This window comes from Mercenaria mercenaria, chromosome 10 (genome assembly GCF_021730395.1).
Source record: "Mercenaria mercenaria strain notata chromosome 10, MADL_Memer_1, whole genome shotgun sequence".
NCBI lineage: Eukaryota > Metazoa > Mollusca > Bivalvia > Venerida > Veneridae > Mercenaria > Mercenaria mercenaria.
This window is the reverse complement of record NC_069370.1, coordinates 65,136,633-65,280,811: the sequence shown is the minus strand read 5'-3', so window position 1 is coordinate 65,280,811 and position 144,179 is coordinate 65,136,633. Positions and strand designations below refer to the sequence as shown.

The window sequence follows — 144,179 nt, the reverse complement described above, 5'->3', positions numbered from 1 at the left end:
TAAGTTCTTCTATAAAAGTTCAATTGCCATTTTTCTATTGAACATTATATAAATGTTTTTTAAGTAAAGCACTTTTGAACGTATTTTTTATATGAAAAGAGTGCTATATAAATGTGGTATATAATAATAATAATAATAATAATGCGATAAAGACATTGCGAAATCACGATGGTACGATAATGAAAACGCTATAATACGATAGTACGATGGTGAAAACGCAACATTACGATGGTTAAAACGCGACAGTGTATCGCATTACCATCATCATACTTTCGTATTATCGCGTTTTCATTATCGTAGTATGGCGTTGTTATCATCGTCTTGTCGCGTTTTCGTTATCGTAGTTTCGTGATGTCGCGTTTTCTTCATCGTACTATCTAGTGTCGCGTTTCAGTTCAACACATTCAAAGGCGATGACCCTAATGGAATTCCGTATTTATCAAGATTACCAAGGTTCAGAATTCAGAATGTTTAAGCACTAGGCTTTAAATTTTTTTATTCATTTATACCAATTTGAACATTAATACTGCATTAGATATCGGATATGTCGTTTCATTCGATGACAGGTTGAGCAACGCTGTGCGATAAACAGCCTTGCGGTCTGGTCAAGATCTATATTTGCTTTTATATCTCTGACGTGCCAATGCCTTAAATAAGTGAACATAATAATGTATAGGTTGCTAGGCCGCTAGTCTGCTAGGCTGCTATCTTTACGCTACTAGGCCGCTAGCTTGCCAGCTTCACGCTGCTAGGCTGCTAACTTATTTCCTGTAACCTCATTTCGTGGAATAATGTTCTTATTTTGTAGCTACGACATTTATCTACATTATATTGTGTCTGCAGCACTGGACTTAAAAAATATAAAACCCGACCAAAATTTGATTTTTTCTCGTGATTTGTGTATGTATTGATCAGGTAAAAGTCACTTCATTGAGGGTCAAAATTTATTCATCACTCATTTGTTTTTAAGGTTGTGCCTAGCACTTACTAATAATAATTTATTATTACACCAAATTTTAAATTTTTCAAAGTTTTTTAAAGATACCCACCCCAACAACCATTAACACCCTAGAATATTAGTTTAGGGTAAGATGTTTTATTTTTGAAGGCAGTTCCGTCGATGAAATAGATTAAACTCGGTTTTCTGAAAAAAAAAAAATAATAATAAAAAAAAAATTGAAACAAAAATACCTTTTCTAGAATATTCACCAAGGTACACTTTAATACACAAAGTATTTTTGTCTCCGTTTTTCTTTCTCTAAATCCCGGGTATCTACCTATACCTTATATGGATATGTTGGTAGATATCTAATGCTTTACATTTAAGCTACTTACAAGTCCATATAATGCCAACAGAACTCAGGACAGGTATCAGAAAATGACCAAATTTGTTATATGCGGTAGGTTGCTGGCAAAGACTAAGCTGGTCCGACTGAGGGAGCCGTGAGAATTGCTCCAGTGGTGTCGTTGGACTCAGTGAAGATATTCCTTGCCTTGACTGCTCATAAAAGTTAAATGTTTGGTAATATTACCGGACTTAAACTTGTGACCTTGACCCCTGGCCGACCGGATTTGAACCAAACTTGGCCTGTTTTCTTTGGGTACTGGCTTGTCCTTTGCATTAAGGTATCATTTATTTATGAAAATCGGACATCAGGTTATGAAGATATGACTTCTCTGACAAGGCCAACCTCTATATTTAATATATGAAGTATGCATAGTTTCACGAAAAAAGGTACAGTTTGAGACTGTCCCACGACGAAACCGTAGTTTGTAAAAATATTCAAATTACATGTCTGTTTAGATAATATTTACATTTTATTTATAGAAGTTATTTTATAAAAATATCTTGTGTTTGGACATTCTAGAATTAATTAAAGTTATTGAAAAACACAGATTTTTCCGTACGGAAATACAGCTTATATCCTAAATTACATACAGATGGACGAACAGATATTTTCTTTTTTAACACAGCCTCCGTGGCCGAGTGGTTAAGGTCGCTGACTTCCAATCACTTGCCCCTCATCGATGTGGGTCCGAGCCTCACTCGGGGCGTTGAATTCTTCATGTAAGGAAGCTATTCAGCTGGCTTACGGAAGGTCGGTGGTTCTACCCAGGTGCCCGCTCGTGATGAAATAATGCACGGAGGGGCACTTGGGGTCTTCCTGCACCATTAAAGCTGGAAAGTCGCCATATGACATATGTCGGTGCTACGTTAAATCTAACAACTTTCAAATGGTGTCATTTTCTACAAGAAGTTTTATTTGCAGTTATTTACGTAAAATAAATATTTCATAAATATTTTTCCTTATTTTACGGCTAATATTTTAAGCCAAAAATGTTATTTTTTCAGACGGCGCGTAGAAAATTGTTTTCATACTCGTTTTTTTTTTTTTGACAATATTTCGTCGGCATTCAATGGAACACTAACCGGATTCCGTAGTTTCCCTTTGTCAACGGTGTAGCAAAAAAAAAAAATCACCAACAGTGCTATAGTAAGAAATTATCCCTATCACCGGGCGACAATGCGAGGTTTACTTTACAAATTCTCGCAACTATGTATATTGGATTTCAATTTCACGATGCGAGGTTTAAAAAAGACAAGCGACAATTAAGACGATAATTGTCGCGCTCTTAACCTCGCGAGGATTGTTAAATCTCGCATGTAAGTATGTTTTCGGACAAGGCGACAACGCGATAATTATCGCGTTGTCGCGTGTTGGCGAGGCGACAATTTAAGTGGCACGAACAGGATTCCGTAAGATAGCACTTAATGACAACGTATGTTTAACAGAACAGAAATATCATCTAACTTCAACAAATAAACCTAAATAACCTCTTTAGGAGTCTGGAAATGACATTTGCCCTTCTTATTCCAATCAAACTTTGTTTCAGCTTCTACTTACCTGGTCACTAGATGCTTTTGTTGAAGACTTTTATGTAGTTTCACTGTTAGAATAAGCAGTCAATAGCATCTACTCAGGTTGTGACCTAAAATAAAACTTCAGGTAGATCTAATCCATGTCTCTCGAGTTCAGCATTTGCTATACAACGAAAATTACAAAAACAACAACAACAACAAACTTAAATTCTGCCTATCTGATTGCACATGACATATCTATCTATACAATAGAGCGGGTGGAACTTAAATGTAAATTATGAACAAAGTATTCCAGCTTTAAAGGTATGAAAATAGCAGAAAGATTACTTCATAACAAATTATTACGAATTATCCTTCCAGTTTCCTGTTTCCGCCAAAACTGAGACGCTTGTTGCTGACATACTGGTGGAAGCTTTCTTGAAAAAAAAATCTATTTTTAGACGTAACACCGGCGTTCACGGTTAGAACATGCAATGAATGCGCGTGTTCTTATCAAATTTTCAGTCATTGCTTTAATATAGTTATTTCTTTCTGATGCAGTCACTGAAACTTCATTTAATAATATACCGGTAAAATAACTTACCCCTAGTCCAATAATACTAAAAATAGTAAAATATGTCTCTTCTTTTCTCGGAAGACGAACTACTATGAATGCTGGCGTTCAAATCTCGCGTTCAAATCGTTCACAGAACACTTGTACCAACAATCGGTGTTCATCGACTATAACATGTAGTGTTCCAAAATTGAATACAGATGAACGCGTCCAGTGTTCTCTCCATTTACAGTGTACCATTTATCGTTTCAATGTCAATTAAGGTATCCGATCCACATATAGGATTTAGTTTGGAGATCAGGTTTATGGAGTAAAATTTTTAAAAGTGGGATACGTGGTAAAATATTCAATGTTATAACCAACATGTACCAAAATATTAAGTCTTGTGTCTCGGCAAATGGACAGAACTCTGATCTATTTGAAAGTCATTGCGGGGTTCGACAGGGCGAGAATTTGTCTCCAGTTATGTTTTCATTGTATTTAAATGATTTAGAAGACTTTTTATCCACGAAAAATGCAGGAATAAATTTAAATGCTGAAATTGACAACGCAGTCGTATTTCTACAACTACTGGTTTTACTTTACGCAGATGATACTATTGTTATAAGCGATAACGAAAAAGATTTCCAAAACAGCCTAAATGATTTTGCTTCGTATTGCCGCGCTTGGAAGCTCAATATAAATTTTACAAAGTCCAAAATTATTGTTTTCGGAACTAATAAGCCACAGAATTATAATTTTCTGTTAGGTGAACAAGTGGTTGATGTCGTAAAAATATATAAATATCTAGGAGTGCTGTTCGCATCATCGGGTAGTTTCTTACAATGCCAAAAGAATATTGTCTCACAAGCAAATAAGGCAATGCAAAGAACTAAAATTTTATAGTTCTTTGGGCAATGTTTGCACTTTTTTCAAGAATAAATAATCTAGATCTTCCCGTGGATCTTCAGTTAAAGCTGTTTGATCACACCATCTTACCAATACTAACTTACGGATGCGAAGTGTGGGGCTATAGTAATCTAGACATGATAGAAAATGTCCAATGTACTTTTTTACGTAAAATAGGAAAATGTAGGAGCAGTACCCCTAGGTATATGCTGTATGCAGAATTTGGGCGATACCCAATTGAAATTATCATTAAAGCTAGAATGATAAAGTTTTGGAATAAAATAATCTTATCCAAGCATTCTAAAATTGTTTATATTTGTTATCAGAACATGATACAGTCTGTACACGCTTTTAAATGGTCATCTTGTATTAAGAGCATTCTAGACAATACTGGCTATTCCTGTTACTGGCTTAATCAGGCGACATTAAATTGTAAAGGTATCGATATTTTGGTTAAAAGGGTTCTAACAGACCAATTTAACCAGCAGTGGTCAACTTCCCTAACTGGATCATCAAAAGGTACAGGCTATAGCCTATTTAAAGATAACCTTCAGATGGAAAGCTATTTGTTGTCGTTGCCTTGCTCGCTCCGACTAAGTCTCCTGCATTTCAGAACAGGAAACCATCGACTTCCGGTTGAAACCGGGCGCTGGCGACAATCTCACGTTGCACATGAGAAGAGAAAGTGCCCACGGTGCCCACTTAACGATATTGGGGATGAAATGCATTACCTCTTATTTTGTCCTTTCTTTACAGCTCTTAGGAATAAATATATTCCTCATAGATTTTCCCATAGACCAAATATCCTGAAATACAAAGAACTGATGACGTGCAAAAATGAAACAATTATTCATAATTTATGCTTATTTGTTAAACATGTATTGCGAGAATTTAAGTAATTTCCTATCTGTATACACACCTTTCTTAAACAGTGTTTACTATGTACCAAATGATTTAATAAGATTTAACAAACCAGTGTAAGTCCATGCATTACGAATTCTTGTTCGTTTGTATTTCAGTCAAGAAAGGAAATAAAGTACCTTCGTGTAAGTCCACGCATTCCGAAATCTTAATCCATTTTGATATCAGCATAAGGAAAATGTACTTTCGGACTTATTTTGTTATTACAATTTAAGATAAACTCTCGATAGTAGCCTCCATTCATAAACTGTACACGTGGATTCCGTGATCTTCGCGCGCCCTGCGAACTCGTCCAATCAAAACAGAGTATATGCAAACCTAGCTACTTCTATATTACACAACAAAAATAACGTGCCATATAATTTGTAAGCAATGTTTGTTTTTTGTTGTTTTATTTTTCAACTTCTATTTTTGCTTTTGTCTCTTATTTCTACTTGTTATTTAAATCTGACATTATGTTATTGATATTTTTCATCGTATAGTATCAATTTTTTCTATTTAAAGTGTCTTCTTGATTTGATCACTTCCCCTTCAGAAATTACCACTCCCGTATGAACTTTATCAGTTATGTGTATTTATTTGTTCACATGTATTTACACCATGTAAACTGTGACTCTGAATAAAAGTATTGACTTGACTTGACTTGGTAACATTTTGATGCCTGGTGACCTCATGAATTAATAAATAAGATGACCTTAAGTGACATGCAAAAATCATTAGATCTACAGTCATGTTTCTTACAGCGAAATGATAAATTTTACACTGTAATTACAGGATTTCTGTTGAATTAGCATTGAAGATTGTAAATTAAAAAAAAATATAGAAATTCTGTAACATATTTTTATCATGTAATTTATATTTTCTTTTTTCAGTAGACAATATTGACGTTCAAATTTCATATCGGGTGTGTGACGTAATTTGTGACGTCAGTTTCATGTATGCTGTCGAGTTTAAAAGTTCTTAAACGACGATATTTTCAATTTTACACAGGCTTCATAACAAATTTGAATCATTTATATAATAATTTTAAGTGTAGATGCGTTTGTAATAAAACGATTATTAGATTTGCATTAAGAAATATGCACTCGTTCTTCCGCGGAATAATACTGCGCTCCTAAAGTCGCGCATTTTAATATTTCCGCTACAGAATTCGTGCATATTTCTCGATACAAATCTAATACGTTTCGTACTAAAATTACTCATTTTATTCTTCACCTTCAAAAAGTGTGATGACTTCTCTGCAACTTGAGATATTTCTTGGCAGGCCACATATCACATTTTAGGATTTGTTGAAACTCATATAGAACCATCTAGGATTTTACAATGCAAAACCATTTGGTAGAGAAAGGAAGCTCGTATTTTCACCGCGCAGCAATCTTTTCCCAGCACGGATCGCGCTATTGATGTATATGTACTAACTATATGATTTGATCGTTTATATAAATATCAAACAGGTATCGTAAGCAGGATAAAACTTTATCAATACTTATACAATGTAAGCCTATTACATGGATGAAAAATATTGATGAGACAAAGGTCGTCAAAGTTCAAACCATTATCCGCAGATCTATATTTATTACCAGGTACACAAATGAAAGTCATTTGAATGCGTATCTGTGTTTTATTATGAAATTTTGGAATTACGATCATTTTATGATGTTATACGATCAGGGACTTCAAAGTGCAAGTATATATTGGACGGCAAAGCAAATTACTTGTGAAAATTAGGTCATTACTTCCCAATAAAGCCGTCATATTGATTAGAAGGAAACTAACAATCACTTTGTATAAAGCTTTATTTTATGCATATATAAATTCTGTAAAAAATCGCCTTGTATTTGACAATTAAATATGAACCAGCAGAAAAAAAATCCATATTGTACCTTTTAAATTCCGTATTGTACCTTTTGTATTGTATGCTGCCGAACTACTTTCATTAATATGCATGACCTGGCACAGTTCTGTAAATTCCGCACATAAAAACTTCACTTATTAACAAAACGCGATAACTGTGGCCTTTATTTACTAATACCGGATCAACCCATAACAATGAAATAAGGAATCAGGTGGAAACATTACATGACAAATATCTTATATTGCAAAACAGATGTAAATAGCGGCGTGGTCTAGTGATACACGTATGATTTGTAAGCTTACGGTGCTGGTTCGAATACGGGACGAGCTACTTTTTTTAATTTTCTAACATGTTTTTACCTGGAGAAGAATGCAGGTAATAAAACTATTCGTATCATGATTTTCTTGTGCACTTGTACTAAATACATATTAATATTTTTCAGAGGATCTCATATTAGAATCGATATTAAATCTATTAACATTGCAAAATGAATGGAGAAAACTCTTTCAAGAATGAAAGCAAAAATAAATATAAAAGATGATATAAAAAAGACCGGCAAAAATAGAATTAGTAAAATCATTTTTAAAAAGAAGGACTTGAACCTACACCATACAAACATAAAAAGAATAGAGATCCAACACACTATCCACTTGACTACAAATCTGTTATGGAATGATGCATCGTGTCTAGAGTAAAGAATATACTACAGTATACAAATTAACACCATTTATCGGAAATACACCTGCTTTACCTGTTTTTGGATTTTACCGAGTACCGTTAAAATGAAATTATCGCGATCCATTAATAGTTCCATTTTAATATCGATAAACATTGAAGATTTCGTTCAATAACAAAACAACAAACAAAAGAGGTATATGATAAAAGGGTCATTATAACAGTAGCTAGATCTGGGATTTTGTATTCGGCTCAGGTCGGATATCCTATCGAGTCGACATCCCAGATCGAGCTACTGTTATGATAACCCTATTTATTCTATATCTGTTTTATCTATCCAATCGTGAACGTTCATTTGCAACACGTGACCGTACAATATATCACCTTATCCAGACGCATGTGCGTACAAAAAAAAAACTGACTTTTTTTCTGTATTTGGACGGTTTCAAAAGTCTCATGTTGAACATAAGATAAAGCCCGAAACGCGTGAAAATGTTCCGAATGTTTGGTGAAGTAGGCGTGTATGTTCAGTTAGATTATGCGTCTTGAAATGAGGAAGGCAGAAATATCATTTAGATATAGAATGAAAAGGTTATTCACTCGTACCCGGCTAGGAAAACTATACTGGACTCGCCTAGCGGCTCGTCCAATATGGTTTTCTCAGCTGGGTACTCGTCCAAATATATCTTCGAATTGTACAGAACGATATTAAATAACTTAATAATATATGATACGTCTTTTAAGTGATTTATTTTAAAGACGAACATGAGTTAACCTATTTTAAAATTACATGTTCTTTTTTAACATTTTCTTGTGCTCATATGTTACAAAATATAGTAAAAATTATTGGACGCTTATTATTTTACTAACAAACGCAAAACGGTCGATATCTTATTTACGAATTCACAATAAAATTCTTTTGCAATTATGCTGCCCTGTTTGGAACATACTCCAAAAATATATTTCGCGCCTTTGGTTATTCCGTCTGTACGGTATAACGGAAGAATTTTTTCTAGAAAATGATTATTAATATTAAAGTTTCTAGTGCCATGTTTCTGTTTCTCCTCGTTTTCTTTACGACCTATTGTAAAACTGAATGACAAACCTAAAACAAACTAATGCAGTATTATAAAAGGAAAGATGTTTGATACTTTTGTGCTAATTATTTGTTTCGACACGAGTTACAAGTCATTGAAAGATCAATTTAGATATAAACAGGCTAGGTCTTTTCAAATGTACTTTTCTTTTCAGAAATATGCACTTTATTATTTATCAAGCGTAGTCTGCATAGAAATACAGAATACTACTGAGTTGCTTTATTATGCAGCAATAAAACAGCTCAGTCACAAGTTACGTTTCTCTCTAACAATACACGGACCACTGGCTAGAGTTTTAGCTAAACTATCGTTACTGCGACGCCCAAACTACCAGCTACATTTCCAGTAGAAAACTGGTATCATTTCCAGTGGAAAACTGATATTTGACTATCTGGTATTTTATTTGACAGCTGCTTAGTTCACCGGTCAAAGTGGCATAATTTAATTTACATTATAAGAATAAATCTATATTTCTTGCAGCGATTTCTCAAAGATACATGTATCCTTGTGTCAAAATGGAGGGATCGATATAATATTATGGTAGCATCACTGCATACCTGTTAGCAGTCATTCGGTCAATACTCTTACATTCTTTGAGAACAGAATGGACATAAGTCACTGATTGATGTATACAGATATAAGGTAGGCATTTTATTTAGTTTCATATTGCATCACGTAATAACGTGTCTGTCTGAAATGGTTTCGAATTGGTTTGCACAAAAATAATTTATAAATTAACTACAGAGTTAATTGTATCGGTGCGACCTTAAACCCAACAAAAATTTCACAAAGTGAAATTGTTAGTACGTAAAAGTGAGATCGTCAAAACAAGACGAGAAATGCACGGCGATCAAAGATAAATTAAAAAAGATTAAATGATATCCCTTTGAGTAATTTATAAAGTTTCAATGAAACACAAAAATCGTGTTTCGACAGTATATTTAAGAAATTGCGGTACAAATGTCTGGCACCATACTTACTCATGATTTATACAGAACAGAACAGAACAGAACAGAAGTTTATTTCATAATTTCATAGACGTGTACATGGTACATAGTCATTATAAATTCAAATAAATAAACGAATAGGTGACAGTCATAGCGAGATAATCATATATGGTACAAATACTTCATCATTATACATAACATTAATAGTTAAACAGAGGATGAACATATTACATATTAAGAATAGAATTCCTAATTGTTAACATTTCTTTAACAAATTTCGATAAGTTTACTAGAATGCGTTTATCTGTTGAGTTTAATAATTCTAAAAATTTATACATAGAAGGTCTATTTCTAAAATATCGTGTAATATATTTACTTCTCAAATCATTATAACATGGGCATATAAAAATAACATGAAACTCGTCTCAATGTCGACATCAGAATTACAACATAAACATTTCCTTTGGTCTCTAGCAGTATTATTTCTTGCATATCGGCCAGTTTGGATTCTTAACGGTAAGACAGAAATTCTTAATTTACAAAAATAATAGCGGAGATTGTATGGCAAAATGTTTAAGTAAATCTCATAACCAAAATTAGTTTTCAAATACTTGTAATTTAAGAGAACTTGATTTCTATCTAAACTACTATGCCACTCTTGAATAAAACAATCCATAACTCTTTGTTTAAATAAATTTGGTAAAGTTTGAAAATCTACAAAGTCGTCATCAAATACATACATAAAACCATATTCACTTAACATATATGTTCAACAGTGCATATGAGCTGAGCATTATTTTTCAAAGAAAACCACGTTAAACTGTCAAACGTGATTAATGTTAAATGCGCTTATGTCGAATTTAAAGGTTTCCGTTTCGACATTTTGTTTGAAATGAATTTCATCATATTTCTCAATTAATGCGTATTTTACATTTTTGACATTTCTGTAAGTTTTTTTTCTTTGTAAGCCGTCAAAAACGCCTATGGACGTCCATTTTGATAAACCGTGAATTCACGTCCGTCAGACTGTTTTTATAAATCGTTCTCTTCAGTTAACAAGTACCGATTTGCTTATTATTCATCATATTTTCATATAGAAATATCTTTATTTTTAAGTGGTGTAAAATGTGTGGATATAGTTTTAACGTTGAAGTCGATATTTACGTTAAAGTGACATTAGAGCGACAAATATGACGTTGTGTTTTAAATAAAATGTTTCCTTTAATCTTGTCTTATGTAAAACCCAAATGATAGAATTTGACAAAAAATAACATAATGATGAAAACCTTACTTTCTATCCATTGGAGGAATAAAATTACGGGGACACCGAATGAAATTTCTCGTAATACCATGTTACGTTACCCCTACCCCAAACTTACAAGATAATTTAGTTTAGGTTTTCTCCCTATTGCATCTCTTTTCAAATCTTAGTATTTTACAGTCTCATTCATCAGAATTTCGACATAGATGTGAAACGAAGCATGGTACGTTGGAAAGAGATTTTTTATCAAAAGAGGTCTTTAGAACTGTATAAATCGTGACCTCAGTGCGAAATGATTTCAATGCAGAATGTACATGTATATTAAACATACGCCAATGCGACAACTGTACTTAACATACTGGTCATGTCATTTTTTAATTTGCTTTGAATATAGTTTTTCTATATAATAAAGATTATGTTTTCATCTTTTTCTTATCTAAAGTACCAATAAACAAGTTTTTCGTTCTAGTACACTGCTAAAAAGAAGAAGAATTTATGCATATACAGTCATATGGGAATATCAGGCCCATCATTTTTTCGCACGAGTGAAAATAGTTTATATAGCGCAAAGAAGGAGACCTGCACATTAATAATCATATTTATGGAAAAGGTATCATATGTATTTTAGCTTTGCAATCGGTGTGATGATATTTAATATAATATTGTGTTTCTAATGAATATTTAACTTTTAAAAAGAAAATGACCTAATAGAGTATACTTTATGTCTGTCTATCTACAATGAAATTCCTTTTGTTTGACAAAGAATATTAATTTATTGTTTGCTCTTAAAGACCACTGCAAACGGCTTGGTGATCTATATTCATTTAGCTATTATGTCATATTAACTTCACTTTTCTATGTGAAGAAGACAAATGGCCTTTTTAAGCGATTTTTGTAGACGAGTATAGTATGGATTTAGCAATTAGTGGACGCTCCCAATCTGACTAAAGTACATCTCCTATATTACGCTACGCATAGGATCTGAAAACGACCTATTCATTGCCTCGTTCTGACGGCTCTTTCGCTAGCCATTCAGAGCCTAGCTTACAACATCTTGCAAATCTACATGTAGCATTGACTTTTGATATTTACAATTCTTATGTCGTAGTGTATCAGATAGCCGGTTAGCTCAGTCGGTAGGCCACTTGCTTTGTAAACGAGGGGTCCCGGGTTCGAGTCCTGGAATAACCGCATATTTTTCTTATCCTTTGACAATCGAACAAGTCGTCTGATTGGATAACATAAAAATAGCAATAATGGAAATCCAAAATATACAGAAGACGAATGTGAATGGGTCGTTCTCAGATCTTCGTTTAGAAGATCAAGTACTTTAGTCAGATTGTGGACGCTCCATAATATGATTTATTTCGTTTACGATCAATAGTCAATTTTAAACAGCGTGAGGAGAGAAATTCAAATTTTCAAAAACAAGAATTTGTGTTCGCTTCGACTCTGGATCTGAATGGAAGCTCCAAACTAAAAAAAAATCAGTGAAAATTCGAGCATTACGTTTATTAGTTTAAAGTTTGTCGAAAATGCTTTTTTTAAAATAAGACATTTTGAAAATTTGAATTTCGATCTTTAGTTTATGGTTAGCTTGGGATCGAAATAGCTGAATTTCAATATTCGAGGTGGCATAAGATCCTAAGCTAGTTATAAGACAATGTCACGGCTAACGACTAGGTCATAAATGTGCAACCAAAGTTATTTGATTTCACACAAAAAATGTTTAGAACCTGTATTTCATTTTAACTATTATCAAATAAAGAATTACACTACTCCCGCACGATAACTTAAACGACAGCATGTTTATATGAGCCGTGCAATGGGAAAACCAACATAGTGGGTATGCGACCAGCATGGATCCAGACCAGCCTGCGCATCCGCGCAGTCTGGTCAGGATCCATGCTGTTCGCTAACAGTTTCTCTAATTCCAGTAGGCTTTGAAAGCGAACAGCATGGATCCTGACCAGACTGCGCGGATGCGCAGGCTGGTCTGGATCCTTGCTGGTCGCATACCCACTATGTTGGTTTTCTCATGGCACGGCTCATATTATAGTTTGATTGTTATGATTCCCATGCATAGTTGAACTCAAAAAAGAAGTTTAATGCATACTGTAATATTATACAAAAATATTTTCTGTATTGAAATGTTTTAATAAAGAAAAATCATAATTATCAAACATGTTATCGTTTGAGTTATCGTGCGGGGTATATTATAGCGAGCTTCTATCTGATCGTAAGATAGTAGAAATTATTTTTGCAAGGTGATTATCACGTTGTCATAGTAATGTGTTTGTTGAGCATACCGTTATAAAGTTATTCTTAATAATCCACCACAATTTAACAGTATTTAGGTTCCGATTGGTTGACCAATTTATTTTTTGTTATAGACGCGCCACAAAGTAACTGTATTCTTTTGCATTTCCGTGATGGCATACATTTTAGATTATAGTTTCCATTTGGAAAACATCATCAACTAACACAAAATGCTAGAGCAGGAAGCTTGCTATCGTTCAATCATAATTCCCGCTTTCTAATGGGTAACGTCCGATGAAATGCTCACGTTATATGACAACATAACGTACCAAAACAACCAAAAAGAAATCAACCGTGTGATCTCAGATATATACAGTTTTGGAAAAATAACTTAAACATGTGTAGGGACGGTAAAGTTGCACACTAAAAGAGTGTAATGCCAGTAGCATACATTTCAAACATTTCTAACGTAAGATGTTTTTATAAATGTTCAATTCATAAGAAAAAAGTTATAGAAATCTAGTAAAATGGCCATGCTATGTTATTATATTATGAGTGTATATTCTAAGGCAGACATATGTAATATTCTGTCGAACAATTTACAACTGTACAAATAAGGTTTATCGGTTTATCTTACTTTCTTCTTGACATGTAATTATTCAAAATATGTATTGATAATAACACGAATTCAGCCTTAACACGGAAATATGCAGTATTCAGAATGTGTTATAAATGAAGCGTCTCTCCGGTTTGAATTTTAAAGTTAAATACTCGCAAGAATGGCATTCTTCATTCTCAAAGTTTTGGGTGGCGATAGGGGGCGGGGATAACCAGCTACTTATATTTTCCCTGACCAGTTTTGCTAAACCAAAATCTGCCCGTTATCAACAATTGGCATAATGTCAAATGCTTATCAGATATCTAAATTGTCTCTTGTCCTTTGGGTCAAAAGTTGTCCAAGTTAGTAATTAGCAATTATCATTTGAAAATTACCGTTTGACAGTCAATATTTGACATTAACCATCTGACAAATATCATTTTTCATTAACATATGGTACTTGGCATTTCGCATTAGCACGGAGCACTGGCCCTCCGTTACGTTCCATATTTAAAGTTGAATCGAAATTCTATTCGACGGGACATGCATAATGGAAGAACTGCTCAGTCTGTAAGGTCGAATCAATTGTCCCTTCACTGCTATGAGTTCGAGACTTAGCTTTGGTTGTTGATTTTTTAATGTGATGAAGCCATCCAGCTGGCTTACGGAATGTACCGGTAGTTAGTTTTTACCCAGGTGCCCGCGCATGATGAAATAATGCCAAAAGGTGCACCTTGGATCTTCTTCCACCATCAAAAGTTGCCATACGACCGGTGTCGGTGTGACGTTTATCTCAACAAAGCCGATGGAAGAGTGGAAACAAATGGAGGCGAGATACGAAAACGACATCTAAATCAAATAATATTTTTAAAACTATGGTTTTTGTTATTTCTATGTGTATTATAAGAAAATACAGGAAATGATCTGAACTGTTCTGTAAGTACTGCACTTATTACACAAGATCTGAGAAAAACGATCGCAGAGTGAATGATATCTTTATTTTCCTAACGAAGAAAATGCAGATTGTAAAACTGACACTTACGGGGCTTAATATGTGCGCGTTGTCAAGAGCAACTGATGTCTTTCTAATATCATGTAAGATACACAAGCGAGCTTTGAAAGTGAGGCCCTTATATCTCGTCATTTAAAACAATTCCTTTAAAATATTGAAAGGATTTCAATATATTTAAAGTAGATTAGAAAGGAACAGAATTTCGTTATAACACAAAATCGAAGCTGATTTTCATGTACGAAATTCATACATTAACGATGATTTACCATATCCGCTTATCATATATTGCCTAAAATATTATCTTCTTCCAATAATCTAAAATATTATAATTGATTAAGATATGAATATTCAGTTTGCCATTCTTTGGTATTAGCTGATTACTCGTGGGATTTACCATGTCTCGCCGCTCTTCCTTAACATGCACTTCCGCTTCGAAAGCATACAGAAGTATTAATATCAAAAAACTAATGATACAGTTGTATTTTAACCAGTATATAATGTATACCTTTGACTTGCTTTCAGTAATATTTCAGCAAGAAAGACGTTTTATAAGATTTCATTCATTTGATTGCTCACCTAGGACGTAATCTTAGTACCATCATTGTAATCTATGACACGTGGAGATAGAATGACATCACACTCGGGGAAAAACATAATTACACCATTTACAGAAATCGTACATCTGTTGTTACAAAAGTTCATACTTTTAAACGGACAATACGTGGAGGAGTGGTGAGTGGGGTTAAAGGTGTAGTTTCGGCATTGATAACTCTCGGCTTCTTGCGTTATTACTTTACAGCGTGTTGAAAATAGTATCGCGTGAGAAACTGACATCTGAATTATATATTTGCGAGGCATTAATACATGTTGCGTCCCTGGGTGAAATCTACCTTGATCAAGAATCATGATACATTTGTATATCTAAAATCGATTGCCTTTGTATTAATTAGTTACCTGTTTGTAGTCTGCAACGTGCTTGGTGCCGTGTTCTCAACTTTAGGCTAGGGCTTTTTCTCAAAAAAGAAATCTCAGAAAATGGAAATCGGAGTGATTTGGCAATGGAAAAAGGAGCAAAATACCATTTTAGCTCGACTATTCAAAGATTGCGAAGAGCTATCGGACTCATCCACGTCGGCGCCGGCGACCCGATTTGGTTACGTTTTTTTAGGTAAGCTGGTATGTCAGTAACCATTTGTGGGAATGGATTGAAACTTCACACATTCGTTCACTGTGATTAACTGATTTACATTGCAAAGGTTCCATTTATAACTCTATTTTGCATTTTTTAGAAAATGATGTCCCATTTTCGACTATTTTTGGTTATGTTTTTGTTTGTAAGCTGGTATCTCGATACCCACTAATGGGAATGGATTGAAACGTCACGCATTTCCTCACTGTCGTTATTTGACATCATGCAGTGCACAGGTTCCGTAACTGTACTTTTGTTTTATAAAATAATGCCTTTTTTTCGACTTTTTTTGTAACTAGTCTTGTGTCTCAGTGACCACTAATGTGAATGGATTGAAACTTCACACACATGTTCACTGTCATATGCATATATGCATATATGCATTATACATGTTCCATAATCCTGTTTTGCATATTTACAAAATTATGCCCCTTTTTTAGACTTTGATATTCATTCAATTGACAAGGCTCTTGAATAGTTGAGCGTAGCTGTCCTCTTACAGCTCTTTATTTACTGGTTCTGTGTTTGTATACTTCCGACACTGTACACATGCACTCCGTGGCGAGCGGTTTAGTTCAGTGTTGGAAAACTTTTTTAAGCAACTGTAAGTGACTGACAGGGGGCAGTTTCATACTTCTTGTTAATTTTCCGAGTAAACTGAGTAGATGGATATTATAGGTATTTATATTCAATAGGTTATTTGCGTTGATTATATTTGTAAGGATTCCTGTGAATGTAGTATTCGAATTTCCGGGTTCCGCCTGGGCTTAAATACTTATCTAAGTATCGAAGACAGTCAAAAAGGTCACACATACATGTATATACTTGTACATCTCAGATTTGCAAAAAAAATAAAAGTTCCTCTCTAACATTTCTTACGACTTATCTCATATGTAATTTGCATGTAATATAGGATAGGATTAGTATTTCGGGCCAGTTTTGTGCGTCAATATTTAGTGTCATGAAACCGAAACACATAAATAATTTTTCGACAATGTTTATTTCCTAAGAATTTAACATTTTTACATTCCTACTTCGACCTCTAACAAATATGGTTGTTTTTTTTATTGGTGTTATTTAAAACATTATACACTTATGCTTATGTGTTGTTTTTTTCTTCAAAAGTATGTCATTTTTATAGTCATTAAAGTAATAAAGCCATAAACAGTCTTTCTTACGACCTCTTAAATTTTACAGACCAGTGAATTGAAGAATTTTGCTTACGGCAATACAGACTGTCAAATACTAATGAATGAATATTTTGTACACTGTAACAGAGACTGAATGAAAATGCCGAATGTTGTAAAGACATCAAATGAATGAATGATCGTTTTTTATTTTGAGTCTCATCATCGTACAAATATAAAATTTATAAAAAGTAAATGCCATTCATTATATTGAATTATAAGAAGTATAGAGTAAAACATCAAAATAATTTCTATCATTTTATACGCCCGTCTCTGAAAGAGCGGGGCGTATTATGTGAACACCGAAAAACTGCAAATGTAGCCTTGTTTTCATGCATGGAAGTCATTTGACTGACTTACGGAAGTGCCTTTCCAAAAATAATGTTCAGTAGGGTACCTCGGGTCTATTCCACCATTGAAAGCTGGAAAGTCTCTATGCGATCTGTTATTTTGCCGGTGTGATGTTAAACACAATACAAACAAAAAAGTCGTCCTCCACCTCTGATAATTCTTGTGGGGAAGTTAGCAGTTACTTGCGGAGAACAGGTTTGTACTGGTACAGAATCCAGAAACACTGGTTAGGTTAACTGCCCGCCGTTACATGACTGAAAAACTGTTGAAAAAAACGGCGTTAAACCCAAGACAAACAAACAAAAAAGACTATGACAGTAAAAAGTATGGAAGAACATTAGTACTAGTTTTATTTATTACTCTCTAATAATTCGAAATTTCGACTAAACTCTTAAAAAGCCGATATATGTAAAAACTTGATAGTTTATCTTTTGATTAATACGCCGACGATTCGAAATTTTGATCAAATTACTCGACATTTCGAGATGTGTAATTAAAAACTTCGACTTCCTAACTTCCATACAATACGTAGAAATATACGTCAGGGTCAAGACCAGGTAATCTGTGACGTACTTGAGAATCAAATAAGATAGGTGCCCGACATTGGGTGCAAAATCATTTGATCGACTTAATATTTAAACTATTGTTCTTTTGTTTAATGCGACAGATGTCAAGTATATCTCAGTGTCTCTTAGTACTCTATTATTTTGACAATTTGACGAAAATTAATGCTCAGTTAAGTAGTGACTGAAGTAAATAATTGATAAAATAGCGTTTTGTAATATTGTAACGGTACATGGATTCATACAGCTCAACTTAATTCAACACAAATTTTATTAACGTGTCATCTTTGTGCAATACAATATACAATAACACCATTAACATATCACAAAGCCACTCCTTCATAGGAATTATATGAGACCACATAAATCAATACTAAAAAAATTCTATTTACAGTCTACAAATGTTGTATATAATATTTAGCCCATTAATCACCATGTGTATATTTTTTGTTTTGGCTATAATATCATATGTCGCACAAAGTATGAATATTTTGGTTCTTATTAAGCTGCTAACAAATTTATAATTTCCAAATTTCATGAGTCATTAAAAATCATTTTACATACAAGCTTACCGGATAGCGTTCGCTCTTAAAAATTGATGCTAGAATGATATTTAAGACTCGAATGTTTTCGACCTAGTTCGAACCCCTCCCACGGGAACATACTATACTTACATAAATGTTGGTATTTATCCTGGATGAGTTGAGTACATCATACATTGGCGTGGTGTAGTATCTGTTAAAGTTCCTAATACTTGAGTAAAGTATATGTATGTGTAGGCAGATGCATGATCGCTTTACTATATAAAAGTAAAAATATACTTTTTTGAAGAAGTCCATTAACATTTTTGACTTTTAACAGATGGACAGCCGATCAAATTTTGCGGATAAGAGGGCAACACAAGTTTCCTATTTAGCGCAACACCCCACTTAGAGATTAAACTTATTTCCAGCCGAGCCCAGGACAGGTGTCATATTTACCTCCCCGGCATCCTGTTCAGGCCGATACCGATGCAAATAGTACTAATTTAAGTAAATCACGAAGTATTTGGCACTAGTCGGCCTGGAATCAAACCCGGAGCACTGGCGCTGTAGTCCACCTCGCTAACCATGGCGCCGTTGACGGCCTGCAAGATACTAAGTCGAAATTTCGAGTTTTCAACTCAACGTAGCTTGAAATTACGTTGTTCCGTTTGGACAATCGTGCCTTTTTATTGAGTCTTTAACCGTGATGCACGATAGAACGATGACGAAAACGCGAAGGTGCGTTGGCACGATGATAAAACAACGATGATACGATGGTGAAAACGCGACGGCACGATGATGAAATCGCGATGGTGCGATGGTACGATTGTGAAATGTCGATGTAATATCGCGTTTTCACCATCGTGCCATCGCGTTTTCATCATCGTACCATCGCGTTTTCCCCATCGTACCGTCTTGTTTTCACCATCGTGCCGTCGCGTTATCACCATTGTTCCATTGCGTTTTCACGATCGTACCATCGCCTTCCGGTGGTCATGCGCAGCGGTACAGTATTTCTAAAGGAACTTGTTTCAATACAGGCTTCATACAATTTCATTTCACATTGAACTATGTTCCTTCTACATCCTAACAGGAATAAGCTGAGTTTAAACAATATAATGTAACTATTACACCCAGCTTTTTATTTAATTTCATACATACATAAAATAAAATCGACGTGACCTTGAAGGATTGACACAGTTTTAATGAACTGAGCACTGAATATTCGTAAAACATTTTATAAAACAGCAGAATCGAAAAGGTTAATTCTTCCTACAAAATATATTGATTTATTGTTTACGAAAAGGCAAGTGCACGGAACTACGCATACGTAACCGGAAAGCGATGGTACGATGGTAATAACGCGATAGAACGATGGTAATAACGCGATAGAACGATGGTGAAACGCGATAGAACGATGGTGAAAACGCGATAGAACGATGGTAATAACGCGATAGAACGATGGTGAAAACGCGATGGTACCATGGTGAAAACGCGATGGCACGTTGATGAAAATGCGATGGTGCGATGGTGAAAACGCAATGGTACGATGATGAAAACGCGATATTACATCGACATCTCACTATCATATTATCGCAATTTCATCATCGTGCCATGCATCGCGTTTTCGTCATCGTACTACCGTGCATCCGGCGGTATAGTACTCAATAAAAAGTCACGATTGTCCAAACGGAACACCGTATGAAATGTCAACTGACGTATCTCGAAAGTTTTTCTACTGGTGTTGATGTTGTTTAAAAAGATCATTTATCACAGGTTCTTTAGTGGTACAAATGTGTCAAAATGTACATTGTGTCTGTATTTCGCCGTCCCATTGAACTATTTCTATTTGTTTAATCTGTTAAAGTATTTGTGCGCAAACCGTGAAGCATGTAACAAAAGAGTAAATGCCCATAAAATTGTATTATGTAATAATCGATTGGTAGCTGACCACCGGTCAGAAGTACTTTTGACACTTGTATTGGATATACCGGATAGAACAGGATACAAAGTAATTTATGTGAATTTTAATCTTAACGGTAGGTTAACGTTTTTTTAGTCAGGGACAGAAAAGAATGATTATGTCGTAGATACTTCTGTAATTAATTTAATGACATTTAAATGCTATTTTCATGTATGCGTCTACGAAAGGTTATTAGGTTATTAAAGACCATAGGAGAGGCTATGTCCGCTTTAAGAAAAACGTTATTGTTTCGTTTAATACAAGATAAGAAATTTCGACTAAATTATATTTTGTGATATTAATTATATATTGTTGTCTACTGTAGCGATTGAAAGGCGTAGAGGACATTTGTTACATGAAAAACATCTGGTCATTTCACTGCGAAACACATCAAACTGTGATACGAAATTTAGGGTAATATATACCAAAAAGTCCAGAAATGCCAGTTTTACTATATACTTACCCTTGGTGTTACATATTCTGCATTATTTCTACACTTCGCTCGGCTTTCAAACTACCATAAACGTTTCATTTATTTCTTTACAAGGGAAAGCAATAGCGTACCGTATTGCAGTTTATCGTTATGATCCTGCCAGAGATAGCTAAGCAGAACATTTTCTACCCTCTCAGTTACAGCTTTGAAGACTTTGTTTGAAATGCTACATTTCTGTTAATTTGTTGTATTTTTCTTGTTGTTATAAGTACAAGAGAAGCATAGTGTTTGGATATATTTACAGATACGTATACTGGTCATCAGTATCTATGCTTTAAGAGATGTGAAATGCCTAGCAATTCAAATCAATATCCCATATACACCTATAACTGTTATATATATTGTTTAGTTTAACAAGTTGAAAATATTGACCATTCTTTCACCTATGACAATGTTTTGTAACAAAACAGGAGAAAGTCTTTACAAACAATATATACAAGTAGGTCAGTGAAGGAGTAAGACGTATATTAACGTCGATAGTTTTCAGAGTTTTCTATGTAATTTTGAGATAACGTTTATAATAAAAGTAGCAAAAACAACAAAAAATCCGTAGTTGTTTACGGTATTATGAACCAACGAAGGAATTGTAAGCTACTTATATATCCAGCGGTACTTTTTGTAAACTTTGCAAAATTTAAGCAGCTTAAAACCACGGTCTTACTAAAAACATATTCAATTTAAACAGTCGTTACATCGGCGCAAGAAGCGGATAACTATTTCTTCATGTCAATGCAGTTAGCTGCTTTTTTTCCGCCGGTGTGACGATAGATAATGTATAGTAGTTCAGAATGCCCTAACTTTGCAAAATTCAATGGTTCATCCACATCTTAGTTACACAATGGCAGTCGGTGAGCACAATGCTCCTCATGAAGCAGACGGATGACTTGATATAAAATGCGTTCTGTAAATCGCCACGGAAAATATGAGCCGCAGCTGGGGATCGAAGTCAAGGCGAGCGGGAAATGAAAACAGCTTAGATAGTTTATTTTCAATATTTTACAAGTCCAACTGGCCGACATATGATTTATGGCAAAACAATCATAGTTTATTTTCAATATTCCACAAGGCCAGCTCTATGGCAACACAATTGAAGTTGACGTGCGGAAAAGGTTTAGAGTACATTTCTTGTTAGTATCTTAATGCGTGATAATATCAATGACTATCAAAATAAATATTGAAAATAACAAATCCATGAGTTTTACAAACCACAAAATATTTTGAGAAATTCTAAGGTGCGTTCTGTATGAAGTATGTTTTTGTAAAAACTATGTTTCAGAAACAGTAAAACACCTAATGTTTGTAATAAATGATTACCATAATATATAACTGTATTTTTTTAGCAACGTAATCATATACTTATATTTTCGAAACGAAACACAAGATCAACATATTACTCAAAATAAATTAATATTTAATAATACTGACTTTACAACAGGGCCTATTCAGTCTTCAGTCCCTGTTCCGTGTTTTTTTAATGTAGTATGAATACAATATTTTTGTAATGAATGATGTGGACTAATTAAACGCGTTATAGTTCAGGTGAATACACATGTAATGGTTGGCGAACGTCAGATGTCATTCAAACTTGATGAACCACTCTCGTATTTATTGACTGACGCACTTTAATATTATTCATATTTAGAAAAAAACTAATTTGCTTCACTACAAGGGTTGTTCCATAAATACACACAAAGGTACTGTTTAATCTTAATTTCTCGTCCTGTTTTGCTGAAATTCAAACAAAAACGAATATGACAGATTACAAAATACTGGATATGAATTTTTAGATTCAATTTCATAAAATAAACATTATTTATTAGTCGTTTCTATGACAACGTCACTACACAAAAGCGGACATACACCATAATGACGCCGCCATATTAAAAAATAATCAATGCAAGTTGATTCAGTATTTCTCATTTTGAATTGAATACCATTCACAACCAAAATCTTACGATAACATTCCTGTGATACTGATGGAGCACACTGTTACGTGTGATGTGTGCATCCACATCAAAGAGTTCTTTACTTCCAAAAACATGACTGGACGGTATCGTCATCCGACGTCCAGTCCGCACTCTCCTCATTTCCAATACCATAGATAAATACTGTTTTCTTCGCATTGTCCCGTCAGCAACACAGAGCTTATTAGTTTTTTTTTGTTTTTTTCCGTATATTCTCGATTCAGAACGATGAAATCTGATAAACATTTATTTTCAGGTGATTACCGAAACAATACGTCCGTTAAACAATTTTACGACGTTATAGTTAAGTTCTGCTGTTAGTATTTAATTAAAGTAAATTTTAATACGCCTTTGGAAAATAAAGCCTGCAAAATAGTAAAGTCAGCGAATGCAACGTAGCGAAAAAAAAAAAGAGAGAGACAAAACTTGACCGGATATCGTCATATTTGCTTAATCTATGTCCAAGGAGAAAGTGATTTTGAAAAGTTAATTATGCATTCTACTGTTTGAATTATTTAGCACTTTTATCAATTTTAAATGATCTTTGAAGAATTAAGAGCACACTTCCGAGGTTTTAATGAACACCCCTCGTAGACTGAAAAACAATTGGGTCTGAATGATGTGTTTTACAAATGCCGAAGTTGAAAGTTTATAACTGTTCGCTGTCGTTGATATTATTTTTTCCTTTTATAGGCTGTATTTATGCAAAATGAAAAGAAAGTCTTGTATGTTTCATACATACTGAAAACCATTAAAACGATATTCATAGAAGTCTAATGTAATAATTGTAGGTGGTTGTATTGTTGTTTATTTAACAAATAATCAAGGCCTTCGAGTTGTTTATCGTCTGATTTACCACGGTTCAGAGTTCAGATGCGTAGGAATTGAACCACGAGGGCGTTAGCCCGAGTGGTTAAATACTGAAGCATCTGAATTATGGAAGCGATATAACGCGTCAAGATCAATCACCACACGCTCATCCATAACACGTGCACAGATCGATTCACAAGTAAACTGGACAAATATAGAACAGAACACAAACTTTATTTACAAGTGCCCATATACATACGTCTGCTTGTCAATATATACGTGCATGTACATATTAGCACGTGCATGTATAACATGAATAAATGCACACATGTATTTAAGCGTGCTTGCACGTGTACGGCGCACACAAAAACTTGACTTTCAAACTAAATACTTCTCCGTGATCCCAGAAGATTGCCGTGTATGTTTAGGATAAGCATATTCGGGAGAGGCGAGAGGGGTGAAAATGGGAATATAAGAAACATTAAGAAATTAAAAAAATATTTGTGTGAAGAATGTACTTTCTGATTTTATTTTTTAGTGGGTAGGGAGAGATGGGGGATGTGGAGTGGAAGAAGGTGGTTTACCGGTTAAAAGTGGTGGGCACTAAGAAGCAACATATAACCCTTTAAGACACATGACCGCGACATTAGAATAATCAGCATTTGTAATATCCGTGTTTGCTATTGACAATGACAGTTAGTTGCCTATAAAATACATAACCGTAACCTTCTTATATTTTAGACTGGAACTGAATGCAACATGCATGACAACTGCGATTGAATTACAAAATGACGATGATTAAACGGCGGTCAAATTGAAACCTTAAGGTGTAAGTAACACGCATAATATTTGTTTATACATGACCCTTACTAGACATTTACGAATAAAGTCTACGTGGACTGTGAACACCTAAGACGATCAATTTTTCAAGGGGACCGTCTCAACATGATACTTTTAATTTATGTATGGTAGGAAAACATTCCAATAATGATTGTAAGGTCTGGCTTATTATGCTACCGCACAGGATAAGATTTGGATTTGTCTGTCCGTCTGTCTGTCCACCAGAGAGGTGTTTTGTTATGCATATCGCAAAAAGTATTTGATCTAGCGTCATAACACTTTCCAGAAAGGTTCTTCAATATTATAAATTGCGCATCTGCAACAAAGTTGAAAAGGTGAGCTAATCTGTTCGCAATGTATCCGTATTCCATCGTCGTCGTCGTTCGAGATGAAAATAAATCTTAACAGGGTTAGCTGGGATCAAAATGTAGGTCAGCAGGTAAAACATTGTGAAAACTGTAGAAAACGTAATATCTTGGGTCTCCATTCCTTTGTTGTTATTATACGCCCAAAGAAACGTATTTTGGTGTTCGTCTGACCGTCTGTCTGTCTGTGTGTCCGTCTTAGGGGTCAAAGGTCATATAACTTTGTTTCGAGTGCGATGTGTAACTCTTAAACTGCTTGAAGGATTAAAAAAAACTTGGCACAAATGTTCACCACATTGAGACGACGTGCAGAGCACATAGCTCGCTTCAAGATAAAGGTCACACTTAGAGGTTAAAGGTCACATGACTTTGTTTTGTGTTTATGTTGCTTTGCATTGCGGTGCTCTTGTTTTTATTTGGCAGATTCCCTTTTTTGTTCACTTACAATATTTTTTATTGGATTGCTTCCCTTTTATGTTAACTAGAAATAGGTTATTTTGTAACTTTTTTATTATTACCCGTAGGTAAAAACCGAGACCACTTTTCTTTGGTACAACATGGATGGTACCTGCAAAGTTAAGGTGTATTTTGACACATCTGTACCTGTTAATAATTTTAGTGGACTAAGTGTTTTTCGGGGAATTTCTTCCCTTTGTTGTCATTTTCTTTAGGACTTCAACAGTAAAGTTCTTAAAATTTTGCTCCCATCCTCTGATATTTGACTTTATCAAAACCTTTGGGGGCCTCCACGGCCGAGTGGTTAAGGTTGCTGACTTCAAATCACTTGCCCCTCATCGATTAGGGTTCGAGCCTCACTCGGGGCGTTGAATTCTTCATGTGAGGAAGCCATTCAGCTGGCTTACAGAAGGTCGGTGGTTCTACCCAGGTGCCCGCTTGTGATGAAATAATGCACGGAGGGGCACCTGGGGTCTTCCTTCACCATTAAAGCTGATAAGTCGCCATATGACCTATCATGTGTCGGTGCGACGTTAAATCAAAAAAAAAAAAAAAAAAAAAATATCAAAAACTTTTACCAAAAATTCTAAGTTAAAAAGGGACATAACTCTGTCAAAATTCAAATCACAGTTATGAGGATTGTTTTTCCTGGTGTAGACTTCGATAGTAAATAACTATTTTAAGTTTAAAGTCAATAGCTTTGATAGTAACAGAGACATTTGACTTTATCAACAACTTTAAACAAAAACTGTAATAAAAAAGGGGGCATTATTCCGTCAAAATTCAAATCAGAGTTATAGGGATTGTTTCTCCCGGTGTAGACTTTGATAGTAAATAAGTATTTTAAGTTTCAGGTCAATAGCTTTGGTAGTAACAGATATATTTGACTTTATCAAGAACTTTAACCAAAAATTCTAAGTTAAAAAGGGGCATAATTCTGTCAAAATTCAAATCAGAGTTATAGGGATTATTTTTCCTGGTGTAAACGTTTATAGTAAATAAGTATTTTAAGTTGCAAGTCAATAGCTTTGATAGTAACAGAAATATTTGACTTTATCAAAAATTTTAACCAAAAATTCTAAGTTAAAAAGGGGCATAATTATATCAAAATACAAATCAGAGTAACGCAGATTGTTTTTCCTGGTGTGGACTTCGATAGTAAATAATTATTTTAAGTTTCAAGTCAATAGCTTTGAAAGTAACAGAGATATTTGACTTTATCAAAACCTTAAACCATAAATTCTAAGTTAAAAGGGGCATAATTCTATCAAAATTCAATCAGAGTTATGGGGATTATTTTTCCTCGATAGTAAATAACTATTATAAGTTTCAAGTCAATAGTTTTGATAGTAACAGAGATATTTAACTTTATCAAAAACTATAACCAAAAATGCTGAATTAGAAAGGGGCATAAGTCTGTAAATTTCAATCAGAGTTATGGGGATTGTTCTTCCTTGTGTAGACTTTGATAGTAAATAATTATTTTAAGTTTCAAGTCAATAGCTTTGACAGTAACAGAGATATTTGACTTTATCAAAAATCTTAACCAACGGAGACGCCGACGCCAACGCCGGAGCGAATGCAATAGCTCTACTTTTTCTTCGAAAAGTCGACCTAAAAACAGGCACATCCAAATTTTATATCACCTACCGCATAGTGATGATATAATAACTCAAAACCTATTGCCGTTATAAACTCGTTTTCATATCGCGCATAATATAAAAAAAACTACGTTGAGACGGTCCCCTTGAAAAATCTATCGCCTTAGGTGTCCACAGTCCACGTAAACTTAATCCGTAAATGTCTACTAGTCAGCTACATTTCGAATGCCTGTCATTTTCCGCCAAAGCCAATTGACAATGAACAGAACAGAACAAAACTTTATTAACTCAAGTTACATATGCAACAAAGACATAATGAATTATTACAATTTTTCACATGACACGGTATTTCTAAGAACATTTTCTTCCATTTCATTATAAAATGTCTGTCATTTTCCGCCAAAGTCAGTTGACAATGTACACATAATAGATAAGCAAGCTAATTTCAATGGTATTTAGTAATCAGTTAATGTTATTCTGTTTTGCTTTGTTTGTTTGTTTGTTTTGGGTTTAACGCCGTTTTTCAACAGTATTTCAGTCATGTAACGGCGGGCAGTAAACATAACTAGTGTTCCTGGATTCTATACCAGTTCTAACCTGTTCTCTGCAAGTAACTACCAACTTCCCAACATGAACTATCAGAGGTGGAGGACGAATGATTTCAGACACAATGTCTTTTATCAAATCGTCACAGAGAACATACGCCCCGCCCGGAGATCGAGCTCGCGACCCCGCGACCTGTAGACCGACGCTCTCCCTACTGAGCTAACCGGGTTTTGCGTTTCAAAGTTATCATGTACATTAATTTTCATATCAAAATGGAAGATATTTCTGTTATATTCTGTTCTATACCGTAATTTTGATAATCCAGTAATTGACTGTTCTAGGTTATAATAGTACTGTCCATACTCTAGTCAAACTTAATGATTTCCTTCTTACTAAACATACATTACTTAATGGGGTGGAAACCATCTAAAGCACAGCAATGGGGGTCGGTTGTACAACAGTTTTGTAGAATGTCAAATATGGATAATGGAAGGATTTGATTGGGCTAGACGGAGTGCTTCTACCAGGTGTAAACCAATATTTCCGAATATGTAAAATGTTTATTAGCACTGATATAGATGTTAATAATACACAAGTTTTAAGTGCAAAGAATGCTGCTGGCATGGTAGAATGTTAACTAGTGTCAACTAAACTTGATAAGTGAAAAATGTTATTGAATAGGAATGAATCAAATAGAGATAATGGTGGTAACAAACTTAGAACGTACAGACTCTTTAAAAAAAGACCCTAGTGTTGCAAAATATTTGCAATACAATTTACCATTTTATCATAGAAGTGTTTGGTCAAATTTAGGTGTGGTGTGGCACCTTTCCGTCTTGGAACCGGTCGGTTTAAAATCTAAATGTTAATAGTAGAACATGTTTTAATTTGTGTTGAGGACGAGACCCCCGTCTTGTTGCACTGTCCGGTATAAAAAGAAAACCGTGAGGATTTGTATGCGGGAATAAGAGATATTTGTAACACTTTTGATATGTTGTCTGATAGAGGGAAACTATGTTTTATACTTAATAATTCTGATATTGTAAAAAGTTTTGCCAAAGCCTGCTTCCAAATACTACAACTTAGACGCTTAAAATTGTTCAGTAGATACATTTTTGACAAATTCGGTGTTCACTGTTGAATTATGTTTTTAGAACTTTTAAGACGTTATTTTAAGTTTTAGAAGAAATCTATAAATAATATGAAATTTAGGTTGTAAGCTGAAACGACTCTCCACGTGAAATATATAGTAGTTTGATTTTATATTTTATCAAAATAATCTTAATGATTCGTGAAAATTGGAAACCACCAAAATATTCTTACTTTGTGCAACATGCTTAAAAGATTTTAAATGAAAAACAATCGTAGGAATAGTCTTACATTTTAGCTGGTTTGTATAATATATGATGTTATAGCCAAAACATAAAATACACGTTTATATGATTAATGGGTAAAATATTATATACAACATTCGTAGACTGTAAAAAGAACTTTTAGTATTGAAAATATATGGCAGTTTGAAATATTTAAAAACGATGGTCATGGAGGCGGCTGTTTTAGTGTGTTTATGACGCCTTTTCATTAATGGTCCGATTTTAAAAATTCTTTCAACGTTATGAAAGGTTTGAGGATGAGTTTCACATAAAATTAACTATTTTCAGGCTTTCCTTACCCTTTAAGTGTTAATTATTTTTGTATCCTTGATTAGTAATCAAATTTTAATTGTAATTTTATTCACATGAAGTCACACTCCCATATGGCACTGGGTACACACTTGTCTTATTACATAATCAAAATCACTTGCATAACTTAAATCTGATAGACAGACAATCTGACTATAGCACTTGGAAATAACGTAAGTTGGAACTGTTACGCTATCAACTAAAATGTGTACTGTTGGGATTTATTTATCTTGATTTAAATAAGTAGACTTGCGACTGAGTTGGGATTTTAAACGTTACTAATAACAAGAAGCTGTGCTCAGTACCGACAGTGGAATTGCCATCATAGAAGAAACATTATTGTGTAGGTGATGTATTTGTAAAATTGCTCAAAACACACTGAATTGAATAAACTAAATCATACATAAAACATATTATTACGTATATTTCAGCGAATCACCAGAAATAATAGTGATATATATCTGGTATTTTCAGAGTGAAAAATATCATATATTTTTCACTAGTAAGAATCTTAAAAATTGGTAAATTTAGTCAACTCATAAAATAAAAAAGAAAATTTGTTTGTTTTACATGTAAGATCAAAGTATCTTTAGCTATTTTACGGGCAAATATTACAAGAGCAACAATTTCTCGGATCAATAAATCACCCTGTATTTAGATAAACCCAAATTATTGAATGTATCGGAGAAAATTCTATAACAGCAACTGTGCAAATGGTTGTACAAATAACTTTAAATTTTGATTGACCTTTCTAGATCGTGTTATGGTATTACAATAAATGTTCTATGGGTAACATCAACATTCGTCTTAAAAGATTTACCAGACTAAGTTGTAGCAAGTCAGTGAGTGGAACTTGTACTTTTTAAAATTCCTGGCAAGAAGTTCAATGTTTTAATTTTTTTTCTACAGGCTGGCAAAGTTCGTGAAAATCACACAATTCTGGATCGGTCATGACCTTTCGCCAAAAATGTGTCAAACACTTGGTTGTCCTCGGAATTATTCTGATAGCTTTACAAGTACTGTTGTCCAGCCATTACGGTAAGTGTTATTATAATGTGCTTTAAAAGTTGCGCACCTCCTTTTTATGTCAGATTTGTCAAAAATTTAGAAAATTCTTTCATTTGTTATTGATGTCAATAGAAGGAAATTTGAACATAATTTTATAGGTAGTATTCGTTCAACTGATACAAAAGAGATAGAGAGCTAAGTTAGTATTTATTAACAATCGTCACAGGAAACCTATATTGATTACGCCTCCAGCGGACACTTAGTAATTTTAGTTGCATGATAGTGCAAAATATCTGAAGACACTACATTTCCAAATCTTCCTTGGTTCTTTATCATGCCGGGTGTAACGCAACCATACAAGGACTCTTATTGGTTTGTTAAAAGCGCGGGGACTTGAACTCACGACCCTTGGTTACATGGTTAGGCAGTGTTACCACTGGGCCACTGTGTCCGCTCTCTTGCACTGGTCATGGTTTGAACATACATCGACCTAATATATTTACTAAAATCGGTCATTTTTAAAAAAATTAATTCGGTTGAATGCAAAATGAGCATAAGGAAACACAATGGCCAAACCGGAGTTAGCGGCATACTGTGCATTTGTTGTAATTGCAATGATTATTGTTTTCCCACAAGTGCGTCAAAGTATTGCTTATTGTTTAGCTCGACTTTTCGAAGAAAAAGTAAAGCTATTGCACTCTCCCCGGCGTCGCTACCGTCGTCACCGCCGTCGTTGGTTAAAGTTTTTGTTAAACTTAAATTTCCTGTTACTATCAAAGCTATTAATCTGAAACTTAAAACACTTATTTACTATCAAAGTCTACACCAAAAGAAACAATCCCCATAACTCTGATTGAATTTTGAAAGACTTATGCCCGTTTTTAACTTAGAATTATTTTATTAAAGATTTAGATAAAGTCAAATATCTCTGTTACTATCAAAGTTTTTGACTTGAAACTCAAAACAGTTGTTATAGAATCACTGGACCTCAAATTCCAAACTTGTGTAAACGAAACTTTCCTGACTTAAAATCTGCAGCATAGGCATGATATACATTCTAACTCATTTACAAATGGTACCAGCACTCAGTGATTTCAGTTAGCAGTGCATCTAAATTGTCTTGAACTTTGTGCAGTACAGTTGTCAAACCCCTTCGGGTCGCGAAATTACATTACAATCACGAATAAATGATAAACCGATGAATCATTTACCACAATAAACAGATAAGATGTAAATCTATATCAGTACTTTTACTGCAACTAACCATTTTGGTGTATCATTTTGTAGAAAATACACAATTCGCTGGTGCTTACATTTATCGGAGAAATTTAGCGGAAGCAAGTGCCGTTTCCAGGCAAACGACCAAAAACTACCGTAAGGCAACAAAACTACCCTAAGTATGTTCAGATACTGTATCGTCTGCTCAATATCGGACTGTAAATCAATTGTGCATTAATTGTATAAATGCAACAATCTTATTTTAGCGGAATCCTAAGCGGATCTATCTTTTCTGAAGGCGTAGGAGCTATGACAGTTCTAAGTTTAGCGTAACGTTTTGATTGGTCGATCATTTCCGCTATCGTTGCTGATTGGACGAGAGTGCATTTGAAAGTTTTACGGCGGGACAATTTCAGTTGTGTATTCCAACGCCTGAAAGCTTATAAATATGAGCACAGACGTCAGTTGTCAGCTTTCCATCCGTCAGACACGGACATTAGGTCACGTTGTAGGTCAAAGATCCGCCATCCGCCAAAGCTCTAAGCCGCTAAAACAAGACTGCCGCTAAAGAACAGTTAATCCGCCAGTATATTTATTTACATTTGGTATGTGTAAACTCTGGTTATAAAATCCGCCAAAACGAGATCGCCGCTAAAAACTCGAAATCCGCTAAATGCTTACATTTCCTTAATAAACATACGTACTTCCCCTAACATCAAACATAGTAACACTGTGGAACATGGTGGAAGCTCATACCAAGGGTGACATTATATAATAAATCTCATTAAATTTAAGCATTGTTGTATTTTATTTAGTTAATACAATATTAAAAGTATAAAAGTAGACATCTGTCTTTTATATGTGAATATTTCTAGGTAGTTTCGCATTCGTCCTGTATAAAAATCACTACCGTACCATCTCTATACTAAATAGCCCTGCCATCCTGTAACTTAAGCCTGGGCAATAGCAAATATAATAATAATCGTTCTCGAAATTAAGACTCGGCGACGACGATTACACAGTTATTTACTATCAAAGTCTACACCAGGAGAAACATTTCCCATAAATCTGAGTGAATTTGACAGAGTTATGCCCCTTTTAACTTAGAATAGATTTGGGTTAAAGTTTTATATAACGTCCAATATCTCTGTTACTTTCAAAACTATTGAGTTGAAACTTGAAATAGTTATTAACTATCAAAGGCTACACCAGAGAAACATTCCCCATAACTCTGATTTGAATTTTGATAGAGCTGTGCCCCTTTTACTGGCAAAGCTCTAATTCAGAGTCAAGCAATGAGAAAAATCGAGTCTTACGGACAGCTCTTGTTCAATGAAATAATTGCGATAGATCTAACTTATTACAGTATATTTTCCTTATAAAACAAGAGGGCCATGAAGGCCCTGTATCGCTCACCTGACCTATTGACCTAATGATCGTCAAGATTAACATTCTGACCAAGTTTCATTAAGATATGGTCATACATTTGGCCTCTAAAGTGTTAAGTAGCTTTTCCTTTGATTTGACCCGGTGACCTAGTTTTTGACGCCACATGACCCAGATTTAAACTAGACCTATAGATCATCAAGATTATTATTCTGATCAAGTTTCATTAAGATATGATCATAAATGTGGCCTCTACAGTGTTAACTAGCTTTTCCTTTGATTTGATCCGGTGACCTAGTTTTTGACACCACCTGACCCAGATTTGAACTTGACCTATAAATCATCAAGTTTACCATTCTGATCAAATTTCATTAAGGTAGTTCTGCACGTTTGATAAACCGGAAGTGATGGCGTAACGTCATTTATCCGGAAAACGTAGAATAAAGCCTGGATTCGGCGTACGGAAATGAAAATCATTTTCTGAATTAATTGAAATCTGTGAGTACATTTATTAAAATGGCACTGTTGCTATATTTCTAACATTAAAATATGATATTAAAACATATGACACGTTAAAATAATCAAAATAATGTCTTATAATTAGCGTAAAATGTCCTTTTCCCTTTAATCATGGTCAAATATCTCAAAAATAAGCACACGGACCTATACATTTTATTTCACCAAACTATAGGCCATGTGTTTATTTACAGCTGTGAGAAGTTTCATCAAAATCTACATTGTAGAAATATTTCTATTCGCGAAAATGTTATGAAAGTAATTATTTTCCCATTGACTCCCATTATGAAATATTGCGTGAGGTCCAAATTTTTCAAATCAGTCTAGCAAAAAATCAAGCACACGACCCTATCTTTTTTATTTGCTGATTTTTTTAGGTATATTATGAAATTTTGAAAAATCAGAGTTAAATCAAATTCTACATTGTAGAAAAAATTTCGATCCAAACGTGCAGAACTACCTTAAGATATGGTCATAAATGTGGCCTGTACAATGTTAACAAGCTTTTCCTTTGATTTGACCTGGTGACCTAGTTTTAGACCCCGGATGACCCAATATCGAACTCCTCTAAGGTTTTATAGAGGGCAGCATTCTGACAAGTTTCATTAAGATTGGGCCAAAATTGTGACCTCTAGAGTGTTAAACTTTTCCTCTCATTTGACTCGGTGACCTAGGTTTTGACCCCAGATGACCCAATATCGAACTCGTCTAAGATTTTATAGAGGGCAACATTCTGAAAAGTTTCATTAAGATTGGGCCAAATTTGTGACCTCTAGAGTGTTAAGCTTTTCCTCTCATTTGACACGGTGACCTAGTTTTTGACCCCACATGACCCAGATTCGAACTTGACCTAAAGATCATCAAGATTAACATTCTGACTAAGTTTTACGAAGATGCAGTCATAAATGTGGCCTCTAGAGTGTTAACAAGCTTTTCCTTTGATTTGACCTAGTGACCTAGTTTTTTACTCCACCTGACCCAGATTTGAACTTGACCTATAGATCATTAGGACTAACAGTCTGATTAAGTTTCATTAAGATATGATCATAAGTGTGGCCTCTACAGTGTTAACTAGCTTTTCCTTTGATTTGGCCTGGTGACCTAATTTTTGGTTCTACATGACCAAGATTCAACCTGGACCTTGAGATCATCTACATTAACATTCTGACCAAATTTCATGAAGATACAGTCTTAAATGTGGCCTCTACATTGTTAACAAGCTTTTCCTTTGATTTGACCTGATGACCTAGTTTTTAATCCCAGATGACCCAATATCGAACTCGTCCAAGATTTTATTAAGGGTAACATTCTGACCAAGTTTCAATAAGATTGGGCCAAAATTGTGACCTCTAGAGTGTTAACAAGCTTTTCCTCTCATTTGACCCGGTGACCTAGTTTTTGACCCCACATGACCAAGATTCGAACTTGACCTAAAAATCATCAGGATTAACATTCTGACTAAGTTTTATGAAGATACAGTCATAAATGTGGCCTCTAGAGTGTTAACAAGCTTTCCACCCCCAAGTTCCATGAAGATACAGTCATAAATGTGGCCTCTACATTGTTAACAAGCTTTTCCTTTGATTTGACCCGGTGACCTAGTTTTTGATCCCAGATGACCCAATATCGAACTCGTCCAAGATTCTATTGAGGGTAACATTCTGACCAAGTTTCATTAAGATTGGGCCAAAATTGTGACCTCTATAGAGTTAACAAGCTTTTTCTTTGATTAGACCTGGTGACCTAGTTTTTAATCCCAGATGACCTAATATCAAACTCGTCAAAGATTTTATAGAGGGCAATATTCTGACCAAGTTTCATTAAGATTGGGCCAAAATTGTGACCTCTAGAGTGTTCACAAGCTTTTCCTTTGATTTGACCTGGTGACCTAGTTTTTGACCCCAGATGACCCAGTATCAAACTCCTCCAAAATGTTATAGCGGGCAACATTCTGACCAAGTTTCATTAAGATTGGGCCAAGATTGTGACCTCTAGAGTGTAAACAAGGTTTTCCTTTGATTTGACCTGGTGACCTAGTTTTTGACCCCAGATGACCCAATATCGAACTCGTCCAAGATTTTATTGAGGGTAACAAGTTTCATCAGGATTAGGCCAAAATTGTGACCTCTAGAGTGTTAACAGTCAAATTGTTGACGACGGACGGACGGACGGACGACGACGGACACAGGCCGATCACAAAAGCTCACCTTGAGCTAAAAAGTATACCCATTTAATTATATCAAGACCAAAAGAGTATGCCAAAATCTAATTGTTTGACCCAACGTCTGTATTGACAACAACTGAGCATCATAGTGTCCATACCATAAATTTCGTGAGGAACATTTAAACGGTGAACATTACACTGTTTTCTTTTAATAAGTAACTGTGTTATGTAAAAGATACGTTATATTATATAATCATGGTTTATAAAGTAATGGTGTTCTACATACATGTGTAATCAGTAATATCATGTTACAGACTTTGAGACATTGTTTTTCCGATGCTAAGATTGAAAGATACAGGAAGTCAGCCTCTTATTATTGACGTATTTAATGCATTTTATCACATGTTTGACGTCGCGGGAGTGAAATAAAACCATCACATAAAATTGATAATACACTAGACTAGAGTAAATAAAGCTTTGACGTCGCCGTCGTTCAAAGGTTATTCTTGCATAAAAACTACTTTTTTCACTGGATCCGCCCATGAATAAACGGGAGAAAAATCGTGTGCAAACAAGGCAATTCACGTACTGTTAATACATGATTTTTATTTTTGAAATGCTTTGCCAGGGACATATGTATGTATTTTTGCGCACACTGATATTTGGCATCTGCGTCTTGTTTCTTCCATAGCAGCTTCTTGTAGCATTATAGATACAATGTAATCCATAGTATGTTTAGCTGTATCAGTTTCCAACCCCAAACATACTGCCCCAATCAATGTACGCATTAGCTTTTCTTAGAGTTCACTCCCTTTACAAAGCGTCTGTTCAGTTATTGTAAATAACTGTGAATAAATAAGTATCGCGTGTAACTTGTGCTATTGTTCGTTTTTAGGTATTATATTTATGATTTTTGTTAGTATCAGTCGGTATGTTTTTACCTGATTTTTCGCAGAATTCATATAATAAACCTTGAAAGCTAGTCACTACCCTCCTACTCATCCGTACTCTAAATGTGTTCGTACTCAAAATAATTCGAATGTAAATTTATCATTCTTAAAATTGTGTTCCTGTTAATCAAATTTTTAAGTTATATGCAAAATTATGGGTAATATAACCTTTGTAATAACTAGAAATAAAAATAAGATGCCCAAAAACCTTCAAATCACGCTTTTGGTAGTGTTGTAGATATGTTTGCCCTGGTTATGGATATTTAAAACATGTTTACCGTTTTCAAGACGACCGAATGGTAACTAAAATGTACCGGAATCGTAAAGTCATCACATATGAAAACAATGCATTAAGTCGTCGTGTAATGTGTGTTTATGCAAGAATTGCGACAATACACGTTTGTTTTATGTATTAACGTCTGCAGAAGCCCTTAGGATATGTTTGTGACCTCGATCTTCGGTCTCGGTCACAAACAATCCCGCGGGCTTCTGCAGAATTTAATACACACAAAAAGCGTGTATTATCCCTACAGAGAACACCAGTTATTTTCCCATAGACTTCCATTATAATATTATGGCGTGTACGGCCTTCCATAAGTCGAAATATGTATATCTAATCATTTTTTTTTCAAGAACTATCTTAGTTCCACCAAAATATCGGACAAAAAACGTATGAATAGTGATACTTTATATTTAAGTAATTTCCTTGTGAATAAGACGACTCCCCTTTATACATTGTTGGCATGGCGGGAGAAATTCGCTTGATGAAACGTTTTTCAATACATATAAAATGTAGCAATTTTTTTCAAAGTATAAAATATAATACTGTAAATGAAGTAAAAATTTTCAATTTTGCAAAAAAATCACCACTTCTTGGATTTGTTTACATGACTGACAAATCAGAACGGACAAACATTACCTTATTCCCAGGTATACGCTAACCTTATTCCCGGTATATTCCCTGTACTTTTTGTACCCCCCCCCCCACCCCGACAACAAAGTTGTAAGGGGGGTATACTGGTTTCAGGTTGTCTGTCTGTCCGTCTGTCCGTAGACGCAATCTTGTGCGCACCATCTCTCCTTATCCCCTTGACACAATTTAATGAAACTTCACACAAGTGATCAGTACCAACAGTAGTTGCGCATGGGGCATGTTAGGTTCTTTTAGAAAATTTTTGCAGAGTTATGGGACTTTGTTTTTTTTTGTTACTATTACTATATACATAGACACAATCTTGTGAGCACCATCTCTCCTTATCCCCTTGACACAATTTAATGAAACTTCACACAAGTGATCAGTACCAACAGTAGTTGTGCATGGGGCATGTTAGGTTCTTTTAGAAAAAAAAATTGCAGAGTTATGGGACTTTGTTTTTTAGTTACTATACTATATACATAGACACAATCTTGTGCGCACCATCTCTCCTCATCCCCTTGACACAATTTAATGAAACTTCACACAAGTAATCAGTAACAACAGTAGTTGTGCATGGGGCATGTTAGGTTCTTTCAGCGACAAAAATTGCAGAGTTATGGGACTTTGTTTCTTGTTAACATAATATGTACATACAGTCTGCATATGCAATCTTGTGCGTGCCTAATCTACCAAACCCTTGCACACAATTTAATGAAACTTCACACAAGTGATCAGTACAAACCCTAGTTGTGCATGGTGCATGTTACATTCTTTTAGATAAATATTCTGCATAGTTATGGGACTTTGTTTTTTGTTACTATACTGTATACATACAGTCTATATACATACAGTCCACATAATTATGCAGTCTTGTGTGCGTCAAATTGCAATGTACTGTGTCAGTGCATGCGGGGGGTACATTCATCACCTTTAGTGATAGCTCTAGTTTGTACTGGTGGTCTCTGACCTTAAGTATAGGAGAAGTTGGTCAAATCATTTAAAGAAAGTAGAATCTATGATGTTTCGGCAGGAAAAGCTAACAAGTGCACTAAAAAGAATACATTTGTGACTTTCCACATAGAATTTATTAAACCCGTTGAATAAAATTGATAAAATGCTTGACAGAGCCTCGCATTTTATTATTTCATTCAACTCGTTTCATAAATGCAATATAAAAAGACACCCGTGTAATATCCTCTATGTGTATCTCTGTTCTGTTTATACGTCTGCGCAACCTTTTTATTATAATCTTCACTATTGATAAAAAAAATTCTTAGATAATACTTTCTTAAAATTAAAAAAAAAGATAAAGTATCTTCTTTATATTTTATTCAGCTAAATGGTAATAAATTAATAAAATACAAAATGAATACGAACAATACATGTAATATTTACACATAGCTTTGTCTTCAAAAATGTTTTCATATTTAACACTAAAAAGTTCCAAAAATAATACTGTCTTTATTTATACTAGTTAGCATAAACACAGCATTTCCGATAAAATTGTACACATTTGACAAGAACTTCAAATTTCGTCATGGACCAGAATTTTTGTACTGTGAAAAAAAAAAATCGTCATAAAGTCAACAATATTAAAAATATGTCAAAAATTCAAAATGAGTCATTACTATCGCTGAAGACCTTTTGAATGACATTTAATTTATAATTTTATATCTATAAGAAAATCTCATTGAAATATAAAATGTAACCAAGTAAAACAATAGCAAACTCGGTTTATACGAGTCTCTCTCTCTGTGTGTGTGTGTGTGTGTGTGTGTGTGTGTGTGTGTGTGTTCGGGTTTAATGTCTTTCTCAACAATTTTTCAGTCATATGAACGACGGATTATAATGAGTCTGATCATGCGTGGTAAATAAATATGCAACAATTCTATACCCCTATTCCGAATTAGGTTAATGAAGAATTTCAATTACTAAAGTAAATTCTGTGTATCCATACACTCCAAACGCTACAATTGTTCATATCATTTTATTTAAAAGTGCTGAACGATTAAATCAATGATATACCAGACTTTTATCATATTGTCGTTGATGTATGGAGTTAGGTTTAGAATTGTCCCTTTTTAGATTGATTTATCTCAAGAGCTCGACACAATATATCGTCATACTTGGTAGAAAGTGACCCAATGAACAATTGTGTATAATTATTCAGATCGGTTATAGACAACAAGAAATTTTCAATGTGTTCATTCAAAATAAAGATAAAATATGCCCGCTTTTGTTGGAGACGACTTGAGCAATACTTGTAGAGATACACGATCGTTCTTTGGGTTGCTCTCTGCCTAAATTCTAAATGTTGCTTATTTTCCTATATACACGTATGAACTTAAATATTTGTGTGTGCAACCTCCATTTTTCCAACAGATCTTATAAAATTTGAAGGGTCTTGTCAAAGCAATATGGCGCTCATGATCCTTTATGGGTCTTCTGTTTTAAGATATTTGTAAAAAAGCAAAGTGGGCGAGACTTCTGTCCATATACCTTTTAATACCTCTTTTAGCTTTTAGACTCTGGTGATATATCTGGAACAATAATGGCTATCGTATATCACTATCATGATACGCACGTAATAGGTCGGGCGCAGCATGATAGTGATATACGTATATGCGATAAATTGAGCGTCCATGATTGTATACAATGTATCGAGCTCTGGTCATCTTATCTCTATTGCGTTTCATCTTATCTATAACCCTCGACATTTTATCCCGTGTGCACTACATTTTACGCGTTCCCTAACAAACCACCGGAGTAATGGAATCATAAAGGAAATATAAAGTATTTCGCATATTTTGTAATTTTTATTCTTTGTTGAATGTATATAATCAATAGAACGCCAAGTAAAAGCAACCGAAAAAAAAAATAACGCAAATATAATTCTCTCTTGAATCAACTATAATCAGGTTTAAGTGTGCGCGGTCGCTTTTAGTTCAGTTGAAGGTTATGTCTAACTGGGCTTCTTCTTCTATTGAGCTTAATATGAATATGGGCATACGCGTCACAGCTTTCAACTGCCCTATGATACTAGCTATTCCCTGTTGGATCACTGGCTTTTAATTAATTTCTTTGAAACTAATAATCATTTCATACGTTAACTCTTTGTAAACAGTCGTACTGAATTGACTTGTAATACATGTATTATTTTAATACAGGATTATATATAACAAATAAATACTGAGTTATTTATGTATGTCTTGGGGTTTTTTTTTTTTGCTATAAATATTAGCTAATATATGACCAAAACATGTTCTATCACTTACTAAGCTGATTGTCAATTAATTTGGAACTTGAATAGAATTATTTCAAATCTGATAGCTATTCCGTGTAAATTTTGCGTTTTGTATAATAATTTTAAAGTTTCAACATGCATGACCACCTTAGAGTTATTTAGAATGTTTTATACCACGAATTATTCTGCCTTTGATATTAAAAGAGAAAATAGGGACATACCTTGCTACGGAAAATGTAGATTAAACAGGCAGTTTTCATGAGCTATCAAAAGCCACAGGAAGTCTTTAAACAAATGTGTGCCTCCCTTTGCTCTGATGAATACCATGATACGTTTGATTCATAAGAGTCCAAAGAATTGAGCGCGTTGGCAGTCTTTTAATTCCTAATTCCTCTAAATACACGTTTACAAATTTTACTAAAATGAAAATCAGTTGGCCAGTCAATCGGCTTATTATAATTTCGTTCTTTGGTATCATTTTTATTTGTATCAATGTTTCAGATCATTTAAAGACTGTGTATAGCAATTCGACGTTCTCCAGGGTAAAGACAGTGCTTGGTAGTCTAGGCGAGAATATCCGTATCAACAACACTACTCTGGTAAGTATAACAGTTGTAATAATTTTATTCTTAGCTTAGTGGGGATAGCGCAGCTCTACGAAACACGTGGTTATGCGTCCGACCCCCAGGCGAGGCGAATGTTCTCTGTGACGATTTGGTAAAAAACATCTTGTCCTGGCACACAATCTAGAAACACTGATTGCCTTTAACTGAAATACTAGTATTGCTGAAAAGGGGCGCTACCCCCCCCCCCCCCCCCCCCCGCGCCCCCAACCTGAAAAAAAAGAGTCAAATTTATTGTTTATCTAAATTGCATGTAGCCGACATAGTCATAGGTACACAATGTTCAAATCCAAACGGTTATTAACATAATATAGGTATTATAGATTTGACTGTTTCATGCCATATTCACTACAACAAGCCATTTTACAAGTAATATTACACATTTTGTCACAATCTACGTTGCTTTCAGTAGCATTTATTTTTACAGGCAAATGATTCGTCTTCATTCATCGGAAATCAAAACTCTGAAACGAAATCCATCGACAATCGACAAAACGTATGCTACATTTTGTATAAACATTCAAAATTAATACGAATGTATTATGTAAGGGATATACCTCTAGATTAACGTCAGAATATCAGATTTTTTTTAAAACATTTGTATACATCAATTAAGTATCAGTTATCATCTATGAAATAATAGCATTATCACGAGGTTATACGCCTACAGGATAGTTACACATAGCTTGAGTGAATTATCTACATGGTGTATAACAAATTGAATATGTTATTAAATGGTACTGCTGTTTTTAAATGCGTTTGGACCATGGTACCAAAATATTGTATTTGCAACGTCTTAAATTGTATTTGCAAAGTCTTGTCAGCCCGTTATTATGCGATCATCTGCGGTGGGTGGATGGCATTTGAGCAGCATTTAGTCGAAACATTTATAAAGACGTACAAATTATTAATATGAAGAAATGCTGCATAATTTATTTGATATGATTTCAGACCAAGAGTACACCCGAGCACGTAGGTCATGAAGGGCACAATGGGTTCGAACTCGCTTCAGCGGCGCATAATGTGTGTACTTCGCAGCATATTATATCTCCAGGCGCCATGAAGACAATACATGCCATACCAGGCAAACGGTTGTTATACTGTCCCATGGAAAAGATAGGTACAACGTTCTGGAGGCGAGTGCTTTACATGCTAGCCGTCAATCAACCTGCAAAATACAAACAACCATATGACGTGCCAATAAACATCGCCCTTGGTCAAGCGAAACGTTTTACACATCCAATATCCAGTTCAAAATCTGGGAATCTTTTGACAAAAAGTTCGTTTAGTTTTCTTTTTGTAAGAAATCCATATTCAAGACTGCTTTCAGCCTTTATTGACAAACTTGTGCCTCCTAATCCAACGTTTTGGAAAGCGTTTGGCGTAAAGGCAATATCTCAGTTCCGTCCTAAACAGGGGAGACAATCCACACATGTTGCAACTGGTGGACATGATGTCACGTTTGCAGAATTTTTAAAATATGTCGTCAATGCAGAAAAGGTCGGAAGGGGGATTGATGCTCATATCATTAGCATCAACAAAGGATGTAAGCCTTGTGTTTATGATTACAAGTACGTTGGAAGAATGGAATCATTCAAAGATGACGCACTATTTATAATGAGAAAACTTGAAATGAATAGTACTGTAGATGCTATGGAACGGTCTTTTAATGATTTCACTGTAGATGATGCAATCACCGACAGTATAAGAAGTCCATTTTCATGGAAGCCAGCTATATTAAAGTATATATCATGGGAAAAGGCATTGCAAAGGATCTGGCTTAAACTGCAGATGCGTGGAATTATTGAAAGCAGAATAGAACTTAACATAGCCAAAGAGGATGTTAATAAAATTAATGTAAATCAGTTTATAGAAATGGCAAGAAAGGCACATAGAGATTCAGATCAAACAGAACTGAAGAAACAAAAAGATTTGGTGAAAAAGGAGGCTTTCGCCACTGTACCTCTTAGGGACTTGAATGCATTCAGGGACACTTTTAAGCCAGATTTTTCTTTGTTTGGCTATGATTCTTCACCTTCTTATATATTTGACCGTGGTGAAGAACCACAAAGTCCGACTCGTTTCTTTAATTACTCGCATCTTAACTAATTTTTTTTCATTATTCCATATTAATACTGTACGGATTTGCCCTGTGTTTCTATCTGTAATGTTTTATTTTATTCTTAAACCATGTACATTGTTTTTTTTTTAAGTTTTGCAATATCCCATGTTAAATTTTAAGTATTTTATGAGGTATAATAAAAAATATCATTAGCCATTTAATGTAATGTTGGAAAACGTTTGCTTGTCTCTGTAGGGACGTTACGTCATTTCAAATAAAAAAAGTCATTGTAAAAATGAATTTTTCTCTTATATAATTACAACGGTTCTCGGCATAATATGATGCACTTCTTCTGTTAATGAATTAACTTCTATCGTTCTTTCAAAATGAAAAGTGCTGATTCGGAACCCAAACAAACAATACTAGATGTAATTGTTGGTGATTTCAGATCACAGTACCCCTATTTCGGTTTGATCAAGTCTGTATTCGAACACCTTGTTGAGTTTACCAAAGACAATGTTTTCTGTTTCTGTCCTTCGAAATATACAGAATTGTCCCCAGTAAGAATTGAGTCGAACTTGTCTAATAACATCGCCTAAAGTAATTTTCACTGTTGTGCAAGGTATTGTAGGAGTAACAGGGGCCAGTGTACAGATTGTTGTATTTTGTACATTTCTATTTGGTTTGCAAAAATAACTCTTGTATTTACAGGAGAACACGTACTTGCTTACTAACTAGATGTAGTTTTATCTGAAGTATTTGAAATTTTATATCTGTATGGATACGTAGCTATGCTTTTTATTTTAGATTTCAATACGGGTGTGTATCAATATTTTGAATTTTACACGTTCATAAAACATTTTTAAAACATGATTTTCTGGTTTCATTTATCAAACAAAAGTTTATATATGAATTGCGATTTTCTACACGCACGTATTGAAATCTCAACGCCCTTTAAGTTTCGCTATAAATAGCACAAAAATGTATTTTGATAAACATTCGAAAACAAATAGGAATAAAATTTAACCATTGTAATACAGCTACCAACATTTGTTTAAAATTTTGTCAACTTGTCTTTCAGGGTGCTTGACATTATCTTAATGTGAGATATAATTTGCAGCCAATGTTTCCTGAAAGATGTATTAGTATTTTATTGATGTTATGTTCTTCGCTAATACATAATAAATTTGTGCGAGGACATTGTATTATACAGAAAAGAGTGTGATCACTGAACTCCTACATATTTATTTATTATTTTCTAGTCTATGTATATGTTATTGTTAATTAAAAGGCTTTTTTTTATTTATAGAATAATTGAATGAAATACTTTTTAGACCGACCATTCGAAGAAAAAAGAGGTCTTTTCCGCTCACAAGGGCTCGCGTCACACATTAATCATAGTTTCGCACAGAAAGCAATGTAGATGTTAGACTGAAACTTCATACAGGCCTTCCTAGTCATCAAACCTACTGAAATGACCAAATTAGATAACTATTGGTTGACTTCAAGACAGTCTATGATCGTTTCTTGTTATTTCCAATAGGTGTTGGATGTTACAATATCCCATGATATGCGGTGCCATTTCTCTATTTATTCACTATTTTTTGATAATCTAATTTCATGTCGTGATATCCTTATACCATTAAATGCCTTGAACTGATTTATGTATATCAGTCTTTCATACACACTAGTGTTATTTTACAATTTTTACATATTTAATATATTTAATGATATCATACCATTTTTAAATTTGGACACCAATTATTCAGTCAACGATACAATGAAACTGAATTTAAGATGAATCTAATAAAACCTATGAAAAAAAACTCATTTAATAATATAATAAAATGGATTTTGTGATATCTCTTTAGATATGTTTATTGTTATTCGGTGAAATCTTAACTTCATTTTGTGTTGTAAAATGATTAAAAATATAGCATGGATCCAGACCAGCCTGCGCATGTCTGGTCAGGATCCATGCTGTTCGCTAACAGTTTCTCTAATTGCAATAGGCTATGAAAGCGAACAACATGGATCCTGATCAGACTGCGCGGATGCGCAGGCTGGTATGGATTCATGCTGGTCGCAAACGCACTATGTTGGTAATCTCATGGTGTGGCTCAAATGATATCATAAAATGTACTTATGATGTCCGAAAATGAATAAATGACATCACACAATTAATTAACGAAAATGGTGAATAAAAAGTAAAAACGCATCCCGTTCAATAATATCATTTCCGTTTTAGGAAACTAGGAGTCTCTTGAAAATAGGTTTATTTCAGACATCTGTCTGTCTTTCTTGAGTTTGATGTAATTTTTCATTTTTATTTATTTATCTATTTATTTGGGTTTTACGACGCACCAACACAGTATAGGTTATATGGCGCCAAACAGGACTAAAATTTTGGTTTCACATCTCATTTACATCGAAATAAAAAAAAAAATTTTTAATGAAAGCAGTTTTCTATATAAATCATGGCCTAAACGATGTGAAAAAAAAAATTTAAAAATCAACCCAGTTGGGAGGCATTCATGTTATATCAATATTATTTTTGTTATTCTTTCAAGTATACATATTTTGTTCAAGTACGTTTGATTTCGGGTACCTTATTTGAATGAACTTTTATTTTAAGATTTTTATATTCTATTTACATGTACACGTATTTTTATTGTTATTTATTATGTGAATAAAATCGATGAAAAAAAATATAAAGGAGCTTTCGATGTGTTTAAGATTATACATTATGCATTTAATAACGTATCTTTAACAGGTCTGGTTAAGTAACCAGGCACGATTTGTTTCTCGGATGATCACATCTAATATTGGTGTATTATGTCATGCACTGAACAAGATCTAAGCTTCAGTGGTTTGTTTCGGAGAAGATGTATAAATAAGTCATTTTTGCATACAATTTGTTATGATCCCGTTTGATATAGTGTAATAACTTGCATCGTGATTGAAATACATTTATAGTTCACTATCACTTTCATTTTTGTTTTCATTTTACCTCCAAGAAGCTATTATTTGAAAGAAATACTGTTTCTGCAACATTTTTGTACGCCCGAAGGGACGTACGTATTATGTTATACCCCCGGTGTCCGTCTGTCCGTTAGCAATTTCGTGTCCGCTCTGTAACTCTTGAACCCCTTGAAGGGTTTCAAAGAAACTTGACAAGGACATTCACCACACTGAGAGGACGTGCAGAGCGCATGTTCTGGATGGCTCGCTTCAAGGTCAAGGTCACACTTAGGTGTCAAATGTCATATGACTTTGTTTCGAGTCCGCTCTGTAACTCTTGAACTGCATGAAGTATTTCAAAGAAACTTTGCAAAAGTGTTCACCACATCAAGACGACGTGCAGAGTGCATGTTTTGAATGGTTCGCATCAAGGTCAAGGTAACACGTAGGGTCAAAGGTCATATGACTTTGTTTCGTGTTTATATTGCTCTGCATTGCGGTGCTCTTGTTTTTACTTGGCAGACCTCTTTTTTGTTCAATTACAATATTTTTTGTTTGAATAACTTCCCTTTTATATTACTATAAATAGCTTATTTGGTAACTTTTTTATTATTGGCCGTAGGGAAAAACCGAAACCACTTTGCTGTGGTACAACATGGATGGTACCTCCAATCTTTAGGTGTATTTTGACATATCTGTATTTTTTGTGGACTAAGATATTTTATCTGTGGACTTAGAATTTCTTCCCTTTATTAGTCCCCTACTGGTTGAAAACCAGTTTTGGGGACTATAGGAATGCTCTTTTCCGTCATTCCGTCTTTCCGTCATTCCGTCATTCTGTCATTGTCATTCCGTCATTCCGTCCGTCCGCAATTTCGTGTCCGGTCCATAACTCTGTCATCCATGAAGGGATTTTAATATTACTTGGCACAAATGTTTCCCGTGATGAGACGACGTGTCATGCGCAAAACCCGGACTCGTAGCTCAAAGGTCAAGGTCACAATAGGAGGTCAAAGGTCAACAGGGCTTTTTTCCTGTCCGGTCCACAACTCTCCCATCTTTGAAGGAACTTTAGTATTACTTGGCACAAATGTTCCCCATGATGAGATGATGTGTCATGCACAAATCCCGGACCCCTAGCTCAAAGGTCAAGGTCACAATTGGAGGTCAAAGGTCAACAGGGCTTTTTTCCTGTCCGGTCCATAACTCTCCCATCCATGAAGAGATTTTAATATTACTTGGCACAAATGTTCCCCATGAGGAGACGACGTGTCATGCGCAAAACCTGGACCCCTAACTTAAAGGTAAAGGTCACAATTGGAGGTCAAAGGTCAACAAGGCTTTTTTCCTGTCCGGTCCATAACTCTCCCATCTATGAAGGGATTTTAATATTACTTGGCACAAATGTACCTCATAATAAGACGATGTGTCATGCACAACTTTCAGACCTCTAGCTCAAAGGTCAAGGACACACTTAGCAGTCAAATGTTAACATAGCATGAACAGGGTCTGTTTCGTGTCCGGTCCATAACTCTGACATTCATTAAGGGATTTTAATATCACTTAGCACAAGTGTTCCCCATGATGAGACGACGTGTCATGCGCAAATCCCGGACCCCTAGCTCAAAGGTCAAGGTCACAATTGGGTGTCAAAGGTCAACAGAGTTTTTTTCCTGTCCCGTCCATAACTCTGCCATCCATGAAGGGATTTTAATATTACTTGGCACAAATGTTTCCCATGATGAGACGATGTGTCATGCGCAAACCCAGTACCCTAGCTTAAAGGTCAAGGTCACACTTTGAGATCAAAGGTCAAGAGGATTTTTTTCCTGTCCGGTCTATAACTTTGTCATGCAAAGCAGGATTTAGATATCAGTTGGCACAAATATTCCCCTGGATGAGACAACATGTCATGCGCAAGAACCAGGTCCCTAGCTCTAAGGTCAAGGTCATATTTAGAGGTCAAAGGTCAAATTCAAGAATGACTTTGTACGGACATTTCTTCTTCATGCATGGAGGGATTTTGATGTAACTTGGACCAAATGTTCAACACCATGAGGCACCCTTGTTTTTAGAATTACATCCCTTTGTTCTTACTATAAATAGATTTTATTGTAACTTTTTTATTACTGGCGGTAGAGAAAAATCGAGACCACTTTTCTGTGCTACAGCATGCATGTTACATCCAATTTTTAGGTGTATTTTGACCTATCTCTACCTGGTAAAGAGTTTCTTGTGGACTTATGTTATTATTATTATTATTTTTTTTTTTTTTGTTAAAGATTAATTTCCCTTTGTTGTTACTATAAATAACTTACATGATAACATTTTTATAATCAGCCCAAAAAATTCAATATGAAAACAACTGTGGGTTTTTATATATGCACATTTTAATCCAAGTGTGTTGTTATAATGTTATAACATATTGTATATGTAGTACAAAATTGTTTATACATCATTGACAGATATCAGTTCCTCATGTTATACTGCAGTAGAAAAAATTAGGTGCCTTCCAGTAGGGGACTTTGTATTGCATGGCAATACTTCATTCACTTGTTGTTCCTGTGCTTTGGGCTTCAACAGTCAAGTTCTTTAAATTTTGCTCCCATCCTCTGATTTAACCCTTCGGTCACACTTAGGGGTCTAAGGTCATACCTTAGGATACCTTTCAAAATTAGTGTTATCATGAAAAATATTTGGAAAATTTAATGACTAGATATAGCACTGGTTGTATCTTGCCAAAATCATATACAAAAACTGCATTCTCTGTACTCGTCTACCTGTAAATGAAGACATGTAGAGTATAGGCCTATAAAGTATAGAAAATAAACATAAACAAGAGATGTCACTATTAGTAACAAATGCCCCTGAAGCGTGCCGAAATGCTACAGATGTCTGCGCAAAATAGGTTACATCAGTAGGGGTCATCTGCTGGTAATGACCAACCTCCTTATCAACTTCAATGATCCTAGGCTCAAACAATATTGAGTTATTATCCGGAAATGGACTGGTGAACATACCCAACGACCGACATCTGCAAAACAAAATACCGCTACTTCGAAGAGGGTCATAAAAATCCTCGAGATTTTTTAAAATGAGTTATGATTAAATTATCTGATTTACGTGTTTTTACGAGCAATATCACGGAAACAATTTAAGTCTTACTCTGGAGCAAATACTTAACAACAATCAGTATCTGTAACTTCATCAACCTGACAATAACCATGCATCTTTTAGACAGACTATTATCGTCTCAAGTTTCATCAATTGTTACTCTTGCAATATAATAACAGTAAATAATTACGAGTGAGCATTTCTTGCAAGCATTGATACAGCTTCAAAAACAGTACATTTATAACATAGATCTACATAACCTACATGGTAGTCATATGACTTAATACAGCACCATATACTGAAAGCAGATGTAAGAACAGATTTTAATCATTTATAAAATTGAGGCATCTATATATACGAGCGTTTTTAAGGCCAGTACAAAACTGATGCCACGCACGAGCGTTTATAAGTGAACTTACAGTATGATATAAGCAAAAGTAACAAAGATATGACAAAAAAAACAAAGGTTGCCGAAAAAATTTAACCTTAAAAATAACCTAAGTATAACATCCTGGTGACCTTGACCTTGGATATAATGGGCTCATCCCCTATACATACATTGTTTGTATACTGGACAATGTTTATGTGAAGTTACAGTAAGATATAAGCAATAGTAATAAAGATATGGCAGAAAAACAAAGGTTGCCGAAAAACTTAAACCAAGAAGGGTCACGCCGACGCCGGGGCGAGTAGTATAGCCCCCCCCCCCCCCCCCCCCCCCCCCCCCCCCCATTCGCCGAATAGTGGAGCTAAAAAGTGGAAACTTCACAGGTCGCTCAACACGACAAAAACGAAAATGTTGCAGGCTCGGTTTGATTGATTTGTTTCTACTACTGCTACTGCTACTGACAACTTCACGATTTGCTACTGCTACTGCTACTACTAATTTTACAATTTGCTACTGCTACTGCCAACTTCACTATTTGCTACTGTTACTGCCAGCTAATGCTACTGCTAATTTCACGGTTTGCTACTGCTATTGCCAGCTACTGCTAATGTTATTTTTAAATTTGCTACTGCTACTGCTAAGTTTACGATTTGCTACTGCTAGCTACTGCCAACTTCACGAACTGCTACTGCTACTGCCAGTTACTGCTATTGTCAACTTCACGATTTTGCTACTGTTACGTATAGTGCTATCTCCTAATGTTATTTTTACAATTTGCTACTGCTAGTGCTACTGTTAGCTACTGCTAAGTTTACGATTTGCTACTGCTAGCTACTGTTACTACCAACTTCACGATTTGCTACTGCTACTGCCAGTTACTGCTATTGCCAACTTCACGATTTTGCTACTGCTACGTATAGTGCTATCTCTCTGGTAATCATTATCTGCAAATGTGCTTGATATAGAGTTACCTTCTCTTCGTCGGAGTTATTCTAAAAGCGAGTATCTAAAAAACTGGAAATTTGTAGCTAAAAATTGGAAATTATGAGTGTTTGGTATCCTTGGATTCGTCTCGACGGACTCTTTCCAATGAAGTAAATGTCATTTTTGTAGTACGAATATATAAAGCGAAATCATGCATGTAAAAAAAACGTGTAACTTTTTATTTTCGTTTAAACTGAGATCTGAAAACGTGTATTTTGTCAGCCTACCACGTGGTAGGAAACTCCGCATTTGATTGGTTGTGTCTATGTCGGCAAGCATGTTGCTAGAAGTCGACATATACAATATATTATTTTGTCGGTATAATTATGCTGTAAAGTTGCATTAATAACAGGACACTTTTACATATTTACAGAGGTATGGACAATAGACTGACAAATGTTGTTACCACTGAGAAATAAGCAGGTATCACGTGTGCTGTAGCATCATATTTAACACATTTATTCAATACGTATACTGTTTTACAGTCATGAATCTGTATGAATGACAATATAAGAAAAATAGCTAAAACATGTGAGGTAAACAGTCCTGTACCATAGCTTCGCGTTCGTCCCTATTTCGCTCTCTTTGAAGCTAATGTCTGTAGTAAGCAAGTCTACAAGATAGATTAAGCTCCGCCTATGATATCATATTCCATTATTGTTTCTGTATGTAAGATATATACATATTTCTATAGAGAGAGTGTGAGTTTATACTTTGGATGCAACACACATATTAAATATATAAACCATCCTTCGGGTCTTGTTCTGTTTGTGTGTCAATAAGCCATCTCAATAAATTAATACATATATATTACAATGACGATATATATTACAATGTCAATATGTTTTATTAGTCGCTATATTTGACACGCTTTAGGATTTTGCCACTGGTATAGCACGGTGCCTATACCACGTGACTTTTATGGCTATGTGTGGGTATAAAAAACATAAACAGCCGTCGATTCAGGTTAACTTTCTTAATCCTGCACCAATTTTATTCAAATTAAGACGAGGGCCCGGCCATAAGAAAGATACTATCACGGCCCATCAGTTTGAGAAAACAATTCGTATTTTTGCCGAAAAGTGCAACCGCGCATTTTTCAGTCAGATAGTCGACGGTGCATTCTGTTAAAATCGTTTATAAAACTCTTAACAATGCGTTCAGCGACAGGGCAAATGGAACCTGGAACAACTGATACGGGGACTGGAAACCGGCATTTATCTTATCTTATGCTGTCGTCCAATCGAAGCGTATGCCGTAGGTTATTTTGCTATTACTCAAACACTTACGCCTTACAGTTTAACTCGTCCTTTCAGTGAAAATCTGGGAAAGCATTTGTTGAATTTTTTGTTGAAAACAAAAGTTCTGCCATGAAATTATTGCCTGCATCTGCTTTTAAATGGAAAATATCTACATTAATGTTACGTTTCGCCCTGTGAAAATGGCTAAATCTAGACTTGTCTTACCCAGAGAGAAAGATGTCGTTTTTTACATATTTGCCTTGTTGATTCAGAGTATTTAGAACAAAAAAATTAGGACATATTTTAATGAAAATAACTGTTGCCTGAAAATATTTGTTTATGATATTGCTCTGTTCTTCACCATTTAAATGCGTGTTAAACCTAGATGATTTTCTGCAGTTTTATCTAAAAGTTCGGAATACTAAATGTAACTTCGTTGTCGGCCTTTTTAAAAAAAAATATTGTTATTTTTATTTAAATACATTGTATTTTTCACACATCAGTTTTAAGATTGAATTTATTAAACTAATTTTTGGAGTTTAAACAACAATTTCGTTTGAAACATTCCCTACGTTCAAGAAGAATGTTTGTTTCTGTATGTAGAAATCTGACATTATAAACAATAATTATAATTATGGCTCTACAAGATTAAGAAAAGTGTCAGCTTTCTGTTATTTTCCATTTTTTTTATTCAAATCCAACAAAAATCGGCCCTTTGATAAAGGTTTGAAGTTACGTGGTAAAATATTTCTTCAGGGAAGTGAGCTCGAGTTAATTCATAATAATTAAGCATATCACCACATGCAGTCGTATGCTGTTTTTGCTTCAGAATCCCTTTAGATCAATCTCTGATCATCTAATTATCGCCACTTAACATGTGACTGGCAAACCCTTTGAACAATAAGTGTTATAGCTCCATGATTAACATGAGGTAATATGCTAATTACACACTAATCGAAAGTGGCGAAAACAAAATATCGATCGCTAACGACTGGTCGATATTTACAGGTATGGACGACAGCATAATACAGATAAATGTATTGATTTATACTGAGTTTCTTCTCCCCGTATTAGACCTTCTTGATCTAACCTAATTTATTTCAAGAAACAAGCTTATTTTTCAGAAGTTTGAAGTTCAGGTCATCAGTATTTCTGATGTACCCTCATAAATACATAATTTGCTTAAGCGTAGGTCCCAGGTATGATCGGGCGGGGGTAGGGTGGGGGGAAGGGGGCATATTATCCTTCTAAAAATTGGTCAAAACTGCAGGGTTAAACTTAGAATGCATAAGAAGGGTTTTTTTTGTGTGTGATTTTCTGTCAATATTGACAACTTTGAATTTTTGGAAAATGTGAAAAAAATAAAGTGATCCATCTGTATGAAATGATTTCTATGTCTTTAGTCTACATGCTTAATGTAATGAGTGAAAAATTTCATTTTAACTTGCAGTTATGATTTAAATTGTAACTTTAACAGATCTCATACAATCAGTCTATAAATTTATACTGAAAAATCTTCAGATTTATGGATTGTAAATATATTTACAGAATGTCCATAAAAAAAGAGAAAATTCTAGACCTGCATACAGCATATGCTGTACAAATTACCTATATAACTGGCAATGTTTTGCGGCAGAAGGGGAGTGTTGGTGTTGGAGATAAGGTGTCGGCTGCTTACCACGGAGACGTGGGTTTGAACCCTAATAATGGGTCATGGCAGTTAACGTCCTCATTAAACGCCATTCCAAGGTTTTCCCGGATTCGGACTCAAGCTTTATTCTTCACAATCGAGCGAAAAAAATTAGTATATAAGAGAGTAGCAAAGCAGTTCACGTATGAGGCAGTTGACAGCTGCTGAGCAGGCGACCTCAGTAGCTCCGCAAGTAGGCAGGCTTTTCTAGGCAACTGTCGGTTTTGAATATACTTTCATAACTACTCTTTCACTGAAAATTGGCAACATTGTAAAAACGTTAATATAACGTTACCTTAACAACGTTGTGATTCAAACTTGAGTAAAACGTTTTGACAACGTTACTTTACAACGTTGGGACAACGTTACAGCACTGTTACGTACACAACGTTGTTGCTCAACGTTTACACAACGTTGTACTAACGTTGTAGATTTTACAAGATTCAGATAAAAACTCAGTGTGTCTTTTTATAGGGTCTTTTCAGTACATTCACACATTGCTTGCATAGGACTTTCTCCTATACATTTCAAATCACTATTTTGAATAGTTCTCAACGTTGTTACAACGTTGTCACAACGTTGTAAAATAACACAACTAACATAAAACTAAAACACAACGTTGTCTTAACGTTGTGTGTTTGCTGTGGTGCTATGTGTGGGAGTAAACTCGTAATCAAAGGCCTGAAGGGCCTGAGTCGGCTAATGATTGATGTACTGACAGTATAGTCTACCAGTTTCAGTTTGTTTTTAGTTTTATTCTTAAAATTTAATAACACAGCTCGATATTTACCCAAAATATTATATCCGGATACGATTACACTTTTCTCCAATATATTTTACTAATTGTGATGATACGAAGACATTTAGCAGCAATTGGCAGTATCTGACATTGAAGTTTACGGTTAAATTACCTCTTATTTAAATCTTTTCATAAAAAAGTTGTTTCGTTTCGTGAAAGCAGCCAAACATAGACGATCTACTTTCGATTTCAAAAACTACAAGAAAATACAATTTAATGTTTCGCCGATTTGTTTATTTCTCGAAAAATAATTAAAATCATTTTTAATATCAGTAGTAACTAAACAAACCAGTAAGAGCTTCTTCTTCCGAAAATTTATCCGTTTACTGACAGCAAAATTCAACCCACGCAAAGTTTATAGAAATCATACGATGCGTGTTTACGTTCAATGTGGGAGAATTAAGGTTGATCGGCTATGTTACCTAACGCATCCAGACGATTCAGATTTTGTTTTTAAAAAAGCATTGTGTGCGTTTCTGTAATTTTATATACGTTTTTATACGCTTAGAAATTATTAGACATGCGTATTTGCATTATTTCTATACGTAATTTACGCTAATACGCATCTTATCTGGAGCCCTGTGGAACTATTTTTTGTCTTTCGCTGGATGTTACCCAAGCTTTGTAAGCCTGCGCAATTCTTAAAATGCACGTTTATGCTTAATGAGTTACATTCGAGTATTGCACAATTACAAGTCATAAATATGACAGATTACATCGTATATTGGTCACAGCAAAGGGAATTGACACAACTTAACTTCATTCATGCAGTGAACTGTTTGAAGTTTGAGAAATCTAATGGAACTACATCCCTTCACGTGTTATTCGGTCCATTTAGAGAATCGCTGAACAGCAAGGACTCGTCAAAAGGCTTTCAGCCTTTAGCCGACTCAAAAATGATACCGTTGCTTGAGATACTTGCACTAAGTGAGTTTTAACTTACTCGTGTTACATTCATAGAAATGAGTATATAAACATGGCAGTGTGGACAGCAGTAAAAAATGATGTTTTAATTGAATGACATGCTAAAAAGCCAAGTTTATATAATTAAATAATAAAATTATATCTAGTACTCCAGTGGATGAGTAACATCAGCAAGTTCGGTGTTCTCAAAAAGTATTTTCACATTATCAATGATGTTTCTCACAAGGTCACATATTAACAAAATATGACTGTTTTATCATATTTCCTGAATAATATCTTTTAAGTAGCTTTGTTCTTCAACCGGATATGTATCACTTCAACTAGAGTTTTTCTCAATCAATGTTTTCACTAATGATTCATTTTTAAATGTCCAAATATTTGATCTTTATAATGATTTTGTATCATTTCGGCCATCTTTTTTATTTACCTGTCATGATTTCCCTCCATTTAAAATTAGTGTTCCAAGTTCAAGAAATATTGCAAAGCACTAATGGCTTGTACAAGAGATAATTTATGGGCCCTACAAGATTTTCTTGCGGTATGTAGACGGGGCTTAAGATAAGGGAAGTAACACAATCTAAGGGCATAATTAGTGACTGTCTCTTGAGTGGCAGGGACCAGTTACGCATTTGGCCCGTGTTCGTATTTTAAATAAAATAGATATATGTACATAATATATTCAACTGGTTATTTATGATGTTTGTAGAACTATGGATTGCAGCTGCGTACGCGTAATTATTATGCAAAAAATATGTACTTGAATCGATTTTACTAGCTCCGTATAGACGGCCAGGTCTAAAATCTTACCTGAGGTAACGGAAGTCAGACAGACGAACTGGAAACGGTCATCTATCGATCCAGATTCAGCTCAGCTATTCAACCCTCTACTTTCTTTTCATTTTTGTCGTTAATTTATGATAGAACTTTCATGAAAAATAGGTCTAGGAAAAAGTGATGTTCTATAAAGATATGTAAAGAGGACCTGAAGTTGTCGTTTTTTTTATACGAGACAAAATTACTGACCTTCAACCTGTTAGAAAAGTCTGAATTTCGCGATTCTTTTTTTACATTATTGTCAAACTATGGGCCTTTCAGTAGAAGACATATAATATAATTTGTTGAAATCTTTTGCATTCATTGTTTGAAAAATATTTTCCGTTCTTGACATGTGGGTTTCAGAACGAGGCTTAGCGCGGGTTTTGTAAACAAAAACAAAAAAATAAGATGGTAAAAGGGTAACGGTTTTAGGGTATGTTTCACCAAGGATGCGACGTTTTTCAGCCTCTCAACGGCATGCAATGCACCGCAAAAGTAATTGTAGCCTTTTTTTCCAATCCAATCTTCAAAATATTAGCCGACAGCTCACCGGCGACTTGATGCTGAGACTGCATCAAAATTTTACTTGTTGCTTTATTGTAGTTAACGAAGAATGTGCAATAGTATTTAACCTTTAAATGTGTGTATTTTTAAGAAATGCTATGAAACATATATATTTTGATGTATGATATGATAACGATGTTAAATAATTTTGTAAATATTACAGAGGCTCTGTACTCTGTCTTTATAAATTGATTTGCTTTTCATTATACATGCAATAACAGTTCCTCTGTATTTATACTGATATTTGTATATTTGTATTATTATATGTGACCCTTCATTGATTTGGAGGAAATAAAAGTGTATACATATACTGTAAAATCACATGTTGTTCGTCATCAACAGTTATACAGACTGCCGCACAAATCTCACAGTCCATTAAGTAACATTGTTGACTCGGGAATTTAACAAAAAATATTTACATTTGTGTGTTATTATAACTTCTGTTATATAAAAATGCACAAAGTGCTATCTTGTTTCTCTCTCAAACTTGGAGGAACACAATCCCAGCAAATAACAACGTCACCCATGCTGTAACAGTGCGCGCGCCAGCTAAAATAAAAGAAAAAGTAAATCTGAACATTTTGTACGACCTTCCGCAATAAAAAAAGATGCGTTGCATTAATGTTCACGTAGACTTAGTGTTGAATGGATACAAACACATTTTTTATAAGAATTGACACAACGACAATGTTAAATACTGTAACAGCAGTCGTCAGTTATACAATTCATATCAAGTTCAAGCACATACGAGACGTTTACTAAAGGCTCAACTGCAAGAATAGAGTAAACAGCAACCTTTTGAAGTTACTCTCCAGTTCCGTATTACTAGTATTGATAAATATATAATCGCTCTGAAGTACACTTTACTTGGTCTTACACAGGTAGTACAAATTGTTTTAAAACACTCACCGACCGAATGAAATAAAGATACTATTAATGGCATCATTATGTACATACATGCAATGAATAATACACTAGAAAACTGCCATGTATCAGTAACAATAGGCATACACAAGTTCATTATCCCCATTATATTGCTCTTGATTTAATGAAAAATCCACGTCTGCAGCCATTTCTCAGTAACAAGCTGGTAGAATTTTATGAAACTTGAAATAAATGTGATGACCGTCCATTTCTTCTTTGCCTTGTTCACACCCCCACCCCCCAAAAATATATATAAGAAAAAATCATTCCTTACTTTATTTTTTTTTCAAACCGTCCATGAATATTTATCAACATGCAACGTTTTAGCGTTCCCCCACCTCGCTACTCCACCCAGTCACGCCCACCACCCCGATCATGCATTCCCTCAACATTTTTCCATCAATATTTATAATCAACATGTGAAGTTTTGTATCCCGGTCACCCCCGCCCACTCCACGCCCACATCTAAAACAAAACAATTTTTTCCCATTCCTTCTTTAAAATTTAAAAAAAAATGTTCAAACCTTCAACATAACACACCCACCCCGCAGCCAGCCATGTTCAAGATATCTTATATGATTGTGCTCTCTCAAGGACATCTGTTCTTTTAAGTCTAGTTACACTTCAAGCTCACATTTCTAATAACTCCATTTAATTCTAAAAGCTAAGCTTATTACAGTAAACATATTCCATTCAAAATAATTTCATTAGTCAGGATCAACATAACATACATTTATTATATATACTTAAAACATTCATTTTCTGTTTAATTGATTTTGACTAAATTAAATGAAATTATTTGCTTCTTAGTAACATCCTTAACTTTTTGCCGGATATATTTTTTTGCCATTCCTCACCACAAACCCTTTCGGTGGGGGATACTAATTCATCGAATTTGCTTGTTCAACATGGTTTAAGGTGTTTCTCTTGTTGCTCTGTCTTCTGAAAAGGCATTGAGTACATACGTTTTTGGTTCTTAAGGTTTGCTTTTTATATATTTATACACGAACATTTTTGTGTTTTACATGCCATGCCTTTTTGTTTCCACGTGTGTTAGAGATTCACCTGGAGGGGATTACTTTTATTTACACTGTCCCGTGTCTTTGGAACATGGTGGGTATAAGAGTGAGGTTGGGTGCGCACCATAAACCGGTCTAAGCTCCCCAGTGGTGTTTTTGCCACTGACCGTTCCAAGGCGGTGCCCCTCTGTGATCCTTTGTTTGTTCGTTTTGTCCTAATGTGTTGGCTTTGTGTGTGCGCGTGTATGTGTGTGTGTGTTTGTGGTGTATTGGCTTTGTGTTTGTGCGGGTGGTGTGCACGTCTGCGTGCTGTAGGTTTCGTTTTGGGGAGGCTGCGTTTTTGGTGCGTGGCATTCCCTGTTTGATATTTGTCTTTGTTTTTTAGTATTAGAGTAAATTCACCCATTGATATTTTCGAGACAATCAAACACAGGAGATTTGAAGTTCCGAATCTCACACTAGTCAATGTAACCGTTGCTATGGCTACTATTTGCATTAAAAATATCACTGATTCACAGAGATGATTACCAGGCAATTATAAGGGTAATGTTGGGTCAATTGCTTCTAACGAATTGTAACTGGCTTAACCAGATCAGTCTCAATTGAACGGTTAATGAAGGAAATAGGTTGGGTTTCATTAAAAGACAGGCGCACTATTCAATAACTTGTAACTGTTTATAAAGCAAGACAAGGAAACTTGCCAAATTATCTAGCAGATATATTTCCTGCAACTGTTTCTGAAACTACTCCCTATCCTCTTCGTAATAATAACGACTATGAAACATTAGTCCGTCGTACTCAGATATACAGTTCCTCTTTTATTCCGTCAGCCACTTCTCTCTGGAACAATCTTGAACTAGACATAAGAAACTCGGAATCAATTAATATTTTCAAAACTAAATTAAAGACAAAATTTAAAGCGCGCAACATTCCTAAATACTACTGCGCAGGTGACAGACAAATTTCGGTATATCATGCACGCATGCGTAATTATTGTAGTAACCTAAATGGTGATCTCTTTCGTAATCATCTTCGTAATAATCCTATGTGTGAATGTGGTCATCCAAATGAGGACGCAGAACATTTTTTCTTCAACTGTACTTATTTCCAAACTCAAAGAATTAACTTATTTCGCGATACTCGTATGTTTCATCCGCTAAATTTAGAAACTCTGCTCTGTGGTAGCGATAGATATACGGATGAGGAGAATAATTTTATATTCTTACAGGTTCAAAAATACATAAAACAGACTGCAAGATTCAAACATTAATAAACGATATTATGAATAAGAACAATGTCTTATATATAAGACTGACTTCCCAAGGAGCTGGACCCCACCCACCCTCTCTCTCTCTCTCTCAAAAAATATATACATGCTTTATTTAATTTTCAAATTTACAAAGCCTTTAATTTTCCCGCCAACTTGTTTCGTGTTATATCTGTTGGGGAGGGCCGTCATCTGATGTTGTAAGAACTTGTGGCCCGACCCATTTGCTTATTGGTTTGTGTTTGTAAAAAATGTTGTATATGCTTGTAAATATTGAATGAGAAATAAAATATGTTTAAACTAATTGCTTCTAACGTTGTTGTGACTGAACGTGCATTCAGAACATTAATGGGTAATGTTGTAAATTCTAATGTGAAAATACAATGTACTTACATATCTGAGCTACATAGGCATCTAGAGCTACAGAATCACACAGCTGTCCAGAACAACAGAACGCCTTCTCTTCATGTCGTATGCTTTCTTTTTCTATATCAATAGACTCGGTTATATTTTTACCACCGTATTCTGCAGGCATAATATAACTCGCATAATTGCTTCGTATAATATTGTTGTCCGATGCCTGAGGTCTAGATCCTCTACGCCATGTTAGTGAGGAGACAGGATTGGACGAGTCGGTAGAGCATTTCAAAGTTAATTTAAAGTTGTCTTGCTCTACGGTGATATTGACAATAGTAGGAGGAACTGAAAACAAATTTAAAGATGGTTTTTGAACACAATGATATATCCTTTCCGCACCTGTAACGTCATAACACTTGTATATAATTTCAGACTGTTTGAAAATAAGAATTAAGATACCTGTACTGATCCTTATTTAAGATTACAATTCGAATAAATTAATTCCATGATTTGTTATACGAATGTTGTTTTGAAAAATAAGCTCAAGGCGGTCGAGTCATCTTTGGTACAGAAAGTTCTTAATGTAATATTTAGTATTCATGCCTACGTACGACTTACTAACTCCTACGTAGGACTATACGTAGAAGTTAGTAACTACTTAAAGGTGACATGGACAAAAAACACATGAAAGTGACACACTAATTCCCACGTACGACTTTGTTGCATTTTCCATTACTGCTCATGAACAGACTCAATCAAACCGAGTCTGCAATTTTCACTGTTTGCCTTGTTCTCGGTGCTTCCGAGGGTTCTACTTTTCAGATTTTATTTGTAACTCCCACGCAGTGCGACTTTGTAACTCCCACGTGCGACTTTGTAACTCCAACATACGAATTAGTAACTCCAACGTACCACTTTGTAACTTCCATGTACGACTTTGTAAATCCAACGTACTACCTTTAACTTTTAAATCCTACGTACGACTTTGTAACTCCCACGTACGACTTAGTAACTCCAACGTACGACTTTGTAACTCGTACATGTGACATGGTATTTCCTACGTAGGTCATATCTCATGCATGTGACTAACATACTCGCTTGTAAAATATACAAACTCTGCTGTCAGGTATTAAAGGTTAGGTATTACCACGTTTAAAAATGTTTTAAAATAGCAATATAGGTGTGGCGATTTTAACCACACTGGAATAATTTTATTAGTGAAAACACAATCACAATTTCAGTTTAAATCCATTTTTTAATAACCAAAGAATTTTCACCACTTTTAAATATTCACATTGCTTTTCATTTCACAAATAATTCCTTTAGTCACAAGCTTTAAGTTTCATACATATCGAGCCCTGAACAGTCAAATTATCTTACTTATAAATTATACAGGAAAATCACGTGACATTAGTTTTGGAGCCAACATGAAAAACATGAAATAAGGAGTTACAATTTAATTAAAAGACATTTTATGTAATCATAATTTAGGCGGGAACAATATTCAAGAATAAATCGTGATTTGCAGCAAAGATTATACAAAACCCTGAAATTAAGGCTGGAAAATATCCATACAAAGAAGGGAGAATATAAACTATTCGTGTCTTTCACGACAATAGGTACAAAAACGTCGTACTAAGCCAAATCTGGCTGTCCTCTACCTCTACGTATTACTACGTATTAGTTTAGCTCTAATAGACTTTAGTACGTCTCGCTACGACTTATTCTATATTTAAGTAGGTTTTGCTTGTCACTGTGTCCTACACTGGAGTAAGTAAGTCGTAGATATGAGTTAGTTACGTATGAGTTAATAAGTCGTAAGTAGGAGTTGCTTATCTTACGTGGGACTAAGTAAGTTAGTAAGTTGTATATAGGACTTACTATAAATCTCTCTGCTCTCTCTGCTGGCACCAGAGCTATCACATACAAACGAAAAAGGGGCATCTGACTGATAATAATTAAATAATACACTTACATATAACTTTGACTTTTATATAGCTTGTTGAAACTGTTGAATTTTTGTATTCGAAAGCGCAACTCATTTCCAATCCATTGTCCTCCCTCGAAACATGCATAACTGCAACCGTGCTGCACTTCGTTTGCTTTTGCACATGCGGAGTCTGTCCATTTAATAAATACAATGTAAAATTAGATTAAATAACTGGATTACCAAGTAATAATGTGCAAAACATATAATGTACATTTATTTTCCTAATATTGAAGAAAATAACTTGCGCTCTATTTATTCCACATAATGCAGTTTTTCAATAAAAATGTCGCAAAATTTAATACGAGATAAGACCAGTTTTTAAACAATCATGAAAACGTGTTCGCTTTTTGCGCTATTGTTTTTCAGAAATGCGATTGTTATTAGAATTATCTGTAACAATATATTTAGATTTATGTTTTAAATCAAAACCGATTTGGTAGAAGTCATAGAAATCCCCATTGGAAATAAGCTTTCTAGTTTTCATGGGCCATCCTAGTTTACTTCACACTGCTATAATATATACATGTTGCTTCAAATTTGAACTCTCTTATTCTAATTAACATTCGTTTCTATAATATAAAGGTACACGTAGTATTAATAAGCCTTACTGTGATATAAATTACACTGTGATCTTAGTTAAGGACTATGCTATTTTGAAATTATGAATTAGGTGGTTGGGGTACATGATATTATTTCTGAGGAATTTCAAAGTTACTGTAAAACAAACTTTATTCCAATATGAGAATACATTAAAACCATGAAGAGCTGAACTCTTACTTTAATTAAAAGACTAAAGTGGGAAAAGTAATCAGTGTTTGTGTCACAATTTTCGGTACAAGAATTCGGAAAAACTATAACATACATAATAAAGCTAAACTTTCCGTGTAAATGAGCTGAGAGCTAATTTTCTATTTCCATTTATTACTTTTCTAAAAACACATTAAAATTAACCAGGTGTCGGCAATATATCATTTTTGTGCACATGCTTTTACCCATTAAGGAAGTCCGAACCATAGGAATATAAGGGGAAGAAAATTCAACTGCACAACCCCAGGTAGGACAAGGCAAGAAAACTATTGCAAAGGTATGTGTTTTCTGTTCTAGCCATTCTCACATGTCCAGTAACTGTAACGCAAGTACAAATCAGAGTTATGGGGATTTTTACCACACATGCAGATGATGATGATAAAGATACATTTTAAGTTTCAAGTCTTTATCTTTTATTGCATTAAAGTAATATCCAGAAAGCGAAGATTGCAAAAAAAGTTTAAGTACAAAAGGGGCATTATTCTGTCAAAAATACAATTAGAGTTATGGGGTTTATAACCACATATACAGATGATGATTATAAAGAAATATTTTTAATTTCAAGTCATTAACTTTTAAAGTACCAATGATATGTCTATAAACGAAGCTTTCGAAAAAATTTAACATGAAAATAATTCAAAGTATAACACCTTGGTGACCTTGACCTTGGATAAAATGGACCCAGCTCATGTACATACTTTGTTTGTATGCTGGACAATGTTTATGTAAAGTTACAGTAAGGTATAAGGAATAGTAACAAAGATATGACAGAAAAACAAAGGTTGCTGAAAATCTTTAACCTTAAAAATAACCTAAGTATAACACCTTGGTGACCTTGACCTTGGGTATAATGGACTCAGCCCCTAAATATACTTTGTTTGTATATACTGGACAATGTTTATGTGAAGTAACAGTAAGATATAAGCGTATTAACAAAGATATGACAGCAAAAGAAAGGTTGCCGAAAAACTTTAACCTTAAAAATAACCTTAATATAACACCTTGGTGACCTTGACCTTGGGCATAATGGGCTCAGCCCCTACAGGAGAGTAGAATAGCCCGCTATTCTCCGAATAGTGGAGCTAAACATCGAATAGATCGTTTCGGACATGTTATATATATATATATATATATATATATATATATATATATATATATATATATATATGATGGGGGAGGGGATGCGGGGTGGCGGGTGTGTATGTCATGGGACTCGTTCCGAACAGGCCTGTTCGTGGATCGCGAGCTAGTTAAATGAATGGTTACCGCATGGTGCCTGGCATAGTGGTAGGAGTTGGGAGGTATTTGGTAAGCACAATAAAGGTGTCTGATAAGCCAAATAAACTGGCCCTTTCAATACGCGTTACACTATAATAAACAAGACCTTTATCTTTATACAGAAGGAATATGTTTGTTTTACATGTTTGATCAAAGCAGTAACCTCTCGTCAAAATATAATGCATGTGGCGTTCACTGTTGATGTATAATTGTAATACTATTTTTTGACGTTACACTGAAACAAACAAATACCTTTTGCATATTCATTTATATGAAAATATAAACAAACAAACAAAAACGGGAACAATGTTTGTTTATTTTATTTTGTTGAGTTTAGAGTAACATCGAAACGACACAATTAACTTTTCCCAGGTTTTGTGTTGGTGGGGAAAGACTCCAGGTCGCCCGCTCCCCAACACCCAGACATTTTTTCGGGCTCAGGTGAGTACCTAGGTAGAGACATCAACCTTCGATAAGTCAGCTAGATGGCTTCCTTACGTGTAGAATTTTACACCTCAAGTGGGGTTTCGATCGGTGATGGGGAAGAAATTCGAAGTCAGCGACCTTGACCATCCGGTCATGGAGGCACCTATAGAAGTAACGTTTGAAATATTTACCATTTCATAATTATGAAATCCTCGCGCTGATTTTCATATCCTGTGAATTGATCAATTCTGTCTACGTATTTCTTTTGCAAGTATTTAACTTAAACATTCAGTTAAAGTTCGTTATCATAAATGATACTCTCAATGACATTTACCGTCAGAAATGGTTTGTCGAATACACCATACTTTTAATTACAAAAATTTACACATCATGAGGGTCGGAAAAAACAAAATTTACGTTCTTGAATGTATATGTGAATCGTCATGTTTGAAATGTAAACAAAGGAATAAAAGAAACTGCTTTCATGTTTGTGTAAAAGATCGAACTGTGATAGTCGATGTTCCCGATACGGAATATATATGAATATATAAACACGAACCGTTCCATCTTATAGGACTTACAGGAACATAGTAAGCGATTGTTTATTTATTGTATTTATGTTCTTTTAACCTTTGACATTGATTTCGAGAACAGGCCGGATTTGTGACACATACATGTCTGTTGTTGGGCTGGAAAAAGATAGGTCCTAAATTTAAACTGTGGTATCCCAAACAGCACACTTAACAAGTTGCAACATGTCAGTGAAATACAGGGTGCAATACAAGGTTCTGACCCACACCTTTAAGGCTTTACACAATCAGTCCCCTGCCTATATGATAGAAGATTAGTGTATAAAACGGTCAGAAACCCAAGATCACAAGACACGCTGTCACTGGTTATGCCAAAAACTAAAGCCATGATGTATGGCAATCGCAGCTTTTCGTGCACTGCTCTAAAGCTTTGAAACTCCCTTCCCGTAAAGATCAGGGAAGCTGACACACTAGCTGCTTTCAAAAGCCTGCTTAAACCCCACTTCTTTGTACAATATTTTGTTAACTGACCGATATATTGATGTCTTTTTTCTTCTTCATAAAACAGCGTAGAACAGTATTTTAGCCGAGGGTCACTTAAATACTTTTAAATATGTATGTATGTTTATCTTGTTTAATCTATACGTTTTACATTCATGATATTTGTTAAATGTGGAATGCATTATTTTTTTGTATACGTATTTGTTTGTATTTTTGCAATTTATTCTGTAAAGCACTTTTGAACGTGTACATGTGCATGAAAAGAGTGCTATGTAGGACCACATTTGTAACAGATCGCATTTGTAACAGATTTCGTACGTATGCGATCGCATTCGTAACAGGTAAAATGTGTTACGAATGTGTTTGGCCAACATGTAGGTTGACATGAGAAGCACATATGTATCATGTTGAGTTTTATACTGCAAAATGTTCAATGAGTTGGTTGTCATCGCAACATCATTAAATGACTGCCATAAGCATATCACAAGTTAGCGTCGTCGTCGTCGAGGTCAATGACATCATAAAATTATTTGAGCCGCATCAGGAGAAAAATGGGCCTTCGGGAATCTTCGAGGCTTTGCAACCAATGTTCGCTGTTAACTCAAAGAAGGCTTACTCTACCTGAATATGAAATTTTCTGACCCTGATTCAGATGCATAAATGCACAGGTCAGCTTAAATATAGACTTTTCGGAAATTCACGAAAATGTCCGAATGCCAATTTTTCCGTGACGTGGCTCATTTTTTATAATCATTTCTGCATCCACAGCCACTACCACTTTAATATGAGTACAACTTCAGCTACTTCTACTGTTACCTCGACTTGCTGAAATGTAGACCCACATGCCCAGGTCACTGGTTCGAACCCGGTGGCGACATACATTTGTAGCTGTCTTTCGTCATCCAGAGCTGTTTCAAGTTGGCTGACAAACAGGAAGCTGCTATGTCACGGTACAAATTATATACAACTTGTGCTGCGAACTAATGTCTATGGGATTTTAAGAAAATACACCTTATTTTCTAATTAACCTCACCCCACTGAGTCCGTCTGTAAGATACATGTAATAGGCCTTCTTTTATAATCCCGCCGGGAAATAGAGGAGGCTGTGCGTTCGTGCAGTGATATATATAAGTTCATGTCCTTGGTATAACTTGACCATTTAGTCAGATTTTCAAATGTTTTGGTACAAATGATCAGCATGGATAGGTGTGTTGAGATCATGATCCTTGTTGCTGCATGTATATATCCAAGATAAAGTTTACAGCTTTGAACTTAGATTTGTTTTGTTATTTTGTTGTAATATATATGTTTGTGCCCGGATCATAACCCGCTTTAGTCAGATTTCCAAATACCTTGGTACAAATAACCACCATTTATTGACAATCTGTAGTGATCATATTACACCTATTACTGCAAACGTCTCAAATTTTGGGACCCTGTAGAATGGTTTTGATGAATATTATCTTTGTTTGTTGGATTCAGAGCGCCTGTTTCCAACAGTATTTAGTTTCGGGCAGTTAATCTTACCATTGATCCTAGAACGGACCAGTCCAAGATGATGATGATGATTATTATTATGATGATGCTGATAAAAATGTCAGTAATATTAAAATGAGTACAACAGTATCTTTATATTAGTAACCGACAACGTCCCAGCTTGAAACAGCACTGAGTGGCGAAAATAGCAACAGATACGAGTAGTTTTCACCCGGTCTCGAACGTGTGTACCTCGACACTCTGGTCGATGGTAAGTTCTTCCCATTAATTTCAATTGAAATTATACCCTGGCTCATATACGAGTTTACACTCATATGTTCGTTTACAGGTCTGGTAAAACGCACTTATACACGTACTTGGTATTAACTGAGTGGATGAGAGACACAATATCTCTGGAAATTCCGGCCCTGACTAGGAATTCAACCCGCTCTGCCGGTTTCGTAATCTGCAAAACTATCCACTGCACCAGCTTCGCCGATGGAGTTACTCGTACCGTTCCTATAGAGATACAAAATAAGAGTGTTTCCATGCGAATGTAGACACCAGGCCTGGCAAGAAAACTCTCATAGTAAATATAATCCAATAAAGTTCACGTCAGGATTTTAAGTTGGACATATTTCATTTGTCGTCAGTTTAAGTTTTTTTTTATGTTTAAAGTAATGCGAATTGACAAAGATAAACAAAACGAAAAGGTAAAACCTAACTTGCAGCAGACACCGACGGACACCGACGACATCAGGATCAGAACAATAGCCATTAGCAGTCCTCGAATAGTCAAGCTAGTCACTATTTTTAAGTATACGTAGATGTATATATACCCAGTGTTCAGCTTTAACAAGACTTTCTATGCTAGTTGAGACTGCCTTGATCTTGATTTTCGAGTGCACTTTATTTGTTGTTGAAGCGATACAACTAGCGAAAGTTGAACAGGGATTGCATGTGGTGTATCTTCCCCTTTAATCATACATATTCATATACATATATTCATGCATTTAATAAAAATGAAATCTTACAAACCAAAACCTATATGGGAAATTTATAAGTGACATGTAAATGAAGTGCTATGAACAGACCAGTCATGATAACCGTTCGGTATTCTTGCCAAGTTTAATTGCCAGATAACCAACCAGTACCAAGATATTAACCTAACCGGAAAATCCCTCTATCAACAAGAGGGTCGTCATGGCCCACTATTGCTCACATGAGTAATACTACACTATACATGTTATTAAATCTGCGATTTTGCCATTTTAGGGGTCATAATTCTTAAGACAAATAGCGTGATATGGCTACTCTTCGAGGAAAAAAGATATATAGTTCCTACAATATATAATTTCTAGGCAAGCTTGGTCATAATCAAATCATAAATGTGATCTCTGTCATGTTCACAATGCTAAAATCAGCAAATTTTGTCATTTAAGGGACCATAACTCCAGTAAAAATTTTGCTATACAGCTGGTTTTCGTAAGGAACCAAGATGTCATAGATATATAACTTCTCTACAAGTTTAGTCAAAATGAAATAATAAATATGGCCTCTATTGTGTTCAAGGAAGTGAGATCCTATATAAGTTTAATGAAAATCAAATAATAAATGTAGTCTCCTCTGTGTTCACAAGCAGCATTTTTTACCAAATCAGGGGCCGTAACTCGAAGTCAAATAAATGGTGCAATACGGTTGTCTTTGAAAGGAACAGAGATCTTATAGATATATTGAGTCAAAATATCAAAACATGTGGCCTGAATCGGGTTCCCAAGGCTAAAATCATTAATTATTGCCATTCCAGGGGCCATAACTCCTAGACGAATAAGGTGATATGGCTGGTTTTCGAAAGGAACCGAGATATAGATCTATATTCAGTTCTGCGCAAGTTTTGTCAAAATCAAATGATAAATGTTCTCTCTGTCATATTCGCAAGAAAAATGTGAACGGACGGATCATCGCAATAGCTTACTTTGTCACTTCGTACAAGTGAGCTAAAACATGTTACAAATGTGTTTCAGATGTAAAAATGCACTTTTTTGTTCATTTTTCCGATTGAAAATGACATGTGACAAATGTGATCAGATGTCACATCCAAAATCGGCATCGATCACATTCGTCACAAAAATTGTTACATATGTGCTTGATTTCTGTTACGTATGCGATCTCATTTGTAACACGTGTTACATATGCGATCGCATTTGTAACACCTGTTACAAATGCGATCTGTTACGAATGTGGTCCTACAGTGCTATATAAATGTTGTATAATAATAGGTCTAATAATAGTAATATAGTGCAATTTTCCCGATTTTCATGCCAAATAAAAGCTTTATTGATGCTTTATTGTAAAGAGGAACATTTGCTGATGTTATTAAGCTACGTTATATGCTTCAAAAAGTAAATCGAAGCTGTTTGAAATGAAAGCGAAAGTAGGTATTTCCTGATGCCTACCTACGTAGTATTATAGCGTTTTCATCACGTGTATCAGTCACGTATCAGTCACGTGGCCATGGTTTCACTGCATAACAGTCAACCCCATAAGTAGTCTTGTGCATCCATTCAGATCTTTTTTATACAAAGAGCTAGTTTTAACATGTAATAAAATTACTATAGTAACATATCTACCCGATATCGATCTGGATTCTGAGCAGACGACATGAAAATTATATTTCATTGAAAACAATAGAGGGCAGGTCAAGTCTGTGCACCCTGAACAATGAGAACAACGAAGGGTAGGTCAACGCACCCTAGACAATGACACAGATGATCAGTAGCAGACAATGTTTCAAACCATGTTTATTTTACAATTTTATTCAACAGTAATTACAAAATCAAAGTGTACATAAATACGTTCCCGGCGCTCCCAAACTGCGCTCATCCAAGTGACCAGATCTCTAACAGTTCAACTCCAATATCATTTATGTTTGTTGTGTGTCAAGATTTTGTCTACAACTGCAAATGAAGCATATTTGCAAGTATGGCTAAGTTGTGGTGATAAATCAGTAAATCAAAAGGACTATCAAAAATAAACTACAAGGATTTGAAAATAATATCGAAGAACCAGATGACTACAGATGACTCCGTACAATACCAGAATGCACTAACTGCACCCATAAAAGTTCAACTCAAAGAATTCAACACCTCAAAAGTTCAACTCCAAGTTCATTCTCAAGTAAACAGATCTCAGACAGCTTAACTCCAAGATAATAAATTTGCTCAGCTTAATCGGTAAATTAAACTAGGATTATCGACTGTTCTAGCAAGGTTGGTATATAAGTAGGAAATATTGGTATTTCCCAGGGCTGATCTAGAAGGGTTCAGTATTCAAAAGCTATATAACATCTAGGATCACAGTGTATAGACTCTCTGTACGCCCAAACGGAAGTCGCCAAAAACTAGGCGTTCAAAAATCAAAACACAAATTTTTGCGGTCGCGAATGGCTTGGATTTTCTTTGTTTATTTCGTTAATATAGCATAAAGTAAGATTAGTGTATTTTTTAATTTACATATTGTCTAAGAGCTAATGTTTACGTAGATACCAAACACGTCTGATATACTTAATTTCAAGTCAAAGAAAGCAAAGAAAAACTGACAAGAAATTGTGGACGGACGACGGACGGACGATCACAAAAGCTCACCCTGTCACTACGTGACAGATGAGCTAAAAATAACGGGAAATAATTAAACAAGAGGGCCATGATGGCCCTATATCGCTCACCTGTTATCATTGCACTTGAGGACAAGAAGGTCCTCAGAAAAAATATCTAAGTCCAAAGGACAGGAACAACAAAGGGAAGAAATTTAACCAAAAAGAAAAAAAAATTCTTACAAAGTACAGGTATGTCAATATACACCTAAAAATTGGAGGTACCATCCATGTTGTACCATAGAAAAGTGGTCTCGGTTTTTCCCTACAGCCATTAATAAAAAAGTTACTAAAAATAAGCTATTTATAGTAACGTAAAAGGGAAGTAATTAAAAAGAAAAATTATTGTAAGTGAACATAAGAAGGATCTGCCAAATAAATCTGTTGACATAAATGAAATTTCAGATCAGTATCTTCATAAGTTACGGAGATATACCCATTTCAATTTGAAATAAAGGGAGGTAATTTGACATAAAATCAGTCCATAGTTATCTACCCTGATTGGCTCAGACCAACTAATGACAATAATGAAATTTCAAATAAGTCCTATAAGTACTTACTGATATAAATCCATTTTGATTACAATCAGGGGAGGTAATAAAATAACTCTGGAACCTACGATTGGATCTGATTTGTCATGGAATCCAAGATTTATTGTTGTTGAAGATATTTTGGAAGTTTGTATCAAATAAAACCATAAATGAAGTCTCTATATGGCTGCAAAAGCCAAAATAACCAATTTTGGACCTTTAAGGGGCCATAACTCTGGACCCCATGATGGAATCTGGCCAGTTCAACAAAGGAACCAAGATCTTATAGTGATACAAGTTTTGTGCAAGTTTGGTTAAAATAAAATCATAAATGAAGCTGCTATTGTGCAGAAAAGGTCAAAATAGCTAAATCTGGCCCTTTCAGGGGCCATAACTCTGGAACCCATAACGGGATCTGGCTGGTTCAAGAAAGGAACCAAGATCTTATGGTAATACAAGTTTTGTGTAAGTTTGATTAAAATCAAATCATAAATGAAGCTGCTATTGTGCAGACAAGGTCAAAATAGCTAATTCTGGCCCTTTCAGGGGCCATAACTCTGGAACCCATAATGGGATCTAGCCAGTTCAAGAAAGGAACCAAGATCTCATGGTGATACAAGTTGTGTGCAAGTTTGGTTAAAATAAAATCATAAATGAAACCACTATCGTGCAGACACGAAATTGTTGACGCACGCACGGCTAAAAACGCACGGCTAAAAACACAGCTTATCTATTTTTAGGCGAACAGGCTTTTACGCAGTGATCTCCCTTGCCGCTTACATGTGATTTGTGTAACACAGTTTAACGACGTTTCCTTTGAAAACTAACGATCAGCTCATTTACACCGACATATCCTTGATATATATATATATATATATATGAGAGACTTACGGTACCAAATACTTGTACGGAAATTTATAGGCATTGTCTTCTAGTACACTGTTGGGACATGCTTTTGAGTGTCATTAATACTATAATTTACTTTCATTATGTCGCGAAGTGCGAGAGAAATTTGTAATATTTACTCTTCTAACCTAAAACCTAGCTTACATTTTTTTTTTTGATAAGCTTATAATTAGCTTTTTCGACAGTATTACTCATAGATTGGCTATTCAGCTTTGCCTCTCTCCAAATTTGGGAGTTGCTTTTTGATTTGCACACGGCACTAGTTTTTTCTAGAGAAGAGAGGAGATATATTCGGTATTTAGGCCAGAAAACATCTAAAATTTTACAGAGATTTTAACATAGAAAATTCAAAGATATTTGTTACAAAAGAGGAATAAACTGTAGAAAATTAACATTGTTGTTCAAAAATTAATTTAACTGTTTCTAGTGTAGCGAAAAGGAAAAAATAGTCACGGGTCGCTACACATTATTATTAGTTTCTCTTTGATCCCCGTGCATTTCTTGTGTTGTTATGAAAATCTCAGTATTACAGAGGAATTTTACATTGTTAAAATAGCACAGTCTTTAACTAGATAATATATATTTTACTTCTTTGAAACTACAACATTTTAGTTAACCAACTACTGGAGATTTTAGCTTTGCGATTTCAAGAGATCTCTTGTAACTTGTATATGTATATGTGTGTTTTAACCTGAATAAACATCCATCTATCAAATAAACTACCTGTCTTAATGTAATTTTGTGACAGCGTACATATGTATATCACTTCAATATTAAAATTATGTTGCCATAATACGTAATACGCTTACCAGTTCACATGGTTTAAATGTAATGTTAGAACCTTTTCTAACTATATGCGGTACTATTTTACAGCTTGGCTTGCTGTGACACCAACAGGTTGCCTCGAAGGTTGTGTTTTCGGTTGTAGCAGCCGAGTGCTCGGCCCAGGCTGAAACGACTGTAAAATTAGGAAAGTAAATTACGTATTTTACTTAATATATTATTCTCAAACACATTTAATATTAACTTTTAATTAAAATACAGATCATAACACAAAATATAGCAGAAGATAGAACACTACTAAATTTATATTACTTGTATCTTAGGACCACTTAAAGTGAACGCTATGTTTACAAAGGTCTGCTCACATTTTCCCCTTAAAGTCGGACGCTTCAAAAGCATTTTAGAACAAACAAATGATTTCCCGAAAAAGCTTCCGGGTCCCTAGCAGATTGAGCAAGCCCAGCTACGCCCATGGCGCATACTTACACTGTACTTCTACCTCCACCGTTCTACTGTTACCGTTGCCATCCGAACACGTATAATTTCCATCGTGTTTTAACATGGCCTTCGCTATCTTTAGATCTGTGTTATTTACCCACGCAAATCCTGGTTCTATTATATTGTGCCCTTCAGTTAATGGATTAGCTAATCCCTTTGGACCAGTCCATGTTGGATACTGAATATTTAAAGGACACTGAATTGTCACTGCATCATTTTCATCCACCTCTATTGCAACGCCGTGTACAATTCCTGGAATCGAATTAATTATCAATATTATTTATTACTTTATGACATATTTCAGTCGTGTAAGTCACATTTTTTTTGAAATGATTTCTACTTACACAGTTGATATTTTAATTCTTTTTATTAATACATGTATGTCAATTATGAAAACCACATTTACCTGGAGCTTCATCCTATTGCAACTATCGACAATTGATAATTAATTTTTCAAATCAGACTTATCAGTGCACTAAACTAAAATACTGCTTTACATTCTAATAAATATAGAAAACAACAACAAACATTACAAACTTTTTGAATTTTACGAAAAATTTAAATGTAAACAGTTAGAATCTTATGTAACAAATTTCGGTGGTGCTATTATTTATCCGAGCGGTCCAGATAAAAATACACTAATATCATAAAAAGAATCAGAATGCAATAACACAAAAATGAAAGTACCTAAAATGCCGTATATATAATTTTCCTTATGACTACTTGTCAAATTGATTTTTGTAGCGAAATGCCTAAAAATTCTCAATAACTATTATATAAATATTCCTCAAGCTATCTGCCAAGTGATTCGAAAGAAAAGTTTCGAACATGATTAGCTTATAAAAGAATCAGAAGAATAATTAAAGCTACTTAAAATGCCAAGAACTACAATGTATAAAAAATTACTAGAGTAAATAGTAAACCCTAAGCTAACAGCAAAATGCCTAACTAAAATAATCACCAGAATGCCACGACCAAGGCTTCTATGACCAATAAAGAAACAGAATGCCTTTATCTGTTCTTTGTAGAAATATCAGCCTAAAGTCCTGGTGCAACTAGTAAAATAAGCCACAAAGGACTCTTAAAATGCCACTAGACTAAACCCAGCTTGACTAGTGTAACAAATAATTAATTAAATAATTAATTATTATCGATGTATCTCCTTCGAATTCCAGCTGCGAACTGAGAGTCATCTGAAGCGAAGCCAAGTCATTTGACTTGCTTCTTGAACTACGCATGCGCCAACTTACTTATCCAGTGGAGGTTCCTCTAGGAAATGCGTAGGCTACTGAACATAACTATGTAAAATGTCAACTGATTGGATAAAATACTTACATTCATTTCAAAGAACACCGTCCTGGCATTGACTGATTATACGTGTACATATATATGCAAACAATAAGCGTTTATTGATACCTATAAAATAAAGCTTTCAACAACAAAAGTGCATCATGAACAGAAGAATTATAAATGATTTAACGAAGTATGAATGCAATCAATGCTATAATTTACTCCAAATACGTACGGTAAGTGATTGAACACAATAATAAAGTGGAAAGCATTACGTAGCTCCTATTGAAAGCAGTTTTGTTAAAAGGAAGCAATTTTAGGGAACAATCTAATAAGAGTATCAGAAGCATTTTGTCACACTTACATGTCAAACAATGTGTACTAAAACGCGCCTGCTGATAGCATTATTAAAAAAAATCATGTATCTTCCATCGTTATCTTCCGTAAATTTACGAACATCTCCGAAATAAGGCAGGTGTCACAATCATTAATTAATAGCACAACGTACTATCTTGTTTTTACATTGAAATGCTATAAGTTTAAACGTACATCAGTAAATATAGTTCAAGTTTTAGTCACAGGCACTTGGAGGTCAAGTCCCCCTCCCCTCTCCGCCCCTGCCAGATATCAGCCAATATTTTTAGTCTTTTAAAACACACTTTTTATTGCATTGATAGTAAATGGTAATTTTAAAAAATGCTGGATTTGTAACAAAAATATTTATTGTTTTAGATATTTGCTCTGTGTTTAAAAAGACTAAAAATATTGGCTGATATTTTTCAGGGGCTGGGCTTGTCTGAACTACTATCGACTCCACTTCCTGGAAAAAACAGTTCTAGTGTCATGTAAGAATGCGTTGTAATGAGTACTAGTGACCCCAACAGGGCTCGAATCCACGACTTCCGGCTTTTCCACTAGACCGCTGCTCCTCCCTAAATTTCAAGATTTAAAACGTAGTCTAATCTGCACGTTACACAGTTAACATAATTCTGCGTATATTTAGACTTTATTGCCTGATATATATCTTTTTTTGAATAATAGGTCAATGATAAATCGCTTCTACGGAAAAAGATAAAGAAAAGTTGGTGTAAACTTTAATATAAGAAAGCTACATTTCAACTAATACAAAACTCTGGATTTACTCATTTTCGTTTCTTTCAATGTCTCTTTTTGAGACTTACAGTTCTTACGCCGTCATTTCTATCCAGCAGCCGAATGATACATATACATACTGAAACGCAGAAGGTTATGACTGACCCTTCTCGATCGTGTTGTTGGATAGACATACTTTTGCAACTATTTTGTCAGTGTTGTTAAACCACCCCAAATATGTGTAAAGAATTTGAAAACATTTGAAACTGTATGGAGAACTCTAACCAAAATTCCTAAGTTTAAAATGGGATATTACCGGTATTTTACGAAAAGAAAAGTTTAGGTTATCTAACTTGCCCTGTGAGGTCATATTATGCAGTCAAAAGCATGCGTGAAGTTTAAAAGAATTCAGCGAAGTAGTTTTTTGAGCAAAGCTTAAACCAAAACTTCTTAATCAAGAAGCGACAGCATTCTTCTGATAAAAAAAATCCGTGTTATATAACTTGTTCTGTGAGGTTCAAGATATGAGTGAAGTTTGAAAGCATTTGGCAAGTAGTTTGCAGTGAGAAACCAGCCTACACATGCAAAACATGAAACGCGGACCCTAACGCCGAATCCGACGAAAAGATGACAAAAAAGCTCTCATACCGGGTATTTGAAAAACTTCAAATAGTCGAGCTAAAACTGTCACAACTTTTTTGTTCTTCAGCATTCGCCTGGTGCACGAGATTTCTCAGATTTATATCACAACCTAGAAATTATTTCATATTAGGACGATAGTCTGGATAAAAAAATCTGAACCTAGGCCAAAAGTAGCAACAAGAACATGTTTAAACAAGAGATCCGCAAATAAACTCAATGAGTTTTTGCGGGGGTGGGTGTAGGATTGGAGATGTAATGTGGCAGATTGGATGGTGGGGGTTTGTACAGCAGCGGTGATGAAATATTATGGCACACTAAACTTAAAGTGACTCTTCGTTTTCTGTGTTTTCTTCTCTTTTTTTGGAGGAAGGAGGGGTGGGGGTTAATGTGTGGATTGTTGCACCAAATCACTTTATCACCACCTACCAATATTCCAAGTTTAAGGTCTATATCTTGAACAGTTTTGAAATTAAGCTCCAAACAAACAAATTAGGAAGGATTGGTTTGAACCAAGTTCAAAGTAAACCCTTGAATGATTATCACTAGTATGCTCTGGCCACAAAATATGATGGACAGATTTGATCTTGCTGTAACATTGACCTTTGACCAACCAATCTAGTTCATGCGAGTAGTATAGTCACCTTGGAGGTAATGTTTAAATATTTGATGCTGTAAAATTAAAGACAGAAAGTAGAATTGGGTCTTTAACATTTTCTCAGGTTTAAGTAAAACTGAATTCTTTCCATAAAGCTAACATGCTTGTTGTTTGTCTTCTCATATTCTAATATATTTTAGGTACCTTACAGCTTTCCCCCTTTTTTGTGCTACCTTTCCAATCCATTCTTAAATAGGATAGGGCGTGATAGTATCCTCTGTTTCCTTTTCACACAAATAACTCTTATTTTACAGCTTAGTTTTGCTGTATATTGCAAACTACCCAGATAAAAGTCAAATTATTTTTCTAACCGAATTCTATTTCCACATGCAAAGACTTCGTCTGATTGTTCCAAACATCGTTGAATACATTTGAACATAACCTTTCTACATTAAAAGCAAGATGCATTTATGTTTAAGGTATTTTAAATACTTTTCAAAGGCGTGATCAGACACTAAGAACCTCATTTTGCTTAATTCACACTGACTCGTACGTGCAGGGTTTACTTTGGAACGGAACGGATCTGATTGGCTGTTTATTTTTGGATAATATTTACGTCATGGTTATAACGTATCCAGACGCTTTCGAATAATATTTTTAATAACCTTTGTCCCCACCAAGTGCATTATCACGCTTGAGTTCCAAGTCAGGAATTTACTGTGCTTTTTCCCATACTTGCTCCGATAAGCATCGAGTACTTTGTCACGCCTGAGTACCAAGTCAGTGAACGAGTTTTCTGTACTTGCTCCGATAGTCACCGAACGCATTGTCACGCATGAATTCCAATTCAGGAAACTTAATGAGTTTTCCGTTCGGTCATTATCGAGCGCGACATAACGCTCGAGCGCAGTTCCGGGATAGATAATGTTTTCTCAAGAAAGTCAACGAGTGCACCATTTATCGGATGAGCGCAATTACCGCGCTTGAATGTCATCCAATATGGCGCCCTTTTGTTTACACACAAAGACACCCCTAAACTACTCACATATACCTCTAACCAGAATGTTCTTAGACCAAAAAGGGGCATATTTTGGCCAAAATGCAAGTCAGAGTTATGGCTCTTGATGCTATCGCCTAGTTTTATGACCAAGAAGACACATGCAAAGTTTCAATTTAATATCTCTCTTAGTTTTGGGTGTAAAAATTTTAACCAGGATTTTCTAAGAGTCCAATAAGGGGAAATCATTTGGCCAAAATACAAGTCAAGAGTTATGGGACTTGACCCAGTGATGTTGGTAATTGACCTAGCAAAGGAAAATTATTTTTCAAAACTATATACCTTTAAATGATAGCCATTTGTACTTGCATGCAAACCTTTAACCAACGTGTGACGCGGACGCCACTTAAAAAAAACACAGTTAATAAAAAAAAAAATCATTTCCGATGCTAAGTTAAGACAGTTATACAAACTGGAACTTAATTCAGTTCCAGAACGTTGGAAACCGAAACATTTATCGTCACCAAACCAATACTTTATTCGTTTTCCAATCCGTACACCTCATACTTAATTGTGACAAACATTAAAATTATTGGTATTAATTAGCACTTACATATTGCAAACGTATTTGATGCGATAGAGCGGTGGATCAATTAACTGGAACATCAAAAGCAAGTTTCCATGGTTTCCATGATGAACAAAGAACAAACAAAAAAGTAAACCCGTGCATGACCAATACGTACCGATCGGTTTTCAATGAAGTCTGGTTTTCCTTTTCACAGTCAAAAAGAGCAGTTGTGTATAATTCATGTTACAAGTCAAAATATTTCTTTGATTGCTATACTGACAGTCTGTATAACATAAGAGTTTATTATTATTTCCATCTCACATCTTATTGATAGGGGAGACCGGGGCATAACGAAACGCGGGGTAAAATGAAACATAGCGTCTAGAATTCCACCATTTTTTCTCTGCGTCTGAAATGATTATTATGGAATTCCTGATGCATACATTATTGGGATCGTGTACCTCATAAACAATGTCAAGGTCATTTGGTGCAGGTGGGGCACAATGAAACAGAGTAGATGGGGCCCCGGTCTGTATAAGATATGACATAGAGCTGTAGCAAAAATAGCGCTCTTTCTCATTCAAACAATAAAAACAGAAGACATTCTATGAAAGGGGAAATTGTTACCCCTGTTGAAATTGTCTTTTAATGTGTCTGCAAAGTTTTGAACCGAAATCTCTTATATTTTCTTTTATCAACTAAATTGCAACGTAAATTTCACCTTTTATTTCTGTTTCAGAATGGTTCGCAATTATATCCGAAAAAAACAACACAAAAAAAAAAACACTAAAAGGGGTGGAATAGGCCCGGAATTCAAAAGGCCGTATACGAGGTTCTATTCTGTGGAAGAAAAATACGGACCGTTGCCTCAGAGATGGGAATGCCACCAACTACTTTATTTCGGTATCTGAGGAAGGCTAAAGCATCCAATAGAGTTCAGGATTTACGTGTACGCTTAGGCAATTCCCGACCTATTTTCACCAACGAACAACACAGTGTAAAGACTTCCTGTACGCCAAAACGGAAGCCGCCAAAAACTAGGCGTTCACTTTCGTTTTACAAAACTGCCGGTAGTAATTATTTTATGTTTTTCTCCAACAATTTGAAATAAATATTCTTTTTTTTGTATGTTTTTCAGTGTATGATAAATGTCTCTGCAACACACAGTCGTTAAATAGACATTAACGCTTGAAATTAAAACGTATTTTCACCAAAAACACAGATGGTCTAAGCAAAAGAATTATGCACTGACCGCATAGTCACAAAACTTGATATAAAACTGTTCCACTATTCGCCAAAACACTGTACGCCTATTCAATAAAGAAATGATGAAGTGGTTTTGGCTTATAAGCTTAATACACTATACTCATTGAATTAATAGCTATAAGTTTCGTATTGTATTTTACTTGCGACAGTCAAACATTTATTGGTCTATTTCACCAACGATGTCCTTGTCTTGGACAAGAAATAGAATCTGTATGCATGTTTCCGCTAATATACGAGAAAAATATATATTTATTCCGCTCAGTTTGACAGGAGACTTTGTTTTTATTTGTTTTCTTTGTATTTTTAGCTCCACTATTCGGAGAATAGGGGTGAATAGGGGTGCTATTCTACTCGGCCTGGCTTCGGCGTTTGCTTTCTTGGTTGAGGTTTTTTCGGCAACCTTTGTTTTTCTGTGACATATTTTTTTTTAACTTTTGCTTATATCTTACTGTAACGTCACATAAAAATGTGCAGCATACAACCAAAGCCTTTTTATGCAGGGACTGTGTCCATTATACCCAAGGTCAAGGTCACCTAAGGTGCTATACTTAGTGCTTGAAATTATTTTTTTGTTTATAAATTTAAGCTGCGCCTACAGACACACGCCCTGTCTACCTGATTACCTGGTAGTATCAAAGTGTCCAATAAAACGAGTCCCGCTCCCCTATCGTGTAGCTTTATTCAAATTAGTTATACATCCAGAAGAGCTGATCAATGTAATCACTAGGAGCCGGGTCATGTTCAGTTTGTTCTGTAGCGAATGCTGCAATAATTATGAATAAAAACGAGAAAGACCTGGATGTTATATTTTGAATGATATCAGCGGTGCTCTGGAGCCGGATATTAAGGAGACGCATATTGCTACATTCACAGTTCATATAGAAATGAAGAAACGGTGCATATTCAAGAAATTGATGGTGGGAAGATAAAAAACATATTCCTAAATTGATATAATACTGATGGACACCTGCAATACTCAGTAATTTGTGGATAAGGATGTGGTACTACGAATGTAATAGGAAAACAGAGGCCTTTGTGAAAGTACATTCAACACAAAATATTAACCATTTTATAAGGAAAAAACAGGTTTTTACAATACCAGTGTAACAAATAATGTTGTAGGGATGAGATTTTCTTTCTAACGCACCAGGTTTTCTTAAACATGTACAAAAATTAACACCACGTCATTTCAACTCGGGATGGACGCCATCTTTCCCATTGATAAAAAATGTAAACAAAAAAATCAGAGTGCATGGGATTAGCATTGCAAGGGCATAACACGATATTCTACACAATGAATACCTTAGTACAGATATCTAAGATGCTACACAGGTCTGGTGGGTTAAATGTATAACGTCGATCACTTGAAATTGATCTTGAAAGAATGGTTGATTTTAGTTTATTTACATGTTTTTTTTAATTTTTCCACGACTTCTCGGCGGTTCACTGCAAAAAGTATTACTGCGCCGGACGAACAGTAACTCTAATAATCGACGGGAGACAACTTAGGTGTCAGCACGTGCATGATTTTATTTTAAAAGCCTGTCGATGTTTATAATTTCTTATCAAATAACGAATCATATTCAGAAATTCGTCTTTAATATGAGAAAATTAATTTCTATGGACATTTATAAAAAAGTATTACTTACAGTGGACTATTTTGCGAATCGAACTCATTTCCGCTTTTAGTTGTGAGGCACTTCCGTTATACTTTTTGACAACAATAACAAAATACAAAATGAATTGATAAAGTCACATATAAACCGACTGCTACTCAGATCAGTGTAAGTGTAGTTGTTATTACAACATCATATTTTGAGATAAAGTTTTACTTGAACTGCATTATCAATTAATTACGTTTAGATGATATTGTCTTAAGTTTACCACTTGTCTGACCCCGTTTTTTACGTGAATGACAGCAGTCTCGTGCAAACAGATTCATGAAAAGTATGGTGGAGAATTCAAGGACACATTATAAATTGTATTAAAGTGAGGATAATTGTATATTCGTGCGTCCAGTTTTGATCATTGACATTCCTGCTGTGTGTTACTAAGTTTTGTGAATGAGATTAGAAAGTTACTTTGCACATTTACACATTGATCGGACCTCTCCCAGCCAAATGTCATACCTTATTTTAGGGATTTTTAGGCAATACATTTTCAAAAGTTTGTTGAATGTGTTTTGATATTTAAACGCATTGTAGTTCATGAATACCAACTTGAAAATTAATAATGGAACCATTTCTAGGCCCTTATTGCAAACCACTCGACTTCTGTAACAATAAATGTGTAATGTATTAAGTGGAATATACTCTTTTAGTTTTGGAATGTGACCTTCCTTGACCACCATATCTTTTCATATGCACTACTTTGTAAACAAACTAAATACTGTGCTTTAGCTTACATATGCAAAATGGAAATAAAGACAGTGAACTTATTTCACTTTTTTTCTTTAAATTAGAATCTGTAGGATATTGATAAATGTTTAGACAAGGTAAAGCGCTATTATTTTCGCACAAAAAAATATTAGTTGCTGACTTTGAATGTACACAATAAGCCGTATGTAATTCAACAATAACTTTCTTGTTTGAGTTTTTTTTTTCATTTTGTTTTTAGTGAGAAATCCTTTGTGTACTTTTAACAGTTGAAACAGTATCAATTTCATGTACCAAAACTTTGTACTTTTTTGCAGGTAAATTTTATCATATCCCACCCACTTTTTCTAATTTCAAAGTCTGCGTCCCCTTAAAATAAAATGAAATTACCAGTTACCGCGCCGACGGTACCTATTTCTTTTGTGAATGATGATAAAGTCTCCGTCGTAAAGTCCGAACAAGTCTCTGAGATGCCGGAAATGGATCAAACACTGAGTTGTGCCACGTAACAATTACATGAATGATGCGTTAGTGATTAATGTTAACTGTGTAAACTGTGTAAAGAACCTAGTCGTTATTACAAAAATCATCATTTTAAATACTATGAATGTTAGAGTTTATTAGTACGCATTAATCAAATTAAATTGGTCCCGCGGCTGTGCCGCTCTAGACCAATTTAATTAATTTGATAACTGCTTACTAATAAACACTAACCTATATGAAAAGTGGAATCGAAACAGCAGTAATAACATCTAAACTGGTCCATGACTGTTCTGAAAACGAAAGAAATTATAACTGTTATTTTCTAACTGTTGGTTATCATAAAACAAAGTCAAAACATTGAAATATAAGAATGAAAAGAAGTTTCGAATAGACGTTCAGTTTTTCGACTACAGTCCGGATTTTAAAACCTGCGATTAGTGGGCCAGTAATGTATCGAATAGTGGGACAGTGTAATCGACATACATGTCACAGAAAAACACATTTTTCTGATAACGTATTCGTTACCATAGAGCCATGCTAGTATTTATCGATGTGTTAATCATCACTTCATTTGACTTGAAATTGGGTATATAATGAATTTTATCAGGCGTGTTTGGTATCTACGTAAACAGTAGCTCCTAGACAATACGTAAATTAAAAAAATACACTTTCTTTATGCGATATTAACGAAATAAACAAAGAAAATCCAAGCCATCCGCGACAGCAAAAATTTGTGTTTTGATTTTGAACGCCTAGTTATTGGCGACTTCCGTTTGGGCGTACAGAGAGTCTGTACACTGTGAACAAGAGACAATACTCCAGCGATATATAACAACGGCAGCAAATGTGTATTTTAGAATTTCTCCTTAAGAAGTCCGCATTCAGGCCTATGAGTGTGCAGATGCTTTCGAGGTTGACATGCCTAAGTCGTGGCAAGAAAATAAATGCGCAGATCCAGATTGGTTTTCTTCATTCATTAAGAGAAATCCAAATTTAACAATAAGATTGCTTGAAGCCACAAGTTTGTCTAGAGAAAGCAGTTTCAATAAACAAAATGTTAAACTCTTTTTCAGTAAACTTGCTACTGTTCTAGACCGAGATGTATAAATGTTGTTGACATATGGAATGTTGATGTTACATTCATGCACCATGTTTGTTTGTAAGTTTGAAAAAAATACAAGCAGTTCCATGACAGCGCCTTATTACTTCACTGAGAAATACAAGTATTTTACCAGAAACATAAGTATGATTGCCAAAGAGCGTACAAAACCATCTGCGACCCGCTGCAGCACAACCCAGCCGTTTCTGTTTTTAACTTTCCTGGAATAAAGCAAGATTTGTCCCACTACTTTGAGTTCCAGGCGATTAAAACGTTTGAGTTTCATTTTGCCCCAACTAATACTCCATTTTGCCCCATGGACGGGGCAAAATGAAACATGTTACCATAGCGACTTTTGTCGGTATGTAACTTAAAATACAAAGGGCATCGATCAAAAAACATATCTATGTGAAGAGGGCAGTGATTACACTTTATATAGATATAATTAATATTTCGATCGGATTATTTACGCTGAAGTAAGGGTATACTTGAGTAAAAAACTGTTTCGTTATGCCCCTGTCTCCCCTACGTGTTTTGCTATCTGAAAAAGATAGTACCGTGGTATATTTTAACCATTGTTTATACAATTGTCTGCTGGTGGTTTGAGAAGAAATGGGACATAATTATATAAAATTTGAAAAGCTCCGAGTTATCTCCTGTGAACAAAACACAGGTTGTTAGTGTCTAAATATCAACTATTTAAGTGAAAGATATGCACAATTATAACCTTTAAATATTAATCAATATCAAAATTCTAAAATGTGAACTGGATTGTTTAACAGGTGAGGTGAAGAATGAATGACAGAATTTGTCTAAGAAATTATATGAATATAATAAGTATGTGTATTTGTCAAAGATTTGCACTGACAAGTATATAATTGGCCGAAATTCATTAAAACTGCACGTTTGTAGAGCTATTATTACCTCCCTTGCCTGTCGTGGTTGCACTTGATTGAAAATTAAATGAATCTGAAAACAACACTCTATCTGAATTGTTAAAAACGAATAAAAAAAATAGTCAGCTTTTTAACTATTTTCATATACAAGAGAGTTATTAAGTGCAAAATTTCATAAATATATTCAATCATACTTTTGTAATAGGGATTTAGCTCTGTGTACTGGTTCTTTTTAATAAATTTTCTATTTTCTAACAGAATATACGAAAACTGTAAATTGTTATAAAATGTATAAACATGTTCTCTATCTCATTTGTATAATACAGCATCCCTCAGGCACTATACAAATGTATGCAAAAGTTGGAAAATCTGTATTGTTATTGACCGAATCTATATTGACCGTCTTATAACCTCGTGACTCTCTCATCATCGGGTCACACATTTAACATGATTGTGTAATGTAGTGTATCATCGGGTCACACATTTAACATGATTGTGTAATGTAGTGTATTGCTACTGAAATATTCACCAGTAAAAGATCTCTATACAAGTTTGTTTTTCATTTAACGGAATATATATATGTTAGTATACGTCAGTCCGAGACTTAAGTATTACTTAATCGCTACGGGACCTGATAAATACCAGTCCTGCCAACAAAATATGTACACTAATACTATAGTAATAGTTGCATGCATTCACAATATTATTATCTTACCTGTATAACATAAAACTGCCAGTAAATAATTTTTCACTGCAAACTCCATGGTTAATCGCTTTGTGTTTTCTTCCGCAGGTTATTCAGCGGCCACCGGTTATTCAGCGGGAAATGTTGAAATTACTGTGAGCAGTAGTGCGTAGCCGCATGTTATTGGAGAAGGACTGGAGCTGAGTAGCCAAAGTAACGCCCTGCGTTTCATAGCAGAAAAAAAAACAAAACAAAGGTTTGGAAATGAAAAGTTTTCTTTAAACAATTTATTTAACTATAAGACGTAGTTGGTAGTTCCTCAAGTGCATTGCCTTATTGCACTCTAGATTATCACCAACCTACTTTTATTGAAATAGTTCACTCACTTCACTTGATGAATGAAATAAACATTACTAATTCTCCGTGAAACAATAAAGACATATTAAGATAACATTACTCAGCGCGTAAGGGGTTGAGGGGTTGGGGCAGGACTTTCACATTTATTTAAATAATCTGGCCTCAACTCCAGAATGAAATTCCTAAAACTATCGCTTTCCCCCAAAAACATTTCATTGTTTACAGTCTCCTGCAGATTCCTAATCACTTCGGGATATTGTTGAAAATAACATAGAAATGTTTCGCTTTCAAAGACACCTTTTAAAAATAGTTTGCTCCTTTCACTGAAAATTACTACCCATCCTACTTTTTTAACTACTTTGCCCAGCTTATCAGTATGTACTTTAAGTTATCTGTCACGTGTTATGTTGTTTCAAATATGAAGGAAGTACGTATGTGCAATCTTCGTGCGCTATTGGAAATTTTTAATTCTTTAGAAATTACCGTTTTATAGGTGATTTAGTTTTTAGCTTAGTTTAAACGATATTTATTTTACAATACAAATACATGAATTTGAAAAACAATAAATCAATTTACAGCATTACATGTACATGGTCACGATCAGTATGAACAGTGTAACGAGATAATTCAATTAATACATAATGTTGGAAAATTGTTTGGTGTAACCCGTCATGAGAAGAAACCTAAAGAATACGGACAATGCTGAATATGTGCGTGTGCGAATATCATGTAAATTTAAAAAAGTTTTTAAAGTAATCATTTTAACAACTGATTATAAAGTATATAAAGGAAAACACGTTATTTATTCCAACACCGAAGGTCAGCTTGAAGCAACTCACAAGGCTTCTGATTGGTTGAAAAAGTATAGGGTATTCCGCGGTGTTCAGGTATGAAGGTAGTAATTCGCGGGATATTCCTCTGTGGTCCATATCAATATAGTGCAATTTTCCGCATAGTAAATGCCATTTTCATGCCGGATATACGCTTTATTGATGTTTGGTTATAAAGCGGAATGTCCGCGAATGATTTAAAGCTACGGTATATGCTTAAAAAGTTGAGTCGAAGCTTTTTGGTAAAATGAAAGTGAAAGTAGGTATTTCCTGATGTCTATGTACATTGTGTACATTAGCGTTTTCATCACGTGTCTCAGTCACGTGACCATGTTTCCACTGCATTATAGTCAACACCATATATTGTTCTGGGTTACTGTGACCTTTACAATGAAAGTCTTCACTACTCAAAGAAATTGAAAATTATCTATTTACTTTAAACAGTAAGTTAATATTTTCTTGTCCTTTTGGATCATGCAGTTAATTTAATGGACAGTGTTAAAATCTCTTAATGAAGGGCGCAAAAGTGCAAGAAAAACTCAATATCTTCCCCAATCTTTTAAATGCCAGTTGGATGTGTAATACTGGAACTCTTAAGCCTGTGCTAGGGGGTGTGAGAGGTGTTGCATATCTTTCTAATTATCATCAAAGACATATTAAAGCTTTAATAGGTCATTGTTCTCTGCTATTATATTTTTTTTTCATTCTTTGCTCACAACGGATGTTTGTACATTTCTTTTTATTCAGGAAGTATTGAAAGAAAGAAATATAAAAGTTAAATAAAAAACATGTAGAGACATTATTGGCATACTTCATTTAGTGACACTATGTTTACTATTAATCACCAGCTTGGGATAAGAAAAGAAAAACAAAGAGAAATATCAAACTGGGAATGCCACGCACCAAAAGCGCAGCCTCCTCAAAACGAACCCCCCAGCACGCAAACGCGTGCACTCAAAGCTTACACATCAGGACAAAACGAACAACACACACACACACACACACACTCAAAGCCAACACATAAGGACAAGACGAACAATAAGCATACACACACGCGCGCACACAAAGTCAACACACAAGGACAAAACGAACAAAGAAGCCATGATTTCCTAGCAAAGAATCGTACATATAACAGGAAGTGTTATGTTATTTCAGACAAGATGTCACACCAGCAAATGGTTGTAGCTTTGTTGCAACAAGCCTGATCTCTTTTGGGAGACAGTTCAAGTAATGAAACAACTACTGATGCTACCAATCAGTCCAATGTTAGGTCTAGTGTCAAGCAGCTTTTTGCACCCTACAGGTCAAACGGACAAGGAAGGCGTCGGGTACAGCCTCCTGCTTCGGGAGATGAGTTGACTACATGGGCACACAGACTTTTCTGCCTTGACAATAGTAGCATTAGTTCATATGTTTCCCTAACCTTCTCTTCAGTATTCAAAGTTCGTTCATTTTCAAAACATTGTATTATATGGCAAAGCTTCACTCTTAACATGTTCTTCCTTTCTGTTACTTCATGCGCCATATCAGCATTTCAAAATATCATCATCAAGTACCAATGACCAAATTAGAATTGAGCAAGTCCACTTTGCTGATATTCAGTTGGTGCTTTTTTCGTTCATTTCATTTTCATTTCAAATAGCAGTAAGAATCTGTAAAAAGAGAGGAGACTTTATTAAAACAAAACTAGAGCCGCGCAGTTAACGGCGCACCATTGCATATCCCCACAGTGTGCTTTGGAATTTATATAAAAGTTAGGATTTGGATTTTATTGTCTTCTACCCTTCATTCAAATCAGTTTGATACGCTACTTGACTATAATTTTAATATGAAATATTCATTTTTTTTATCCCCACATTCTCCTGGTCCCATCCACAGGGATAGAATAGAAATTCTTAAAGTAAAATTTGGATTGTCTGTGTTCTACTCTTTTTCCGAATAAACTTGATATGCTACGCCCCTATATTCTAAAAGTTTAAATTTTTGACACCATTCTAGGTAGATCTAGCCTTTATTCATAACAGGCTAGATAAACGTATAAACAAAGAAATTTAAGGGTCGTCAAAACATATCACATTTCATATAAGAGACATTTGGGTGCAGAAAATTAGCATGCCAACATTCCTTTTTGTCGTAGATTTAGATGACATGCTTGTCATGCCAAAATATTAATAACATAGCTTATTTCTTCGATTTATAAAAGAAAAACGTTTACCTGTCGGAGTTGCCTTTTGGTATGACGGTATTTGAAACAGTTCTTCTTTGAGTCATATTAAATTGTCAAAGTCTACAGTGTTTTATTTTACTTTTCCTTTCTTTCACTTGTTGCCAGACCATGTTCCTTGTATAAAATAATCCAAATCCTATTGAAAGCACAGAAGAAAACAGTATGTCGACCATAATGCAAGAGCACCGGCTAACTTCGAATGACATCACTATTGTAAACAATGTACTCTTCCGCAAACTTTGCCAGCCTCCTCAGCTGTCACTAAGCAGCATCACAAAACTACATATAAACATCTTCTATACATCTGACATCTTCTAAAATACTCTAGAAGGATATTATTACTGATTAATTTGAAAATAAAAGCAATACCTAGCATGAAAGTTCCTTTTTTACCCCCAAAATTATTTGAACTATATAGTGTCTCAGGGACTACATTCGACCACGGAGGAATACCGGCGCATTACTACCGTCATACCTATAAGAAAAAAATATTAACCAAGATTTCCTAAATATGCCCATTTTTAGGTATTACAATGTATAATGAACAAATGTGAGAAGTTTCAACCATATCTGCTCAATGGAGACTTCACAAATGACATTTCTGTACGGCTACCCAAACCGGTTTCAAGCATCATCATTTCGGCTATTTTTTCCACAACACAGTATGCATAGATTTTTAGCGATATTTCAAGAAACGCCTCAAAAGATAAAATAAAACTGGTCTGAAGGAATGCGAAATAGTAGAATAAGTACCATAAAGATAAATATGACAATATCATTTCAAGAAACACGAAATGTGACATTGAAATAACTTAGAAATCATTTTTACACACATTTTAAACATTACATGAATAGAATTTATAATAGATTATTACAGAACAAGCATTAACGTTTTATCGAAACGCTAATTTTATTTTTGAACCAAAATCCCCTCCATAAACTTTTTCAACACATTTTTAAATTCCTATAATTATAATTAAAGCATACTTTTCTGACATCATACAGCTAGCAGCAAGTACAGTGTGCATATTATTCATGACAGTGCCTGGATGATGACTGCAGTGTTCTTTATGGCTTTGTGCATTTATATGCATTATTTTTGTGCAAAAAATAAAATAAATAAAATAATAGTATTACAGTATTTTAATTAGGAAATGTCTAGTCTCTGTCGTGCAGACTGAATTTAGGTATATTATCCCTTCACAACTTCTTGTACAGATTTGAACATAATTAATTCTTCATACAGAAACTTTTAATAATTATAGAAAAAATACTGTCACAAAGCTTGTCCGTACTCTAAGTCGAACATTTCTCATCGGATTTTCACCAAACTTGAACAAAATGTGTTTGACCATAAGACCTCGGCCAAGTTTGATAACTAGCCAAATCGGTCCAGGCGTCTTGGACTTATGGCCCTTGAATTACCAAAAATCGGTCTTTTTACTCTTGTCCGCACTCTAATTCGAATATTTCTCATCCAATCTTCACCAAACTTAAACAAAATGTGTTTGACCATGAGACCTTGGCCAAGTTCGGTAACTAGCCAAATCGGTCCAGGCATTTTGGAGTTACGGCCCTTGAAATATCGAAAAATTGGCCTTTTTACTCATGTCCGCACTCTTAATCAAACATTTCTCATTCGATCTTCACCAAACTTGAACAAAATGTTTGACCATGAGACCTCGGCCAAGTTCGATAGCTAGCCAAATCGGTCCAGGCATTTTGGAGTTACGGCCCTTGAATTATCGAAAAATCGGCCTTTTTACTCTTCTCATCCGATCTTCACCAAACTTGAATAAAATGTGTTTGACCATGAGACCTCGGCCAAGTTCGATAACTAGCCAAATCGGTCCAGGCATTTTAGAGTTACGGCCCTTGAATCACCGTAAAAATCCGTCTGTTTACTCTTGTCCGCTCTCTAAGTCGAACATTTCTCACCCGATCTTCAATAAACTTGAACAAAATGTGTTTGGCCATAAGACCTTACCCAAGTTTGTTAACTAGCCAAATTCGCCCAGGCACTTTTGATTTATGGCCCTTGAATTACTGATTGGATCCACTCATCCAGACCATCTAATTGGATCCACTCGTCTAAAACATCTAGAGAAACTAACATTTTTCATAGGGGCAGTTGTGGGAGACATGCGCTTTTCTCAAAAGCATCTCTAGTTTTTGATTGAATTTCAAAATGTTTAAGGTCCCTGCATCTTGAATCTTTTTAAAAACTTACTTATTAGAGTAGGGTTCAAATCAATAGACTGTCTCCAGAGTGGCAGCACTAAAAAAATTAATAACAAGAGCTCGTCGAACACGAAGTGCCCCCCTTGATGCATTCAGTAATTGCACAAGGAACAGAAATTATATGCTCACTGTAAACAAAAGTTCTACCATTCTGGTTTGATCTGACCTTGACCTTTAACCTAACAACAGATTACAGATTAATCTTGGCGCCATCCACTGAGCCATTTTTGAATTTCAAGACTTGCTCAAGGTCAAAATCAAGGTCAAATTTCATTTAGGTATAAAACAATGTGTATGTGGTCCAAAATTGAAAGCGGGGGCTTGAGAAATGTGAAAGCAGGTCACTAGATCAATTTCAAGGTAAAGTTCATTTTCGGTAGACATAACTATGCGTGTGCTTCAAATTTGAAGGCTCTAGCTTGAGAAATGTGAAAGTAGGTCACTAGGTCAAAATCAAGGTCAAATTCCATTTCGGAACACAAAACTATGCAAGTGGTCCAAAATTTTGAAGCCTGTACCTTCAGAAATGTGGAAGTAGGTCACTAGGTCAATCTCAAGAGTAAAGTCCATTTCAGTACACAAAACTATGCCTGTGGTTCAAATTTGAAGGCTGTAGCTTGAAAAATGTGAAAGTAGGTCACTAGGTCAAAATCAAGGTCAAATTTTATTTTGGAACAAAAAACTATGCATGTGGTCCATATTTGAAGCCTGTACCTTCAAAATGTGAAAGTAGGTCACTAGGTCAATAACAAGGTCAAAGTTTTCTTCAGTACACAAACCTATGCATGTGATCCAAATTTGAAGGCTGTAGGTACAGAAATGTGAAAGTAGGTCACTAGGTCAAGATCAAGGTCAACTCATGTCAAGGTTCATCTTGCCACTCAAAACTATACATGTGGTCCAAATTTGAATGATGTAAGTTATGGACATGAAGATATATAAGTCTATATGAACCATATGACCTCTGGGACGGGGCCATATTTGACCCGAGAGGGATAACTTGAACAAACTTGGTAGAGAACCACTAAATGATGCTACATTACAAATTACCAAAGCCATAGTCTTTGTGGTTTGGACAAGAAGATTTTCAAAGTTTTCCCCTATATAAGTATATGTAAACCATGTGACCCCCAGGGCGGAGCCATATTTGACCCTGGGGGAATTATTTGAATAATCTTAGTAGAGGACCACTAGATGATGTCATATACAAAATATCAAAGCCCTAGGCCCTGTGGTTTTGGACAAGAGGTTTTTCAAAGTTTTTTCCTATATAAGTCTATATAAACCATGTGACCCTAGGGGTGGGGCCATATTTGACCCCATGAAAATAATCTGAACAATCTTGGTTGCTACATACCAAATATCAAAGCCCTAGGCCCTATGGTTTTGGACAAGAAGATCAGAAACTATTTAACTGTTCCTGGCCAATGTAACCTTGACCTTTGACCTAATAACCTCAAAATCAATAGGGGTCATCTGCTGGTCATGGCCAACCTAACTATCAATTTTCCTGACACTAGGCCCAAGCGTTCTTGAGTTATTGCCTGGAAACCATTTTACTGTTCCTGGTCACTGTGACATTGACCTTTGATATACTGACCTCAAAATCAATAGGGGTCATCTGCTGGTCATCACCAACCTCCCTATCAACTTTCATGATCCTAGGCCCAAGTGTTCTTGAGTTATCATCCGGAAACCGTTTTACTGTTCAGGGTCACTGTGACCTTGACCTTTAACATACTGACCTCAAAATCAATAGGGGTCATCTGCTGGTCATTACCAACCTCCCTATCAACTTTCATGATCCTAGACCCAAGCGTTCTTGAGTTATCATCCGGAAACCGTTTCACTGTTCAGGGTCACTGTGACCTTGACCTTTAACATACTGACCTCAAAATCAATAGGGGTCAACTGCTGGTCATTACCAACCTTCCTATCAGCTTTCATTATCCTAGGCCTAAGCGTTCTTAAGTTATCATCCGGAAACCGTTTTACTGTTCAGGGTCACTGTGACCTTGACCTTTAACATACTGACCTCAAAATCAATAGGGGTCATCTGCTGGTCATTACCAACCTTCCTATCAACTTTCATGATCCTAGGCCCAAGTATTCTTGAGTTATCATCCGGAAACCGTTTTACTATTCAGGGTCACTGTGACCTTGACCTTTGACATACATACCTCAAAATCAATAGGGGTCATCTGCTGGTGATGACCGACCTCCCTATCAACTTTCATGATCCTAGGCCCAAGCGTTCTTGAGTTATCATCCGGAAACCGTTTTACTATTCAGGGTCACTGTGACCTTGACCTTTGACATACAGACCTCAAAATCAATAGGGGTCATCTGCTGGTGATGACCAACCGCCCTATCAACTTTCATGATCCTAGGCCCAAGCGTTCTTGAGTTATCATCCGGAAACGGATTGGTCTACATTCCGACCGACCGACCGACATCTGCAAAACAATATACCCCTCCATTTTCAAAGGGGGGCATAAAAAGTATGAACTCCAAAGAAACATGTATGAACATTTTGATACAAAATATTTGAATAAAATAATGCTCTGCAATGAGACTATTTTAGTCTATAAATGTACTATTCACAAGTATTTTTATCTTACATAGTTTTTGTCACTTTATCAGGGACTGATAACTATGTATGTTCAAACAAGGAAAATTGCTTTTACTACAGGACAATTATTAAAAGAATATCATTTCATACAGGTTAAAAGTTAATATGAGCCGCGCCATGAGAAACTAACATAGTGGTTTTGCGACCAGCATGGATCCAGACCAGCCTGCGAATCCGCACAGTCTGGTCAGAATCCATGCTGTTCGCTTTCAAAGCCTATTGCAATTAGAGAAACTGTTAGCGAACAGCATGGATCCTGACGCGGAGTCTGGTCTTGATCCATGCTGGTCGCAAAACCACTATGTTGGTTTTCTCATGGTGCGGCTCATATATGAGCTATTCTGAAATAAAAAAAAAAAACTGAAAATGAAATTGATGGTTTCTAAGCATGTTGTTACTCATATGAAGAAGCTGGTTTGAACATAATTTGTTTGTATGGAAGGCCACACCATGCTTACTAAGAAATCTTTCTGTGCATACCAAATGATAAATGTCATTATTATATCTTAAATCAATGTTTATTGCTAAAATGGTAAATGCCAAATGTTTAAGACATGCTTATTGTCAAATTCTTTATATTAATGGGTAAAAGATCTGAATCCTTATATATGTAGCTTTTATAATGAATGTACGGAATGCATTATGCTTACTGCTGAATGCAAAAATGTAATGCTAACTGCTAAATGTTTAATTTCAAATACCGACTGTCAAGTGGGAATTTTTAAATGATGGCTGGTAGATGATGTGTTTGGGTCACTAGGTTTCTCGAACAAAACTGTGGTTTTCAGTCGTAAACATAGAATAGACTATTATCTGAAGATGGAATAATTATTAAATCTGGAATGACATTGCATTGGCCTCCAGGTCATAGTTATTGACTATGTCATCAAATTCTGTATATAACATATATATCGAATTCTTAGACCACTGTGACCATCTAGCATTGACTACTGATACACAGGTTAGTTGATGCGTGCATCATCTAACTCTTAGTGCTTTATATACTTAGCAATCTATATATGCAATGGAGGGTTAGTTGATGCGTGCATCATCTAACCCTTAGTGCTTTATATATTTGCAATGGAGGGTTAGTTGAAAAACTTAGCACTGTTTATATATGCATTGAAGGGGGTTAGTTGATGCATTAATCATCTAACCCTTAGTGCTTTATAACCTTAGCACTATTTATATATGCAATGAAAGGGGTTAGAATACGAACATGTAAGTCTAAGTAGCCATCTTTAAAAACTGTATTATAAAGGATCATTATATTAATTATAGCAAATTAGTGAAAGATAATTACATATCAAAAGACATTAATCTAAAGGATCGCAGACAATTGACATCATCTAAAAAAATTATTTCCAGTTTGCATATATTAAAAATTCATTAAAAACTATATTACAGGAATTTATAAACATGACGATAACGACTGTGATCGTTTGTAATTAACATAACACAACCTTGATATGAGTGCGTGATTGCAGAGAAAAGAAACCCAGCAGGTTATAATAGTAAGAATTGTAATTAATTTAACTGATATGATGATTTTTATTAACCAGGCTATTCATATACTACATATATATATATATATATATATATATATATATATATATATATATATATATATATATATATATATATATATATGTAGCCGGCTACCTAGCCACTCATTTCCTTATTGCTATTAACCAGTGGTTACATTATACCATTTTAATTCCTTCTTCGTTTCATATAAACAATAAAATATTTAGACCTTATGCAGCATTTAAAAGGTATATCAGATCCATATTTCATATCTAAACACATTAGACAACCTGAATGGTATCTTCCTTAAGGTTATTTACAAATTAAATGAACACCTTTTTGTGCATATTCAGTACTATGCATCAGATTTAAAATAAAGCACAATTTATACGTTCAAATGATTGTATTGATTGTGTACTACCACTAGACAGAGTGACATTTTTTCTCACAATCAACCATTACAGTCCATAAAAAAACCAAACGTGTTTGTCAACATGGACGGGTCCAAACGGAAGGGGAAGATGCATTTTATAGAAATATTTCGATGGTAAAATACAATACATATCCGTAGCCCTGACCAACCTATAAACCGGGCCAGTCTATTTTATAAATGCAACAACACGGTTGACCCAGTTAAACGAGCTGTACTGACTGACATTTGTTGTAGCTCTGTATGAAGAAAACAAACAATGATAATGATAACAAACAGGGAATATAGAGTTACAAAAACACTACCTCCCCAAAATGCATTGTTCCCACAGCATGCACACTTCTGGCTCATACACGTACGCACGCACACACTAAGCTAATACACAAGTAAAAAATAAAGTCCCACATTGGGACACTGCCTTTAAACGGTCAGTAGCAAAAACACCAGTGGGGAACTAGAACCCGTTTATAGTGCACACCCAAACTCATTCTCAGCACCACAGTGTTTCAAAGTCAAAGGACATTGTAAATAAAATTAATCCGAATTTATACAGAAATATTATTCAAAGTTTCATACATTTTATGCGGGTTTTAAACATTTGAAAAGAAATAAATTAAGATAAAATGTCTTACTGTTTTGATATCTGTCTTCTGGCCTGTTTCGTCGTGCCCTTAAGGGTGTTTCTCTTGTTGCTCTGTCTTCTGAAAAGGCATCGAGTACATACGTTTTTGGTTCTTAAGGTTTGCTTTTTATATATTTATAAACGAGCATTTTTGTGTTTTACATGCCATGCCTTTTTGTTTCCATTACGTGTGTTAGAGATTCACCTGGAGGGGATAACTTTTATTTTCACTGTCCCGTGTCTTTGGAACATGATGGGGGTAAGAGTGAGGTTGGGTGCGCACCATAAACCGGTTTAAGCTCCCCAGTGGTGATTTTGCTACTGACCGTTCCAAGGCGGTGCCCCACTGTGTTCCTTTGTCCTCATGTGTTGGCTTTGTGTGTGCGCGCGTGTATGTGTTTGTGGTGCGCACGTCTGCGTGCTGTGGGTTTCGATTTGGGGAGGCTACGATTTTGGTACGTTGCATTCCCATTTTGATATTTGTCTTTGTTTTTTTTCTCTATTTTTCATACATCAAAAAAAAAAAAAAAGAAGTATAAAAACACATGTTTATAACTTTATCACAGACATACAGAAAAAGAATATATAGAAATAACGCGGTTAAATGGTTGTTCTCGGTGCTTCCGAGGGATCTACTTTCCAGATTTTATAATAATCAGGGCTGTTATATTTCGATTTTCTCAGATCGTTCAGCACGAATTTTTTGTCGTGTTACTGGTACTGTTTAGTTTCTCAGCATGAACATTTCGACCTGGGTGGTTCCAATACTCCCGCGTTCATAGTTTTGGGTATTGTTTAATCACCCCTTGGATGGTGCCTGCTTTTTAATTTTATCTTTTTGCAGTTCCTGTGATATGCAGGCTCCATAACCTCAGATCCCCTTTCAAAATTCCAGTTTGTTTAGTTCTGCTCATTGTTTTCTCGTTTAGGGCATACCCATTATTTTAACTGGGGACCATACGCCGCGGATTTCTCTAAATTGTTTCTTGTACTTTTAGCATGTGTAAATGTTGAGTTCTGCTCAACCCGGGGCTAGAGGTCGTGCACGGTAGCATGAATTTTACCCACCGTCCATGAACGGGCTCAATCAAACCGAGCCTGCAACATTTTCGTTTTTGTTGTGTTGAGCAACCTGTGGAGTTTCCATTTTTTCTACTTTAAAATATATGAAAACAAATACAAATATCAAACAGGGAATGCCACGTACCAAAATCGCAGCCTCCCCAAAACGAAACTTACAGCACGCAGACGTGCACACCACAAACACACACACATACACGCGCACACACACACAAAAACAAAGAAAAATATCAAACTGGGAATGCCACGCACCAAAAACGTAGCCTCCTCAAAACGAAACCCCCAGCACGCAGACGCGTGCACCACACACACATACACACACACCCAAAGCCAACATATAAGGACAAAACGTACAACACACACGTACACAAAGCCAACACGTAAGACGAAACGAACAAACAAAGGAACACAGTGGGGCACCGCCTTGGAACGGTCAGTGGCAAAAACACCACTGGGGAGATTAAACCGGTTTATGGTGCACCTAACCTCACTCTTACCCCCACCATGTTCCAAAGACATGGGACAGTGTAAATAAAAGTAATCCCCTCCAGGCGAATCTCTTACACACGTAATGGAAACAAAAAGACACGGCATGTAAAACACAAAAATGTTCGTGTATAAATATATAAAAAACAAACCTTAAGAACCAAAAACGTATGTACTCAATGCCTTTTCAGAGGACAGAGCAACAAGAGAAACACCCTTAATGGTCCGACGAAACAGGCCAGAAGACAAATAACAAAACAGTTCAGTCCTGGTAGGATTTAAAAACTGCTTATCATAGAGTCCTCCCCCTCTTCCGTCAGACGAAATCAAAGAGGGAAGCGTAGTGTCCAACTGTAAACGGGTTGAACACTAAACATGCGGTATGTCTCAAAACAGTTGGGTCGTAACTTCTTTTAATAAAACGTTTGATAATCTTTCCAAATACATTTGGAAAATTACCGTGACCCAAGATCTTTCGAAGTTTGTAAACCACATCCCCATAAAAAACGGGTTTAGAAATACCTTCTCGCAGAAGTGTCTTTAAATTACTATTGAATTTTAAAACTAAATCAGAATTACGATAATAAAATTTAGCAAAATATTTACGCAGTTTGTAATAACGGTAGCCTTGCTGAAAAAGTTTACCTGTAATATATTGATTACGTTCATTGAAATGCTTGACATGACTACACGCTCTGGCAAACCGAATTAATTGAAAAATATATACCCCATAAGATGTAGCCTGAGGTACATCCCCATCCCCATCCAAATGGGGAAAATTTACTATACTAAAATTAAAATCATCCCTCTTGTCGTAAATTTTGGTATGTATAAAATTGTCATAAATAGAGAGATGTTAATCTAAAAATGAAGCATCAGTATCCGAATTGTTAGTTTTAATTAACTGAAGCTCCCTCGGATAAATAGTACCCACCAATTGACCAAAAAACGGATTATCCATATTAAGAATATCATCCAGATAGCGTGATGTATTATTAAATGCCGTTATAATATCTGCCTGCGTATCTGGAGAGAGGCTCAACATATAGTCTCTTTCATAACAATATAAAAACAAATCTGCGACAAGGGGTGCACAATTTGTTTTAATGGGAATACCAACAACTTGTCTAAAAACTGCATTCCCAAACCTGATGTAAATGTTGTTCAATAAAAAGGAAAGGGCTTTACAAACTTCGCCACAGGTCCACATTGTATAATGTTTAATAATATTGTTAGTAAAAAAAGCTTTATCAAAATTGCAAGCAATAAATGTAGCATTCTCTCTGGCAAAAGTCTTTTGAATTAGGGCAGTTAATTTGTCATTTATTAAGTTATGTGGTAAAGTGGTATACAAAGTAGAAAAATCGTATGTAATGACTGTAGATACCTTGTAATTATTAATTTTCAACTTATCCAGGATTTCACCAGAATTTTTAATCGACCAAAATAAGTGTTTACCAGAGTTTTCGTATACTTTATCGCAGTATCCTCCACGTGGGCTTTCACAGCAGTTAGACATAATGTTAATAGTTTTTAAATATTTGTAGTTGTACAAGAGCTTGGATTAGCGATGAAGCGAGCTTTATATGGCTGTATATGCAATTTAGGAATCCAATACATGGTCGGTAGTTTAATTTGTTGATCGTCTATACGAACTTTTAAATTAGAAACTTCAGTGATGTGATCAGTAATCAATTTATTTTCAACAGAAGGACTCAATGTATAAGTGTTAGTGCTATTTAGTTCGTTTTATAAAACATTAATATGATGTAGGCGTCAAATGATGATAATATTGTTGGCCGCCTTGTCTGCTGGAACTAAGACATACTTAGAATGAAATTCATGGATTTCCTTTTTCAAATGTCTTAAAGTAAACTTGGGTTTTGGTGGAAGTAGGTGTTCATTAGTTTGATAAAATTTTATTCGAGAATCAACAATGTTAATAAAAATATTTCGTTTCCAAGACGTTAATGCATTTGGATCAGCGTTCTCGCGACGACACCATTTAACACAGAAGGTTTTGATGGATTCTGCAATCTGACCACGACAAGCATTAAAATCAATAGTTGAAGAAATTCTATATTTAGGTCCTTTAAAGAATAAATTATGAATACGCTTGTCCTTAACAATATCAAAATTACCAGTGATGACATGACCTGCATCTGAATAGCAAAATTTTGAGTTTTTACATTCGCAGTAAGAAGGAGTATTTGTTTGAACATCTAAGTCGGAAACAATTTTATTGTAATTGAAAATAAAATTTCTTACAGGTGTTTTATATTTATAACAGATAATAGGAACTTCGGAGTTTCTGAAATATTTAGGCACAGAATCAATGACACGTTTATCACGAAATATACTGGGTACATCGATGAAGTCAATACCTTTGTTCATGAAATAAATTTTAAGAAAATGTCTCTCATGGTCAGATTTGGTGTCAATATGAGGACGGAGAACATGTGTGTAACTTTGAATAAGATATGATACAGCGTAAAACGGACCTGTTTGAAGAACATACTGGTCCGCTTCTTCGTCTAGCTTTTTAAGAGACTGTACAGATAAAAATGTAAGACGAGAAAGCATTGAATGTCTACCAGAGTTTGAAAGAATTAAATCGAGGTCAGCAACAGATATATTGACTTTAGATTTGCGTTTAACATTACCATTTCGTCTAATTCCATGAGACCTGGATTTACGTTTTCTTATATTTGAAATAGAAAAGATATCGATATCAGGGTTTTTAGAGATATTACCTTCCTGATAAATATTATCATTTAAGCCCAACGGAAACGGTGACTGTAAATTTTTAATCCATTTGAATTCTGCTACATGCCTGGCTTTAATTTTAAAACTAGATGTGGAATTAGTATCATATACGATTTGCTCTACTGGTTGCATTGTTACCTGATCAAATGTATGGCCAGATTTACGAGTGTTGGTATAAAAATGTAGTAAACTTGTTCCAACTACGTATTTTGTATGAATGTTCACGGAAACGAATTTTTAAAGAACGTCCTGTTTGGCCAACATACTATTGAATACCACAATTGGGTGCGTTTCAAGTCAGTACATATATCATGTGGGACGTATTTCAATCAACGTCAGAATTAAGTACCACATTAAAAGTTCTGCCGTTAACGTTTGAGGTAATTGTAGACCTGTGCGATAAATGATTGCAACAACCGCACCTCTTAGAATTGCATTTAATAGAACGGTACTCTCTACATCTCTGTGGAAAATTTGTTTGTTTAATTTTATATTTCTTCAGTATAGTAGGAGTTAAAGGTGATAGACAAATACGCAGATTATTACGAAAAACAGTTGGAGAATTTAAACTAGTACGTGGAATATAAACTGATTGAACAGAATGTAGCTTAAGTGGAGAAAGGTTAATCGAAGGTGTATGTCTTAAAAAAGTACTATTATCTTTAGGCAGATGAACAGAAGATGTAGAATGTAACCGAAGAGGTGAAAGAATTAATTTCGGTACTCATGAAATGTAATAATTGTAAAAAAAAGCCAACACACGAGGACAAAACGAACAAACAAAGGAACACAGTGGGGCACCGCCTTGGAACGGTCAGTAGCAAAATCACCACTGGGGAGCTTAAACCGGTTTATGGTGCGCACCCAACCTCACCCTTATCCCCACCATGTTCCAAAGACACGGGACAGTGTAAATAAAAGTCATCCCCTCCAGGTGAATCTCTAACACACGTAATGGAAACAAAAAGGCATGGCATGTAAAACAGAAATGCTCGTTTATAAATATATAAAAAGCAAACCTTTAGAACTAAAAACGTATGTACTCAATGCCTTTTCAGAAATTGCGAAAAAAAGTGGAAATTCAATATGAGCCGGACCGGGTGTCAAGTTTTTTTTTCTGAAAAAGTATATTTTACTAACCTAATTTTCTGAGCAAAACTTCCGCTTGACACCAGGTCCGATGTAACGTTAAAAACTGACCCCGTTAAAAATAGACCCCATGGGTCCTTTTTCAACGTTGAGAACCCCGTCAAAATTTCAACATTAAATTTTGATCAAAAGGTCATTTTTCGACGTTGAGAATTGACCCCGTCAACACTTCAACATTAAATTTTGATCAAAGTTCCCTTTTTAACGTTGAGAATTGACCCCCACCAGCATTTCAACATTAAACTTTGATCAATGGGATCAATTTTCAACGGGGTCAGTATTTAATGTTACAGGCTCACAATGAAAATCGAGCATATAGTGTGTAAATCGCGTGTAAAAACGGAAAAAGTCACAGACTTCGAGTATTTTAAAGGTCCGAGTCGTCCAAATAACTTGGTTTTGAAGTTTTTTAAAATCATAAGCTTAGTTATAATGATTATGGTCATCTTTTTTGTTTTAGACAGTTAAAATTTCAGTTATGGAGTTTTCATATTCTAATTATTTAGGGGGCCATTTCGCATATCTTATCATATCTCGATCGTCTTTTACTCGTTTTTTATGCCCCCGAAGGGAGGCATATTAGTTTTCAACTGTCCGTCCGTTCGTTCGTTTGTTCGTTAGTTCGTCACAACGTTAACTTTTTGCATGAAGGCACTTTACTCGCGAACCACTGCACCCAGGACCTTCAAACTTCACATGCTCATAGTACTTATTGAGTACACCACTCCTACTGACTTTAGGGTCACCAGGTCAAAGGTCAAGGTCACAGGGGCCAACGTTAACTTTTTGCATGAAGGCACTTTACTCGCGAACCACTTCACCCAGGACCTTCAAACTTTACATGCTGATAGTACTTTATGAGTACACCAACCCTACTGACTTTGGGGTTACCAGGTCAAAGGTCAAGGTCACAGGGGCCAACGTTTACTTTTTGCATGAAGGCACTTTACCCAGGACCTTCAAGCTTCACGTGCTGATAGTACTTATTGAGTACACCACCCCTACTGACTTTGGGGTCACCAGGTCAAAGGTCAATGTGCTGCGTGGGGTATTTGTCACCATTAGTGGCAGCTCTTGTTTTTTCAGTATCCAACATCTTTTCAAGAAGTTTTTGGGCAGTTTCAAATTCAAGTACTTTTCAAGTTTGATAAATAGGCATCAAGTTAAAGTATTTTCCAAGACCTGTGCTAAACATGTATTGGGAAGGTGCAAATAAGCAACTGACATAAAAATTCATGTGACTAAGCATAATTACTACAAACCTGGTACTTTTAGTCGCTCTGCTTGAAAGGGCGTTGGTCGATTCTGCACTGCCCTCTGAATTTTCATATAAAGTTGTTCGATTATAGCAGACAGGGTATTCTTTAATTGTTCCCTGTTAGTAGTATAAATGTGGTGGGAGCAGTATCCACAATTTTGGAGCCGGATCCACAATTTTAGAGCCAGATCCACAAGAGCCACCCTCCACAATTGAAGTTAAAATGTAGAACGTTAGCAGACTATTATAATGGGGGACTACTACATAGGATATTTTCATACTATGAGCAATGGGTTGTTTCCCTTTGCTTATAGATATATTAACCTGGGAGTGGAGGGACTTTACTCAAGCTGAATTTCACCCTTTGAGGGGGTTCAAACATGGGTGATATATGAACACAGTACGATGTCAAGAACGAGGCATTGAGTATCTTGTAATGGGAGATCACTACATAGAACATTTACATAAATTAGCAATGGATTGTATCCCCTTTTGCTCTGGGATATTACCTTGACCAGCACAAGCTATGGAGTCATACTTTATCTTCTGGAGTATGGCCTTAAATAGGATAGTGTGTGTAGTCTTACATTCAGTCAATTTTAATTAGTCAGCATGAATACGTCTGAAAAAGAGGAGCTGTTGAAGAAATACTATTACAATGCGAAAAATCCAGCATCTTATAGTGGTGCAGCTAAATTGTTTTATGCACTGAAGAATGATTACCCTGGTGAATTTAGTGTTCAATTCATCAAAGACTGGTTGAACAAGCAGGACTCTTACTCCCTTCAGAAACAAGTTCCTCATCAAATCAAGAGGGCTCAAGTTCGTGTGAGTCATATAAATGAAATGTGGGATATAGATCTGCTTAGCATGGAGAATTTGTCTAAAGAAAATGATGGCGTGCGCTTTCTACTATTCTGTATTGATGTGTTTTCCAGAAAGCTACGGGTTAAACCTTTAAAAGATAAAACTGCGAAGTCAGTGACAAAAGCGATGAAAGAAATTCTTAAGGATGTGAAACCATTAAAAATTCGTTCAGACAAAGGGTCTGAATTTGTAAATCAATGGTTTAAAAAGCTCATGAAAGAGAAGGATATATATTTTTTTACTACGCAAAATTCACCAAAAGCTAACTTCGTTGAACGCAGTCAGAGAAGCATAAAAACCCGGCTGTACAGAATGATGTGACAAAGACGTTCCTATCACTATATAAGTGATCTGAATAAAATAATAGCCAGCTATAATGACACGCCTCATAGGAGCTTAAACAATTTAACGCCCAATCAAGTCAATAAAGAAAATGAAGCTGATGTGTGGGCTTACATGTACTTGAAAAAATCTGGTGTTCATAAAAAGGCGAAGCCAGTATACAGATATAAAACAGGTGATCTAGTGCGCATATCTTTTGCTAAGCATTCATTTCGCAGGGCCTATCAAGAACAGTATACTGCGGAAGTCTTCAAAATAAGTAGAAGATTTCTACTGCAGGGCATTCCAATGTATAAGTTGAAGGACTTGAATGATGAATTAATCAAGGGTAATTTTTACACGTCCGAATTAACAAAAGTAGATAAAGACATTGACAGTCTATGGTTTATTGAAAAAATACTAAAACGTAAAAGAAAAAACAAGAAGCTTTATTATTTCGTGCAGTGGGAGGGCTTTCCAAAGACATTTAATAGCTGGATTCTAGCGGATGAAGTCAAAGATACCACAGGGGCCTCCACATAAACACAATGGATCGTTATGTTTATATTAAAAGTGATGAAAGTAACGACTACTTTCCAGATAATGAAGTGTATAAATTTAAGATTGTTTTACCAGCTAGAATGTCCTTGCAGGTTATGTGGAAAGTAGCACTCGTGGAATTTCAAGCGAGTCAAAACTCTAAAGCGAAGAAAGTTACAGATGATCAGGCCCTTTACATTTATATAGATATATGTGCTGAAAGTGTAGTCCATGGACATAGACTTCCTTTATTGAGACGACTTGAAAAGACCAAGAAATCGTTATGGTAATACCAGATTGATTCACCATTCTACCTTCCTATTAAAAAGAAGGACTTCAAAGAGATCGAAGTGAATATAAAACTGGCGAGTGATAAAACTCCATCAGATTTGATTTCACCTTTGTATATGACACTTCATTTTAAACAGTATCCTTTCTTCAGTGATTATGAATCCTTCTAAACTATATGTACCAAATCCACAAAAGTGGGTCTCATTTTTTGATAAAGTGAGTAAGGGCCTAACATCAGTTAACCAATCAGGAGGCGCCAGACGAGCTCGAGTGATATCAGTGGAGTCTTCAAGTGGGAAACAAAGTACTACTCAATTGCCTATAAAAGTAGTATCACCCTCAGAACAAACTGTACAGCAAGCTAAAAGCGAACTAGAGAGAGAGAATATAAAACCATCTGCTGTAGTAGATATGATTCAGAAACCAAGAAAACGTCGACAGCGAAGGACTGCTAAGAAAATCAAAAAGATTGGCAGACTACAAACGGGAGGTGCTAAAAAGTGGAAACAGAGGACAAATATAAAGAAAAATAAGACAAAAAAGAGTGGTAGGAAATCTCCAACAAAAAAGAATAAAAAGCACAAAACAAGTCAGAAGATTAAAAAGTCCACTATCAGAAAGAAGGACATCTTTGGAAATTAAAATTGATAAAAACAACAGTAAAATAATACAAAAGAATAATGGCAGTGTTTAATCCTGAAAGTTTTCACGAGGGACTTGTGTCAGAACTGGCTTTGTTTGATTTACCCAGTACACAAACAGGCGTCACAGATATCTACTATAAAGAAATTCGACCCATTTCTCAAGTATCAGACGGCATAAGTCCTATTGAGTTTAGAATAAGTGGACAAAACTCTATGGACTATTTAGACATGAAAGGGACACAGCTGCATGTAAAGTTAAGGGTAAAAACGGCTGCAAATGCTGCCTTAGTGGCTGAAAAAGTAGGACCTGTGAATTTATTTCTCCAGGCCCTGTTTTCATCCACTGAAGTCACCTTACAGAATAAGGCCACAATCACATCAAACTACAATCCCTACAGGGCCTACATTGAAACCATTCTGAATTATGGACAAAGTGCTAGCTCCCAGATTCAGTCCCAACTCTTTTACATGAACACTGCTGGAACCTATGGTGTGACAAATCCTGGCGGGGCAAATAAAGGTCTTTACGAGAGGGCTAAACGTATAGCCACTTCGAAAGTATTGGATCTTCAAGGGCCAATATTTCACGATTTGTTTTCCATATCGCGCTATATGTTAAATCAAGTGGACGTCAAATTAAAGTTCTATAGAAGTTCACCAGAGTTTTGTTTAATAAGTGATGAAGCATCACCAGCCTTTAAAATAGAGATAGAGGATATTTACATTCTAGCCAAGAAAATACGCGTGAATCCTGCAGTCATTTACGGTCATGCAGAAATTCTAAAAACACAGAATGCAAAATACCCATTCAACAGAGTAGAATGTCGTACTCAAAGCATACCTAGTGGAAGCTCTAGTTTTAACTATGAGAACATGTTCCCAGGTCAAAGACCTAATACGGTTATTGTAGGCTTTGTAAATTCAAAGGCTCTGTCTGGTGACTACAAGCAGAATCCTTTTAACTTTCTAAACTGTAACATTCGAAGCATATGTCTATACTGTGACGGTTTACCTGTTAATGGAGCTCCTCTGAAACTTAACTTCAACTCAACCACTGGCGTGACGGATGTGCGGGCCTATGTAAACGCATTTACATCTAATGGAAAATGGAGAGAGGATGAGGGCAATATGTTGACAAGAGAAGGATTTAGCTCCGGTGTAACACTATTCGTTTTTCAATTGGAGCCAAACTTCTCTCATCACGGGGAGTATTTGACACTAGCAAAGACTGGTACTGTGAAATTGGATGTTCAGTTTGCCAGCCCCCTTTCAGGTGAGAAAATTATCAAAACATTATTTATCTTTATTTTTTAAAAAAAGATATTAAAAAAAAAAGATATAACACTTCACACACACACACACACACCCCCACACATTGAAAAATAGCTGCTTTTTTAAAGTTTTTAAGTGTAATACTTAAACAGTTATGTTTTTATAAAGATATTACCTGTCTTATATTTGTAAAAGGAATATTATTTTTGTATTAATAGATATTGTTTTCATTTATATTTTCCAGACACTGTCAGCTGTGTGGTCTTAAGCGAAATTCCTTCTTTTTTTCAAGTGGATTCTTCCAGAGATATTGTATTGGAATAAACATTTAAAAAGCAATGGATACATCAGAGCTTCAGTGTTGTATTAGTTGTGATCCTGTTCTAAGTGTAAATGTACTAGGTGTATATGCCGCTGATCAATTACCTGTGGGTTTTTCTACTTTACCAACTGCGTTTATAGCTAATAGTGATATACACAGCAGAGAAGGGACACATTGGTCTGCATTTTATATAGACAAAAATAGACAAGTGGAATTTTTTTATTCTTATGGTAAAAGTCCAGTCTACAATTCTTCTTATTTTGATAAGTGGATAAAGGACAATGCATCGAGTATAAGATACAATGCCATGCAAATACAAAGCAATTATTCCAATGTTTGTGGACTATATTGTTTATTTTATCTTCGTAATAAATTCAATGGCATGTCATTAACAAATATACTCAACTTTTTTAGCCATACTAATTTTTCTCTTAATGATTATTTTGTATATAATCATATGTCACGCATATATTCAGATTGTTCAAAAAATAATTGTGTGTATAATCAAGTGTGTAAACCGGTATTAAAAATTATATAAACTTAAATGGTTTTTTGTTAATTTATTGTTTATTTAAATCCCTATTTACATAAGCTGTGGAAAAGAAAAAAAAAAGACTATTCATTTTCTATCCTTTTAATATAGTAATAAACTGTACTCTGTTCTTTTACAGAAAAATATTTTATATTAGCATACATTCAGTTTATGATATTTTATTTAAATGTCACGGGTGTGACACTACAATCTGCTATAAAAGATCTCTCGTCTTCAAGCAATGTGGGAGTACTTGTCAAATGTTCCAATTTGTATGTCAAAGGTGTGGACCTTACAATTGTCTATAAATAAACTTCCTTCTTCTGGTAATATTGAAGGAGTTCTTGCCCTTTCTTCCTCTACCTGTGACTGTCTCAAAGAATAATGACCATAAGCAAGACTGTCTGTAGCATTAAGCAGATACCGTTTGTCATCAAACGAGGAGAGTCCAATTTTTTTCATTTCATTACAGTACAACTCGTGATTGTCATTTCTAATTGACGTTATTGTTACAACATTCTGACCTTCTGAAAACAAGATATCTTTATAGTTTGTGAATCTAAGGTCTCTTTTCAAAGTGGCTTTTGCAATTCCTTTTGCTCTTTTCTCTTCTTTGTTATTATCACACTTAAAACTGTACACTTTACTTCTAAGACCAACAAAAGCAGAGATCGGAATTCCAGACATTTCATCCTTCATACTACCCACTTTTTTCTTATTCTCCTCACTATATAGGAAATGATTTTGTGGATAGTCCGACGTATCAAACAAGTGAATGTTTTCTTTCATGTACTGGTATACGTCAAATGATTCCACATAACATAAAATACTGTCTGTGTCTGTAAGCAACAAGGTCATCTGATAACCAAATGTGTTTTTCAGTTTGTTGTAATAGAAGTCATATACATGACCCATTTACTCAAGTCTACAACATAAAAAGATAACACATAGATAGCTCTGCTCTTTTTTTTCTCAAAAAATGATACATTTTAAATGATAGATATAAACGTTATGAATACGAGGGAGAGTTAACTTAATCTTGTGTAGATTATGAAATTTAAGAAGAAAAAAATCAATTAAACTGTAGATTGGTTTATTCATTAACACCCTCACTCTATAAAGTTCAACGGCTGTAAGGTCTTCGTTGAATATTGTTGTAGTTTTATAGGTTGATTTTGAACTCAGTTTCAAAAGACGTCTTTCATTATGCACGAGCTCAATGTTTTTATGTTTTCTGACATTTTCCATCGTCTGTTAAAATAGTGGGGAGAAAAAGATAAATAAGAAGCTCGATAGTTATGTATTAAGTGTGATAAAAAAAATAATATTTATTAGCGAAAGTCTGTTTTATATCTATCACCCGCTCTTTGAATATCTAAATATAAACACAGTGTTACATGTTGCTACATACTTAAATTACTGAGGTAAGATCATTGCACTAATCCCTCATTGTTTTAATCATTGTAGTTAAACACTTAAATTATTTTTTTTGAAGAAATGAAAAGACGAATAAATATACAAACCTTGCCAAAACAGCTGTTATTCATGAGCTTGTAGAAGTTCTTGGCAAAGACAGACATAGCTTTCTTTCTTTGTGCAGTGTTGAAGTCAATGTATGGTCTCATCCAAGCAGATTGCGTAAATTCAAGTACTCTATGAATTTCCATTATCTCCAACCCCAGCTCTAGGTAAAGCTGAAGATTTCTGTAGTGTACCACGTACTTCTCCTTATCTTCTAACGATGTAATCAGTTTTTCAACTTTAACTCTTGGTGGTAATGCTTCATTTTCTGTCTTGTGATGCAGTTTTTTCCATAAGTATTGTGCATATGGGGAAAGCATATCATCTGAGATAGCTTTTCTTTCCGGTGCTAGTGGATAGTCGTTGTGTTTGTCATGAAGTTCAGGGGGATACCTCAAATTGTCTTCAAATATGTTACCTTTCTCCCCATCCGCTGGAATATTCCTAATGTCTAATTGATTTATTTCTCGTTTCTTTAAAAATTTAAAATCTGATGTTGGAAGTGGTTGTTGCATGGCGAATCCATACAAATTGCACATATCTAAATATAGAATATGTGACAATTTCTTTTCACTATCATAATCTGAGAGAAGCGGATTATTTGCTTGTTTATATCTATTCGAAATTTGTGATATTCCACCTCGTATGCCTTTTTCAATGAATAGCACTTGATCTATGTCCGTCATCAGCTCTAGTTGCACGCCTGTCATCTTCAAACAACTAGCCCATCTTAAGCCGGGACTGGTATAAAAATGACATGGATCCAAACCATATTGCTCCATACACATACTTCTAAACCTTTCAAATACACAACATAGAAGTATTACATCACATTTCAAGTAAAGGTCGTGATAAGACCCCATGCTTGTCATTTCAAAATGGTCAAACACATCACACGCGTGCTTGTAATCCTGCTCAGATATGTGTTGTTTAGTTAAAGCGTTATAAAATGCTTCTGCTGGTGGTAAACAATGTTCTTCAAATTTACTTTCACAGTCCATATAATCATACGGATACACCCCTTTTCGTAATAGCAACTTTACATCATCAGAATTTGGGAATTCCTCAATAAGATGTTCAAAGGCATCCTGACCATCACACTTTAAATTTTCCACCAAACTTTGCAATGAAGAGGGTAGAAACTGTAAGCTGTCAATGAATCTCAAGTTACCTAGGGAAAAACTCACATAGTTTTCTGTACTTTGGGCAATACATTTAAGATTTTCCCCCTTAAACTCACCAATACTTTGGCAGATGATGTGCGCATCAAACTTCTTCAAGTTGTGAAAAATGACGCACGTATGTTTCGCCTGCTTGCATTTCAAATTGCATTGGTTGTGAGCCATTCCAATAAAGTCTCCTGTTAAATGATTGTGATGTCTTACTATATTAGAGTGCACTTTTTCATAAGGAGTGAAGTCCTTTTGACATAAACAACACTGTGAAGCGCGACTTATTTCCTCAAAATCGTCACTCGTAATGATCATTGCGTCCCCTTAATGCAAAAAGGTACCATGTGACATTTTCATTATTTTGAGAAAATCGCATTTTAAAGTTCTAAGCCTTAGATCAAATCAGGTTTCTAAACTACACTACTTTCTCTTTACATATAAGTTGGCATGTGTCTGATGTGTATTGTCAGAAAGTATGTATCAATTTTATTTACTAATTAACCTGAATTAGCTAATTAAGTATGATGGTTCCTTTTTGCATAATACAATATAATAAGGTTCAAGTGCAAAAAGGTACCATATGAAAATATGGTCCCTTTTTGCACTGAACAGTTCTGAAAAGATCCAGAAAACATATCACAGTAAGGCACCATATGACAAATGGTACCTTTATGCATTAATAAATTTAAGTATATCTAAGATATTATTATATTTTATTATTCATAAAGATATATGTTTACGCAATAATATTTTCTGTTATAATGAAAGAAATGAACAGTAATCATTTTGCAAACATGTTCAGCATACAATAGACAGACATGCTATATCCAAATGTCATTACATAACGCATATAACTTTGCACATTATAATTCTATGAAGTTTACTTGGTTTCCTTTATGTTAGTGTAATTTCCATTAGACTTGTAACCTCCACATTGTTTATTCAATATCTGTGTCCTCATCACTTGACTCCATGGGTACAAAATCCTTTTCCTTTTTGCTTGATGGTAAGCTCTCATAGTAACTGTGGAACTCTTCTGGTATTATTTCCTTTGAACACAAAGTAACCAAATCACTTTTCTTCTGCACTGAGATGGGAAGTTTTGAGTCATATGACATTGTTAGATCTTTGTCATTTTCGGGCCATTTGTACAATCTCCCCTTTTTCCTAGTTGTCCTCTCGACATTAATCTCCTGGAAATTTTCGGGCTCAAAGCTGTAATTTACAAATACAGATTTTGGGCTCTCTTTTCGTACTTGTATCCATTTGACCTGTAACCAGTTGATTCTTTCACCCAATATTGATACTTTGAGGTTTGGACAATGTTTCTTCACAAAGGCTTTGAAATCAACAACATGGTTGTATTTCATTGGAACGGCAATGTAAGGCTGTGACTTTCTTGCCAGTGAAATTAATGTGCACCATTGTGATGGAACATACACTGGCGTAATTTTCTTTGCCCCTTCTATCGTTGAATGTACCGAATCGCATTCAATTTGCGAGTGTCCTGATACTAAAAATTTGTGGCTGATAGTTCTCAGGTTTGGGCATTGCGACAATGTGTACAGCAATGATGCAGTTACAAACTGATTTCGGTTCTGTCCTCCACAAGAGTCTGAAAAATATACAACTTCTTTAACAGTTCCCATTTTGCATACTGACAAAGTGTTTTTCATTAGGCATGTGGCAATTTCGCAAGATCCCCTTTTGCATTGTGTCTCATCCCAAACATGACACACAACTTGTTTGTCTCCCAAAGAATAAATGGTCAAATTGTAACAACACAGTTTCCTTGAATAGTAAAGTTCGCTGACCAAAGAACATGGCGTTGTAAGAACAGCCTGGAGGTCAAAAGTAGCAACATAAATGCCCTTGTCTGTCTTCGCCCTGTCTTTGTCTTTACTTTTCTCTTCGCGTGCTCTCTCTTTCTGTTTCTGATGTCCATCATATTCTTGCTGTAAAGAATCATCTACTGTTCCAGCTTGACTTCTTCTTTCGAACAGTGTACACAAAGAACACTGATCCTTTTTTGGTTTGTAAAAAGAGATATTATAGTTTTCACAGAATATTTTTCTGTACATGGCAAGGCTCACAGCAGGTGTTTCTTTCTTTTCACATTCTTTGGTGTACAAGTCCCACATCTTTTTTATGTTTAGTTCATGAGATAAGTAGTCTTTTTTGGACGATTTACGTTTGTAGTGTGATTCCATTGTTGGGAAAGATTCAATGTGTTTTTTTACAAATGTGACTCTTTAAAGATCTAGCTTGTTTGCTGAACTTGATTTCCCTCTCCTATCACCTTCTGCGAATACACCATGTTTCTTTCTTGCAAGAGTGTAGTCTATTGTTTTCCTCTTTACATCTAATGTTCTGATAAAAAAGTCTCTGCAAACACGTTCTTTTCTGTTATTATGCGCTAGAAAGAACTTCTGTGACAGTGTTTTCTTTGCCTTTCCTTTTCGACTGGGTGTGCCTCGTTCAACCATCTCACAAATAAATTGCCTTTGACGCTCATAACTTCCCAAACCATAATACAATGTAAATATTTCCTCCCGTTGTTCCTCTGTAAATTTATCACCACACTTGAACCGACATTTTGTACAGTTATGAGCCTGAACCTTTCTCGCTGCAACTCTCTTTCCAGTTGCAGATAAATATTCTTGCCCTTTATTTTTCAAAGTTTTTCTTTGGTTTCTTTTCCAAGTTTCTGTATTTCTTTTTCTCTTCCTGCTTGAATGTTTCTTTTCTGGGCTTTTATATAGTGCACGTTTGTGCGGGGTGGTATCAGTGTGCACATTTGCACTGTGTGGCTCGTCATGATTGATATCATAACCTGATTCAATAGGAGGTGAACTCACTTCATTGTTTCTGTTTGTTTCTGGAAAATCAACCTGATCATTGTCATCATTTGAAAGAGGTTTTGTTCCATCATAATGTTCTTGCCCACGAACTGCTAAGTAAGCTAAGCAAATGTCCTTGTTCGTTACCTGCTCAGGTTTGATCTCGATGACGGGGGTCGACACTGAACTTGAATATATTCTTACAGTACTTTCTGTAATGTTTGCTACTGCCAGTGGAACAATGTCTGCTATATCTAAATTCCATTGACCATTTGTCTTCAACAAATTAATGTCTATGAGAAATGCCTCTTTAGAATTGCCATCCTTTTTAGCCAAAAATGACATGTATTTGTCAGCATTTTCAACCATAAATTCACAAACTCTTTTCCTTAGTGAAAGGGCACTTTCATCAAAATTTCCACTGATTTTTACTGAATTAAAAAAGCAGTTTCCATCCCCATATGCTCTAGCGCGGCGAAGTTCATTGCTTGCTAGAAGTGTGTCTAGTCGAGACAAATGTGATTTCCTGACAATTGTCTGTATTGTATGCAATCGTTTGCTTATTTGTTTAGCCCTGTTTACATCAGGTGACAATGCAGTAACGTTTTTACGTCTGCTTTGCAATTTTTTAATTTTGTCTCTCAACATTTTTGCTAAATAAGTTTGGTCTGGCCTCTTCACTTTGTGTGATTTGCTGATTTTCATTTTCTTTTGTCTCCTTTTCCATCCAGTTTCCCTCTTACTTTTTATGTTTTGTTTCTTCTTTTGTACTTTCCTGTACAATACACTAGACTCAGAATCACTTGAGTTAATGTCCTTTTTGCTAGGAACATAGTCCTCATCAGCAGCACTGTCATCCTCTTCAGATTCATTTTCACTTCTTAATATAAGCTTCCTTTTAACCGGTCTTTTTGTACGTTGTTTTATATCAGCAAGAGGAATATCTTCCGAATCTGTGGTGCTTTCTCCTTTGTCCTTATAAGTAGTACTTGTATCACCTTCTTGTGTAAGTGTGTTAAAGAATTCATCATCTGACCATGTAGATTCTTTATTCTGCAAACAAATGCCGACTTATTTGTTAATAAACTAAATCTTAAACCTGTGTTTTTTATTTTAAAGATGGCCATTAAATTTAAGTACCATAATTTAGTATATAAATCTTATATTAGTGTTTAATTTGTGTTTGTTTCATTTCAAACATGGGTCAGTTGAGATTAAAAATACCAATGTATCGGTATAATTTCATCAAAATGTTTAAAATAAAATTAAAAAAAAAAATCTTTATACTTACATTTTCAGACGTAGCCATTATAAATATAGAATAAACATGAAGCTTGCTTTCACCCTCAAACTGATATGAAAAGTAATAACCACAGCTGGTGTTGTTAACACTTTCCACGGCTTATTATCACTAATTGCAAGAAGAAACTGGCCAAAACCTTGATATCTGATAAGCATACAGGCATCTGGATTGTGTATTCATTCTAGTGCAATAAGGTACCAAGTAAATAATTTTCCATGTTTACTGAAAAAAAAGCAACTTCACATTGTAAATGCAAAAAGGGACCATGCGTCATATGGTTCCTTGTTGCATAACAGGTTTAAACTTTTTATTAAAACGCATTTGTGCAAAAAGGTACCATGTGTCATATGGTACCGTTTTGCATTATCTAGTCAGCACTTGGTTCCTTTTTGCAGGCAGAAAATTGATAAATATCACTTGGTACCTTTATGTTTTACTTTATATCTTTGGATTGAAAGAAAATACAGTCATGATATTTTCACAGGATAAAGATTTCATTAAATTGAAATGATATATGCCAAAAACCCATTTTTGACAAAAATGTTAGATGGTACCTTTTTGCGTTAAGGGGACGATTGGTTCTATATTAGAGAGAATATTTTCAATTTCTTTTTGTTCTTGCAGTAAGCTTGTAATAAATTTTTGTGTTGCATCACTCCCCCTATACACCACCGTTGGTTTAGTATATCTATTGTCCTCACAAACTACCTTGTAAGAGAAACCGCAAACTTCAAGCTTTGTGGTAGACGTGGTGCTCGAGTGTGTAGGTTCTGGAAGACATGTTGAAACCCGTTTATTTAAAGTTTCAAAATCTGCATAAATCGTGAATGGAACTTTAAGTTCTTTTTCAAAGTCCTTAAATTCAAGTATAGCGCTGTCACCATCTTCAGGTAGTTCCACTTTTTGAGCTTCATTTGTACTACAGTATGTGATATGCTTTTGCAGAGACTCATTACGTACAAAACCATGCAAACAGTATGGACAGAAAAACATTCTTTGGTTATGTGACTTGCTTCTAAAAAGAAAAGTATTCAAGTCTCTTATGTGAACGTAATGAGAGACTTGACCATATTTGATCCAAAGCAAATTCACATGATGTAATCTACGTGGATTTGATGTGATTTTCAATGGAACAATTTCATTTTCTTCAAAAGTGAATACGTTTACTGAAATATGTTCGTTTTGTTTTTCAAATCTATCAATTTGTGCTAAAGATACTGGATACTGTATACCCCTCATGTTCAGTTCATTTGTAAAGGGACAATAAGTTTCAACTTTTACAGCATTCCTTTCTGAGGGATGTAAAGAAGCTAAAATGCACCACAGGAAACACTTCTCATCCTCATTTTCAATATTAAGCAAACTTGAGTTGTAAAGCAACGTCCTAGGTAAAGGTAGATAACTTGAGCCTGATAACGGTTGATACTTGATGGTGTGAATCTCAAGTTTTAGCACTTTTCTGAGAAACCAGCCAGAGCCATCTCGCATATATTTCTCCAAGCTGGCATGCATTTTCTGTAACGCTTCATTTAAATCATGCTCGTTTAAACCATCCAAAGTCAGTGACGTATAAGTTCTACTTCTGAAAAAGGGCGTGCTCACACTGCTATCTCCCCCATTATCAGTTCGTTCCATTTCCACCTGAACGCACAAGTTCCATTTAATGCCTCCCACACTTCGTATTCTAGACTGGAGATAGGTGAGAATTCTGGACCTCACATTCGCAAAAAATGTTAACAAGTCATATCTTTCACCACCCCCACTCCTGGGAAGGATAATTCTATTTTGCACTGAATTTTGTAAAGCACTCTCATCTCGCTCATTGTCTGTATTTAATGAGTCTTGATTATCTTTGTTTTCATTAGACAATTCTATGTTTTCATCATTTTCAGACTGATTTGTATTTTGAGTCTCAGCAGTTGATTTGCTTTCAGACTGAGGTGATGCATTTTCAGACTGATTTTTATTTTGATTCTCAGCAGCTGATTTGCTTTCAGACTGGGGTGAAGCAGTATCTATTAAAGACTTTTCTATTCCCCTATCTCTACCCCCACTTTGATTGAGTGGATGATTTTCCATGACATGAGCAAACAATGCAGAATACTCCCCAAATTCACACTCACAGTATCTACAAGTAAACAATTGTTTTTGACCTTTATTTGAATCTTGTTTATGCACAGTGCGCATATGTCGTTTTAAATTATAAAATTTGTTAAACACTTTATCACAAATGTTACATCTCGCGTCTCTTCCCTTATTATTATCTCGTCTGTTCTCATTATGATGTGTGCGCTTGTGACGTTGTAGACTATCTTGTCTTGAAAATGAGCCACCACATTGCTCACACTTCACCACAGATCTGTGTGAAATTTCATGTCTGCATAAATTTTTGAGTAATGTGAAACGTTTATTACAAACTTTACAAGTGAAACAGTTTTGTTTTTCATTTTTATTATCACTTGTACAATCCTCATTGTCAGTATTGCTGGAGCGTATTTTCTTTTTGTCTTTCTGGCTTTCAAAATCATCCTCACTATCATCATCGCCTGTCCTGTTTTGTCTTTTCATTGCTTCCCCCTTGTTTAATCTAGGAAAGGAAATGAGAAACATAATGTGCATTATTTTCATTTTATTGATATTAAAAAAAGTATAAAAGTGTTATGTATAAAAATAAATACAGCTCACTCAATCACACACTTTACTTGGACCCCAGCTACAGTATTTTAAAAACCAGTTTTAATTCTTACCAAAAAAAAAAATGTTATCAAAACTGTGCTTACATTTCTTTTTTAAATTGAATAATTTATCCACTTCAGCTTTCTAGATTTGTACGATTTATTTTTCCTTTTAATTTCATCGTTGAAAGGCATTTTTGATAGAGGTTTCTCCACGAATAACTTTGTTTCTACTATTTTTACAGCGTCCTTAGTTTTATCCCCTTCCTTTGCAGAAGTAGGTAAATCTTCTTCCATTTTGGGGGTATTTTCCTTGCTTGTTTCTGGACTTTTTAGATCTGATATACTATCCAACTGCCTTTCACCACCTGTTTGATCATCCTGTGTTTTCTCTTTTATTTGCTTGAGTAGTGACTCATACTTCACTTTAGGTATCAGCAAAAATTCTTTGGCCATGACTTAATACACCTTATTTATAATTCGTTTTTGATAACTTCAATGAAACGTTTTATAATATCAAAGTGTTTTTTCAAAATACGCTTTCTTTGCTGGAGTGTTACTCCTTTTCGTACAAATCGACGAATGATCGTCTTATGCTTCTCTAGCTTTTTTATGATACTTGGTGATATAGGTCTATTACCCATCATCACATTATACACAATTTGAACAATTGCCTTAATCTGAGAGGGCTCTATCGTGGTTAATACAACCATGCGCTGCTTATGCGTTGATGATAGCAGAAATTTCAAGAAATCTCCGTGCTTTTTCTTAATCACATTCATGTCTACTTCTCAGGAAGATATATTAACATTAACTGATGGGGGAAGATGTGTGTGCGCAGTTTATATTCGGCGTTTGAATGTGGGCTGATATCAATGACAAGATATCCATATTTTTCAGAGCATGCTTTTCTATAGGCGCTCATTATAACCTGGGCCTGCCCCAGCTGGCGAGCTAATGTTTGTATTTGCAATTCATCCCTTTGGTTTTTAAACAGAATAAAATAGTGCGTGTTTAAGCTTATTGTACGAAATTCCTTTGTACCATTATATAGGTTTTGACATAAAAACCAGCATGTATAACCCAGATGGTGACTATATTGACAAAAAATGTCAGCCACTTCCTCCGAGTTTTTGGCTTTGTTTAATAGGTCATCTAGTAATAGCATTTTGTTTTGACTTGGGTGTAAATCTGACCAAGTCTGAAGCATTTCAATGCTAGGCAATCCTTCGTGGAATTCTATATTTGATATTGCTTCTTTCATTTGATCATACATAGGCTGGTAAACGCCATAGCAATAATAAATCATTACAGGTGGTTCTTTAAAAACTCCATTTATATTTTTAAAAATTTCAAAAACAAAAGAAGTCTTGCCAGCTCCAGAGGGACCAACAACTAGACAGGTAGAGGGGGTTTCAAATTTTATTAAGCTTCCCATACTCCTTACGAGTCAACTACACATTAGGAAATGAAAACCTGAGATATAAACTACGTTGTTATAAAATAGAAAAGTAACAAATAAAATACCTTTATAATTTTTTTTAATATTCCATATAGATATGAAGATACACACAATTAATCACATTCCCTGTTTTCACATACACTGTTGTAATGATACATATGATATATTAAACAGTCTTGTTATTATATAGAAAAGATCTAAATAGTACAATACAGGTCCTATGAATAACATATATAAAAGATTGTAGGTCCTATAAATGAGCCTATGAATAACATATACAAAACAATATAGGCCTCATAAATGAGCCTATGAAATAACTCAAATAATATGAACACACTTTTTTGGTAGTATCCTTTACCTAAAATTTATTTTCTAAATTGGAGATATCACTTGTCATACGCATCATTTTACGTTTAAAAGAAGGAGTCCTTAGTTCAACTGCGCGCCAGTCTTTACATTTAATTTTCAATTGATACTTCGCTATGAGCTCGGGTGAAATGTCCAAACATATCACATTCTGATACCAACGATAAATGAGGTCCTCCTCTGCAATTAAGTTTAGTATTTCATCGAAATATAAGTCCAACAACTCTGTTTTCGTTCTTGATAGGCAGGAGTGATTCCTTTGCGATAATAGTCCTTCTTGACATCCAACACATTTTCTTTTTATGACGATGTGCGATTTTTTTTAATATTTCCTGCGCATAAAGTACGTTAAAATAAGAGTCCAGTAAACTCACTCCATTGCTCTCCATGATTTTACTTCTAGTTTTTTTAAAAAATTTCCCAACTTTATCTAGTTTACGCATGATTTCGTTGGTTAAAACTAAAGCCTTAGGATGACTGTTTAGATCCTATAGTATTTGAAAAAGATGTTTCATCAAACAGGTCCTTAGTTGAAGAAGATTGTCCAATCATTTTTAAGTAAACACAGTCACGTGACCATTTTCTATGCTCTTTTAACGCAGTATCAGTACAGTTCCACTGGCATAATTCAAGTCCGCACATAAAACATTTCACCAAGTCACTTTGTCCTGTGTAAAATAATCCAGCATATGCTAAATCTTCTTTAGACGGTGATATCTGTTTAGGCCATGTTAAAAAGGTAGACAGCCTATCGTCATAATATATGTAATTCTTACAACAAGCACGTGTAAGGGCGACGCTGTCTGAAACATTCATTGCTTTCTGATGAAAGTTTCACATTGAAATAAGAATATGAAGTCCATGCAGTCATATTTTAAGAGCTGTAATAACAAGAATTAAAAAGTTTTTTTAGGCCTATTTCAAACGTTTGCCTCGCTTTTTGCTTTCACTCACACGTCTGGTTTCCATTACATCTCGCAAGACGTAAAATGGTACCTTTTCAGCTAAATGTTTGAATAAAGAAAGCATTTTTTCATCTATTTCTTCTACTACTTCTTCCTCCACCTCCCACAATTTTTGTTCTTCCATTTTTCTTTTTTTAACTGTTGGAGATGTGAAAGACATCTCCTCATCATGTTCATAGAATTTTCTCCATGTTTTATACTGTTTTGCATTACAAATTTTACACATTAACATCCCCATTTGATTTAAATGTTCTACCTCACATATTTCACTACCAGATTCTTCACTTAAAACAGTCATTGGAAAGCATTCATTTAAAATGTCCGTGGATCCCCCTTCTTTTTGCGAGGGTGGAGTATCTAAATTGAATATGTAACTCATATCCACATCCAATGATTGGGGCACATCCATTTCAATTAGTTTGTTCTGCTCATATTCTACTTCCTTTTCAAAATTTCTTTGTTTTACAATGTCAAAAATATCACCCTTAATAGGACTCATGGGTGAACAACATGAACCAGAACAAAAACTACATTCTCTTCTTTCATTAAAACTGTTATGTGTGAATGGACATTCCTGTAATGTATTTTCATCACAAGTAAATGTTTCCTCACTTACTTGTAAGCCATTCCCATCAAAAGTTAATATTTTCTCACTATTATCCATTGTGGTTGATGTGTTAACAGCGGGATCAAATTGTATACTATACTGTTGTAGTATTTTTGTAAGTTTTTTTGTGATGCGCTTGACTATTTATATGTCTTTCAAAATAGAAAAATGTCAACCATTTTTCACAAACAATGCAAAATGTGTTTTTAACATTTGACCTTTTCATTATGTTCTAAAAAAGATAACAAGTAAGAAATGCTAATTTTTGAATCGCATATGAAATTGAAAAGTTCTATTGGTAAAACAACGCGTTTGGTACCCTTTTCAATAATGACAACAGAACTCTGTCTCCCACGTTTTAATATTAATGATACCTTTTGATTTAAAACGCAAGTAATGTTCTTCTTACTAGAATCAAAAACTATGTTCTCAAAATCATCATTTACTAGCTTGATTCGTTTTTCGTCAAGTTGCGCTTGTGTCATGTTTTACAAAAAAGATGGGTTTTGTTTAGTCAATATGTAATTGTCTTACTATTTTTTTTTCTTTTCAATGTCAAATGTTCGTAGGTTCATACAGAAGGTATCTTCCAATAAACAGTACAACTCCTTAATAGAACCTTCACAACAGTCACATTCCAAATAAAAGTCCCTTGTGATTAATTGTTTCCACAATAAATTATTGTTATTTATCCTAAGGTATATGTCCTTTGAAACACTTGAAAATACAGTAATATCCTTAATGCGTAGATATAATAATATTTTCATAAATATTTCATCTGGGACATTTGCTAAACCAACGCTCATGTTCAAAAATCTTATGACAAGTGATATCAAGGCATGACTAAAATGTTTATATATGATAGTACTAGGACTTTAAAATACAGTTTTAATCACAACATAGCAATACATCATGCACATTACATCCACAAACTAAGCATAACCTAAGTACAATAATTTTATTTGGAAAATAGTTATTGGGGTGAATTTTTCTCGCCACAATATGTGTCCTTTGCCCTTTTCTACATATGGGACAAAATCGTATGCTTTCGTCTTTTAAAAAAGACATAGAACATAAAAAATATCTAAACAAAACAATAATTATTGTTCTTGCTGTTGTATAAATTTTCTAAACCATCTATGGCCTTGAACTCTGTTCAATGGATGATAATGATATATACAATTCACTTTATTTCCAGTGCCTATTTCTAAAAAGTAAGAGTCTATCGTTATAAAATATTTCTTAGAAGAGCAGCATTTATAAAGTTTTATTGATTTAAAACACTCGTTAATATAACCATGTTGATTTAATAGTGTTGTATTGTCACTAGAGCACATGACACAGTCAACCACCATATTTTCTTCTTTTTTTTGGGGGGGGGGGGGGTTCTCAGTATGGTCTATATCTTGAATATGTCATCTTCTCATTAGCAGTTTTCCCTTCTTTACTAGTAGTGGCAGTGTTGGGAACAGTTGCTCTGGTTGAAACAGTTTCATCAACCTCTTTCTTGAATGTGATTCCCTTTTAAAATAAAATTGTTTAAAAATCATTTACTATCGCACGTTTGTTAGGATAGCAAGATTTTTTTTAAATAGAAAAAAATAAACTTTTATTAAGTGTAAAAAAAACTTTGTGTTTTTAATTGATTAATCTTTCTTAAAAAAAAAACAATATAAAATAGAAAACACTTTACCTCTTCGTTTATCACAATTTGCCGCTCTAGAGCGTTGATTGCTTCCCTAAGATTAAGTGTTTCACTCCACTTTAGCCATATGGATCTCGATTTTTCTTTTATAAGTTCTCCATTTTCAAATACGTTGTCGTTTATGTATATATTCAAATATTGTCCATTTTTTTCGCTGTTATACTTTTATTGTATCCAAAATTTATTCTCATAGGTTGGTCCATAATTTGCAGTTGCTTTTTTATATAGATTTTATAACGTGCATTAAGGTTTCACTTAAAAATGTGTTTTGAGCTGTGGCTTGGTTATTTTTCCCTACTCTTTATATACCTTTTTTCACGCCTATGAACTGGCTCAAAGCCAAGTGATTCTAGTTTCAACAGGATGAGGGCAGTTGAAACTGGATAAATCCAGTTTAATTTTACCTAGTCAGCATGTTTATCTAGAATGGGTTATTTATTAGAACACTATATATTAAACTGGATAAACAGGTTTAAGTTTACCTAGTCAGCAATTTTATCTGGAACAGTTTATTAATAGAACATCATATATTAAACCTGTTATTCCAGTTTGATTTTACCTAGTCAGCAAAATTATCTAGAACAGTTTATTAATTAGAACATCATATATTAAACAGGTTATTCCAGTTTGATTTTTACCTAGTCAGCAAAATTATTTAGAATGGGTTATTTATTAGAACACCTTAATTTTAAAAAAAATTGCTCTATCATGACACATTTATTCATCTTCATAAGACTAATCTAGAACAACATTTTTCTTTTTTTTAACGCAGGCTTTTACTTAAAGAAATGAATATGTTTGAAGAACTTTGGGCAGAAAAATGCAATGTTTGTTTAGAAGAAAAGGAAATATACTTAATAAATAAGTGTAGTTGTAAAGGACTTGTGTGTAAAACTTGTTTTGAGAGAATAAATAAGTGCCCATTTTGTAGACAAAATTATCATTCACAGTCTTCTACCCCATGTTTCTCCAATCAAACAAATGGATATGGATCAAATCTAGCACAAGCTTTGCCGTATGGATCTCATTATGGTTTCCAATCAAGGTTAAGTGGGGCGGACGCTAAGAGGGACAAGAAGAACTGGAACCATTGGTTCCACCACTACAATGGACTAGAATCATGCGTCCGTATGTTTCTTTTATGGGAAACCACGATATTATTCATATGGTGCTAGGAACGGGGAAATTTGATGATCCTGATAAGGGAGGAATGTGCTTAAACAGGGAAGTGGCACATCATTTCGTGAAAGAACAGTTGGAAATTTTTCTACGTTTAAAAAAATAATGAAAATATCATTCAATTTTGAATGAGGGCGTGTCTGTGTGCCTTCTTCGCTTGTATATACTGTAATGTAAATACACTAAGAAGCAAGAATTGATTTGAGAATTTTTAAAAACTAATTTCACAACACGCATATTCTTTTTAGTAATGAATATGAATAATACACATACATTAGTCGTGTATAATAAGATAAGCAATGATAGATGTTTTGTCTGTAAATGCATAAAAAATGTAACAGATTTAGAATTAAAAATGACAAATGATAAATACTTGAAATATGAATGCATTCCTACTTTTATGGACTATAACGCTCCTGAAAATCAAGGATTATGGAAGCAATGCACTTCATGTGGTGTTGCTGTAATCAAACCAAATGCGAGGGCATCAAGATCTGTGCTGCTTAAAATGTTATTTTTTAGCTAAACATGAGGGTTTGCGTTGTTTCTGTTGGACTGAAAATCATTACAATTTTGATTGGAATAAGATAGTTGCAGATGTTCCAAAGGAAGAATGAAAAAAATGATTTACACAATAGGGTTGCTATTACACATTACGCCATTATTTTAATAAAGTGTATAACACTATTTACATGACAATACATTTTATGTGGAATGCATAGTAGAAAATATGTCCACTCCGTGTTAAATATTCAACTCCGTGGTCACAACTGATACTTTTAGTGTGGTAGAACCTAAGGGTAACATAAATAGGCCATTGAAGTAGTAAATTGAATTTCATGGTGTGTAATTTGTTTTGATAACACCTGTAAAAATGGCGGCGCGAGAGGCGCGTTTAATTTTAGTTTTCGCAATTTATCCAATATTTGTTCATACTGCGGACTTAAACTTATTACACACATGTGAGGATACTTTGACATTCTGCACGTTCGTTGACGAGGGTGTTTATGGTATGCAAGAATATGGTGACTACGGAACCGTTAAGAAGATATCTTTCAATAGACTTACCAACAGTGCAGTAAACTGCACATATCTACCGAACTTAAAAGAAATAATTATTCTTGAGACTGACATTTACGACCAATTCTCCCCATGTCAGCATGTCATAAATGGACAAAGGAAGGTGGATATGAGCATACGTAATAAGTCTGGAGTGTACATAACAACATCCTGCGTAAGTGTAATTGTTTTAGTTAAACATTGTCATGGGGATAGAGTTTTCTTGTACTTCCTACTGATAAACCTAAAACCTGGAAACAGTTGTCACATTGCTCATGGTTTCACATATGAAATGATTTTTCTAGTCATGTTTTCACAAATGATCTGATTTTTTTCCCAGTGATATTGTCATAAATGACACGATTTTTTTTCTATCTATCTATATATGAAATTAAAATACTTTTCAAGAAATATCTGTGGCTGGGGTGTACTGAATTTAGACTGGGTACATTTATTTTTATATAACAAGATGACTTTGTGTAATTTATGAAAATAGGCCAGTTTCTCCTTGACACTTATTTTATTATTCAGTACCCTAGATTTTAAAGTTAAAATATGCTTAGCTAGTAAAATACGTACAAAAATTCACCTAGTGCTACTTGTAAGGTCAAGATATTCATTTATCAGTTTTAATCTACTTTGTAAGTGTTACAAAAATGAGAACAAAAATATAGGGTGATGTACCCACAAGCATCGTCAGCAAAATTAGTGAAAATGAGGAGACTTGATTTCAACTTCAAATGGAATTTCAAAATTGCTTATTTTATAAGATGCTGGATTTTTCGCATTGTAATAGTATTTCTTCAACAGCTCCTCTTTTTCAGACGTATTCATGCTGACTAATTAAAATTGACTGAATGTAAGACTACACACACTTTTATAACATTCCAAAGAGTATTTCAGTTAAAATTTGTATCCATAGGTAAACATCTAAAGGTAGAAATGAGTAACGGCAATAGTGATTCGGAATACCCGGACATGACTCGAAATAGACGAGATCACGACAACTTAAATATTACGCAAAGTACTTAAAAGGTGTAATTGTAAATCTCCAAAACTTAAGGCTCAAACACACAGCCGTTTTGGGGCCAAATTTAGTTTAAGGATAGTTTTTGGTCATATTCGTATTTTAACAGTTTAACATGGCTTGATCTGATTGTCAATTAATCAAACATGAATTACTGTCAAGCTTGTAGATAACTAACAAATATTCAAGTAGTTTTTCATGTAATTTATCACATTACAAATTTTAAAAGCGTAGTAATTTTGACATGCTTTCATGTACTTTAGATATTAACCACTCAAGGAAATTGCATAAAAATAAAAACATTTTGGGTCTTGCCAAAAGTTTAGGGCAGGTCAAGACACTGGAAGCAAACAATTTTATCAAATTGTCGAGGATAAAATACACCCAGTCCTGGGATTGAACTCTTCGTTCTATTTATTGAGCTAAGAGTGAGGGCAACGGTGGACCTTACAATCACACCAGGCTAAGCCAAAGAAGCTGGTAACTTACTTCAAGCAGCCAAATGTGGTTTCTTCCTTGTGTTCTTTTAAGATTGAATGAATGGCTGCAAGGAGATGGTTACCACCCAGTAAATAAATCTCTTTGTCAGTTTTTAATATCTTTGGGTTAAACTCCTGTTGGACAGAAACAATTTGTTGGATTTATTATAGTGAGGATATTTTCTTAAAGACATGGCAGCTCCGTGTGCATTCAATAAGCCCCATTTTTAATGAGGTGAGGCATATATATATATATAGAGAGAGAGAGAGGATATTACATGAGTGTCTTTTCATGAAGAATGTATTAAACAAGTTGAATAAAATAATAAAATGCGAGGCTCTTTCAACTTGCAACTCTTGTTCCCCATCAAAAGCAGACCTTGTACAGTAAGAAAGATAACTCCATCCTCCTTTTTGCATGAATTATGGCCCCTTTTGGACTTAGAAAATCATTGATAGGTCAAAATTTCTATTATATAGAGACAACAAATCAGATGAGCATATGCACCCGCAAGGCGGTGCTCTTGTTTGTACAAGTCACGATTTGTCAAAACTATTTGAAACTTTAAACACTTGTTTACCATCTGTAGGCAAGGAAAACGACTTTGTCAACTTTTTTGGCTGAATGAATGGCTTTTTTTTGACCTGGAAGCAGTTTAGATTTTCATAGCAGTCCATATTTTGCCTAACCTGTTGTCATATGGCTTTGAAACTTTGACCACTTGTTTACAATCATAGTCTAATATGTACGCAACACTTCTTAAGTAGGACAAGACTTAAGCTCAGTTTTTGACATAAAAGTTAGTGAAGTTTCGCATACCATTCCATATTTTGTCTAAACTGTTATATATATATATGGCTTTGAAACTATGAGTACTTGTTTACCATCGACACATAGCCATTACAAGACTTACCCAATTCCACAAATACACTCGGGAACATTTTTTGTCTTATCTATTTTTTTTCTTTTGTCTGAAAATCTTTGGTTATATTTTGACCAAATTGTTCCATCAATTTTCGGAATAGTATTTGGTATTATTTTAGAAATTGTGTAGGTCATGTGAGATTAAATGTACCTTGTCCAGTGTTATTAATTTCAACTTTATTTCAGTTACTCTAGAAAAGAAAAATTTGTGGGAACATTTTGATTCACATGAATTTTACCTCTTGGGTAACTATGTTCACAGGTAGTGTTGTTATAATTTTGCCTGGTAGGCAAATAAGGCTTTCTTTAATCAGATCAACCCAGCTTTCGTCTACTTCTCGGATTTTCCACTGTTTTGGAGTTCAGATGTAAAGGAATTAACTCTTGAGGGCGCATCCCAAGTGAAATAATAATACTCATATGAACACAGTAATTTTGACGTCAGAATAGTGAATTGTTGATTGAATTTTCATTAATTTTTTTTCATTAACCTGTGGTATTTAGTTTGATTTTAACAGAAGAATACATTCTAGGAAGTTTCATTTGAAGTTCTTACCCACATATTTATTTCTAATGGCTTTAAGTAGATCTTCATTCTCCACAGCTTTGTTTTCATCAGATACTTCCTGATCAACTTCTATTAGCTACTTCAAGCCAAAATATTTTTTTTCAGATATAAGTAAGTGTCATATATTAAATTAAAGGGTTTAATGAGACAAATTCAGAAATGCAACAAGTTTGAAAAAGTTTTGAGTAAAACCAAAGTCATTGCCCTATTTACAGAATGTCCATTTTCTCTGCCGCATATGATAACAAAATAAATTTTTTAAATAAAAATGATGTACATAGTTGTAATATATCAAACCAAAGTGTACAATGAGACAAATTCAGAAATGCATTTAATTTAAAAATTGGTTGAGTTAAACCAGAGTTATTGCCCTTGGAAATTCACAAGAAAGTCCAATAATTTTTGCCGCGTAGGATAACAAAGTGCCATTTTCAACTGAAAATGATATACATAGTTGTAATACATCAAATTAAAGTGTACAATGAGACAAATTCAGAAATGCATTAAATTTGGAAATTGGGTATGTTAAACTAGAGTTATTGCCCTTGGAAATTTACATAAAGTTCAAGTTTTCTGCTACATAGGATAACAAAGTGACATTTTCAAATAAAAATAATTTACATAAGTGTAATATATCAAATTAAAGTGTACAATGAGACAAATTCAGAAATGCAATAAATTTGGACATTGGTCGAGTTAAACAAGAGTTATTGCCCTTGGAAATTTACAAAGAATCCAGATTTTCTGCCATGTACTATAAGAAAATGGCATTTTCAAGTGAAAATGATGTACAAAATTGTAATGTACAAAATAAAGGCTGTTTAACCTGAAAAATTCATGTACAGTGATTTACTCACACAAGTAGTATAAAACTGACTTCATAGCATTATAGTAGCAACTTCAGTGTTATAACATATACATGTAAAGAAAATCCCATTCTACTTGCATTATCACTTCCTTATTAAAGGCTTATTTCAGTTCTGTCACATATACATACCACCAGTTATTAAGATCAGTTTCCGTTCTGTCACAAATACATACTACCATTTCTTAAACTTTAATTAAAACATCACCCGCCTCATATTCCTCGCCCAGTTTTGCCGTGTAAATATCTTCATCCTCCTCGTACAGAATGTTAAACCAGGCAGGAAAACCTGGAACCTGAAAATACACATCAAGAAAGACAAACTTTAATATCTTGTATCAGTGCCTTTGCAAACATTCTATAAAGCATATGAAATAAAATAACTCAAATTAAGTAGTTAGAACTACCATGTAATTGTACCTGGGAAATTACTTTGCCTGTGTACCATTTTGAAGTGCCATCTTCAAGAAATCTATGATCAATATTTTTGCCCACAAGTAAATGAGGCTCCTCAGGTGAAGGACAATTGTAACTCTTTTGGATTAATATCAGAACATTTCTTTTTAATTCATCAACACTCAACATAATTCTTTTTCCATCTATAACTTTACTAAATGAGTAAACATTGTCATCACATTTTTGATTGAAAACATCTTTCCTGAACCTCAGCTGAACTCTAAGGGCCTCTTCTTGCTCTTTCTTTGATTATTTTTCCTAAGGCAGTTATCACTTGATTTTCTGTTTGCCATAAGCCATAATATGTCATATCTTCAGTTTCTTTCTCCAATTTTTCAATTCTTTTTCTTTCCAAATCCTCCTTTCTCCTGAATTCTTCATTTTGTTTTTCAATGCGTTTTGCTCTTATTACTTCCTCTCTTTGTTTGAATTTTGCTTTTTCAGATAAGACTTCTTTCCTACTTTGTTTAATGATTTCAGAGGCATTTTCCTGTTTTGATAGCCACTCACTTGTTTTATTTAAGGAAAATCTTATGTGGGACTCCATGGTCAAAGTAGAAATATTTGGTTTTGACGAAATGATATTGTCAACATATGAAAACACTCTCTGAGGAAACATATTGTGTTTATCCACGCTTTCAGTTTGTTGGTCACTTACCTGCGCATGTATGCCACCGGGCAAATGGTCACCATATTGTCGTTTTATAAGTTTTGCTAATGCTGGTAGAACAATTGAAAGTATAACAACGACATGGTTATCAATGTTTGACTTTTCTATTAACCGGTCATGAATAACATCTTTTTTTATAGGAACATCATCAAATAAAACCAAACTACCACTCATGAAATCATCCAGATTCAGTGCAGCGTCTTCCAAGTACTTCAAAAGTTTATGATATCTTTGATTCATCATTGATATGTTTACTTCTTTATTTTCAACTACTTTCCACAGTGGTGTTGTAATATATTTGGAAATTAAGCCTAATGCTTTACAACCAGCTAGAAAAAACGGTTCTGATAAATCTTTTTGAACAGACGACAACAAACCATTTATCGACGGACTTCTGTCTAAAAAGTCTTTCATTTTGTCTTGAAAATAATATATTTGCCCTGCGTTCGTAAACAGAATATTAAAACGATTACCTTTAAGAGGCTGTAGCGGGAAAGACATTTTATTTTGTTTTAAAAATTCAGTGATAAAAGTCATAAAATTTCCATGACATCCATTTTTGGCATCGCCCCGACGAGCAAATGCTTTGCAGGCAGTAAGAATTAAACGTATTGTCCCGGGCTGCCCTTGTTTCTCAAATGCTTTGTTAGATATAGGAATATTACCATCAATAAAATGAATCTTTTCGGTTTCAAAAATAGCTTTTTGTGCAGTGTCTGCCATATGTACTTAAGTATGCAACCCGCAGAAGAAATTGTTCATTCTAGAAATCGAAAGTTTTTCTTCTTCACAAAGCTGATTGTAATTTTCAATGACCTGTGGTAATATTTCATTTCTGTACTCTTGCAGTAATTCATTAAATTTGGTTTCAGTAGAGGCACGGTCGCTCATAGTGTTTTTAATGTTCCTTAAAATTTTGTTACCGGTACCATCCCCTGCCACATCATTTATGTCGTTCAAAATGTCTTTAAAAGTATCTAACGTGTCGTGACGTGATTTAGTAGCCATATCTTTCAAACCCAATAGCGTATAGTTTCCCGCAGAATCCCTAGCAGCAAATGCCCCCCATTTCTGACCATACTTTGAAGCTTAATCTGTATGTAAGGTAGTATTTTCATTTGTTGATGTTTCTGATATTTGTCTTTTAGCAATCAACCCCCTTTCAATTGACCAATTATGAATTGTTTCGACCGACGGTAATTTGTTTGGACTTATATTTACAAGTTTTAAAACACTTGTAATAACTGCTCCAACATTTTCAAAAGCAACATGGTTATCAAGTAAAGAATAAACACATGAATGCAATTTCAAACTATACGTTTTACCTTTTTCATTGAAAAACTCGGCATTGTTAATCTTTTTTAATTCAACATTTTCATTTTCAAGTTCAATTAACCTTTCATGCATATCATCAAGTAATTGTTTTGTATTTCTATTTTCTTCTTCAAGATTTTCAATTCTTACTTTAAAAACATTCGTATCATCATGAGCATGTATAATTTCATTATCAGAATCAAGTTTCAAGCATTTGTCCCTCCAGTACATTTCTCTATTAGAGGTTCGTTTTAATTGTTTTTTACTTGATTGAAGTTTAATTTCTGATTTTTCCAAGCTTTCATTCAACTCATCTTTTTCTTCAATAATAAGACTCAGTTCCTCCCTGATATCATCATTTTCATTTTTGGCTGCAACAAGTTCAGTTGCAAGTTTCACCGCAACATGCTCAAATGTGTTTTCTTTAGTAACATCTGAATCACAGGCTAAAAAAACGTTTGATGTAGACGGAACAGGGACACTCTTTGCATCAGAATCTTTTGGCACAGGTAATCTATAAGAATTCTTCAAAAATCTATCTAAATTTTCCTTTCCCTTAACACGGGACTTACTTTTGTTCAAGTTTTTATGTTTCTTTAAAAGTCGATCTAAATCCTTAAGTAAAGTGTCATTGCTAGTTTTTAGTCCTTCTTTGCTTAATAAATACTTGCATGTTTCCTGCAATCCTTTTGATTTTATACAATCAACTAAAAACCCATTGGTTACGGTCTCCATGTTTTAATATCTGAAATAATAACAAAATATATTGATACTTACATTCAGTCTTTAACGGTGCACATAAACATCAAGACGCATACTGTAGCCACTGGTCAAACTGAATAAAATAAAATCAATAAAAACAACTTAAAATAACATAAAGAAAAAAATGAATTGATTTTTAATATGCCCCTTACAGCATAAAATAACAGCAGACTTTTTATACAAAGAGCTGAAAATAAATATATTTTATACTCCTTTCTGTAAATTTCTGCAAGTGTTTTGATATATTTTTGCAGCATGTACAAGCCAAAACAGAATTGAATAACTAAAATTCATTTTCTTTTTATTGTCATTATGAAAAAATATAAACTGAATGGAAATTAAAAAAAAATTCAGAGTAAATATAACTTTCGGAGTAAATATAACATAAGAAACCAAAACAAAATAAAATGAAAGTAGAATCGATACAACGATACAGTAGGGTCAAAAGCTTAGCAAATAACACATCATAATTACCGATTGCTTAGGCATAATTGAGAAAAAAAAACATCATTGGTGTAAATCTGATTGATTAATATCAACATACTGAATATGAACCGAACATCAAACAAAAATCACCTTGGAAAGGCTAAAACAAAATATACGGTCATTTTGCAGGTGCCCGTTTTAATTTTACTTTCGATTTGGCTTTACGCACTTCCGGTATAATATTTAATGAAAGCGGGAGGCACCCTACGGGCGAAAAATGGGTGCGCGTTGTTTTGCGCAACCCGTTTGCATTTCAGAAGTCGTCTGGCAAAAAAGAATAATGGTAAATCTTTCTAAAAATATAAAAAAAAGTCAATGCCAGCTCATATAAAAAAGGCATAAAAATGCAATTTTCCTTCACCTGAGGACTTCAAATAAGGTTTTTGGGGGTCAAAAAGGGTTAAATTACGACAAAATTGATGTAGGTCAGTGCGCACATCTGCTGACGACACCGGGTAATGAAACGACGTTTCCGGTGACCTTCATTTTGGGTCACCATGATAAACAAAATGGCGGTTTCCGAACCCGGAAGCGATTCTTATCGATGAAACTTTTCGATATACATAGTAAACAAAGTGCTTTCACTTAGAAAAAATCAAATGTATTTAGAGAAAAATATCTTACCTTTAACATGCTTTGATTTCCGTTGTGAAGTCTAGCTGAAAAAGAACTTCATAAGCAATTGACGAAACACGTGTTTACAATGCAAGTAGAATGGGAGCTATTTTTAGCGCAAAACACTGAAGTCGCTACTTCTATTCTTCATGAAGCTGAAATGTTCAGTCAGTAGAGTTGTTAATTATTAATTATGCCTCCTTTCTAAGATGGAGGGGTCAATTGTTTTGCAGTTGTCGGCCTTTCTGTCGGTCGGTCTGTTGGTTGGTCAATAAGTAGACCATTCCTTTTCAGGATGATAACTCAAGAACACTTGGGCCTAGGGTCATGAAAGTTGATACGGAGATTGATCATCACCAGCAGATGACCCCTATTGATTTTGAGATCAGTATGTCAAATATCAAGGTCACTGTTTCTGGGAACAATTAAACGGCTTCCAGATGATAGCTCAAGAAAACTTGGGCCTAGGATCATGAAATTTGATAGGGAGGTTGGTCTTGACCAGCAGGTGACCCATATTGATTTTTTTTCAGTAGGTTAAATATAAAGGTAACAGTAACCCAGAACAGTTAAACAGTTTCCGGACAATAACTCATGAATGCTTGGGCCTAGGATTGTGAAGTTAATAGGGAGGTTGGTCATCACCAGCAGATGATCCCTATTGATTCTGAGATCAGTATGTCAAAGGTTAAGGAACAGTAAAATGGTTTCCGGACTGTAATACAATAACGTTTGGGCATAGGATCAGGATATTGGTAGGGAGGTGGGTCATGACCAGCAGATGACTTCTATTGACTTTTGAGGTCATTAGGTCAAAGTTCAAGGTCAATTGGCCAGGAACAGTTTAACAGTTTCCGGACGATTACTCAAAACGCATGGGCCATGGATGATGAAAGTTGAGAGGGTAATCGTGACCAGCAGATGATCCTTATACAGCCTCGTTTAAGACTTCAGCAGTGCGCCCTCGGTTTGGGATTTTCTGATCTTAACCGTACACCAATGAAAGATTCTCTATATCTCAAAACACTGTGAGAGTTCCATGTTTGAAAGTTTTCATTCTTGTTTTTCATATACATTTCAATGCAACTATTTCATTACATTTTAATTAGAAATGCAATGACATTAAAAGTGGTTTGACACATTGTGTCCGTGAATGTTTATTTGAAACTTGTCATAAAGAGCAAGTTTGTTAAATAATTCACTTCAGAGTTACAAAAATCAGTAAAATTTGTAATTGAGCTGATTACTTACTGATTTTGAGAAGTCATCCATTCCTTTGTATTTGTCTCGTTTCGTGTTCTACGAGCTCTTCTTGACATGCTTTCATGTACTTTAGCTATTAACCACTCAAGGTAAATGCATAAAAACAGTTTGGGTCTTGCCAAATGTTTAGGACAGGTCAAGACACTGGAAGCAAACAACGTTATCAAATTGTCGAGATCTTTGTTCTATTTATTGAGCTAAGAGTGAGGGCAGAAGGTGGACCTTACAATCACATTATCAGGCTAAGCCAAAAAAGCTGGTAACTTACTTCAAGCAGTCAAAGGTGTAGCCTTCCTTGTGTTCTTTTAAGATTGAATGAATGACTGCAAGGAGATGGTTACCACCCAGTAAATAAATCTCTTTGTCAGTTTTTAATATCTCTGAGTTAAACTCCTGTTGGACAGAAAAAATAGACAATTTATAGGATTTATTATAAGATATTCACATAGTGAGGAGATTTTCTTAAAGACATGGCAGTTCCGTGTGCATTTAATAAGCCCCTTCTTTAATGAGGTGAGGCATGATATATATATATATATATATATATATATATATATATAGGATATTACATGAGTGTCTTTTCATGAAGACTTTATTAAACAAGTTGAATAAAATAATAAAATACGAGGCTCTTGCAACTTGCAACTCTTGTTCCCCATCAAAAGCAGACCTTGTACAGCAAGAAAGATAACTCCATCTTCCTTTTTGCATGAATTATGGCCCCTTTCGGACTTAGAAAATCATTGATAGGTCAAAATTTTTATTATACAGAGACAACAAATCAGATGAGCATATGCACCCACAAGGCGGTGATCTTGTTTGTACAAGTCACGATTTGTCAAAACTATTTAAAACTTTAAACACTTGTTTACCATCTGTAGGCAAGAAAAATGACTTTGTCAACTTTTTTGGCCGAATGAATGGCCTTTTTTGGACCTGGAATCAGTTAAGATTTTCATAGCAGTCCATATTTTGCCTATTAGTAACCTGCTGTCATATGGCTTTGAAACTTTGACCACTTGTTTACAATCATAGTCTACATATGTACGCAACACTTCTTAACTAGGACAAGACTTAAACTCAGTTTTTGACATAGAAATTAGTGAATTTTCGCATACAATTCCATATTTTGTCTAAACTGTTATATATATGGCTTTGAAACTATGAACACTTGTTTACACTCGACACATAGTCATTATAGTGCAAGACTTATCCAATTCCACAAATACACTCAGGAATATTTTTTGTCTTATCTATTTTTTTCTTTTGTCTGAAAATCTTTGGTAATATTTTGACCACATTGTTCCAAGACTTATCCAATTCCACAAATACACTCAGGAACATTTTTTGTCTTATCTATTTTTTTCTTTTGTCTGAAAATCTTTGGTAATATTTTGACCACATTGTTCCATCAAATATCGGAATAGTATTTGGTATTATTTTAGAATTTGTGTAGGCCATGTGAGATTTAAATGTACCTTGTCCAGCGTTATTAATTTAAACTTTATTTCAATTACTCTAAAAAAGAAGAATTTGTGTGAACTTTTCGTTTCACATGAATTTTACCTCTTGGGTAACTATGTTCACAGGTAGTGTTGTTATAATTTTGCCTGGTAGGCAAATAAGGCTTTCTTTAATCAGATCAACCCAGCTTTCGTCTACTTCTCGGATTTTCCACTGTTCTGGAGCTGGTCTTAATGAGGTAACTTCAACATAGTAACTCCCTAGAAAAAGGAAACTATGGAGTATCAACCACTTGTATATATTGAAATTCACTATTTGATATAATTAGCAGTAAATGAAATGGAACATTTCGAAAAAAAGTACTTGAGGTCATTAAATTTCATATTGATATTCAATTTTTGTATTTGAAAATTCTGAAAATGTTTAAGTAGTGACTAACAGATTTTACTTCTTCATCTCAAATGTATTTTTCATGATAAAGTGGAGAAAATCTTTACACAATACAAAGTTGTTATAACAGTAAGAACTAAAAAAGGACTGTAATGCATGACCTTTAAATGTAATAGTTAATAGACTTTTATATTTACTTAATGTATGTATTAATTAAAGAAGTACTTAATGTATGTATTTATTAAACAAGTAATATATCTCATGTAGTGATTTGTCGCTGAATAAATCATTGTTTGGAGTTCAGATGTAAAGGAATTACTGTTGAGGGCGCATCCCAAGTGATATAATAATACTCGTATCAACACAATAATTTTGACGTCAGAATAGTGAATTGTTGATTGACGTTCATTATTTTTTTTTTGCATTAACCTGTGGTATTTAGTTTGATTTTAACAGAAGAATGCATTCTAGGAAATTTCATTTGAAGTTCTTACCCACATATGTATTTCTAAAGGCTTTATGTAGATCTTCATTCTCCGCAGGTTTGTTTTCAACAGATACTTCCTTATCAATTTCTATTCTTCATGTAGCTGAAATCTTCAGTCAGTAGAGTTGTTAATTATTAATTATGCCCCATTCTAAGATGGAGGTGTCAATTATTTTGCAGTTGTCGGCCTTTTTTATCGGTCGGTCTGTTGGTTGGTTGGTTGGTCAATATGTAGACCATTCCTTTTCAGGATGATAACTCAAGAACACTTGGGCCTAGGGTCATGAAAGTTGATAGGGAGATTGGTCATCACCAGCAGATGACCCCTATTGATTTCGAAATCAGTATGTCATATATTAAGGTCACTGTTACTGGGAACAGTTAAAAGGTTTCCAGATGATAACTCAAGAAAACTTCGGCCTAGGATCATGAAATTTGATAGGGAGGTTGGTCTTGACTAGCAGATTACCCCTATTGATTTTTTTCAGTAGGTTAAATATAAATTAAAGGTAACAGTAACCCACAACAGTTAAACAGTTTCAGGTTAAGGAACAGTAAAATGGTTTCCGAACTGTAACACAATAACGTTTGGGCCTAGGATCAGGATATTGGTAGGGAGGTGGGTCATGACCAGCAGATGACTTTTATTGACTTTTGAGGTCATTAGGTCAAAGTTCAAGGTCACATTGGCCAGGAACAGTTTAACAGTTTCCGGACGATTACTCAAAACGCTTGGGCCAAGGATGATGAAAGTTGAGAGGTTAATCGTGACCAGCAGATGATCCTTATTGATTCTGAGGTCAGTAGGGCAAAGGTCAAGACTACAGTGACCTGGAACTGTTAAACCGTTTCCAGACGATTACTTGAGAACACTTTGCGGTCAATAGGTCAGGGTCACATTGAACCAAAACTGTAGAAGAATTTTAACAGTGAGCAAATAATTTCTGTTCATTTTGCAATTACTGAAGAAATCAAGCGGGGCATTTCGTGTTCTACGAGCTCTTCTTTTAATTCTGACTTGCTTATCGGCTTTTAAGTTTTCATGATATCAACACCATAAGCCTTAAATGGACTTTCATGTACTTAAAATAAATAATAAATTAAAATACTAGCCAAATCTCCAAAACTAAAATAACGCACGACAATATAATGAATTAATTATTTTTTAATTATGTGTCATCTTGGGGCAAAAACTAGGTCATCCAGTCAAATTAAAGAAAAACATTGTGTACAAAGTAGGGGTTGCATTTTACACTGGATATTCATAAAATGTTTTCAGAGCGTTTGCCTCCATGAAGTCTAGATCAATTCCCAAAATACCTAATCTGAGGACAAGAGCTAGGTCCCTTAAGGTCTAATCAAAGAATAAGCATGTGGATGTGATAAGGAATGCATTTTAAGCTGGATTCATGAAATTTGATCACAATGTCTGAATGAAATCTAGGTCAAATTCGAATGCGGCTCGATCATCTTGGGTCAAAAACTAGGTGACCTTGTAAAATAAAAAGACCCTTGTGTATGCAATATTGGGTCTATTTTACATTGGATATTCATGTAATTTGATCAGAATATTTGTCTTGATATCTAGGTCCAGTTCAAACAGGGATCTTGTGAAGTAAAAAACAAGGTCACCCGGTAAAAAACAAATAAAATGTTTATGAATGCAATCGGGGCCTCATTCTAATCAGGATGGTCTTGAAATTTCAGCAACATGTTTGCTTTAATGAGCGTCTGCACGCGCAAGGCTGTGCTCTTGTTTTCACATTTACACCATTTTCATATGTATTAGCCGTTTGGGGTTTTAATATATTTACGCTTTGTCAAGGAACTTGCGCATGTAAAAATGTGTTATAACATCCCGTGAGAAGTTGGCAAACAGCACTTTTATGCTAGAATACCCGATATCAGATATCATACTAAAGATACAGTACCCCTCTTTACAGCCTTCTTTCTGTGCCTCACATGGCCCGCCTCTTCCAAGGCTTTAATTACTTCCACGTTGCTTGTGTTCATTGGACCAGTGAGCTGTAATTGGAGAAAAAAAACAACATTATATTAACATATTCACTCAAACCAGTTTTGATCTCATCTATTACATGATAATAAATTTTATGAATTGATTTTTGCCTTTGTTAACATGTGTAGTTTGTTAAAGTGAAAATCATTATAATCATTTTGAGTACTGAAATATTTGTCTTTGATTTCTTATATAAAATTAAAAACATTTTTCCAAATTTAGAGACATCATATTCTGTTTTAAATACTGTTAGAAAAAAGTTGTCCTAATGTTGGTATGTGTCAACTCTCTGGAGGTGCTGTTCAATCAATTTTTTATATTATAATTATTATTATACGAGATTTATTTAGGTCAAGGTCACAGATTAATGTATTTCTTATCTCAAAACATTGTGAAAGTTCCATGTTTGAAAGTTTTCATTCTTGTTTTTCATCTACATTTCAATGCAACTATTTCATTACATTTTAATTAGAAGTGCAATGACATTAAAAGTGGTTTGATGACCTGGACACATTGTGTCCATGAATGTTTATTTGAAACATGGTATAAAGAGCAAGTTTGTTAAAAAATTCACTTCAGAGTTCCAAAAATCAGTAAAATTTGTGAATGAGCTGATTACTTACTGATTTTGAGAAGTCATCCATTCCTTTGTATTTGTCTCTTTTCATTCTTATCCCCTGCATAGCACCCTCAAACTTGATCTGTGATTAATGAAATGAAAAAGAGGGATAATTCATGACAGTTTAATTCTTACGTCGGTCTTTTTAATTTGATAAAACAAGAGGGCCATGATGGCCCTTTATCGTTCACTTGAGTTAAATTGCTCTAAATGATATGATCAAGTTTTGACATAGAGCTGTTAGGCATACACATAAGATATCATCAGGATAAATATTTTCTTGTAAAAGCCCCTTTTGACTTAGTAAAGGCCAATTTCCCTAACAAGTTTGATGGTCCTAGGCTCAAATGCTGCATTTTTGTACTAGCATGACTATTCCTTACCCTGGAAGACTTAAATAACATTTAAAACCAATCTCATTAGATGCTGCTGAAATATATTCATTTACATAAAATAAAGGGAGGTAATTTGTCATTAATGCAGTCAAAAGTTATCTAACCTGATTGTCTGAGTCCATCTGATGACATAAATGACATTTCAAATCAGTATCTTCATTGGTTACTGAGCCCCTTGCCGGCGGGGAGATAGATGCTGGCTGTATCTCCATGCAGAGGGGTACGACTCCCCCGAAAATGGAGCCACCTGTTTGCCGTGGGTGGCGGCCTGTAAGACGGAGAGGAGGGTCCTGGATGTTAAGGTGCCCCTTAGCATCCCGGGAAGATGATGAGTGCTTGTTTGCATGTGCGCATCTTCTTTCCGGGATGGGGATGCCAATACACATTTTTGGACTCTAATTCGGAGCTTTTGGCAGTCGTATTGGCCCGATACGATCAATCGACTAGTCATGCCAAGCCCTAGGAAATTTTACATTTACGTTTATATTTTCTGTTGTTTATTTCAAACTGCATCTTAATGTGATCATTTTTATATTTTCACAAACATAATTTTGAAACAAAATATGTTACACAAAATCTGTCTTTACTCTGCTCTACTGTCACATCTTACTGCGTTCAGCAAACTTCATATTACGTTCACACGCATTTATTTAACAATATATTTTCATATGTACTTCATTCTATGTTTCCTAGAAGGCGGTGGCTTAGGGCCAATCGGGTGGGTAGAGTAACAATCCCTTGAATCCCATGTTTGCTTTTCAGCAATACAGCTGGTGATATAAACAAGATTGTAAAATACCTTGCCGAGTATATCACTGCAGTATCCCTAACATGTATGAGCTGGATATCCGCTGTTTTCATGTTCCCTTGTTGAACTCCGCGGCGGGTGGGGCTGCGAGTGACGAATTTTAGTAATTCAGTATGGAAAATCAAAATAAAAAACGACCGCATACCGAAACGGATTGTGACGGCATGGAAGGTGAAAATTCTCATCAACCTTTCACATAAAATACGGCTTTTCCAAGATTTCTTCTCATTCAATCCAATATCGAAGATTTCAAAATGACAAGTATCTTATCGTTTGCAATTGGGAAAACTATAGAAAGTATAGCTGGTGTTCCTAAACCAGTGAGTGAGTTGGGTTTTACGGCGAATCGACACAAAATGGTCATATATCGCCGAGAAGAAGTCATATTGCAAACGCCAACTGTAAAGTATAAACATTGATGTAAAAATGTAAAGCATGCCCAAAAACATGCATGTAAAAATGTAAAGAACACTATGAGTAATGTAAAACATATCTAAAAACATCCATGTAAAAATGTAAAGCATATCTAAAAACATCCATGTAAAAATGTATATGAGTGTGTGTTAAAATATCAGCTGCAAACATAATAATATTGCAAGATGTAAACAAAAATATGAAATGTTAGATTTTTTGATATATTCGTATCTGCTTTAAAAACGATAAAATATTTCCGAATGAAACGTTTTCAAATAACTCTTCAAAGATTGAACGTCATAATATGTACCGCGCTGTGTAGCAAGGTCCACACAGTCGATTAGAATGTGTTTAATAGTTAGCGGTGTTTGACATGGTACACATTCGGTTTGATCTTCTTTATTCAAAAGATAAGAATGAGTCAAACGGGTATGACCTATTCGACAGCGAGAAAGAACAACTTCCTCCCTGCGAACAGATCTGTTCCCTTGTTGCCATTCCCCTAGAGTAGGTTTGATATCATGAAGTTTATTGAATGAAGCAGTTAAAAAGTTGCGTACTGGTGATCTTCTCGTTGAAGTTGACAGAGCAGCACACGCTAAAAATCTACTTGGCATTACACCCTTCTTTAACCATCCATGTAAATATATACCGCACCGTACTTTGAACTCCTCAAGGAAGGGGGGGGGGGGGGGGGGTCATTCGATGTCCTGATCTTGCTGGGGTATCAGAGACGGATATGACACCTGCTTCCTCGTGGTTTACTTGGTGTCTCGGTTATTTTCGTTTCGAAAGAAAATGTAGCAAATGCGTTGTGTGAACTGCGGCGAGCCGCATTCAGCCAGGTCTCGAGACTGCAAGACATGGAAGATTGAAAAGGAAGTTCTCCATGTCAAATTCACACAGAGCATTGGATTTCCTGAAGCTAGACAAATGCTAAATTCGTATCTCTATCACTGACATCGACATATTTCTTCCATAACAAAATCTAACTCAAAGAAATCAACTCAAGAGGACATACCTAAAGGGGTACATGAAGAGAATAAAACAAAATAAAAGGCATTAATCTCTTAATTAGTCATACTCATTAGGTCTTTATATCTTTTTTCTGTCAGTTCAAATCCTCGTGATTTACTTGGTGTCTCGGGTTATTTTCGTTTCGAAAGAAAATGTAGCAAATCAGGTGAACGTTGTTATCGGTTTGTAAACCATTTAGATCCAAGTTAAATTCTTATTCCCTGCAACTTGACATTATAAAGCCACAATGCTGAAAATTAATTTATTGAATTATGCGTGTTATTCACGTGTATGAGTATCTAAATATTGTGTACAGTGTGTTGTAATGATTACTGTTTATGTAATCCATATTCGCATAAATAACCAGTGCGCGCCGAAATCTCAACACAGCTACCTTGATTGAATCTGTTTGAATGTTGTTGAAACTGGGGAGACATTGTGTACATGTTGAACACATACCTATTGTTGATTTCCTATTGTTACGCGAGAACACTATTAAAAAAAACCCCAAAAAAACTGCAAGTAGTGTGTATTGTAACTTATTACCTCTTAAACAAAGAGTATATTGTCAAATTGCCATCCCTGCTTAAGCATTTTAACATTTATACCTATGAATTACGAATTCAGTGTGGAAAGTACAGAAATTATATTTTTGATATTAAAAAAAGTGCCAACTGTGGACTGAAATCGATTCTTTGCCAAGACATGATACTTGTAAAATGGATTTTTTTTCAAACATTTTGGTTTAGTTGCAACTGTGGACGAGCTGCATAAAAGTTGGGCTATTGCACTAGCACCAGCGTTGCTCCTAGTTCTTCTGACCATTGTGTGTTTATATTACACTGACTCCGTATTTTGAAATTGTTGACAAATACTATTAACTAATACAATGTAGTAAAATATATACCCATTGGTCAAATATATTAACTTTGCAATTATACACAATACTTGCAATGATGTAATCGACACAAAATACAATCGTAAATAACCCGTATCTCTTCATCATTTAACTGTTCACTTGCATCTTTGCAAGTACATGTCAATACAAATGTTGTTTAAATGCAATATACTTTCTCTACCTAATTTCAGAATATGAACTACTTATAAACAGTTGTTCATTTATACAAAAAAAACCCCATACAACTGTGGATCAAATTTAAAGCTTTTATTACATAAACATAGCCTGAAACATGTTTTGACAGTTGAAATGAATAGTACAATAACAGTATACGAATTTCCTGTGTGTATTTTAACATATGCTCAGCATTGTTATGGAGATCTCACAGCACATCACAACTTTAAAACAACAATGCAATGTCAGAATATATTCAAATGTCATTTTAAATCTTTCCACTACAAAATATACTTTTACATCACTAAGACGCTGGGCTCTAATCTACTGTAATATATGGAAATAATGGCCTAAAACAGGGTCCGTATTTCAGTAGCATCTAAGAAAAATACATTTAAGATAAGGAAATCTTAATTTTATTTCCTTAGGTAAGATAAAAAGTAATCTTAAACTTGAGTCATATTCTAAAATGAACTAAAGTAATTCTAAGCTAAGAAAATCTCAAGTTTTACAAAGTAACTTAAGTAAAATCTTAACCCGTTGTAAAGCATAGTTGGAATTTCCCACGCCTAAATATAGTAACGGAAGTATCAAAACGGATATGACAAAATCACCGCGCGCGTGCTGCCTGGCAAAGCAGACGGAATGTAAACAAAATGTAGGAATCAACCAAGAAGATTCGCTCGCCAAATTTCTTAATGGCAGATGCAATATTGCTGTGCGAGGTGATGGGTGGAGACAGCGGAGTGGAGGGGCTCTCCTTCCACTCCCTGCAGAGGCATAAATTTATAAAATAGTAAGTTTTAACGAAAAAGTGTAAACCTTATCATATATCGA

General features: G+C 34.8%; 5 protein-coding genes across 5 annotated transcripts; 2 read left to right on the top strand and 3 right to left on the bottom strand.

Annotated features, from left to right (window-relative positions):
• The first annotated feature begins 42,361 nt into the window (after positions 1 to 42,361).
• Positions 42,362 to 46,492, top strand: LOC123560240 (carbohydrate sulfotransferase 11-like). Its single transcript, XM_053516750.1, has one exon. It carries the CDS (start codon positions 42,566 to 42,568, stop codon positions 43,613 to 43,615), a length of 1,050 nt encoding a protein of 349 aa, XP_053372725.1. The 5' UTR covers positions 42,362 to 42,565; the 3' UTR covers positions 43,616 to 46,492.
• Positions 46,493 to 57,280: 10,788 nt separating this feature from the next.
• On the bottom strand, positions 57,281 to 86,075 carry LOC123560241 (uncharacterized). The gene is made up of 6 exons (XM_045352478.2): positions 86,012 to 86,075; positions 73,982 to 74,245; positions 73,522 to 73,670; positions 62,592 to 62,736; positions 60,653 to 60,961; positions 57,281 to 57,598 (listed from the first exon to the last, which is right to left on the bottom strand). Exons 1-6 carry the CDS (start codon positions 86,058 to 86,060, stop codon positions 57,531 to 57,533), a joined length of 984 nt encoding a protein of 327 aa, XP_045208413.1. The 5' UTR covers positions 86,061 to 86,075; the 3' UTR covers positions 57,281 to 57,530.
• A 20,210-nt stretch (positions 86,076 to 106,285) lies between these two features.
• Positions 106,286 to 107,845, top strand: LOC123565022 (uncharacterized protein F54H12.2-like). The gene is made up of 2 exons (XM_045359007.2): positions 106,286 to 107,522; positions 107,766 to 107,845. The coding sequence occupies exons 1-2, from the start codon at positions 106,286 to 106,288 to the stop codon at positions 107,843 to 107,845; spliced, it is 1,317 nt and encodes a 438-aa protein (XP_045214942.2).
• A 1,449-nt stretch (positions 107,846 to 109,294) lies between these two features.
• LOC128546441 (uncharacterized) lies at positions 109,295 to 111,383 on the bottom strand. Its single transcript, XM_053516958.1, has 2 exons — positions 109,899 to 111,383; positions 109,295 to 109,300 (listed from the first exon to the last, which is right to left on the bottom strand). The coding sequence occupies exons 1-2, from the start codon at positions 111,381 to 111,383 to the stop codon at positions 109,295 to 109,297; spliced, it is 1,491 nt and encodes a 496-aa protein (XP_053372933.1).
• A 4-nt stretch (positions 111,384 to 111,387) lies between these two features.
• On the bottom strand, positions 111,388 to 115,771 carry LOC128559962 (uncharacterized). The gene is made up of 2 exons (XM_053553241.1): positions 115,200 to 115,771; positions 111,388 to 114,961 (listed from the first exon to the last, which is right to left on the bottom strand). The coding sequence occupies exons 1-2, from the start codon at positions 115,215 to 115,217 to the stop codon at positions 113,321 to 113,323; spliced, it is 1,659 nt and encodes a 552-aa protein (XP_053409216.1). The 5' UTR covers positions 115,218 to 115,771; the 3' UTR covers positions 111,388 to 113,320.
• Positions 115,772 to 144,179: the final 28,408 nt, after the last annotated feature.

Coding starts and splice junctions, on each gene's coding strand:
- LOC128546441 (XM_053516958.1), bottom strand. CDS start 111,383: ATGATCATTACGAGTGACGATTTTGAGGAAATAAGTCGCGCTTCACAG.
- LOC123560241 (XM_045352478.2), bottom strand. CDS start 86,060: ATGGAGTTTGCAGTGAAAAATTATTTACTGGCAGTTTTATGTTATACA. Junction 73,671..73,981: donor GGTGGAGGTAGAAGTACAGT/GTAAGTATGCGC, acceptor CTAATTTTACAG/TCGTTTCAGCCTGGGCCGAG. Junction 62,737..73,521: donor CATTTAAACCATGTGAACTG/GTAAGCGTATTA, acceptor TTAAATGGACAG/ACTCCGCATGTGCAAAAGCA.
- LOC123565022 (XM_045359007.2), top strand. CDS start 106,286: ATGGCAGTGTTTAATCCTGAAAGTTTTCACGAGGGACTTGTGTCAGAA. Junction 107,523..107,765: donor GTTTGCCAGCCCCCTTTCAG/GTGAGAAAATTA, acceptor TATATTTTCCAG/ACACTGTCAGCTGTGTGGTC.
- LOC123560240 (XM_053516750.1), top strand. CDS start 42,566: ATGAAGACAATACATGCCATACCAGGCAAACGGTTGTTATACTGTCCC.